The 142903-nt window shown below is 44.5% G+C and overlaps 2 protein-coding genes, 2 long non-coding RNA genes and 1 pseudogene across 5 annotated transcripts; 3 read left to right on the top strand and 2 right to left on the bottom strand.

The window, feature by feature from the left end:
- Positions 1 to 953: 953 nt before the first annotated feature.
- LOC107126486 (tubulin alpha-1C chain-like) lies at positions 954 to 18943 on the top strand (annotated as a pseudogene).
- Positions 18944 to 27825: 8882 nt separating this feature from the next.
- LOC135969595 (uncharacterized) lies at positions 27826 to 32673 on the top strand. Of its 2 annotated transcripts, none has more exons than XR_012431572.1 (2): positions 27826 to 28039; positions 31776 to 32673. It is a non-coding gene; the product is annotated as an uncharacterized lncRNA (long non-coding RNA). The 2 variants fall into 2 exon arrangements; XR_010584874.1 differs by lacking the exon at positions 27826 to 28039 and adding an exon at positions 28050 to 29121.
- A 4021-nt stretch (positions 32674 to 36694) lies between these two features.
- Positions 36695 to 41686, bottom strand: LOC102127423 (alpha-1,3-mannosyl-glycoprotein 4-beta-N-acetylglucosaminyltransferase-like protein MGAT4E). The gene is made up of 3 exons (XM_065539713.1): positions 39888 to 41686; positions 39367 to 39463; positions 36695 to 38108 (listed from the first exon to the last, which is right to left on the bottom strand). Exons 1-3 carry the CDS (start codon positions 39990 to 39992, stop codon positions 36985 to 36987), a joined length of 1326 nt encoding a protein of 441 aa, XP_065395785.1. The 5' UTR covers positions 39993 to 41686; the 3' UTR covers positions 36695 to 36984.
- A 9411-nt stretch (positions 41687 to 51097) lies between these two features.
- Positions 51098 to 52412, bottom strand: LOC135969593 (uncharacterized). The gene is made up of 2 exons (XR_010584869.1): positions 51960 to 52412; positions 51098 to 51216 (listed from the first exon to the last, which is right to left on the bottom strand). It is a non-coding gene; the product is annotated as an uncharacterized lncRNA (long non-coding RNA).
- A 2508-nt stretch (positions 52413 to 54920) lies between these two features.
- KDM5B (lysine demethylase 5B) lies at positions 54921 to 137446 on the top strand. Its single transcript, XM_005540455.4, has 27 exons — positions 54921 to 55241; positions 86407 to 86484; positions 88764 to 88886; positions 90438 to 90608; positions 95893 to 96027; positions 97730 to 97826; positions 99303 to 99412; positions 101816 to 101974; positions 103869 to 103988; positions 106180 to 106338; positions 107255 to 107436; positions 109962 to 110124; positions 112551 to 112670; positions 114512 to 114706; positions 117957 to 118138; positions 118304 to 118428; positions 121771 to 121921; positions 122076 to 122190; positions 122869 to 123224; positions 123787 to 123925; positions 126910 to 127089; positions 127718 to 127876; positions 129724 to 130209; positions 131993 to 132104; positions 133179 to 133333; positions 134830 to 135150; positions 135685 to 137446. Exons 1-27 carry the CDS (start codon positions 55038 to 55040, stop codon positions 135820 to 135822), a joined length of 4635 nt encoding a protein of 1544 aa, XP_005540512.3. The 5' UTR covers positions 54921 to 55037; the 3' UTR covers positions 135823 to 137446.
- The last annotated feature ends 5457 nt before the right edge of the window (positions 137447 to 142903 follow it).

Raw genomic sequence — 142903 nt, 5'->3', positions numbered from 1 at the left:
GGAAAGGCGCTAATTTGTTACACTAAGGTATTTGGAAGTAAAACATCTCAGCTAAGGAAAAGTTTGGAAAAAGGGAAAAGTATGTGAATGCTGTTTAGCATGGAACAATATGAAACCATCACTGGAAAAAATAATGCACAAGTAACATCTCAGTACTGCTCAGAATGCTGCAGTGATCGCATCACTCCTCTGCTCAAAACCCCTCGATGGTTTGAAATTATATGCCAGGGAAATTATATGCAAACTCTCCAGCCTAGCATTGAAGGCCCCACGCCTCCTTTTCACCTCCACCCCACAGGCCCCCCTCAGTCTGCTTTGGCCAGCCCGGACCCCTTGCTCTCGCAGGAATCTGAGTCACCTGAACCTTAGCAGTTGCTTCGGTCAAAAGGGAAGTAAACGTCAACTACTGGCGCCTGCAGTGTCCTTTCCCATGCCTGTCTGCCCATGCTATCCACCCCAGCCGCATTTTGTCCCGCTCTGGAAGCTCCCAGCCGTCGGTTCTCATCACAGCATCTTTCCCTCTCTAGTGGTTTTTGAAGTTAAGTATGCACCCTCCTCCAAGGCCGACACATTTTTCGAATCAGGTCCGCGGCGTCACTGGTGTAAAGTCCTAAAACCAAAACAGAACGAAACTGTTTCCCCAAAGATTCCACCTCTTAGAACCAGCCCTCACCCCAACAGAGCAGAGGGTTATGCTAGCCGGGAGGACGCGGACGCCCGAGACCCTGCCTCCCTTTGGCTGTACAAACTGCCCAATGACCCTCTGCGGCGGGGATGTTTCCTAAGCGGCCGGCCAATAGCGGAGAGAGGGGCGGGCCTCGGTGGGGGCCTGGCCCAGTGAGAGTCGCGTGGGGGACGACCTCTGTCTAGCTGCGACCCAATGGGAGCCCCCGCTGGGAGGCACAACCGGCGGCCCTCCGGGGATTTATAAGGCCCGCCAGCAACCGCGCGTTGGGATTCGTAGTGTTGTTGAAGACCGGAGGAGTGTCTGCAGTCAGCGACTCTCCACCAACTTCAACTACTGGATCAACCATGGTGGTGAGGGATGCTGTGCGGGGGAGGGTGCTGCACGATGGCGAGGATGCCAGGGGCGCTCGGGGGGTCGGTGGGAAGGTCCCGCAGCGCAGAAAGGAAGGGCGCCCCGGCAGTCCAGGGTGTGGGGTGGGCTGCGCGGGGATGCCAGGGGTGTTTGGACGTTCAGGGCGAAAATGGGCTCTGCAGAAAGCACTGGGACGCCCGAGGAGTCCCGGCACAACTTTTCTACCCTACTTCCCCTGCGGGAGGCGGTGCGAGCTAGAAACGTTCTGAGCGCTCCACAAGCGCTGCAGGACTAGGGAGGCTGGCGAGCAGTAAAGCGCGGGCGAGAACGTGGTGGGGTCGCCTGTGCGCTGCGCGCAAGGTCGGGCAGCAGAGTCTGCTCTGCGGCGGAGCGCGCTCAGGAGCCTGGAGGGGATCTAGGACCTGCCCCACATTTCTCCCGCTGCGGTCCTGGACAAAGAAGTGCCCGCCTGTAGCTGCGGTCCCCGCCTCCCTCTGAGATCATACTCCCGCACAGGAGGCAGGGCCCAGGATGATTGGGAAACTCTAACAGGTTTCTCCAGTTCAGAACCTGTTTCCCTGAATGTCTTTGTCCTGGACGCCCAACTCTTGCCAGAGGTAGAGGTCCTCGACCTTTGGTCCCATACTTGACTAGGGATTCCTGTAAGCTCTTGGGGCCTAGAAAACAGTGTTCTTGAGTTTTCTCCTGTTTGCTACCCAAGGACTTAAGGTCCCTCTGTTAAAACTGAGAACTTAACTGGCCGGGCGCGGTGGCTCACGCCTGTAATTCCAGCACTTTGGAAGGCCGAGGCGGGCGGATCAATCCTGACCAACATGGAGAAACCCGTCTCTACTAAAAATACAAAATTAGCCGGCCGTAGTGGCGCATGCCTGTAATCCCAGCTACTCAAGAGGCTGAGGCAGAAGAATCTCTTGAACCCAGGAGGCTGAGGTTACGGTGAGCGGAAATCGCGCCATTGCACTCTAGCCTGGGCAACAAGAGTGAAACTCCGTCTCAAAAAAATCAAAACAAAACGCCGGGCGCGGTGGCTCACGCCGATAGTCCCAGCACTTTGGGAGGCCGAGGCGGGCGGATCACAAGGTCAGGAGATCGAGACCATCCTGGCTAACACGGTGAAACCCCATCTCTACTAAAAAATACAAAAAATTAGCCGGGCGTGGTGACGGGCGCCTGTAGTCCCAGCTACTCAGGAGGCTGAGGCAGGAGAATCGCTTGAACCCGGGAGGCGGAGCTTGCAAGTGAGCTGAGATCTCGCCACTGCACTCCAGGCTGGGAGACAGCGAGAATCCGTCTCAAACAAACAAACAACAACAACAAAAAAAAACCCTAAGAACTTGAGGTGGGTACACAGAGGTCCCTGTGCACCCCAGAAACCTCTTGATCACTGCCTCTGCTCTGAGCCCCCTTAAAGGCTCTGAGGCTGTCTTGGAGGGTAGTTCCTAAGACTGTTAAACTGTTGCCTACTGTCATCCTAGAAGATCGCTTCAATATCTGGGAGGTGCGCGGCCCTTTTAAATTGATCCCCCTAGACTGTGGGTTGGGGTGAAGGACCAGAAGATGGGAGGGAGGGTTTATCCATCATAGGAGTTACCTGAGTGAAAAGAGTCGAAAGGTGGGGTGTGTCTTTTGGTCTCCGCTGTGATGCTTAATTAAGGAGTACTTGCATGAATTCGCTTGCTTGTACTGCAGTTGGCAGGGACAGGTGTCTAGGATAGGTGCCTGTCCCCCAAAAAGGGGAGTTTGTGGGTGAGCTTTCAGAAGGCTAGCTCTAACTGCAAGGCTGCTTCCTCAGTTGATCCACAGGTCTGAACTTAGTCTTCTGCCCTTTTGGGATGCTGAGGAGATAGTCACTGCCCATGGGAGACCTCCTTTTCTAGGCCCCGGTGCTTGAGTCTAGAACCTCTTGGTGGGCCTGTCTTGGAATACAGGACTCTGAGCTTTCCCAAGCCACCCCAAACAGCAAGGAGGACACTGTGCAGTGAGATTTGGCTGTTTGGTTTTGGCTTTCTCTAGTTCCTGCCCCAGAAACCTAGGCATAACCACCTCAAGCTCTGAGTGAATGAAGGAAAATGAGGGCCTGGAGGTGGTTTGGCTTAAAGTATGGGAAGGCCTGGAAAGAGAACTGGGTCTTCTGGATTTTGGTTCTTTGGTTTGATTTTTTTTTTTTTTTTTTTGAGATGGAGTCTTTCTCTGTCGCCTAGGCTGTAGTGCAGTGTTGTGATCTCAGCTCCCTGCAACCTCTGCCTCCTGGGTTCACGTGATTCTCCTGTCTCAGCCTCCCAAGTAGCTGGGACTACAGGCGCCCACCACCACGTCCGGCTAATTTTGTATTTTTAGTAGAGACGGGGTTTCACCATGTTGGGCAGGATGATCTCGAACTCCTGACCTCAGGTGATCTGCCTGCTTCGGCCTCCCAGAGTGCTGGGATTATATTATAAGTAGGTGTGAGCCACTGCACCCGGCCAGTCGTCTGAACTTTGGACTAGGTAACACTAAGTTTCAGCCTTTAGGGAGGAAAGACGAGGGATGTTCCCAGAGAAGGCTTTTCAGGTCTCCACCTTTCGCTCTGCACCACTCAGGGCTCACCCTCGCTGTGTGAGTGCATCTCCATCCATGTGGGCCAGGCCGGAGTGCAGATGGGCAATGCCTGCTGGGAGCTATACTGCCTGGAGCACGACACCCAGCGCAGTGGCACCATGCCCAGCCACAAGGCCCTGGGGAGCAGTGATGACTCCTTCAACACCTTCTTCAGGGAGACCCAGCCTGGCAAGCATGCGTCCTGGGCTGTCTGTGGACCAGGAACCTGCTGTCATAGGTGAGTGGATGGAGGAGTAGGGGCCCCTTCCCCTAGGCCATAGTTTTTGCTAGTGCCAATGTCTGTTTAAGGGGAAAACACTTGAGATGCAAGCAGTCCCCTGCCATGAACGGCACTGAAGTCTGAAGTCTATTGCTTTTGTCTAGACTGTGTCCTCAGAGGGGGTCCTGGAGGCTTCCTGTATTGAGAGGAAGATCATTAGCACAGCTCTGCCAGGAAACTGCCAGATAGGAGTCAGGGATCGGGCCTAGAATGCAGACTGCAGAAAGGAGCAGATGTAAAAGCAGAAATTTAAAACTTGCTTTTCAGTGTCCTCAGACTCTTGAGGGCAGCCTGTTACGTAAGAAGCAGGGAGCCGAGAACATTCATAATGGCCCCCTGCTCGGCCTTAACTGAAATAGGCCCCCACGTAGGATGTGGGCCTGTGTGAACTTGGCTGTTGCTGGCTTCCGGGGGCTTTCCTGCTTCCTCCCTTCTGCATCTGGATCTCCTCAGTTTCCTAATCATGACAATTCTACCCCTTCTGCGTTTTTTTAAAGCTGTTATTTTAGATGTTAAATGGTGGACTGGGTTTCTTCATTAGTCTGTATTCTTTTTTTTTTTTTTTCTCTCTTTCTGTGGTGAAAATTTACATTGGGCTGTATTCTTACCCCATTCAAAAGTGAAGTGAGATTCTCCTTAACACGACTCTGATTCCTCACCCAGCACAATGAAGTGGCTGTGATCAGAGGGAAGGGACCACTGAAGGTGCCACCTGCTCTCCCCGTCTCAGGCCCAGGCAGGACCCAGCCTTAGAAGTGGGTCTCTGGTTGGGAGGCTGAGGCAGGAGAATTGCTTGAACCCGGGAGAAGGAGGTTGTGGTGAGCCAAGATCGTGCAATTGCATCCAGCCTGGGCAACAAGAGCGAGACTCTGTCTCAAAAAAAAAAAAAAAAAAAGAAAAGAAAAGAAAAACAAGTGGGCCTCTGGGACACCGTGTATTATCACTCTGTTGGGCAGTTGTACCTGGGGAGGCTTAGCAGCAAAGGTTCTGGTGTCTGGCGTTCCCTTGGGGATGAACCAGCTTATTTTACCTTTGTTCTTTCTTCCCCTCAGGATGGGGTAAGAACTGACATTTATAGGCAGCTCTTCCACCCTGGGCAGCTGGTATCTGGCATGGAAGATGCTGCCAACAACTATGCCTGTGGCCACTACACTGCGGGGAAGGAGACCATCGATTTGGTGCTGGAGCGAATCGGAAAACTGGCGAGCAGGCCTCCGGCACCTACAGGAGGTCATTGCATCCTTAACCCTCTTCCTGGCTGGGAGGCAACCACAGCGTGGGCTGGCACCTGACATCATTCCTCTGGCCTCTCAGTCCATTCACTCTCTCCTAAGAGGATACATGTTTTCTGTCCTGGGTGCAGTTCTAGAGTTGGAAGCCTGAATAACCTACTCTGCCTTGAGTTTGTGGACTCAAGCTTCTGCCCTGGTGGTTCCTCACTTTGCCAGGTCTGTCTGATCCAAACCTTCTTTGACCTTTGATCTATCTCTACAGCAGCTCAGCTTGCCGTTCTTAGACTCCTACGCAGATCTGTCCAGGTGGGAGGGGCTCCTGTTTAGCGCTCAACCATTTCTCCAGTTCACCCTTCCCCTATCTGAGGCACTGAGAACTACGAGTGAGGCTACCTGTGAGCCAGGACTTTGGCGCTGTTGCTGTAGAGAGATTGCCTAGACTACTCTCTGCTGCTCAGTAGAGACTGAGGACTTGGAAGTGACCTGATTCTGTGCTCCCTTCCTCAAGAATGAAAATAAAATACCTCCTAGGGGCCGGGCGTGGTGGCACACGCCTGTAATCCCAGCACTTTGGGAGGCTGAGTCGGGCAGATCACGAGTTCAGGAGATCAAGACCATCCTAGCTAACACGGTGAAACCCCGTCTCTACTAAAAATACAAAAAATTAGCTGGATGCGGTGGCAGGTGCCTGTGGTCCCAGCTAGTCGGGAGGCTGAGGCAGGAGAATGGCGTGAACCCAGGAGGCGGAGCTTGCAGTGAGCCGAGATGGCGCCACTGCACTCCAGCCTGGGCGACAGAGCGAGAGTCCGTCTCAAAAACAAAAACAAAAACAAAACAAAACCTCCTAGCGTTAGACTTCTTTTATACTGTCACTACCCATGTGTCTGGTATAGACTGATGATTTTCTTACCCAAGGAACAGCTATATGAGAATCACGTGGGGTACTTGTTAAAGCTGCAGGTTCCTGGGTTCCAGTCTGAGGTGAGGCCTGGTAATCTGTATGTTCAACAGGATGCCACCACCACTCCCACTCTGCTGTAACTAGGGGGCACGGCAACAAAACAGAGAGGGCCTGGCTCTCTGACTGCAAATCCTGTGTCCTGCCTCATCCCGACCATTGTATATACACAACACTGCCTTTCCAAGTCATCTTTTCCCTAGGAACTCCAAACCTCTTGTAGTTCATCTCTTTTTTTTTTTTTTTCCTTTTTTGAGAGAGTTGCTCTGTTGCCTAGGCTGGAGTGCCACTAGTGGTGCAGTCACAACTCACTGCAACCTCCACCTTCTGGGCTCAAGTGGTCCTCCCACCTCAGCCTCCTGAGTAGCTAGGACTACAGGTGCACACCACAACACCCAGATAATTTTTGTATTTTTTTGTAGAGATGGGGTGTTGCCATCCCAGCACTTTTGTAGGCCAAAGTAGTGATGTTATCGCCTACTCCAGACAGACCAGTGCACCAGGCTTCAGGGCTTCCTGATCTTCCATAGTTCTGGGGATGGCACTGGCTCAGGCTTTACCTTCCTGGTGATGGGGCAGCTTTCTGTTGACTATGGCAAGAAGTTCAAGTTGGAATTTTCTTTTTTTTTTTTTTGAGACGGAGTTTCACTCTTGTTGCCCAGGCTGGAGTGCAATGGCGTGATCTCAGCTCACCGCAACCTCTGCCTCCCAGGTTCAAGCGATTCTCCTGCCTCACCCTCCCTAGTAGTTGGGATTACAGGCATGTGCCACCACGCCTGGCTAATTTTGTATTTTTAGTAGAGACGGGGTTTCTCCGTGTTGGTCAGGCTGGTCTTGAACTCCCGACCTCGGGTGATCCGCCCACCTCAGCCTCCCAAAGTGCTGGGATTACAGGCATGAGCCACCACGCCCAGCCTCAAGTTGGAATTTTCTATCTACCCGGTCCCCCAAGTGTCCATGACAGCTGTAGAACCCTATAACTCCATCTTGACCACCCACACCACACTGGAACACTCAGACTGCCTTCATGGTAGACCACGAGGCCATCTATGATCTCTGCTGCCACAACGTGTGCCCTACCTATGCCAACCTCAACTGGCTCATCAGCCAGATTGCGTCCTCCATCACTACTTTCTTGCGTTTTGACGGTGCCCTCAATGTGGACCTCATAGTGTTCCAGACCAATCTGATGACCTATCCTCGCATCCACTTTCCCCTGGTGACCTACTCACCCATTATCTCAGCTGAGAAGGCCTACCATGAGCAGCTCTCAGTGGCAGAGATCACCAGTGCCTACTTTGAGCCCTCCAATCAGATGGTCAAGTGTGAACCTCACCACGGCAAGTACATGGCCTGCTGCATGCTCTGCCGTGAAGAAGTGGTGCCCAGGAATGAGAATGCCACCATTAAAACCAAGCGAATATTCGTTTTGTGGACTGGTATCCCACAGGTTTCAAGGCAAGTGGGGGTAAACGGTAGTTAGCACATAGCCTGTATACCTGCTGAGAAGGGAGCTTCCTACAGAGCAGGTGTGAGGAACAAATGCACAGGATCTCACTCTGTCACCCAGGTTGGAGTACACTGGCATGATCTTGGCTCACTGCAGCCTTGACCTCAATGCTCAAGCAGTCCTCCTGCCTCAGCCTCCTCAGTAGCTGGGACCACAGGTTTGTGCCACCACACCCTGCTAACTTTGTATTTTTTTGTAGAGGTGGGGCTTCACCATATTGCCCAGGCTGGTCTCAGACTCCTGCGCATGGGTGATCCACCTACGATGGCCTCCCAAAGTGTTACGGGTATGAGCCACTGTGCCCTGCCAGAGGATGCCTTTAACTAGATAGATCTTGGCTGGTCTAGAAACCAGGCCTTGGACTGTAAGCCAGGGTGGGTTCTACTTGAAAGATTGCCTAGGCCGGGCACGGTGGCTCACACTGTAATCTCAGCACTTTAGGAGGCCGAGGTGGGCGGATCACAAGGTCAGGAGATCGAGACCACGGTGAAACCCCATCTCTACTAAAAATACAAAAAATTAGCTGGGCGCAGTGGTGGGCGCCTGTAGTCCCAGCTACTCGGGAGGCTGAGGCAGTAAAATGGCGTGAACCCAGGAGGCAGAGCTTGCAGTGAGCCGAGATCGCGCCACTGCACTCCAGCCTGGGGGACAGAGCGAGACTCCGTCTCAAAAAAAAAAGAAAAAAAAAAAGATTGCCTTGATGAAAGGAAAAGTATCCATTTCATTTTACTTAGCCTGGTAAAAAGGCGTTCCCTAGGGCTGCCAGTCACACTGGGGAGAATGGCCTCCTCGTCACTTGTGCTAGGGACATAACCACATGCTGTGGCTCCTGCTCAGAAGGGAAGGCTTTTAGAAGCCAGAGAGACCCATTATCAGATGATGGGGAAAGTGCGGATCAGGTCAGAGGCTTCTTGTGTTCTGTGTCTGTAAATGCGTTCTCTTCCTTTTGCAGTAATGAGGAAGAAGCACTCATTTATGCCCCACCCTGTTATCGGTTGACCTTCCCAGGGTGCTGGGCATATGACCTAGTTTGGTTTATGGGTTTTGTTCTGGGGTAAGGCTCCAGAAAGATTAAAGACGGTACCTGTGGCATTAGAAAACATATATAATTTTCCTGCCCCATGACACTGCTGTGGACATGACCACAACAGGAGGAGAGGCAGGGATAATAGCTGCTTGCTAGTGTGGAAGAGTTGTCCTGTAGCTCAGAAATGGAAATGCAGGGTAGGATATCTTTGGGAAGCAGACTGTTTCTGCTTCCATATTAGGAAGATCTTTAGCTGCTTACAGGAAGAACTGACTGCCGTTAGGACATGCTCAGCTTGTTGTCCCCAGAGACACTAATGGGACGTTGACTTTTTTTTTTTTTTTTTTTTTTTGAGGATGAGAAACACTAAAATGTATTATATATTCTGGGCTGGGTGCAGTGATTCAGGCCTGTAATCCCAGCATTTTGGGAGGCAGAGGTGGGAGGATGGCTTGAGCCCAGGAGTTTGAACCAGCCTGGGCAATGTGAGACTCCATCTGTACAAAATATAAAAAAAAATTAGCCAGTCGTGCTAGTGTGTGCTTATAGTTCTAGCTACTCAGAAGGCTGAGGTGGGAGGATCACCGGGGTCCAGGAGGTCGAGGCTGCAGTGAGCTATGATTGCACCCCCAACTCCAGCCTCAGCAACAGAGCGAGACCCTGTTTCTTAAAAAATAAAACAACATATTCTGGGTAGACAAATGGTTAAAGTAGGTCTAATTGGAGAGCTTCCCTAACTTTTAACACTTTTTAGGCTACCGGAAAGTAGGGATACTAGTTCATTTAACACCCATATAGCCACTACCTGGATTTAACATCTAGGTCTGTTTCTTTTATTTTTGCTTTACTGACCCATTTAAACTCACTACTTTTGCGGGGGGATGGCGGTGGGGGAAGATGGAGCCTTGCTCTGTTGCCAAGGGTGGAGTACAGTGGTGCCATCTCAGCTCACTGCAACCTCACGGAACCTCCAGGGTTCAGACGATTCTCTTGTCTCAGCCTCCCGAATCGCTGGGATTACAGGCATGCGCCACCACGCCCGGCTAATTTTTTGTATTTTCAGTAGAAACGGGGTTTCACCATGTTGGCCAGGCTGGTCTTGAACTCCTGACCTCAAAGTGATCAGCCAACCTCAGCCTCCCAAAGTGCTGGGATTGCAGGTGTGAGCCACTGTGCCCGGCCCACAAATGTTTTTTTATAGTCAATTTTTCAGTCATGATCTAATCAAGGAGCAGGCATTATGCTTATTTGTCTCCTAGCATAAGAGTCCACCCTTTTTCCTTTTTTTTTTTTTTTTTTTTGAGACAGAGTCTCGCTCTTCCGCCCAGGCTGGAGTGCAGTGGCGTGATCTTGGCTCACTGCAAGCTCCGCCTCCCGGGTTCACGCCATTCTCCTGCCTCAGCCTCCCGAGTAGCTGGGACTACAGGCGCCCGCCACCTCGCCCGGCTAGTTTTTTTGTATTTTTTAGTAGAGATGGGGTTTCACTGTGTCAGCCAAGATGGTCTCGATCTCCTGACCTCGTGATCCGCCCGTCTCGGCCTCCCAAAGTGCTGGGATTACAGGCTTGAGCCACCGCGCCCGGCCTTCCTTTTTTTTTTTTTTTTTTTGAGACAAAGTCTCACTCATCCCCCAGGCTGGAGTGCAATGGCGCGATCTTGGCTCACTGCAACCTCTGCCTCCTGGGTTCAAGCGATTCTCCTGCTTCAGCCTCCCGTGTAGCTGGGATTACAGGTGCCTGCCACGAGGCCAGCTAATTTTTTTTGTATTTTTAGTAGAGTTGGGGTTTCATCGTGTTGGCCAGGCTGGTCTCGAACTCCTGACCTCAGGTGATCCACCTGCCTTGGCCTCCCAAAGTGCTGGGATTACAGGCATGAGCCACTGCACCTGGCCCCCTTTTTCTTGACTGTGACTGTGAAGGCACTAGTCTTGTCTTGCAGAAGCTCCCTCATTCTAGACTTGTTTGTTTCCTTGTGGTGGTGATCATCTTCCTCTATCTTTATTTCTTACAAGTTGACAAACGCCCCTTCCCCAGTTATGGGGATCCCTATACTACCATTCCAGGAAACACAGAACCAGGTGCTTATACTTCTTTGTTTCTTCTTAGGTTGGCATCAACTACCAGTCCCCCACAGTGGTGCCCGGGGGTGCCGTAGCCAAGGTGCAGCGGGCAGTCTGCATGCTAAACAATACCACAGCCATCACCAAGGCCTGGACCCGCCTCAACCCAAAGTTTGACCTGATGTATGCCAAGCAGGCATTTATGCACTGGTATGTGGACGAGGGCATGGAGGAAGGGGAGCTCTCTGGGCCGGAGAGGACCTGGCTGCCCTGGAGAAGGATTATGAAGTAGGCACAGAATCTTTGGACAGCGAGGATGAGCGTGAGGAGTTCTAGGGGTCCTGGCACGTGTAATACCTGGTCTCTCGCACCACAGTTGTGCATCTCATTCCACTGTTCCCTGACCCCCTACAAATACAATGGATGTTGCAAGCAATGTGGAACTCTGTGGAATTCTGCCCAGGCAGTGGGCCATCTTTAAGCTTCTCAGCTTCCTTTGATGTCTTTCTAAGTTAAAGGGCAGGGTGGCCTCTGCCGCTAGGGCCTCCAGCCAGGGCATGTCTAGTATAGGATTGGCACTGCTTCCCTCCCGTGTGAGCGGACCACCCTGACAGCTCTTCGCCAGCTCAGCACCCAGGCTGTAGTACTTCACAGGGGTCCCTATGTGTACCCCCTTGTCTCCAGCCCACTTCGAGGAAGAGTAAGCCTTCTGGAGGTTCTGATGAAAGCTGCCAAAAGTTTCTCTGCCCCCAGCATTCTGGGACAGAAACTGCTGGACTTCAGTGCCACAAGGAGTCAAGCACTTCTAACCACTCCTCCGGTCTGATGACCAAGAGGGGGCAGTAGAGGTTGTCTCCACAGCAACCATCTTAGACTTGAGGGCTCTGTCTTGATGCCTTACAAACACAGGGTCCAAGAAATAAGATTCCAAAAAACAAAAAACAGTGATCTCCAGCCTGGGACTATGAAGATGCGAAACAACTTTTTTTTTTTTCCTTTCTTTTTTTTTTTTTTTTTTTTTGAGACAGCCTCACTCTGTGGCCCAGGTTGGAGTGCAGTGGCACCATCTTGGCTCACTGCAAGCTCCGCCTCCTGCGCTCATGCCATTCTTCTGCCTCAGCCTCTGGAGTAGCTGGGACTACAGGCGCCCGCCACCATGCCCGGAGAATTTTTTGTATTTTTAGTGGAGATGGGGTTTCACCGTGTTAGCCAAGATGGTCTCGATCTCCTGACCTCGTGATCCACCCACCTTGGCCTCCCAAAGTGCTAGGATTACAGGCGTGAGCCACCGCGCCCGGCCTCAAAACAACTTACTTTAAGGGACAGGGTGTTGCTGTGTTGCACGAGCTGGAGTGTAGTGGTTATTCTCACAGATGTGGTCACAGCATGCTACAGCCTTGGACTCCTGGGCTCAAGCCATCCTCCTGCCTCAGCCTCCCCATGTGGTAGACTACAGGCACCACCTCATGCCTGGCTATAAAGTAAATATTAAAAGTGCCTATGAGACTTTTAATCAAGAAATCCATATCTCTTATTCTCAACGGAGTTCCTAATGAGGAAATTAGGAACTATTGTTCTAGAGGCATACCATTTCTGCTCACATGTGGTTTCAGAGATCAGTGTATTAGTAAAAGGTTCTGGCAGTAGTTAATGGCTAAACAAAAGGCCCCTTCTAGAACAGTCCAGGTTCAGGGAGGCTGCTTTTATTATTTTTTTTTATTATTATTTTATTTCTTTGGAGACGGAGTCTTGCTCTGTCGCCCAGGCTGCAGTGCAGTGGTGCATGGCCTTGCTTTGGTTTCAGGAAACTGGTTACTAGCGTTAATCTAGAGACTTATTCCCAGCATCTGTGAGCCTTGCTCCTTGATCCCTGGGCGGGATTTGCCAAGAGGATGGAATCCCAGAGCCTACCGCATAGTGCCCAGGGTCACAGACTGCCCCTACCGTGGAACTGCATGCTTAGGTCCAGAGGGGCTGTGGCCCTGTGTACTGGTCAGTCCCCACGTGTTGGCCCTCTTCCTTTTTTACCATTTTCCTCTGTATTTGCATTTCTGAGCAGAGAGGTCTGACAGTCTTCTGCTTGGCTGTATTCCCCCTTTGCCTGAGTCCCCATAGTCCCCAAAAGACAAGGGCCTAAACCTACTGTGTTCATTTGTCTTAATTTGCGAATAGCATGGCTCTGACGTGGGTATGTGTCCTTACGTGTGCCCTCTTTCTTTCATGTAAGCAACACAAGTCTCCCTTGCTATAGCGGTTGATTTTTTCTATTTTACTCCAGAGTCTTTCACCAAAGCTGTTCCCAGGAGACTCCTAACCTACTGGTTCCTCTAGTACTGGGGTTAGAGGTGGAATAAGGGCACAGAAGGAAGGGAAAGAGGTGGAAGAAACTTGCTCTATTAAAGTGCCGATTGCCAGGCACGGTGGCTCATGCCTGTAATCCCAGCACTTTGGAAGGTTGAGGCGGGTGGATCACCTGAGGTCAGGAGTTCGAGACCAGCCTGGCCAACATGGTGAAACCCCGTCTCTACTAAAATTACAAAAAAGTAGCCGGGCGTGGTGGTGCATGCTTGTAATCCCAGCTACTCAGGAGGCTGAGGCAGGAGAATTGCTTGAACCCAGGAGGCGGAGGTTGCAGTAAGCTGAGATCACACCATTGCACTCCAGCCTGGGCAACAAGAGCAAAACTCCGTCTCCAGAAAATAAAGAAATAAAATAAAGTGCCTATTAACGGACCTGGATCTGTTGATGTTTGGCAGGTGCCCCTAGTCTGCTCTGCCAGTATCTTCACCCAGAAACCAGTGAGCTGATGTTTTCTTTCCTTCTCTTCCTCTCACTGGGCCCATGAATTCATACATATTAGCAGTTTAATCCATTATGTAGAGAGACCACCCCTCCCAGAGCACATGCCCCATGCCACAGGAAGGCGAACATCCGGTGAGGGTTGGACTCCTAACCCTGAGCACTCTCCTGTGATTAGATAACAGATAGAATGAGCAGTTAAAGCTGAGGGTAGCAAGCTCGACGATTTATTTGGATAACCTAGCAGCTGCCATACCTCTTCTCCTGGCCCCCAGACAGAATGGAAGGTAAGTCATGTTCTCATCTATGACCCATCCCTCTTTGTACTTTCGAAATAAACAGGAAGCGTTTTTGTTCAGTCTTTGCCCGACCTTACCTCCCACCTCCCCACCTCCAAACCCAGATAGGGCCCAGTCCCTTGGGAGCCTTGCTTGGGTTCCTTTCAAACTATGGAACCTCTGATAGGGTGAGGATGGAAAAGAGAAATTCTTTGTCTTGGGGTTGTGACCTGAAACTTAGAGACTCTTGGAGTCTTAACAAGCACAGTTGACCCTTGAACAACACGGGTTGGGGTGCTGACCCTGTGCAGTCAGAAATCCACGTATAACTTTTGTCTGCCCCAAAACTTAACTAATAACCTAGCATTCACTGGAAGCCTTACCAATAATACAACCAATTAACATATTATTAATGTATTACATATCACATTCTTTTTTTTTTTTTTTTTTTTTTTTGAGACGGAGTCTCGCTCTGTCGTCCAGGCTGGAGTGCAGTGGCCGGATCTCAGCTCACTGCAAGCTCCGCCTCCCGGGTTTACGCCATTCTGCCTCAGCCTCCCGAGTAGCTGGGACTACAGGCGCCCGCCACCTCGCCCGGCTAGTTTTTTGTGTTTTTTTAGTAGAGACGGGGTTTCACCGTGATAGCCAGGCTGGTTTCAATCTCCTGACCTTGTGATCCACCCGTCTCGGCCTCCCAAAGTGCTGGGATTACAGGCTTGAGCCACCATGCCTGGCCACATATCACATTCTTATAAGAAAGTAAGCTAGAGAAAAATCTAAGAGAAAATATATTTACTGTTCATTAAATGGAAATGGATCATTATAAAGTCTTCATCCTCATCTTTACCTTGAGTAGGAAGAGGAGGAGTTCTTGCTATCTCAGGGGTGGCAGAGGCAAAAGAGGGTTGAAGAGGTAAAAGGGAAGGCAGGCACACTCAATGCAACTTGTATTGAAAAAGCCACATCTGGCCGGGCGCGGTGGCTCAAGCCTGTAATCCCAGCACTTTGGGAGGCCGAGACGGGCGGATCACGAGGTCAGGAGATCGAGACCATCCTGGGTAACACAGTGAAACCCCGTCTCTACTAAAAATACAAAAACTTAGCCGGGCGAGGTGGCAGGCGCCTGTAGTCCCAGCTACTCGGGAGGCTGAGGCAGGAGAATGGCGTGAACCCGGGAGGCGAAGCTTGCAGTGAGCTGAGATCCGGCCACTGCACTCCAGCCTGGGTGACAGAGCGAGACTCCGTCTCAAAAAAAAAAAAAAAAGAAAAAGCCACATCTAAGTGGACCCATGCCTCTCAAACCCATATTGTGCAATGGTCAACTATTCTACTTAAAGCATGAGCATAGGTAAGCATTGCCCTTCCTGGGCTGGCTTTCTCACGGATGTTGTTACTGGAGGATGCAGCAGATGGACTCTAGTCCTAGTCCTGGCCATAACAAGATCTAAACCTAGATGACTTCCTGCAAGTCACATTGGCTTCCATTTATAACTCCCCCAAGACCCAGGTCCCCATGCTCAGCTGGCTCCATGGAGTCCTTGTAGAGGAGGGTGGTTACTCTGGTGATGCAGAACTGAAAACTAAGGGGAAGTGGCCTAAGAGAAGACAGAGCACCTCCAAAGTGCCCTGTCCCTATTAGAAATCCAACCATTTCTGACCTCCAAGAACGCATAGATGGGACAGGAGACCTTGACTGTTTCTTTTTCTCTGTAGTGCAGACTCTCAGTAAGTTCTGCCCAGCTTTCAGTCTGGTTCCTCACCTATAGCCTGAGCTGTATCTGAGGCCAGAGTTTTAGATTTAACTGCCCCAGGGTGTAAACTTGTTTTCTGTTGGATGCATTAGTTGTCTGCTTGTATAAAGTGAAAGACAGGATCTTGGGGCCTAACTTTTCCCTCATGAAGACTTGTGCTATTCTCAGCTCTACCCTGTATCCCCACCTTCAGATCTGAGATCCTGTGATGTGACTCATGTTGCTGCTTCTAGGCGTTCAGTGTCCTGCACTAGTACACCCACCTGCAGTGAGGAAGCTGCTCTTTTTCTGTCTTCCCTCTGCTTAAAGCTCAGTAGAGTGGGTGAGACATATGCTCAGTGCCTGGAGGCCACAGGAAGCCTCAGGCAAGACGAAGGGAGCTTTCCAGGAGGACTGGCACTTGCACCAGATACTGACAATGAGTTGGGGTACAGGGCAGGGTTCAAGGCAGAGACTTACAGGAAAAAATATGGAAAACACGAGCACGTTATATTTGGGTGATCTCGACTACCTTGTAGATGGAATTTGGAATGGAGGAAGGAACTAGAGAAAAAGTTACAGGACTGAATGACCTTGGTTTGGATTTCTTTTTCAAATATTTGTTGAGCACCATGGATTTGAGATGTTAGGGGGCCATTGTGGGGGGCAAAGAAATTTTAACTTTCTCCTGTATAAAATGTTTAGTGGCATTCAGGTGCCTGCATTCAGAGATAACCCATCCTTGAAGCAGTGGTTCTCAACCTGGGACACTTGCCCTCCAGCGGACATTTGGCAATGTTTAGAGATGTTTTTGACTGTTGTAACTGTGGGTAGGAATGATCTAGTGTGTTGCCTATAGAGACCAGGGATGTGGCTCAGTCCTACAAAGCACAGAACAGACATCCCACACCACAAAGAATTATCCTGCCAGAAATGTCAATACTGTTGAAATTAAGAAATCTTAGGCCAGGTGCAGTGGCTCACGCCTGTAATCCCAGCACTTTGGGAGGCTGAGGTGGGCTGATCACCTGAGGTTGGGAGTTCAAGACCAGCCTGACCAACATGGAGAAACCTCATCTCTACTACAAATATAAAAAGATTAGCTGGCCGTGGCCGGGCGTGGTGGCTCACGCTTGTAATTGCAGCACTTTGGGAGGCTGAGGTGGGTGGATCATGAGGTTGGGAAATCAAGACCATCCTGGATAACACGGTGTTACCCCGTCTCTAAAAATACAAAAAGTTAGCCAGGCGTGGTGGTAGGCGCCTATAGTCCCAGCTACTCGGAAGGCTGAGGCAGGAGAATGGCGTGAACCCAGGAGGCAGAACTTGCACTGAGCCGAGACTGAGCCACTGCACTCCAGCCTGGGTGAGAGAGCGAGATCCATCTCAAAAAAAAAAAAAAAAAATTAGCGGGCAATGTTGGGATATGCCTGTAATCCCAGCTATTCAGGAGGCTGAGGCAGGAAAATCACTTCAACCCGGGAGGCGGAGGTTGTGATGAGCTGAGATTGCGCCATTGCACTCCAGCCTGGGCAACAAGAGCGAAACTCTGTCTCAAAAAGAAAGAAGAAAAAAAAATATTGCCTTAAAGGATTGCTTGACAGTTGCAAGAAGATAGATTTCTGGGCACAGTACAGTAGAGGGATAGTGGCTGTTGTAGTAATCAAGGTGAAAAACCAATGCTTGGACCAGAGCAGTAAGATGGGGGAGGGAAGAGTAAAAGGGTTGGGTCACAGCACTTAGTGACCAGTTGACATGGCACACAGGGAGAAGGGTCGTGGGTGACTTGCTGCCTTGGACAGCATGAGATGTTCTCCCTCCCATGTTTCCCATTTGGGCTTGGAGAAGAATTCAGTTTTAGATGTAGTAGTCTGCTGGGCTTGCCATAACAAAGCACCACAGTCGAGGTGTCTTGAACAACAGAAGTGAGCCTCACATCTGGGAGGCTGGAAGTCCGAGGTCAAGGTGTGTTGGCAGGTGGGTTTCTTCTGAGGCCTGTCTCCTTGGCTTGCAGATGGCCATCTCTGGCCTGTGTCCTTATTGCCTCCTCTTATGAGGACATCAGTCCTATTGGATTAGAATCTACCCTTATGACCTCATTTTACTTTTTTTTATTTTTTGAGATTGAGGCTCGCTCTGTTGCCCAGGCTGGAGTGCAATGGTACAATCCCAGCTCACTGCTGCCTCAGCCTCGCAGATTTAAGCTATTCTCCTACCTCAGCCTCCTGAGTAGCTGGGATTTTAGGCACCCGCCATCACGCCCGGCTAATTTTTGTATTTTTAGTAGAGATAGGGTTTCGCCATGTTGGCCAGGCTGGTCTCGAACCCCTGACCTCAGGTGATCCACCTGCCTCGGCCTCCCAAAGTGCTGGGATTACAAGCATGAGCCACTGCGCCCAGCCCAAACAAGGTCTTCTAAAACAAGATCTTCCAAACACGCTGAAGGCCTTTTTATTTCCCTGAAAAGACAATGTACCAGTAAGTAGTAAGATAAAGCAGGTGAAGGCTAGCCCCCAGTTCCATCAACAGCATGCATTTTCCCACCTGCTTCTGAGCCCTGACAGGGCCGAGAGTCCCCAGCACATAGAGCATGAAACCTACTTGCCCTCTGAGTCTAAGTTTGGAAGAGGGCAAAGTTAGGAAGGGGAAGCTCTAAACAAATCACAACATAACATGACAAATATGTGTAGAAATGTGACAGAAGTCCAGAAGCAGGGCAGACCTGCAGTAAATGGCAGTGGATTTTGGAGGCTGAGTTGGCCAGACAGACCAGGAAGGAACAAGGCAGGGGGAGCAGCATACTATCTCAGAACTGTAACAAGCTTCCTAATGCTGGGGCTTAAGGAGAAAGGCAGAGTGGTGGAAAAGAGATGAAAGCTCAACACAGGTAGGCTGTGTGTCCATGGAGCAGGAATCTTCTGACCAAAGTGAAAGGTTCCTGCCAAAGAGTGACAGGAAGGGGCTCCCCCAGTGCATAAGGCTTTAAGGACAGGGTGTGAGTTAATCACATGCCGTGCAGTCCTGGTTACCCCATCCTGTGCATACTCGGGTACTGAGCTAGGTTGAACCCAGTGGGAGGCAGAAAGATAGGAGCTGGAGCCCTAACTTACGGTGGGAGAAAGATGGTGGCTACTTAAAGCCTTAGATGTCTGGGAATTAGAGTCCAAGGGATGGTAATAAATGTAGATGATTCTCATGTCCCTGATACCTTCACAGTGAAGCTGGCTCATTGGCCAGGGAGAGAGGGAACGAAGTTAGAAACCAATCCTAGTGAAAGTTCAGGGCGTCAAGCTGGGACTGTCTCTACGTACTTCCTGGGGCACTCTGGGCAGCCTGAGGAGCAGGCTAGGGGGCTGTTGATGCTGGCTTCACCGGGGACTTGAACACCTGCTCAAAAGGATGTGGCAGGACTCAGTTAAGGAGGCTGTATGGAATTCCCTTACGGACAGGAAGAATGCGGAAGCTGACAGCAAGTGCTTCCTTTCCCCACCCCTCCTCACCCCAGTCCTCAGTCTTCGGGAAGAAAGACAGTGCAGTGTATCAGCCCTGGGAAAACAGATGACCCCCTCTCTCACTTGGGGGAGGCGTAAAGACCTTGTCAAGTAATTCTTCTGGATGCTTTACTTGTCTATAAATTCAGGGACTTGGACTAAACCTCCAGCTAAGAACACCCTTGGCCAGGCATGGTGGCTCATGCCTGTAATCCCAGCACTTTGGGAGGCCGAGGTGGGCAGAATCACCTGAGGTTGGGAGTTCAAGACCAGCCTTACCAGCATGGAGGAACCCTGTCTCTACTGAAACTACAAAATTAGGCGTGGTAGTGCATGCCTGAAATCCCAGCTACTCGGGAACCTGAGGCAGGAGAATCGCTTGAACCGCATGGTGGCTCATGCCTGTAATCCCAGCACTTTGGGAGGCCAAGGTGGGCAGATCACCTGAGGTTGGGAGTTCGAGACCAGCCTGACCAACATGGATGAACCCTGTCTCTACTGAAAATACAAAATTAGGCATGGTGGCGCATGCCTGAAATGCCAATTATTCCGGAGCCTGAGGCAGGAGAATGGCTTGAACCCGGGAGACAGAGGTGGTGGGGAGCCAAGATCGCATCATTGCACTCCAGCCTGGGCAACAAGAGTGAAACTCTGTCTAAAAAAAAAAAAAAAAAAAAACACCCTGCACCACCACCGTGACCACCACATGTCTCTATGTGGAACCCAGCAACTGGGAAGAAATGGAAAAAAAGATAAGGGTGTCTTGTCTCAGGTATAGGCATCCCTCCCACACCCTATCCTGTCTTGCTGATCTGGAGTCTGATTTTTTTTGTCCCTCATCAAGTCTGGGCAGGTTCTTAAAGGGTTGTGAGTGCCTCTTCTGGGAGGAGCTGCTTCCAGGCTGTCAGAAAGGTAGTGGACAGGCCTATGGAGGATTTTCTGCGGCAGCGCCTCGCCTGTGTGGTCATCTTGTTCCGGAGCATCGCACTACAAAATAGTCCCCAACCCTGAGGGCTAGGCCCCTTGGAGTGGATTTTACTAGTCCCAGCACAAGCCATGTTTAATTGCTGCGATTAAGGCTCTGTAGAGGTGTGATGAGACAGTGCTCTGGCCTTAGAAAGGACAGAGCAGGCCAGGCATCGTGACTCACACCTGTTATCCCAGCACTTTCGGAGGCCAAGGTGGGCAGATACCTGAGGAGTTCGAGACCAGCCTGGTCCAACATGGTAAAACCTCATCTCTACTAAAAATACAAAAATTAGCTGGCATGGTGGCAGGCACCTGTAATCCCAGCTACCTGGGAGACTGAGGCGGGAGAATCGCTTGAACCCAGGAGATGGAGGTTGCAGTGAGCCGAGATCGTGCCACTGCACTCCAACCTGGGCGACAGAGCAAGACTCTGTCTCAAAAAAAAAAAAAGAAAGAAAGGAAAGGAAAGAAAGAAAGAAAAAAAAAAGGGACAGAGCAGCACAGGTGATGAAGAACACAGACTCTGAAGCCAGAATACCTGAATTTGAGTCCCAGCTTTGCCACCTCAGAACTGTGTGGCCTTGGTCATGTTACTGGCCTGTTTACTGATCTCTAAAATGAGACTAAAACAGCAGTACTTCCCTCAGGGTCATCTTGAGGATTAAATAGACAGTGCTTAGAACAGTACCTGGGACACAGTAAGTGGTCATCAGTGTTCACTATTATCAATATGATTGGGACCATAATCCACCATGGGGGAGGAAAGGGGGCTTTATGTATTTAAGCACTTTCTCTTCCCTCACTGTTCTCCATATAATAATCCTCTGTTCCTATTCTAAGTAATCACTTATTTGTGCTTCTCTGTAGCTCTTCATTTCCCCAAAATTAAGCTCTTTTGAAGACGCTTGTTCTCAATGGTTAATTATTCCAATTTTCCCCTAGCCAAGGCCTCTCGCTACTTGTATTCCTCCTCTTACCCCCTGAGGTTCCAGTGTCCTGGAGCCCACACAATTGGCTCTGTGCGCCCAAGCTCTGGCTGTAAGCCCACCCGCACAAAGCGCCCCTCAGTACCTCTCTGGCCCTCCCCTGCTCACGCCAGGGGCCCAGCTTCTCACCCGCGCTCTCAGAAGCTTTTAGGTAGGTCAGAGGGTGCCATTCATTAAATACAAGCACAACTTTGTCCTCATTCCCAGCCACTCCGCTAGCAGTGAGACCCAAATATTTTATCTGAGTGATAGGCAGGCACTGGCCTGACAGAAGGGCTTCCAACAGAAGGAATCGAGCATGAATTGCAAAGGCCCCGTGCTGTGTGAGGCATGTCTCAGTATGTCTTGCTATGTAACAGACTACCCCAAAACTGAGTGGCTTTAAACAACTGCCATTGATTCACGTTTCTGTAGTTTGTGGAAGGGCTTGGTGGCGGTGCACCCTGTCTGTGGAGTTGACTGGGGCCGCTCAAGAATTCAATATGGCCACACTCGCACGTCTTACGTCTCTGCCGGCATGGCCGGGGGCCTCCCTTGCTTTTTCCTTAGCCCTTATCCTACAGGGCTTTTTTCTCCCGCAGTGTAACTGGACTTCTTAAATGGCAGTTGGCTTCCAGAGAGAGAAAACAAACTGTGAGGCCTCCTAAGACCTCGGCCTTGGCCAGAAGCAGCGGCTCAGGCCTGTAATCTCCGCACTTTTGGAGGCTGAGGCACGCAGATTGCTTGAGCTCAGGAGTTTGAGACGAGCCTGGCCAACAAAGCAAAACATTGTCTCTACAAAAAATTAGCCAGGTGTGGTGGTGCATACCTGTAATCCCAGCTACTCAGGAGGCTGAGGCGGGAGGATTGCTTGAGCCTGGGAGGAAGAGGTTGCAGTGAGCTGAGATCATGCCACTGCAGTCCAGCCCAGGTGACAGAATGAGACCCTGTCTCAAGAAAAAGACTTAGGCCTTAAGGTCCACCTTCACTGGGAGGCACAATGTTGTGTCTTCCCAACACTGAATTTTGAACTCCTAACCCCCAGTACCTCAGCATGTGACCTTAATTGGAAATAAAGTAATTGCAGATCTTATTAATGAAGATGAGGTCCTACTGGAATAGGGTGGGCCCTTCATCCAATATGACTGGGGTCCTTTATAATGGAGAAATTACAACATACACACACAGGCAGGCAGGAGACTGTGTGAAGACTGGCATTATGCTGCCACAGCTAGCAGGTGCTAGGAAAGAAGCCCAGAACAGATCCTTCCCTAGTGCCTTTAGAGGAAATATAGCCCTGCCCATGCCTTGATCTCAGACTTCTGGCCTCCAGAACCATGAGACAGTACATTTTGGTTGTTTTAAGCTGCCCAGTCTGTGGCACTTTGCTACAGCCACCCTAGTGAACTAACGGAGAAATCAAGTCTGCCTCTTGATGGGAAAGGTGACAGGCATGTAGAGGGTAGTAGGAATAGTATCCTTTGTGGACTGACACAAGGCTGTGCAAGAGTGGACAGAACAAGGGAGGAGGGGACTGCATGTGGGGAGCAAAACCCAGCTTCTAGGTCTGACTCTGCCAAGAACATGATGGGAAGCTGTTTAACTCTCCCTCCTTTTCCCAGAGAACAAAAGGACAGACTTAGGTAAGACATCCTTTTTGATTATTTTCTGCTTTAAAATTGAGTGCCTCCATCAGAGTTCTTTAGCCTGTGCTAGAATCCCCTGCAGGAGCTGTAAATTCGGATTACCGGTCCTACCCCTTGAGTTTCTGATTCAGGAGATCTGGGGTGAGGCCTGATTATTTTCATCTCTAACAAGTTCCCAGGCAATGCTAACGCTGGCTGAGACCACACTGAGAATACCGGTTCTAGGTCAGCGCTTCTCAGTTCTGCCTGCATATTGGAATAACGTGGGAAGCTCTTAATAAATACAGCTGCTCGCCGACTTATGATGGGTTTGCGTCCTAATAAACTGATCATAAGTCAATTTAATATACCCAGTGAACACTGGAGTTTAGCCTAGCCGCCTTTTTTTTTTTTTTTTTTTTTTGAGACGGAGTCTCGCTCTGTAGCCCAGGCTGGAGTGCAGTGGCCGGATCTCAGCTCACTGCAAGCTCCGCCTCCCGGGTTCACGCCATTCTCCAGCCTCAGCCTCCCGAGTAGCTGGGACTACAGGCGCTGCCACCTCGCCCGGCTATTTTTTGTATTTCTTAGTAGAGACGGGGTTTCACCGTGTTAGCCAGGATGGTCTCGATCTCCTGACCTCGTGATCCGCCCATCTCGGCCTCCCAAAGTGCTGGGATTACAGGCTTGAGCCACCGCGCCCGGCCAAGCCTAGCCGCCTTTAAACATGCTCAGAACATTTCTATTAGCCTAGGCTGGTGCGGCTGCTCACACCTGTAATCCCAACACTGAGAGGCCAAGGCAGGAGGATCACTTGGGCCCAGGAGTTCGAGATCAGCCTGGGCAACATAGTGAGATACCATCTCTACACAAAATAGAAAAAATTAGCTGGGCATGGTGATGCTTTCCTGTAGTCCCAGGTACTCGAGAGGCTGAGGCAGGAGGATCGCTTAAGCCTGGGAAGTTAAGGCTGCAGTGATCAGTGATCAGACCATTGCCTTGCAGCCTGGGTGACAGAGTAAGACTCTGTCTCAAAAAAAAAAAAAAAAAAATTAAATAAGTAAATAAAAATCTTCCTAAGTGAGGCAAATGTGCAGCGGAGTTGAGAACCACTGCCCTAGGAGCCTCAGACATTTAAGGAAACAAGAATGCAGTAAAACTGTGTTGGTGCGTGCTTTAAAGAAGGTTCCTCAATCTGACATTCATGGCCCAAGCAAAATATAGCTTTAAAAAAAGGTTCCTCGGCCGGGCACAGTGGCTCATGCCTATAATCCCAGCACTTTGGGAAGTCTAGGCGGGTGGATTACCTGAGGTCAGGAGTTCGAGGCCAGCCTGACCAACATGGAGAAACCCCGTCTCTACTGAAAATAGCAAATTAGCTGGACGTGGTGGTGCATGCCTGTAATCCCAGCTACTCGGGAGGCTGAGGCAGGAGAATTGCTTGAACCCGGGAGGCCAAGGTTGCAGTGAGCCGAGATCGTGCCATTGAACTCCAGCCTGGGCAACAAGAGTGAAGCTCCATCTCCAAAAAAAAAAAAGGTTCCTCATTCTGACATTCATAGCCCAAACAAAATGGAGCTTTAAAAAATGAAGAAATGGCCAGGCACAGTGGCTCACGCCTGTAATCCCAGCACTCTGGGAGGCCAAGGCAGGCAGATTATCTGAGGTCAGGCGTTCGAGACCAGCCTGGCCAATATGGCAAAACCCCGTCTCTACTAAAAATACAAAATCAGCTGGGTGTGGTGGCACATGCCTGTAATTCCAGCTACTTGGGAGGCTGAGGCAGGAGAGTAGCTTAAACCCGGGAGGTAGAGATTGCAATGAGCCAAGACTGTGTCATTGCACTCCAGCCTGGGCGACAAGAGCGAAACTGTGTCTCAAAAGAAAAAAAAGAAAACCTTGTTTGCTAACTTGCCAAGGTTAAGAAATTTGAAATAGTGTTAGGGACTCAAGTTCCTTCACCTCTTTTGAACAGAGTAATTTCTTCTTGTCTCATCATTACACTGTAATTTCTTGTTCCCCCTTGCAAGAACAAGGTATGAGTTCACTTGTTTTATTTTATTTAATTAATTAATTAATTTTTTTTGAGGAGTCTCGCTCTGTCGCCTCCCGGGTTCATGTCATTCTCCTGCCTCAGCCTCCCGAGTAACTGGGACTATAGGCGCCCGCCGCCACACCCGGCTAAGTTTTTGTATCCTTAGTTGAGGTGGGGTTTCACCATGTTAGCCAGGATGGTCTCAATCTCCTGACCTTGTGATCCGCCCGCTTCAGCCTCCCAAAGTGCTGGGATTACAGGTGTGAGCCACCATGTCTGGCCAAATTTGAATCGATATAACCTGAAACTACTGAGCACTTCTTCTGCCCCTGTCTTTAAGGGAACAGAGCAAGCCTGGCAGTTAGGAAAGAGCTTGGGTCTCTTCGGGGAGCTTGCCTGAGTTCAGACTGCTTTAATGGTGGTGTGAGCAAGCTGCACAGATGAAAGCAGGTAGAGTGTAACCCCTCCATGCCTCAGTTACCCCACATGGAAAATGAAGTAGAGTCTATCACATTGAGCTGCACAGATGAAAGCAGGTAGAGTGCTTAGCACAGTGTCACACCGTAATTTGTGTACCTCCTGATTTCCGCCATTCTGTGAAGTGGTATTCTATTTTACTGATGAGGAAACTGGTGCAGTAATTGATTTGTCCAAAGCCTTAACAACTGGGATAGTGCTGGACTTGGACCTGTGCTCAAGCCTTTGGATTCGAGAGGTTCTACTCTTTGCCTAACAGGGAGGGATGGGAGCCATCCTCATGAGGTTTACTAATAGGCAAGTGATCCATCTACAGAACAGCCCCAAACTAGAAACTGAGGTGACATGGTAAACAGGCCATGTGTTCTCTGGCCTCGTGAAAGGGAGTCAAGAAGGAAGATGCAAGTGACCAGAATTTTGAGTTTTGATAGGGAGGAGCAAGGAAGAAAGTCAGAACAGTGCTCCTGATTCCTCTGCTGGACTGGGAGCAGTTGCTGAGTCGGGTGGAGTTGGGGAGGACTGCGAATGCCACAGACTTCAGGCTAAGGAGAGTGGATGAAGAGCCTGGGGGCCTGGGGGCAGAGCTGCCTCTGAGTCAGTTGCCTTTTTCTTTTTACTCTGTCCCCCAGGCTTGAGTGCAGTGGCGTGATCTCTGCTCGCTGCAACCTCCACCTTCCGGGTGCAAGCTGTTCTCCTGCCCCAGCCTCCTGAGTAGCTGGGATTACAGGTGTGCACCACCATGCCTGGCTAATTTTTGTATTTTTAGTAGAAGTGGAGTTTCACCATGTTGGTCAGGCTGGTCTTGAACTCCTGACCTCATGATCCACCTGCCTTGGCCTCCCAAAGTGCTGGGATTACAGGCGTGAGCCACCGCGCCCAGCTGCTTTTTTCTTTCAACGAATAAAATGCCTACTGTGTGCTGAATGCTCTGCAAAGCCTGGAGATACTGTCGGCATGGTGCTCAGTTCCTATCCTCAGGAAGCCCACATTCAGGGAACACAGGTGGGCGGATGCAGACCTCAGACAGTCACGCAACTCTTTATAAGTGTGCAAAGATGAAGGTCCAAAGAGGGCAAGTAAGAAGCAGCCCTGGTCAGGCTTCTCTGAGAAAGATTAAAAAGCTGATGACGAGTAGTTGGTTAGATGGAGGAAGTCCGAGCCAGGAAGTAGCGCATGCAGGAGACCCAGAGCAGGCATGAGCTCAGCTGCAAGAACCATGTGGGTCAGATGGTGGGAGATGAAGTTAGTGAGCTGGTTGGAGGCTGTGGTAAACATGTTTTTACCCCAAAAGCTATAGGGAAGGCATGGAAGGACTTTATATTGGGTAATGTCCTGTGATGGATTTCTTGCCTTACAGTTCTGAACCCTCCCACACATTAGTCTCATTTGATTGCCACAGTAACCCTATGAAGATATTACCTCCGTTTTACAGATAAAGACAATTGGAATCCTTATTCCAGCTGGAGGTCAGATGTCTGAAATTACATATCCAGACCACACCTCTGCCCCACCTCTTGCTCTTTCTTCTACCAGAGACACCACCACACCCAAGGGAGGTGATGATGCCTGCAGGGGACCCAGGGAGCCCGGATGGTCTCTCTGCCCCATCTCTTAGCCCTCATGGTAACAATATTGCTCTTTGCATGCACAGGGCTCCTAAAGTAGCCTAACCAGAAAAGGGAGAACTATGCCCTGAGGCCACTGGGTGGGAGAAATCTGCCCCTCCCCACCCACCTGGGGCAGGGCTGGCAACAGTGGAAATGTCCTGCCTGCCTGAGCCTGTCTGAAGCTTCCTAACAAAGAAGGAGCCCAGACCCGGTGAGGGGGCAGCCCAAAGACCAGGGCTGAGTGTGCAGTTGCCCTGGAGCCTCTAGGGATACGTCAGCAGGAGCAACAGAGGCCCTTGGCGTGGGCTGGAGCCTGTGGTTCCCCATGGAAGGATGTGATGGAGTGAAAGAGGGTGCCAGACTTGACAAATGCTGAAGGCTAGGCACCTCCATCTCCTGGAGAGGGAGAGTTGAGCTGATGTCCTCCGAGTGTCTCTCATTTGCATTACATGGAGAACTCCCTTTAGCGCCAGTGCCAACCCTGTGTGCTAGCTGGAATCCATGTTTCATAGGTGGGGAGACTGGCTCAGAGAGGTTAAATAACATAACATCTCTCAGCTAGGCCGGGCGGGGTGGCTCACACCTGTAATCCCAGTACTTTGGGAGGCCGAGGCAGGCAGATTACAAGGTCAGGCGATCGAGACCATCCTGGCTAACACGGTGAAACCCCGTCTCTACTAAAAATACAAAAAATTAGCTGGGTGTGGTGGCGGGCTCCTGTAGTTCCAGCTACCGGGGAGGCTGAGGCAGGAGAATGGCATGAACCCAGAAGGCGGAACTTGCAGTGAGCCGAGATCATGCTACTGCACTCCAGCCTGGGCAACAGAGCAAGACTCCATCTCAAAAAAAAAAAAAATCTCAGCTAGTAAATAGCACTGGAATTAAAACCCAGGTTTGAGTGGCACCACCGTCTGTGAACCTTCCTTTGAGCCACAGTAACCAGAGAAGAGCTTACTTATTCCCAGGGAGAGCTCCAAAGCTTCATGGAGGACTGAGACCCTCCTCTCAGGTGCTTAGCACTCACTAGGAGCTTAGTAAATGTTTGGATGAATGAGAAACCTGGAGCAAAAAGGGTTGCTGCTGGGTCCTGGAGGTGGAGAGAGGGGAAGGGAGGGGAGGGAAGGGGAGGGGATGGGGTCTCAATTGCTCCAGTGGTGTGGGCTTCTCCCCAGCTCTCCAGGAGTGAAAGATTGCCTTGGCCTCTCCAGTCTCACCTAAGAAGCCAGAGCCTGTCCCACCTTTCTCAGCAGAAACCGGCTACCAAGAGACACAAATGCCTTTCCCCTAAAAGGCAATTCAGGAGAACCTGAAGCAGCTGCTTTTGATAAAGGAAGGATGTGGCCAACACAGAGGGAGGAAAAGAGGTCAGTGGGAAAGACAGCTGCCAGACAGACCTGAGGGGGGCCCCAGAGGCTGCAGAGAGGATGGGGGTGGGCTGTGCTCCCACTTCGTTTCCTCCTCCCACACCCCCGTCAGAGCCCCCCACTCTTCACACTGGCTAAGGTCAAATTGCTGTTCACCAAGAAAGGAGGACACCCATGTCCCCCACAGCAGCCTGAGGCCACCTCAGCCTTTTCCCTGTGTAAGGGAAAGCCACATCCCTGGAAGGGCAGGTCTGATGGGGTGAGAGGGGCAGTATGTTTGGGTTTCCCAGATTCATTGCACTGAGAGAGCTGGGACAGTCAGGGAAAGGTCTGGGCCCTGCTGGCAATTTGGTGCAGACTTCAGTGAGGTTGCTCAGAAACCACCTCCCTGCGCTGGTGGGAACCTCCCCGAGACACCCACTTTTGACTACGTGAGGTGACCCAGGAGCTGCACCTCAGGCAGGGTCTAGGTTGTCGCAATCTGCATGAACTGTGCAGACTCCAGGTAACCCGTCTCTTGTATACGAGTATTTTTAATCCGTAAAACAGGATCCTCCCTGCAGTGTGCTTCTGAAGATTAAATCAGATAATGTATTCCTATGAGCTTTATGAACTGAAGTGACGTACAAAAGCAAGGGATTATTCACTAATTCAACAAACATCCACTGAGCTCAAGCAGTGGATTTGGAGGTAACACAGGAACCCAATGTCCAGACAAATCCAACTCAAGGTGCCCTGGGAGCTCAGAGGAGGGGCCGCTGAGCTGGCTCCTGCAGAGGAGGCAGGGATTACTAATACAGACAAGGAGGGAGGAGGTTCCGGGCAGTGCAGAGTATGTGGGTGTCAGGGAGCCACCAAACACCTGCCAGGAACCACATCATCTTTTCTCCTTTTTTCTTTGGTAAAACTAGTGATGGCTAACATTTTTCAGTGCTAAGTACCAAGCAATGTTCTAAGTATTCATTGTACTTCTCACCTCTTAATCCTCAGAGCCTGTATTCATAACCCTTTTTTACCAGATGAGAAAATGGGGTCCAGACGTTAAAGTAACTTCCCAGAGTCACTCAGCTGGTAAATGACAGGTAAAATTTGAACCCTTTCAGACTCCAAAAGCCATGGTTTTAACCTTCTTGTTAGAAAGCCCCTTCACTTTTATTCAACCCTCCAAAAATCCTCTTAAGCAACATTTCCTTAACTTGAGGATGTCACCCTTCCTCTTTCCCAAAAACAGAATCTTAATTCCCTGAGCTTTTTGTAAGAGGGTGTCCAGCTTGTGAGAGGCCAGAATGAGGTCGGCAGAGCATGGAAAGAAGATTTGGAGGAAAGTATTTATGAAGGGCCCAGGGCCTAGAGTGAACCAGAAATCAGACCCAAGCCCAAGGCCCCTTACCTCCACATCTCACCTATCCCAAAAAGTCCAAGCAAGGAGTTGGAGGAGGGCAAAGCAACATTTATGCTCAGAGAAGTATCTTGCTTTCTGGTAACCAAGGCTGATCTCCTTGTAGAGTTCACGTCCCCCAAGGAAAATTAAGGTACGTTGTGATTTTTTTTGTTTGTTTTTTGTCTTTGTTTTTGCTTTTTTTGAGACAGAGTTTTGCTCCTGTCACCCAGGCTGGAATGTAATGGTGTGATCTCAGCTCACTGCAACCTCTGCCTCCTGGATTCAAGTGATTCTCCTGTCTCAGCCTCCTGAGTAGCTGGGATTACAGTTGCCCACCACCATGCCCAGCTAATTTGTTTGGTATTTTTAGTAGAGACAGGGTTTCGCCATGTTGGCCAGACTGGTCTCAAACTCCTGACCTCAGGTGATCCACCCACCTCGGCCTTCCAAAGTGCTGGAATTACAGGCGTGAGCCACCGCGTCTGGCCAGCAAGTTTTACCACGCTGACTTTCTTGTCTTCCCCTGCCCTAACCCTCACTTGGAACAGAAGGCAAGGCCTCCACTTTAGGGAAAAAAGAATGTCCCAGAGAAGAAGGTTTGGGGGATGGGAGGCCAGTAAGGCTCACTCAGTCAGTAAACCCCCTCCCTTGACTGGCATTACCTTTAAGGAGAAGAGGGCCCAGGAAGGGTGGCATTCTCCGAACTCATCACCACAGCCCCTGGGACTATGCGGTGACCTACGTTCCTTTCTTTCCTAACTGCATTTCCCCTGCCAGCCCCATAATAACTTCCCTCATTGTCTATGCTCGCCATTCACCTTCTTCAAGGTGAAACCCACAACCCAGCACACGAAAAGGAGGCCTGTCTCGGAGACATGGCATGCCCACTTGGTTGTGTATGACTTGAACTCACATTGCCCGCATGTGAGGGCTTGGCCAGGACCTCACCTGAACTCCACCCTAAACTCCAGGCCCCTCCAATCTTTGATACCACACCCTAGTCTGTAGCAAATAATAGGACTTTCTTTTGAATGATAACACTCATTGTAAATCATCTGCTCGCTCCTCCTAAACAATGTTAAGCCTCAAATAGGGTGGGTGGGTCAGTAGGAGGAAAATGCCAACCTCTGAAAATGGAGTGAATAGAATCAACAACAGATCGATTTGGCCATCTGCAGAGTAATCCACGCTCAGAGGGGCTTAGTGTTACTGATAGAGATAAGGGTATGTCCCAGGAATCCGTTTAGGGGACCAGTGCTTCTGAAGTTAAAAATGATTTCCAGCAAGTTGTAACCCAATCAAGTACGTGGCAACCTGAGGCAAACTCTTAACTCGAGAAAGCCTCCCCGGAGCAGAGCAAAACAGTGGTTCATAGTGTTTTTTGTTGTTTTGTTGTTGATGCTGATTCTGTTTTGTTTTTGTTTTACTTTTGTAGAGGTAGGGGTCTCACTCTGTTGTCCAGACTAGTCTTGAACTCCTGGGTGTAAGCAATCCTCCCAACTCAGCCTCCCAAAGCACTGGGATTTAAAGATGTGAGCCACTGCACCTGGCCATTGTGTTAAAACCATCTTTTGATAACATTCCGAATTAGTTGCCAGCATTCAGAAAATTGAGAGGTCTAATATAAAAATGGAAATTTCCAGCTTCTCTTGACAAATGACCAGATCTGCAATGCTGTACCCACTTTCCCCCAGGGCACCTGTCCAGTAAAGCTGAGCTTCAGAGAGGGCATGCGGACCCGAGTTCGCCATGAGCCTACCACTCTCCACCATCCCCCAGACATGGAGGCTGAGCCTCAGTTGTCAGTTATAATGACACTTTTGCTACTGGATTCCCTTTTTTTTTTTTTTTTTGAGACGGAATTTCACTGTCGTTGCCCAGGCTGGAGTGCAATGGTGCGATCTCAGCTCACTGCAATCTCCGCCTCCCGGGTTCAAGCAATTCTCCTGTCTCAGCCTCCCAAGTAGCTGGGATTACAGGCATGCACCACCATGCCTAATTATGTATTTTTAGTGGAGAGGTGTTTTCTCCATGTTGGTCAAACTGGTCTCGAACTCCTGACCTCAGGTGATCCGCTGCCTCGGCCTCCCAAAGTGCTGGGATTAGAGGTGTGAGCCACCATGCCTGGCCGCTACTGGATTCTTACACCAGGCCTACTTTACCCAGCTATGTTGTCTTGCAGCCCCTGTAGACAGGAGAATGAGGCCTCAGTCACTGTCTAAGGCAGAGGGTGCCCTGATATGATCTCAGTCCATGAAGAAAGAAAAGGGAAGTGCCATTTATCAAATATCTATTATATGCCAGGCACTGAAATCAGCACCTTACACATATTTTCTTCTTTTTTTTTTTTTTTAGATATGGTCTGGTTCTATTGCCCAGGCTGGAGTGTAGTGGTGGGATCTCAGCTCACTGCAACCTCTGCCTCCCGGAGTCAAGTCATCCTCCCACCTCAACCTCCCAAGTAGCTGGGACTACAGGCATGCACCACCTCACCCAGCCAATTTTTGTATTTTTTTGTAGAGACAGGGTTTCACTATGTTGGTCAAGCTAGTCTCGAACTCGTGAGCTCAAGCTATCTGCCTGCCTTGGCCTCCCAAAGTGTTGGAAATACAGATGTGAGCCACCGCGCCTGGCCCATATTGTCTTCTTTAATTGTTTTGCCCACTGTGACCTCTTTCCATCTAGTCCTCACATGATGCCCATAGTGATCTTTCCAAAGCACAACTCAGATCATTTTTTTGTCCTTCTGAAAACTGTTTGATGATTCCCTATTACCATCAAGATAGCCTAAACCCTTTCATTTGCTTCTACAGCCTTTTGTTTTTGTTTTTGAGACAGTGTTTCGCTCTTGCCCAGGCTGGAGTGTAGTGGCGTGATTGTAGCTCGCTGTAGCCTTGAACTCCTGGGCTTCAGTGATCCTCCCACCTCAGCCTCCTGAGTTGCTGAGACTACAAGCGTGAGGCACTGTTCCTGGCTGGTTTGTTTTTTAAATAACTTTTTTTGAGATGTAATTCACATACCACAAAATTCATTCTTTTCAAAGTGCACAATTTAATGGTTTTTAGCATATTAACAGAGTAGTGCAACAATCACCACAGTCAATTTCAGAACATTATCATCATTCCAAAAGAAACCCCATACCTGTTAGCAGTCATTTCCCATTCCCCTTTCCCCAGCCCCTGGCCACCAATCTACTTCCTGTTTCTATGGATTTGTGTATTCTGGATACTTCCTATAAATGAATCACACAATATGTAGCCTTTTGTGACTGGTTTATTTCATGTAGCAGAGTGTTTTTAAGGTTCATACATGTATGTATCTGTACTTCATTCTTTTTTATTGCTGAATAATATTTCACTGTATGAAGGTACTACAGTTTCCTTACCCATTCATCAGTTGGTGGATATGTGGACTGTTACCATGCTTTATTTATAATAATGCTGCTATGAACATTCATGCATAAGCCTTTGTGTGAATGTATGTTTTCATTCTCTTGAGTATGTACCTGGGAGTGGAAATGCTTGATAATATGGCAACTCTAACATTTTGAAGAACTGCTAAACACTTTTCCAAAGTGGTTGCAGCATTTTACAACCCCAGCAGCATGTATGAGGGTTCTAATTTCTCCATATCCTAGACAACATTTATTTTCCTTTAAAAAAAAAATTATAGCCGCCTGGGCATGGTGGCTCATGCCTGTAATCCCAGTACTTTGGGAGGCCAAGGCGGGAGAATCACAAGGTCAGGAGTTTGAGATCAGCTTGGCCAACATAGTGAAACCCCATCTCTACTAAAAATCCAAAAAATTAGCTGGGCGTGGTGGTGGGTGCCTATAATCCCAGCTACTCAGGAGGCTGAGGCAGAAGAATTGCTTGAACCCGGGAGGCGGAGGTTGCAGTGAGTCAAGATCATGCCATTGCACTCCAGCCTGGGCGACAGAGCAAGACTCTGTCTACATTAAAAAAAAAAAAAAAAAAAAAAAGCCATCCTGGCTGGTGTGAAGTGGTATTTCATTGTGGTTTTGATTTGCATTTCCCTAATGACTGATGATGAAATCTTTTCATGTGCTTATTGGCCACTGGTATGTTGTCTTTGGAGAAATCCCTTAGCCCATTTTTAAAGTGAGTTGTCTTTTTATCATTGAGTTGTATGAATTCTTTTTGTGGCGGAGCAAGGTGGCTCATACCTGTAATCCCAGCACTTTGGGAGGCCAAGGTGGGTGGATCATGAGGTCAAGAGATCGAGACCATCCTGGCCAACATGGTGAAACCAGGTTTCTACTAAAAATACAAAAATTAGCTGAGCATATTGGCACACTCCTATAATCCCAGCTACTCGGGAGGCTGAGGCAGGAGAATCGCTTGAAACTGGGAGGCGGACGTTGCAGTGAGCAGAGATGGCACCACTGCACTCCAGCCTGGCGACAGAGCGAGACTCCATCTCAAAAAAACTAAAGAAAGAAAGAATTATTTCTGTATTCTGGATACCAGTCTTTTATCAGATATATGATTTGCAAATATTGTTTTTCTATTCTGTGGGTTGTCTTTTCACTTTAATAGTATGCTTTGAAGCACAAAAAAAATTTAATTTGTTGAAGTGTAATCTATCTATTCTTTGAGTGCTTGTGTTTTGGTGTCATATCTAAGAAACTTGCCTAATCCAAGATCACGATTGATATTTTTGTTTTCATCTAAGAATTTTATTTAACTCTTACATTTGGATCTACAATGCTTTTTTAAGTTAATTTTTTTTTTTTTTTTTTGAGATGGCGTCTCACTCTGTCACCCAGGCTGGAGTGCAATGGCGTGATCTCAGCTCACTGCAACCTCCACCTCCCAGGTTCAAGCTATCCTCCTGCCTCAGCCTCCTAAGTAGCTGGGACTACGGGTGCCCGCCAATATGCTTGGCTAATTTTTTAATATTTTTAATAGAGATGGGGCTTCACCATGTTGGCCAGGATGGTCTCAATCTCTTGACCTTGTGATCCACCCACCTCGGCCTCCCAAAGTGCTGGGATTACAGGCGTGAACCACTGCACCTGTCTATGTTAATTTTTTATATGATGTGAGGTAGGGATCCAAATTCATTCTTTTTTTTTTTTAATTTAATTTTTCTTTTTCTTGTTTTTTGAGACTAGGTCTTGTCATGTTGCCCAGGCTGCTCTCGAACTCCTGGGCTCAGGCAATCCTTCTACCTTGGCATCACAAATTACTGGGATTACAGGTGTGAGCCACCAGGCCCGGCCCAACTTCATTCTTTTGCATGTGGATATTCAGTTGTTCCAACATCATTTGTTGGAAAGACAATTCTTTCCCCCACTTGATTATCTATGGCCCTTTTATTTATTTATTTATTTATTTAGACAGGGTCTCACTCTATCACCCAGGCTAGAGTGCAGTGGCACAATCTTGGTTCACAGCAACCTCTACCTCCCACACTTAAGCGATTCTCCTGCCTCAGCCTCCTGAGTAGCTGGGATTACAGGCACGTGACATCATGCCTGGCTAATTTTTTTTTTTTTTTTTTGTGGAGATGGGTTTTCACTATGTTGTCTGGGCTGGTCTCGAACTCCTGGACTCAAGTAATCCACCTACTTCAGCCTCCCAAGTGCTGGGATTACAGGCATGAGCTACTGTGCCTGACCTCCTTTGACCTTCTTAAGCTGGCCCTTTCTTTGTCCTGTGTCTTCATCATCTGCGTTACCCTCACCCAGCCTTGTCCTCCATCTCCAGATTCACTAAATGATTTACTCTGTATCACCTCTGGCCCATTTCACCGCATGCTGTTTCTTCTACTGGAAAGTCTCCCTGCCTCTCTTCCCATATCACTTGGATATTTTCTCTAATGATCTGGCAAGTCTAGGCTTAGATGTCATATCTTCCAAAAAACCTTTCCTAAGTCCCCAAGAATGTTTTGGGAACAGCAATTCTGTCTCCCAAGGACCCTGTACTTAACCTCAATGTGATGCTTAACACACTTGTGTATATCTTACTCCCACAAAAACCCTCTTCACAGATAGGAGCATTTTTTTGTGCCTGGCATGTAGTAGGTACTCAATAAATATCTGATGAATCCCAGAAGTCAAGGAAGAGGACAATTTTGAGAAGGAAGACATAATTAGAACTGTGTATTGCTGCAGAAAGTTAGGGAGAATGAGATCTGAAAAAGTCACTGGGTTTTGACTATTCTCGTCATGACAAATAGGGAAGAGTTTCAGTAGCATTGTGGATGCAGAGGCCAGTGTGGACACAGAAACCAGAGTTAAGGAGTGAATTGCTGATGAGAGAGTGAAGCTTTCGTTACAAACTTTTTTTTTTTTTTTTTGAGACAGAGTCTTACTGTGTTGCCCAGGCTGGAGTATAATGGTATGATCATGGCTCACTGCAGCCTCAACCTCCTGGGCTCAAGTGACCCTCCTGCCTCAGCCTCCTGAGTAGCTAGGACCACAGGCACATGCCATCACAACCTGGCTAACTTTTTAATTTTTTGTAGAGACGGGGTCTTGCCGTGTTGCCTAGGTTGGTCTTTTTTTTTTTTTTTTTTTTTTTTTTTTTTTTTTTTTTTTTTTGAGACGGAGTCTCGCTCTGTCACCCAGGCTGGAGTGCAGTGGCCGGATCTCAGCTCACTGCAAGCTCCGCCTCCCGGGTTCACACCATTCTCCTGCCTCAGCCTCCCGAGTAGCTGGGACTACAGGCGCCTGCCACCTCGCCCGGCTAAGTTTTTTTTTGTATTTTTAGTAGAGACGGGGTTTCACCATGTTAGCCAGGATGGTCTCGATCTCCTGACCTCGTGATCCGCCCGTCTCGGCCTCCCAAAGTGCTGGGATTACAGGCTTGAGCCACCTCGCCCGGCCGCCTAGGTTGGTCTTGAACTGTTGGCCTCAAGAGATCCTCCCACCTCAGCCTCTAAGGGAGGCTGGAATTACTGGCATGAGCCACCATACCCAGCCTAGTTGCAACCTATTTGTGCCCAAGTTTATTGGTGAGGAAAGGAGGGAACTAGACTGGCACTGTGAAACAGCTTCAAGGATAGAGTTAAGGGATTCGTTTTATTGCTATTTGTCTATCTGCTACTTTCCTGCACTTCAGAGATTTTGACTTCTAATGAGAGTCCCTTTTATGGCTTTTTATAATGTCAATTCTAGGGATTCAGCCATGATTTTCCTGCCTGCCCTCCCATGACCATATACCTCATCCCCACCTCTGCCTGTGTTTGAACACAGAAGTGCATACACGCACACACATGTACACACAGACACCTTGATTTGGGCTGATCTCAGCATCCCAGGTATCTAAAGAATTTGGGAGTGACCAAAACTCTCCCCAAATGCAGATAAGCTATATGTGCCTCAGCAAAAGATATCCTATGAGAGTTATTTGGGTAGAAAGGAAGCAACAAGTCTCCTGACATCTTGGCAGCACCAAAAGACTGATAGTCTTCTCTGTCTGCCCTTCATTCCCTTGTGTCTCCCCTGTGTTACTCATATAGACTAGAATGAAATGGCTTTAAGATTTTAATTTTTCATCCCCCTACTGATTTATCTTCAGCATTGATCCACTTGCTGCTATTTGTGATTTTTCTCCCAGAGGTAGATATGCCTGATCATGAGCCCCCCAGCCTGACCAGCTGTCACCACCAGCCTCACACAGCTCACGTGGTACCCCATACCTTTCAGATATATCTCCTGATCCATCTGCCCCTCTAAAAGATGTCCCAGCAAGGCGAAGCTGGTGCAGTGCTGAGGCACCCCCTCAGGTTCGTAGCCCAGCTCCACCTGCCCCTTCTCCAGGGCATACCTCCCATCCACAATGGAGCCCGTTATCACTTGCACCCTGCTCAGGTTTGCTGGATGGTTCAGAATCACTGTCAGGTGGTTTCCTGTACTAACGTTGTGTGTCCAAAAGAATGACTCATCCAGAGTGTAGGCCTCCCAGGGGAAATGCACGTCGGAAACCTGCATATCAGTGAAGACAGCTCCAGGTGGGTTGTTGGGACCATCAGCATTCTTTTTCTGAAGTGCTGTGGCCTTCTGCTTGTGATCAAAGGTGGTGTAGGAGACCCTGCGGTAAAATAGGAAAGGTTTGCAGAGGATTGGGCTTTCCTGGACCAGGAGCATACGGAAATGAGAAATCAGGCTGTCAAGGGGTTTCTCCTTGTAGAAGAGGAGGAGGAAATGGGCCAGGAGCGGGAGGTCCCTGCTGTGAAAGAGTTTGCCAAGGAAGCCCATATTGGAGAACTCCAGTAGCACCCATGAGTTGGACTTCATGGTGTTCACCCTTGAATGAATGTGGGTAACAAAGTTGGGGGCAAAAAAGGCATTGTCCTCTATTAACAGGAAGTAATCAGAGAGCTTTGTGGCAAAGCTCATGAGGAAGGCGTGATCTACGTTCTGCTTGGAGTAGAATTCGCCACAAAAGGCTTCATCTCTGACGCTGTCAACAGTGGGGTAGGCATCGGATGGGGCATGGATCATTAGCAACTGCCCTTTCAAGATCTGCGGGCTGAAGAGGCTTGAAATATGGGCAACAGTTTCTCTGAGCCAGGTGAGGTCAGAATCTGCCAGGTGGACCAGCACCGTGAGGTGTTTCTGCTCAGCCTTAGAGGAAACACGGAACAGGGAGACCAATGTGTACAAGAGGCTGCTTCTGTCCCCTTGCTGCACTGACGATATCCCCACTGTCAGCCATGCTGAGGAGAGGTAAAAATAGGGATGACTGTTAGTGCACAGTAATAGTGACCATTCTCAGAAGGGTTAGGGGTTGGGGGACCTTCACTCTTCCTTCCTCCCTCTTATTTCCCACCTGTTTTTCCCTTTGGCAGAGGGGATGTTTACATCCTTGTTGCTCAAAGTGTGGTCCTTAGTCCAGCAACATCAGGCTCATCTATAAGCTCATTTCAAATACAGAATCTTGATCCCTACCTCAGATTTAATCAGAAGCGGCATTTTCACAGCATCACCAGGTAACTTGTATGCACAGTAAAGTTTGAGAAGTACTAAACTAGGTGATGCTGAGTCTCTGTGGGTTCTGCTCAGTCTTCTTTGAGCCTGGAACTTTGTGGCATATGGTTTAGGGGCTCAATAAATATTAGCTATTATTTTAGTTATCATTGTTGTCAATTATGTTATTATATTGTTGTCAATTATTGTCATCTTCCCAAAGCTGTCCTTTGAAGAAGATATATTAGGAAAAGGACTTCCCCTGGAAGTCAGGAGCCCGGAGTTTTTGTCCCAGTTCTGCTACTGATTGTGTGATCTTGAGCAAGTCCCTTCAGCCCTGAGTCTAGTTCTTGATCCATAAACTGGGGCAGTTGGACTATGCGACTCTAAGACCCCCTCTAATCCAAATGTTCTCTAATCTAGTGATTCCACCTTCTTATAGCAATTAACTTTAGTAACTGGCCAAGTAGGGCAAAAATAAAAGTAGTAGCCAACTTTATCTTTTTCCTCCTTCCTCCTCATACTGCTGATATATAAATATTTACCTTGGGGGAAGGAGGAGAGAATTAACTGCCAGATTCTTTTTTTTTTTTTTTTTTTTTTTGAGATGGAGTCTCGCTTTGTCGCCCAGAGCAATGTCCGCTCATTTTTACCACCACCTCCCAGGTTCAAGTGAGTCTCCTGCCTCAGCTTCCTGGGTAGCTGGGATTACAAGTATCCCCCACTGTGCCCAACTAATTTTTGTATTTTTAATAGAGATGGGATTTCACCATCTTGGCCAGGCTGGTCTCGAACCCCTGACTTCGTGATCCACCCACCTAGGCCTCCCAAAGTGCTGGGATTACAGGCATGAGCCACCACACCTGGTCATTGTCTGCCAAATTCTAATATTCCTGGGCACAGTCTTTCTCCTTCCCTCTTCTACTTTCCTTCCTATCTGCCTGATCTCTGGCTAGCTGTCCCTACTTCCCCTGGGATACTGAATTCCTCCCTCTTGTTGGTACTCACTCTTTCTTCTCTTCTGGATTTTTTCCATATATTTGAAGGTGAGGTTCTGCCAGTCTTCGAGTGGTCTTGGGTCCTTCCTGCTGTTATAACTGGCCTCCTGGGGCATTGACAAGGGTAAACATATATATCCTTTCATAAAAAGAACAAAGTTTACACCCCAGTGGCTCCCCATCAGCTTTTCTAGGGAAAGAGGTGGAGTGAACCATTCTCCCTAAAGTGAGCCCGGCACATTCTCAGGATACCTGTCCATTGGCTAAAATATCCAGGGCTCAAGCAGTATTTACTCTCTTCTTTACCTTAATGAATAAGGAAAATAAATACAGCTTCTTCATGGACTAATAGGCCCAGGTCCATACCCCCATTCCCTTTGGAGCTTCCTGCTCTCAGGTGAAAAGGTACAGGAAGGAAGAAAGCCCAGGGGTTTTCAAGAATCTGCCTGTCCACACCATTTCCACCCGATATTCCCAGTTCCCAAACTGATAAGGCTCAAGCCTTGCTACTTGGCCTTTGATAGTCATCACATTTTGGTCATCTTCAGTTTCCTTGGGGATTTTCAAAGTAATGAAGAGCCACAGGAATACGATGCCCACTGACTGTATGAAGCATTTCCTAATGGAACACCGCATCGCGTCTGTGTCAGGATACGGTTCCTACAGCAAGAAGTCAACGTGTACAGCTGGAGGACTCTCTCCCTCCAGTCCATGCCTAGAACTCCCCTTCTGCCCTCTTGAAGGCTTCCCCACTTGTATTAACCACCCTGTGTCTGCCCCCATATTCTACCTTTCCTCATCGTTAACTTATTTCCAAGATCTAAGCTCACTATGACCTCTGCCTCCTGGGTTGAAGCGATTCTCCTGCCTCAGCCTCCCAAGTAGTTGGGATTACAGGCACGTGCCACTGTGCCTGGCTAATTTTTGTAGTAGTAGACGGGGTTTTACCATGTTGGCCAGGCTGGTCTCGAACTCCTGACCTCAAGTGATCTGCCCGCCTCAGCCTCCCAAAGTGCTGGCATTATAGGCGTGTGCCCGCCATCCAAGCACACCCTTTTATCTGATCTAGGAACCTGATACAATAGAGCCTTATTCCCTGCCTGAAGAAGGAAGGTCACTTGTCTTGTGATAATATTTGTTGCGTTCACTTCATATGCTTGGAGATTCAACTTCCCCAAAGACTCCCCTACTCAAAATGATGAAGGTTGGCTGAGGCTTTAGTGATACAGTCAATTTATCTGATTAAACAGATGGCCATTGTACCCTCCTTACCCCTGCTTTTTTATTTTATTTTTTGAGACAAGGCCTTGCTCTGTTGCTCAGATTGGAGTGCAGTGGTGTGATCATGGCTCACTGCAGCCTTGACCTCTCAGGCTCAAACGATCTTCCCACCTCAGCCTCCCAAGTAGCAGGGATGACATGCACACCACCACACCCAGGTAATTAAAAAAAAAATTATTTTTTTTTTAGGATAGACTCTCCCTGTGTTGCCCAGGGTCATCTTGAACTCCTGGGGCCACGTGATTTTCCTGTATCAGCCTCTGAAAGTGCTGGGATTACCAGCGTGAGCCACCACACCCTGCCTCCCACACTTTTTAAAACAAAAATCGAACTATTAAAACAATTAAACCTGAAGTGTTGCCAAGTGTTATGCCAAATTGGTGTCTTTGTCAGTTTTTTTTTTTCCCTAAAGAGTATCCTTAGTTTATTCCAATCTTTAATCTTATTCACAGACCTTGATTAGAATGTGATTGTGTTAACTTAGAGTAAAAAAAAAAAAAAATCCTTTCCTGCGTGTTGGGTTATTGGAATTCAGGCTGGCTCAGCCTCAGAAGCGCTTGTATGCTGCCCTCTTCCTCTGTGAGTGTTTTTTCTCTGGCGAGATGTGTTTCTCTGATTGCTTCAAGATGATCAGAGGAAAGGCTTTAATATGCCTTCTCACCCCTTCTTGATTCTTTCCCTGTGTGATCAGTACACAAAAGAAAAGCTGTAGTCAGTGATTTCTGTGCTCCTGAGGCCATACTATTCTCTAATCTCCCCCATTCCAGGGATGCCTTCCAATTTAGTATTTTGGTAGAGGTTAACATGCTTCTCTCCCTTAGCCACTTCACTTTTTGATGAGTTATAAAAGTAGGCTGGGCACAGTGGCTCACGTCTGGAATACCAACTCTTTGGGAGGCAGAGGCAGGAGGATCGCTTGAGCCCAGGAGTTCCGAGACCAGCCTGGGCAACACAGGGAGAGCTCCACCTCTGTTTAAGGAAAAAAAAAATAATGATAACAATAATACTTATATCTCCAGGTAATCACAGGGATGAGGAAAAAAAAATCTTATAGTAGTAAGGCTTTACAGATTAAACATTTCTTACTTGACTTCCTTAAGGAAAGACTTTTAGTCATATATATATATATATATGCACATACACTGAATAAAGAGGCTCTAGGGGCTGGGCATGGTGGCTTACGCCTGTAATCCCAGCACTCTGGGAGGCCGAGGCGGGTAGATCACCTGAGGTTAGGAGTTTGAGACCAGCCTGGCCAACATGGCGAAACCCCTTCTCTACTAAAAATACAAGAATTAGCCAGGCGTGGTGGCAAGTGCCTGTAAAATCGCAGCTATTCAAGAGGCTGAGGCAGGAGAATCTCTTGAACCTGGGAGGCGGATGTTGCAGTGAGCCGAGATTATGCCACTGTACTCCGGCCTGGGCAACAGAGCAAGACTCCACCTCAGGGGAAAAAAAAGAAAGGAGGTGGGGCTTTAGGGCTAGGTGAGGTGGGATTGGGATAAAAATCACCCAGTGAAAATGTGTGGGCACTCAGGCCTATAATCCCAGCATTTCGGGAGGCCAAAGCAGGAGGATCACTTGAGGCCAGGAGTTCGAGACCAGCCTCGGCAACATAGTGAGACCCCCATCTCTACAAAAAGTTAAATTAGCCAGGTGTAGTGGTATGTGCCTAAAGTCCCAGCTACTCGGGAGGCTGAGGTGGGAGGATCGCCTTAACCCAGTATGTCGAGGCTGCAGTGAGCTGAGATCGTGCCACTGCACACTCCATCCAGCCTAGGGGACAGTGAGACCCTCTCTGTCTCTCTCTCTCTCTCTCTCAAAAAAAAAAAAAACTTTAGGCAGGGAGTAAGGCTCTAATTGCAGTTAAAGGGTTTCACCACCACAGGCATAAGCTCTGTTCCCCTTTGGTACCTCCTGTGTAGTTTCCCAGCCACAGAGGGAAGACTGCTCTCATTCAGCCCTCTGAGTTTGACAGACTTCTGGAAAAGGCAGGAGGCAGAGAGAGAGAAAAAAAAAAGGAGCTGGGGTGATAAGGACCAGTCACTCTAGGAGTAATGAACAGACGGTGAGACCAGGCACAGCAAACAAAGGTCTCCCCAGTTTTCTACCCTTGAGCTAAGCTCCCTCTGTGATGTTACTGTTGCATCCTAGCCACCTACTCCCCATTGTCAGAGGAACACGCAGGACTTACATGTGACCTGTGTGTGCTTCATCACTGGGAGCTATGACTTCGCATTCACCCTAAAGACCAGCATCAGTATCTTTTTAGATACTGAGCACTCACCTCCCCACCCCCACCGTGTACCCTATTTCCTTACATCTCTCCTACATTCTCTCCTTCCCTCTTGTTGGTTCCACTGACTCTTAGGCTCAGACTCCTACTCCCTCTCGCCTTCCCAAGTTCTCCACTCCTGCAGTTATCCTCTTCCTCTTCTGCATGATCCACTTCTCCCTTTCTACTGGACGATTCTCATCACTAGGAAAAGGAAGTTTATTATCTCCCAATGAGAAGAAGGCAAAAAGCAAAATACCTCCCTGAATTCGCGTTCTCTTCCAGTTCTGTGCCATTTCTCTACAACCGCACACAGCAAAGCCCCTTTAAAGTGTTGTCTTCGAGGGGCCGGGCGCGGTGGCTCAAGCCTGTAATCCCAGCACTTTGGGAGGCCGAGGCGGGCGGATCACAAGGTCAGGAGATCGAGACCACAGTGAAACCCCGTCTCTACTAAAAATACAAAAAAATTAGCCGGGCGCGGTGGCGGGCGCCTGTAGTCCCAGCTACTCAGGAGGCTGAGGCAGGAGAATGGCGGGAACCCGGGAGGCGGAGCTTGCAGTGAGCCGAGATCGCGCCACTGCACTCCAGCCTGGGCAACAGCGTGAGACTCCGTCTCAAAAAAAAAATAAAAATAAAAAAAAAAAATAAAGTGTTGTCTTCGTTAATTAGCCCCACTTCATTTCACATTCTCCCTCCTCATCTTACTTAACCTTTCTGCAACTTTGACTCAGTTGACCGCTACCACCTCCTTTAAAGACTTCCTGGGGGCACAGCCGGGTGTGGTGGCTCACGCCGGTAATCCCAGCACTTTGGGAGGCCGAGGCGGGCAGATCATGAGGTTAGGAGTTTGAGACGAGCCTGTCCAACATGGTGAAACCCCATCTCTAAAAAAATACAAAACTTAGCTGGGTGCAGTGGTGCACGCCTGTAGTCCCACCTACTCGGGAAGCTGAGGTAGGAGAATCGCTTAAACCTGGGAAGCGGAGGTTGCAGTGAGCCAAGATTGCACCACTTGCACTCCAGCCTGGGTGACAGAGCAAGACTCCGTCTCAAAAAAAAAAAAAAAAAGAGAGAGACTTTCTGCTCTGGCATCTCTCTTGCCATGCTGATTGCTCCCTCTCAGTTTCCTTACTTGGCTCGTTTTCTTCCCAACCTATATATGTAGGAGTGTCATAGGGCTCTCTTCTCTTCCTACATACTTTCCCTGGGTGATTTTATCCCAGTCCCATGGCTCTAAGTAATATACACACACACACGCACACACGCACATACATGAATGTGTGTATGTATGTATCAGGTAACTCCCAAATCTTATCTCTAGCCCCGATTCTTATCTTGATCCCTATCCTGAGCTCCAGATTACCTAACTATTCAATATCTCCAATTGGATGATAAGGTATCTCAACTTTAACAGAACCAAAATAAAACTACAGATTCCTCCTACCTCCCAAATAATTTCCTCCCCAAGTTTTTTCTACCCTAGTATATAGCATCACCATTCACCCAGTTAGAGAAAAAAAAAAATCAAGGAGTTATACCTGGTGCCTCTCTCCTTTTTTTTTCTTTTACTCTTGATTTTTATATAGAGACAGGGTCTCGCTGTGTTGGCCAGGCTTGTCTTGAACTCCTAGCCTCAAGTGATCCTCCTGCCTTGGCCCCCAAAGTGCTGGAATTATAGGTGTGAGCCACCACACCCAGCCTTCTTTCTCCTTAATACTCCACAGTCTATTTAATCCTGCTACCTTTTCCTCCAAAATTTACCCAGAACATGACCACTTTTCAAAATCATCTCCTGGACTACTGCAACCACCTCCTAATTGATCTCTCACCTCTACTCTGATTCTTCTGCAATCTGTTCTCCATGTGGCAGTCAGACAGACTTTTCCAATTGTAAATCAAATGATACCCACTCCCTGCCTACAATTCCCCAGTGCCTTCCCACTGCAAATAAGTTGAAACCCAAACTCCTACCCATGGTCTGCAGGCTTTCACCTGATCTAGTGTTTGCTTTTTTTGTTGTTTGTTTGTTTGTTTGTTTTTTGAGACAGAGTCTCGCTCTGTCGCCCAGGCTGGAGTTCGGTGGTGTGATCTCAGCTCACTGCAACCTCCAATCTCCCGGATTCAAGCGATTCTTCGGTCTCAGCCTCCTGAGTAGCTGGGATTACAGGTGCCTGCCACCACACCTGGCTGATTTTTGTATTTTTAGTAGAAACAGGGTTTCGCCATGTTAGCCAGTCTGGTCGTGAACTCTTGACCTCAAATGATCCACCTGTCTCAGCCTCCCAAAGTGCTGGGATTACAGGCGTGAGCCACCACACCCACCTCTGATCTAGCATTCTGCCTGCTGCTTTGACCTCATCTCCCTCCCCACTCTCTAGCCTCAGGGACTTTCTTTTTCTTTTGTTTTTCTTGGTATGTCCCTTGGACACACCAAGCTGTTTCTTGACTCAGGGTCTTTGCACATGCTGTTCCTCTTTAAAATTTGTTTCTATTTTTTTTTTTATTTTACAATGTCTTCATGACATTCAATGTTCCTCTTCTTAGAACTCTCCACTATAGATTTTCCAATAGCTGCTTTCTTCCTAACATTCGGATCTGAGTTCTGATGTTCTCTTTGCTGCCTTAGATCATTGTGGCTAACAGCCCTTGCCACTCCTCCCATTCCATCCTCCCAGTACTTTTATCATGTATTCTGTTTTTCTCATCATTTATTTCATTGTTTTGTTTTGTTTGTTTTGTTTTGTTTTTGAGACAGAACCTCACTCTGTTGCCCAGGCTGGAGTGCAATGGCACGATCTTGGCACTGCAGCCTCTGCCTCCTGGATTCAAGAGATTCTCCTGCCCCAGCCTTCTGAGTAGCTGGGATTACAGGCATGTGCCACCACACCTGGCTAATTTTTGTATTTTTAGTAGAGACAGGGTTTTGCCATGTTGGCCGGGCTGGTCTGGAACTCCTGACCTCAAGTGATCCACCCACTTTGGCCTCCCAAAGTGCTGGAATTACAGGCATGTGCCACCACACTCGGCCTCTCAGCATTTATTTCTACCAGAAGCTAACTTACTTCTTTGTGTGTGTGTTTATTGTCTGTCTCCATCCACTAGATTAGAATATAAGCCCTTAAGGGGCTTTGTTTGATTCAGTGCTGTATCCGTAGCACTTCGCATAAAACCTGATCCAGAGAACATACTAAACAAGTATTTATTAACTCGCCAATTATAGGGACTACATGATAATGATGAATGGTCACCTTTCTTCGACAAACACTACACTAGGTGCTAGAGGCACAGCGGTGTCGGGGGACTGGCCAGAACTTGAGAGAAGGGCAATATATGGGTGATGGTTAAGCGCTCCAATTCAGGACTCAGACAGGCAGAGCTGGAATCTAGTTCTGCGAGACTTGTTGTCCATGTGACCTTAGCCAAATGACTCAGCCTCTCTGAAGCCCAGTTCCTCATCTATAAAATGGAGATAAAAATGATGGCTACCTAGGACAGGGCTGGGCTAACAAAAAATAAATAAAAATAAAGTAAATGATGACTACTTTCAAGAGTTCTTTTTTTTTTTTTTTTTTTTTTGAGACGGAGTCTCGCTTTGTCACCCAGGCTGGAGTGCAGTGGCCGGATCTCAGCTCACTGCAAGCTCCGCCTCCCGGGTTTACGCCATTCTCCTGCCTCAGCCTCCCGAGTAGCTGGGACTACAGGCGCCCACCACCTCGCCCGGCTAGTTTTTTGTATTTTTAGTAGAGACGGGGTTTCACCATATTAGCCAGGATGGTCTCGATCTCCTGACCTCGTGATCCGCCCGTCTCGGCCTCCCAAAGTGCTGGGATTACAGGCTTGAGCCACCGCGCCCGGCCTCAAGAGTTCTTATGAGGATCAAAAGAGATCATTCTATATAAATAGATCTCTTTATACAGGTGGCTCAAGCCTGTAATCCCAGCACTTTGAGAGGCCGAGACGGGCAGATCATGAGGTCAGGAGATCGAGACCATCCTGGCTGACACGGTGAAACCCCGTCTCTACTAAAAAAAATACAAAAACTTAGCCGGGCGAGGTGGCGGGCGCCTGTAGTCCCAGCTACTCGGGAGGCTGAGGCAGGAGAATGGCGTGAACCCGGGAGGCGGAGCTTGCAGTGAGCTGAGATCCGGCCAGTGCACTCCAGCCTGGGCGACAGAGCGAGACTCCGTCTCAAAAAAAAAAAAAAAAAAAAAAAAGAATTGGAGGGTGGGCATGATGGCTCACGCCTGTAATCCCAGCACTTTGGGAGGCCTAGGTGGGCGGATCATGAGGTCAGAAGTTTGAGACCAGTCTGGCTAATATGGTGAAATGCTGTCTCTAATAAAAATGTAAAAAATCAGCTGGGCACGGTGGTGTGTGCCTGTAGTCCCAGTTACTTGGGAGGCTAAGGCAGGAGAATAGCTTGAACCCGGGAGGCAGAGGTTGCAGTGAGCCGAGATCATGTCACTGTACTCCAGCCAGGGGAAAAAAAAAAAAAGAATTGGGAGAGCTGAACAGGCGTGGCTCACGCCTGTAATCCCAGCACTTTGGGAGGCCGAGGTGGTCAGATCACTTGAGGCCAGGAGTTTGAGACCAGCCTGGTCAACATGGCAAAACCCTGTCTCTACTAAAAATGCAAAAATTAGCTGGGCCTGGTAGCACATATCTGTAATCCCATCTGCTTGGAAGGCCAAGGCAGGAGAATTGTTTGAGCCTGGGAGGTGGAGTTTATATAGTGAGATGAGATCATGCCACTGCACTCCAGTCTGGGCGACAGAGGGAGACCCTGTCTCAAACAACAAACAAACAAACAAACTGGGAGAGCTTACCTAAAAGCCTAAATAACTGGCTTCTCTTGAAAAATAGAAACTTGGTGCAACCCTGGTCTGAGTAGTGATGGCCCCCAGTAGCTGGACGTGCATTCTCACCTCTCCACAGACTCCACTTTGCTCACCTCCCCCATGTACCTGTCTGGCTTCTACACAGGCATTTGAGTTTTTAACTCCTGCTCTCACTCAGGTCTTGAGAGGCTCGAATACTCTATGCTAGCTCTTGGTCTTATATGTGGCACCTGTTTAGCACAGGGTGCTATAAAGATAAGGCACAAAGTGATCCCTGGGGTTGAAGGGCTGTGGGTAGAGATAGAAGGAAAAGGTGGCTGGGCAGGGTGGCAGATTACACACCTGTAATCCCAGCACTTTGGGAGGCTGAGTCAGGCAGATCACCTGAGGTCAGGAGTTCGAGACTAGACTGGCCAACATGGTGAAACCCCATCTCTACCAAAAATACAAAAATTAGCCGAGTGTGGGGGCCTGTGCCTGTAATCCCAGCTACTCGGGAGGCTGATCCAGGAGGATCTCTTGAACCCGGGAAGTAGAGGTTGCAGTGAGATCACGCCACTGCACTCCAGCCTGGGTGACAGAGGGAGACTCTGTCTCCAAAAAAAAAAAAAAAAAAAAAAAAAAAGCAGACCAGTGAAAAAATTAAATGGTGAAAAACAAATGGAAGAGAAAAGATATAATTATTGATTTTGTATATGATATCTCAGATGATATTCTGAGAGATTTCCATTGTTCATGGGGAATATAGAGGGAGTGGCTGAAATTAAGATTTAAAAAAATTTTTTTAATTAAATTAAATCTTATTTTATTTTATTTTTGAGACAGAGTCTCGCTCTGTCGCCCAGGCTAGAGTGCAGTGGCGCAATCTCGGCTCACTGCAAGCTCCGCCTCTCCGGTTCACACCATTCTCCTGCCTCAGCCTCCTGAGATAGCTGGGACTACAGGCGCCCACCACCACGCCTGGCTAGTTTTTTGTATTTTTAGTAGAGACGGGGTTTCACAGTGTGAGCCAGGATGGTCTCGCTCTCCTGACCTCGTGATCTGCCCGCCTCGGCCTCCCAAAGTGCTGGGATTACAGGTGTGAGCCACCGTGCCCGGCCGATTATTGTTATTTTTTAGAGACGGGGTCTTGCTTTGTCACCCAGGCTGGAGTGCAGTGACACAATCATAGCTCATTGCAGCCTCAAACTCCTGGGCTTAAGTGATCCTCCCACCTCAGCCTCCCAAATAGCTAGAACCACAGGGGTGTGCCACCACACCTATTTTTTTTTTTTTTTTTTTTTTTTTGGAGACAGAGTCTTGTTCTGTCGCCCAGGCTGGAGCGCAGTGGCACGATCTCTGCTCACTGCAGCTCCGCCTCTTGAGTTCAAGCAATTCTCCTGCCTCAGCCTCCTGGGTAGCTGGGACGACAGGCACGTGCCACCATGCCAGGCTAATTTTTGTATTTTTATTAGAGACGGGGTTTCACCATGTTGGTCGGGATAGTCTCCATCTCCTGACCTCATGATCTGCCCGCCTTGGTCTCCCAAAATGTTGGGATTACAGGCATGAGCTACTGCGCCCAGCCTTTTTTTTCTTTTTTATAGAAATGGGGTTGGGGATCTTCCTATGTTGCCCAGGTCCATTGTAAGTCACAAAATCAACTTAATGAGTTTCAACCAGCATATGTAAGTCCATCACTATATAAAGGTAATACTGTTTTGTGAAACTTTTGTTGCTCTTGCTATGTAAACAAAAATACTGGAGATTAGTCAAAGTTTGAAGCCACTGTAGTCTAGAGGGGAGAGTGGATCAATGTTGGCAGATTAAGGGGCAGCTGGTGGTGAGATCTGAGATGAGGCTTCTGTGTCCTTTTTCCTCAGCTTTAGAAAAGTCAGTTTGGTGTTTTGGGAAGATCAAAGGTAGGTACTAGGATAACATTCTTTTCCTAGCTCTGCTATTACTGTCTGACTTTTGGCTAATTAACCTTTCTGAGTCTCAATTTCTCCATCTGAAAAATGGTAACACTAATACCACTCATTTCACAGGGCTGATGTGCTCATTAGACTATGATTTCCACCTGGCTAATGGCCGTCTTATTCATGTTACTACAGTGTTTCTAGTGGTTCTCATGTCCCTGCTTCCTGCCAGGAAAGAGGAAAAAGGGAATTCACCTGTAGCATTTAGTGTGTCAGATGCTGTGCTGGGCACTCAGCATGATTTGGTTGAACATGGAATTCCAAATTCCCAGTTACAATTGGGAATTTACAGTGGTGGTCTGTAAAGTGCTGACACAGTGTTGCAGCAGTTTTCATTCTATTGTAAGACTTTCATCCAAGATGCAGGCAATTCCAAACATTCCAGCTATCCACGGCCATTGAGCATGCTGCCAGGGACCCCTCAGCCCAGAGACCCGAATTAGGGGTGCTGGTGGTGCCACTGAGGGATGAACAGGGAACATGAGTTTCCCTCTAATCCTTATAGCTTCTCTAAGCAGCTCACAGGATTGCTCCTTGGGAGTCCAGGGCTTCTAAAGTTGCCCAACCGGAATGGGAAGAAACAAGCCCTGAAGCCCTGGTGTGGCTAACTCTGCCCTTCCCAATCCCTGTGGGCAGGGCTGGCAGCACCGTGGGAATGTTCCACTTGTCAGCGACTGACCCCGACAAGGGTCTAGCCCTTTGAGCCCCACACCCAGGTAAACCAAAGCCCAAGACTGAGAGCGCAGTTACCCTGGAACTCAGTTGGGCTGAGTCATCAGAAAGGGATTCCAGGACAGGAGAGGAAGAGCAGATGGGAGGAGGAAGAGGCATTTATTAGTTACCAAGGTGGCTCTTAGGACCCAGACCCAGCTTCCCAAGGACAGAAACCCAGAAATGAGCGCCTGGTCAAGGTGTGAGCCATTCCCCAAGGGCAGCACCGACAGCTGGGGCTAGGGCAGAACAGGGAGCACCAAAGTCCCCCATAAGGGACCAGCTCAGCAGAAGACGATAGCATAGGAGGGGTTGCTGGTTCCTGGGAGTCAAGTAGGGCAGGGAATGGGGGAGGATGGGTTTATCTCACCCGTGGTGCCCACCCATCGTGGAGGCTCCATCAACACCGTTCTGAGCCTCCTTCCTGCTTCATGAGGTCAACCAGATTTTTCTCTTTGTCCAGCCGAAAGCTCCATCCACAGCCAATTGGAGCCACAGAAACTCAAGGCCATTTACCCTCCCTTTCAACAAATATTTGTGGAGCGTCTGCCACGTGCCTGGTGCCAAGGAGAGAGACATTACTCCTTCCCTCTAGAGGCTTACAATCTGGCAGGAGAGGAACATGTATGGGGAGAGTGCAGGGACACTGCGGAAAAAAGACAAATACTGAGTTATAAGTGTTGTAATGGGGGTAGTAATAAGACGTTGTGGGAATACACAAAATAAAACAAGAAGGCCAAATTGCAAGGGTTTGTGGGTTTCACAAGGGACATCTGACAGCAAACATTCCAGGGCACCTAGAGGTGGTGAGGAGAGAATGGCATTGGAGAAATAAGCTGAGATGGACTGCGTAGAGGACGAGGGAAAGCCGGTGCACTGGAGATTGGGGGAGACAAGAGGATCCACCAGGCTGGGAGGGGAAGGGTGGTGCTAGAAGAGTGGTGGTAGAAGCACGCGCGAGGGCCGGGCGCGGTGGCTCAAGCCTGTAATCCCAGCATTTTGGGAGGCCGAGACGGGCGGATCACGAGGTCAGGAGATCGAGACCATCCTGGCTGGCACGGTGAAACCCCGTCTCTACTAAAAAATACAAAAAACTAGCCGGGCGAGGTGGCGGGCGCCTGTAGTCCCAGCTACTCGGGAGGCTGAGGCAGGAGAATGGCGTGAACCCGGGAGGCGGAGCTTGCAGTGAGCTGAGATCCGGCCACTGCACTCCAGCCTGGGTGGCAGACCGAGACTCCGTCTCAAAAAAAAAAAAAAAAAAAAAAAAAAAAAGAAGCACGCGCGAAGCAGAGACCGGAGGCCAGGGCGGAAGGGAGGCTCACGGACGACCCCGGGAGCTCTGGAAAGTTGTCAGAGGCACCGAGGGGGTAGGGAGCGGGCCCTACACGTGCGCTACGTGCTGCGCCGGCCGCTGGGGAGCTCGGCCTGCCCCCCTCATCCCCGAACCCGGTCCCAGGGTAGTTGCACGGCGCCCAAGGCGGGGGGGTGGAAGTCCCCCCAAGTTTGCAACCCGGCAGCGTGGTCTTCACAACGCAGCTACCGGAAGGAACGCGGGGAGCGCCTCATCAGCAGGCGGGTGGATCTAGGGGTGAAGGCTGCAGATCTGGGGCGCAGGCTGGAAAGTGGGGTGCAGCCGGTTGGAGACGTGAGGTCTGGGAGCTGGATGGACCGGATGAGGATGGAGACACCTATGGATGTGTCCAAAGGATCTGGCGCTGCACAAATGAGGGCGGTTTGGGGGACGGAGGCCCGGGCGGGGGCGGAGTGTTGTCCAAGAGTAAGGAGGGGGTTCCTGGAGACGTGGCACTCGGAGCGGGGCTGGGTTCCGCTCAGGTCGCCTGGGCTGCAGCTCCGCTATGGCCTGGGAACCCGAACCTGACCCCGCCCAGACATCGCACCCAGCCCTCTGGGAGCTCCGGCCCCGGCACCTCCAGGCTGGGGTTGCCCAGGTCCGGCCTCTGGGGTGTCCAGCCGGCCCCAGACGAGACAATGCGGCCCGGGCCCCGCCCCCGGAGGCTGACGCGCCCGGCCGCCGGCCAATCAGCGCCCGTGGCTAGGCTCTTTAAAAAAAGAAGCGCCGGCGCGGTGTGGCTGTCAGCTGGGAGGGATCCCTCCGCCCATGTAAACATCATAAAGGGCAAGGGGAGCGTCTGCTGCGGGCGGGGGAGCGGCTGCCTTCCTGGAGAGTCCTCTCGGTCCCTAGGTTCCCCTCAAGACGCCGGCAACCGCCCCCTCCCTTAACGTCACACCGGGTCCGTTGGGAGCCAAACAGCTGCGGCCCGATCTGGGAGCAATAGAATTTCATCACTTAGGGTCACTACCGGAAATGGAGGAAGCGGGACTGGGAGACCTTGAGAGTTGGGAGCGAGAATAGTATAGAGAATAGTAGGACGCAGCTGAGAATTGGGAAAGATTTTCTTAGGCTTGTTCTTGCTGTCGATCTCAGTTAATAGTCATAACTCATGTAAGTCTAGAATTTGTTTCAAAGTTATGCCTACCTGGCTTGTAGGATGCAAACGTTAAGAGTGAAAATAGTCAACGCTCTCCCGAGAGGGCGCGTAACAAGACATAATCTTCATCAAGACCCACAGAGGCACAGAATGCGCACCAAAGAGCCATCGACGATAAGAATTCTTCTACCCAACTTCTTTAGTATTATCAAATATTCAGTAAAGTTAAAAGAAATTTGCATCAAATTCCTCTATACCCACTACCTAGATTCTATCATAACTTGCCACATCGCATATCTATCTTGCACTGATAATTCTTCTAATAGTGTGCTAGCTGTCCCCTGGGCTTGATTCTCCATTGCAGTAGGGAGCAGGAAGAGGCTCCAGGTCCCAAAGCCCTAGAGATCTAAGAAAAGGACTACGTTCTCCCAGGACCACTGTGAACTCTTTCCGGGGTCAGGTACCTCTGGGAATAATTTGTTGAAGGGAACGCGGTTGTCCTCTCCCCCCACGCCCATCCCCCTTTTAATTGAAGACTTCTTAAGCATAAGAGATTTCCTTCCACTAGGTGAATCTGAAAGCAGAACTAAGATCTTGACAAGCAGTCCTTGCATACGTTTGGCACCTTTTTGGATGAAAGAGGTCATTTCAATGTTGACGTTCTACTTTTTGAACTTTCTCCCTTTTTCTGAGGCTGCTGGACACCACCCACCCACCCCCGTCTCCCGTCCCCCGCCAAAAGGAAAAAAAAAAGGCGCCTCAAAAGTGTTCATATCTCTTAAAGTTCGTTAACCTCGCTTTGCCTCCGTTGCCTGCTCTGCAAAATGAAGATAATATCGTACCTACTCAATATGGTGGTTGCGAAGATTCAGTGAGCTAACACATGCAGAGCGTTTAGAACAGTGCCTTACACACAGTAGCATTAAATAGCGGCTATCACCCATATGCACATAACTCCCAGATTTATATCTCCAATTCTGATCTCGCCCCTTCTGATTTATGCCCTCCAGTCCGTTGAAGGATACCCCGTTGGGTATCTCTGCCTGTTTGTACCAGAGACACCTCAAATTCAAAATGTCCAGAAATGAGCACAGCATCTTCTTCCCTTGAATAACTCGCCTTGTGTATATAATTGGGGTGAACGTCCCACCAATGCCAACCGGCTAGCATCTACTCAGGCAGATACGCCAGACATCTGAATCTTAATACCTCATCTTCCCCCCCAATCTGTCACTGTGTCCTAATTTTATTTCCTACCTTTGCATCCCTTCCTCATAATCATCAGTACCACTGCCTTAAATTAAGCCCTATCATTTCTTGTCTGGATTATATCAAGAGCCTTTTGCCCCTCTCAAGTCTGACCTTGTCATAGATTGTTGATATTTATTTTCCCTGCAACATCTCCACCTCCCAATAATCTCCATCACTTATTAGCCATGTGAATTTTGGCAAATTGCTTAATCTACCTATGCCTCACTTTCCTTATTGTAAAGTGGAAATAAGAGTACCTATCTCATAGGGTTGTGTGATTAATCATGCAATGCAATTAGAACAGTGCCTAGGATATGAAAGTGACCAAAAGTGTTACGTTATTATTATTATTACTACTATTGCCTTCTCACGAACATGCTGTTTGTATGTTCAAGCTGTTATCTCTACTGGAAAATCCTTCTCCATTTCCAATACTCTTTCCAAAACCCCCTCCTGGGTTTTACTGCACCTACCACTGTGTACTGACATGATTGAATGATTGGCTTATGGGACTGATCCTTTCTACCAGACTTAACTTCTTCAGGGCAGGAACTCTGATGCATAGTAAATGGTCAATAAAAGTTGGCTCAACTGAAACCCTAAGGATAAACTCCATCCACAGCGGAAGGCGCGGCCCCTCCTAATTCGGGGGCGGGGCGGGGAGCCATGCGCGGAGGGTGGGTGGGTGGGGGTGGGGTGGGACTCTTTTTCCTCGCCGTGGCGGCGGAGGCGCACGGCGTGGGTTTGCGGCGAGACGTCGTCGTCGGAGGCTGAAAAAGCCCAAGGTGCTGCCGTTGCCCGTACAACTCGGACTTGCTGTCGCCAGAGCTTCGTCTGCACGGGTCTCGGACCGAGTGGAGCTCGCAGCCTCGGTCCCGGAGCCCACCCTCGCCTCGCCTATTGCCCAGCCTGCAGTGATGGAGCCGGCCACCGCGCTGCACCCGGGCCCGCGCCCGGCGCTGCCCCTTGGGGGCCCGGGCCCGCTGGGCGAGTTCCTGCCTCCCCCCGAGTGCCCAGTCTTCGAGCCCAGCTGGGAAGAGTTCGCGGACCCCTTCGCTTTCATCCACAAGATCCGGCCTATAGCCGAGCAGACTGGGATCTGTAAGGTGCGGCCGCCGCCGGTGAGTCACGCCAGCACCCCGGATCCAGCTCGTGGCTGGGGGAGGGAGCGGGGACGCGCGGGTCTGGGGAGGCCCGAGGCGCGGGGGGCGGGGAGCCGGTCGCCCCACCGGCCTCGTCAAGTTTGAGGCTGCCTAGAAGGTTGGAGTTGAGGCTGGGGGAGGAAGATGGGGGCTTCTCTAGGGTGGGAGATGAGTAGCGTGGGAGAACCGGGGACTTCGGCGGTGCCACGGGAGGGCCGGGTCGCCGCGGGGTTCGGGCGGCCGGGTCCGGAGGTTCGGGTTCGGTTCCGGATGGAGTGATGGCAGGAGCCGGGGGTGGTCGCGGGGGAGTTTCCTCACGTAGCCCGGCGGAGGCGCGGGCTGGAGGGAGGACTGTGGGCCCGGCGAGGCTCAGCAGGCTGGTCCTCGCCTCCGCTCCCGGGGTGCGGGGGTGTGTGATGGGGTGGGGTGGGGGTGGGGGACTTGCGAGTTGTCGTGCGAGGAGGAAAGTTTTCAATATGGCGGCGGGAGCCCCTGGTCCTTTGTGTGGTGGCGGCGTCGGCCCGGAGCGGCCCTCACCTGGGCGCCCCACCCTCCAGACCAGGGCACCCCTCCACCGCCTGGTCCCCGGGCCTCCAGGTGTCCCCCGGGCCGGGGTCAAGAGGGGGGCGGCCAGCGCTGGCTGGGGGCGGGGAGGAGCCGCAGGTCCGGCCCCGGAGCGGATGTGTTGTGGGGGGCGTTAGTGTCTGGGGGGACACTTTTGGGGCGGCGGGGGCAGGACAGGCGGTGGTGGGCCCCATGCCCGCCCGCGCTCCCGAAGGCTCACACACCCGGCTTCTTCTGGCTCAGCCGCTCGGCTCCCCGGGGAGGCCTGGGCTGTGCTGTTGGGGATGGGGTCGGGGCGAGGCCGTGTTTGTAGGGGAATGTCAGACGAAGAGACCTCCGAAGATTTCGTGCTCGTTTCCCCCGGCCCTCGGCCTCTGGGCGCTGAAAGGCAGTCACCCACCGCAGCCCTTGCAGCCCTGTCTACAGCGCCTCGGGCCTGGGGGCAGTGAGTGAGGGGTGGGTGTTGCTGAAACCATCCCCAACGGCTCCAACGTTCGCTGAGGAGAGCCCGGCCAACTCCTTCCCCCGTGGCCGGAACTGGGTGCGCTCCTACACCCCTGGTTTTTGCCCACCTTTCGGGAGGGTCTGAGTCCGAGTTGGCCTAAGCGGCGGTTGGACGGGCTGGGACCGTTGGGAAGGGGGTTTAACTGCCTTTCCTACTGTTTAAGAATCTTCTCCCCACTCTCTTCCCCCACCCCCACTCCTAAGTGGAGGAAGACCCCTTCCCACCCCTTTCTCCCTTAAGCTTGCTCTTTGTAATGCCATTTTGAGTTGTAGGGATTCTGTTTGTAATCATTATGTTTTGGAAAGCTGTTTTCAGGGAGATCCCTGAAAATAAGGCTTCTTATCCTAACTCTTCCCCGCCCCAAATTAAAACATGGACACCTACTTTAGTTTTTCTTAAGCAAGTTTGAAAAGGGAGATGAACTATATGCTTCACAAAATAACTAGCCAGCGAATATGAGGGAAATGTTTGAAAATAGATCCATTTCTTACAGCGAAGTGGGCAAGGTTGATTCTTGCTGCTTAAGGGAAGTACGTTTCTCTTAGTGCAAAGAGGCCTGCAGAAGTTATAACAGGGCTGGTTAGAGCCAAGGTTTTAATTCTTGAATAATAGGTCATGTTTCACACTGTAGTAATGTGGCTTTATGTCACATGCTAGAAGGGGTGAATATGAATATCGCACATTTGCATTAATGGGATTTTATTCAGAAATTGGGTAACTTGACTAAGTTGTTAGTAACCAAAATGTGGGGAGTCAGATTCCTGGGAGGTGTCCTCCATGTTGGTATTGTGGTATACCAGGGCTGGGGTAAATCCTTTATCTTGCTTTCTTGTTCTTTGCCTTTTAGAGGGCCCTTTTCCTGAAAAGAGAGTGTTGCTCTGGTTAGGCTTGGCTACCCATTTCCTCATCTTGGCTAGAATATTAATGGTAATCTTTGCAAAATGTGTGATCGAATTGCCTTTTCCCCCCTCTGAATGTCAGACAGACATGATGGCCACCATTTTGTATTGAGAGTACTACATAGTACAGCCTGAGGAAAGGGGTTAAAGAGGCACCAATAATCTACAAATACAACCAGTGCTGTTTTGGAGACCTCCTTTGTGTGGAGGGGGCTTGCTTCCTCCTTTGTTTAACAAACTCCTATGCCAAATGGAAAGAGTTTGAGAGTATTTGTTGTTGATATAACCACAAAAAGGGAAATCTTTCCAGAAGTTGTAGCTCTTGAAGAGGGGTCTTGTTGGAACAAAGGCTTCTTAAGAGATGTAAACAGTCTTTGTTTTAGAAACTGTTTTGTTTTTAGGAAAGCTAACTGTGAACAAGTGGTTTCATATAGTTGATATGTAGCAACAAAAAAACCCTTCAAGAGGTGTGAAATATTTTCCATGGTCATATATGTAATGTCTGTATTTCTGGATGATTTTTGTTCACTGAGTTTTTGGAACACAAATGGTTATATTAGAAGGGGAACTGGGACTATTGATATTTTACTTGTTAGAAGGTAAGGAGAAGTATAAAACATTTCTGTCTCCTTTTGTTCTTACCTTTGTATCTTTACCAATGGTACTTAATATAGCTTCAGTTTATAGCTGCTTTCTCAGTGAGACTCCCAAAACTGCTTGGCTTCTGAAAACCTTAGAGTGCTTATTTTGTATATGGCAGCTTAGGGGTTCTCAGAAATTTGAAAATATACTAAGATAAATGTGAGAAAACGTAATTAAGTCAAGAAGATTATACTTCAATTCTGAGTTTGAAGTTTAACAGACACCTTTGTTTCAAATTATATTAACTACGTAGGATAACCAGGTTTGTTTTCTGGGCCAAGACCTTAAATTTACAATTAATACGGTTTCTGGTTTTGTCACCTTTAAAATGCAAATTTTAATTTCCTCCTTGATACTGTACTTAGATGTCTGTTTAAGGACAAATGATATTTTTCCATATCACTTTGTGGTATTTGGAGATTAATAATTTTAAGGGTGTAACTATTAGGCAGAAAAATAGTTGGCTGTTCAGTAAATACTTTTTTGTCTCCCAAATTTTGATAGGAATATAGTTATGGCTTTAGTAACTTATTTTCTTGCTTTCAGATGTCATGTCTCACATTTGGCCATAGATAGATTCCACAAGTTTCTTTTCTTTTTCTTTTTCGTTTTTTTGAGACGGAGTTTTGCTCTTGTTGCCCAGGCCTGATGTGCAATGGTGCGATCTCGGCTCACTGTAACTTTTCCCTCCCGGGTTCAAGTGATTCTCTTGCCTCAGCCTTCGTGAGTAGCTGGGATTACAGGCATGTGCCACCACGCCCGGCTAATTTTGTATGTTTAGTAGAGACAGGGTTTCTCCATGTTAGTTAGGCTGGTCTTGAACTCCTGACCTCAGGTGATCCACCCGCCTCGGTCTCCCAAAGTGCTGGGATTACAGGTGTGAGTCACCGTGCCCGGCCTAGATTCCACAAATTTCTTCTTTGTGTCCAGAGAAGGTTTAAATCAAACCCAAGGGCACAAGAGACAGAATTTTTTTCAGCTTTAACTCCTTGTAGTTACTAGTTTGATTCCTTCATCTTTATAGCCAAGTGTAAAACTGCCCTTAAATGTTTTAATACAGTCAGCATCTTTTTTTTTTTTTTTTTTTTTTTGAGACGGAGTCTTGCTCTGTGGCGCTGGCTGGAGTGCAGTTGCGCTATCTCGTCTCACTGCAAGCTCCGCCTCCCGGGTTCACGCCATTCTCCTGCCTCAGCCTCCCGAGGAGCTGGGACTACAGGCACCCGCCACTACTCCCGGCTAATTTTTTGTATTAGTAGAGACGGGGTTTCACCGTGTTAGCCAGAATGGTCCCCATCTCCTGACCTCGTGATCCACCCGCCTTGGCCTCCCAAAGTGCTGGGATTACAGGCGTGAGCCACCGCGCCCGGCCACAGTCAGCATCTTTTATTGAGTGAGCCTATTGGTTCCACTCCTAGAGAAGAGGGAGGAACTTACACACTTTGTATGGTAGAAGTGTTAATGATATGGAGCTCATTTACTCCCTTTCCAGCGTATCATTCTCCCTAATTTGGAGTTTGATTAACTTAGACCTAACCCTCTCTGGGTTTTCCCTATTTCTTTGGTGTCACGAAATCTTTCCCTACTTGTGGTATCTTTGGCTACTTTAAGCCTTCAACGTTTGGAGAAGAGGCTTATCAGTGGAAACATCCTTGAGCAAGGGAACAACTTGTAACTACTTAAAAAATAACCCTTTTATTGAAACATACCACAGAGTTCACCCATTTATGATGTGCAATTCAGTGGTTTTTGATATTTTCACAGAGTTGTACAACCATCACCACAATCAATTGTAGAACATTTTCATCGCCCTCAAAAGAAACCCTGAACTCACTTGTAACTACTTTTAAAGACAAATTTAGGACTATAATGCCCAGGATAAAAACTTGATAGGAGGTTGGATTAAGTCTTACAGTTCCAGGCCACAAATGTCTACCTTTTTTTTTTGAGATGGAGTTTTACTCCTGTCGCCCAGGCTGGAGTGCTGTGGCGCAACATCTGCCTCCTGGGTTCAAGCGGTTCTCCTGCCTGAGCCGCCTGAGAGCTAGGGTTATAGGCGTGCGCCACCACGCCCGGCTAATTTTGTATTTTTAGTAGAGATGGGGTTTCACCGTGTTGGTCAGGCTGGTCTTGAACTCCTGACCTCAGTTGATCTACCCACCTTGGCCTCCCAAAGTGCTGGGATTACAGGAGTGAGCCACCGTACCCAGGCCACAAATGTCTACCTTAAAGCAAAAACAAACTTCATTTATTGTAGTTATTGAATGGGTGTTTAGCTAAATTTGACTTTGCCAGTGGTAAATTGGGCACATTAGTAACCACAAAACATATCTACCCAGTTGTAATTCGTAGTGAACTAATAAACAAAACTTGTAGAATTTAAGAATGTAATGTGAATGATATTGCAAATATGAGTCAGCTAAAGATTTGAGTCCCCACCCCCACTGGAAAAATTTCCTTCCCTTCCTATGATTATAGGGTATGGTTTTAAACATGCAATCTAAACTTTTAAAAGAGTGAAATGGGTAGAGAATTACCTTTGAAAAGCGTTAATATACTTCTCTCTTAAAAGCCAGGGCTTGAAATCTCCCTTTTTTTTAAAAAATCTCTGTCACCCAGGCTGGCATGCAGTGTTGCAATCAAGGCTCACTGCAGCTTCCACTTCTTGGGCTCAAGTGCTCCTCCCTCCTCAGCCTCTAATAAATTGTAGGGATGGGGTTTCTCAGTATGTTGCCCAGGCTTATCTTGAACTCCTGGCTTCAAGCAGTTCTCCCGCTTTGGTCTCCCAAAGTGCTGGGATTACAGGCCTGAGCCAGTGCACCTGGCCTGAATTATTTTGTTGAGACACTGATAAGAAAAGTTAAAAGAAAATTATTAACCCTTAATTTTATTCTTTCTCTGTTTCTAGGGTAATTTTCTTTATGACCTGTTGGCCTAGACTTAGAGTATTGGAGTATGTCAGGTTGATAGATTAGTGAAAAATGTGTTTATTGGTTTACATTTATAAGTGGGTAGAGATCAGCCAGTGGAGGAATTTTCTCTTAGGTAAAAAAATACGGGGTTGGGCGTAGTGGCTCATGTCTGTAATCCCAGCACTTTTGGGAGGCCTAGATGGGCATATTGCTTGAGGTCAGGAGTTTGAGATCAGCCTGGCCAACATAGCAAAACTCTGTCTCTACTAAAAATACAAAAATTAGCTGGGCATGGTGGTGGGGGCCTGCAATCCCAGCTACTCAGGTGGCTGAGGCAGGAGAATTGCTTGAACCTGGGAGGCAGAGGTTCCAGTGAGCTGAGATCACTCCATTGCACTCCAACCTGGGCGACAGGCTCAAAAAAGAAAACAAACAAACAAAAAACCCAAAACAACAACAAAAAAAAGGTGTAAACTATTCGATTTTAAAAAATCGAACCCTGTTTAAATACTGTAATGGGACCTTTTTGTAGACTTTTGTAACCTTTCATTGTTGCCTTAATTGAACCCCATTAAGGTTGGCTATAGAAAAGAATAAGGGAAAGCCCATGCTCCTAAAATGAATGTGCTAATTAGGTCTCTGGTGTTCAGGGTTTTTGAAGTCTTATGCATATACTTCTTTCCAAATGTCATCTATAGGTTTGAAAAACTGCTAACCTAGGAGTACCTTGCTTTCATCCTTGGACAGTCCTCTCAGCTTCATTTGTGTTGAGATTGCTGTGCAATTTTTTTTTTCCTCTAAGAGAATTAGGTGTTCTCTAATATAGCTATTATAGTACAGATTATTGCCAGCCTCAAAAAAAAAAAAAAAAGATGGAATGAAGGTTGGGAACTGGAGGGCTACACATTCTCAAATTTAAGTTTGGGTCTCTTGAAGGGGACTCAACAGAGGCATACCGACAAGTTCCTTTGGGGTGAGTGGGTGGGTGAGTTAATACCTTGGGAAAGCCATATTCTTGGGCTGCTGCCATTGACTTTTGATTATTTAAAGTTTGAGATACTAATAACTGGATTTATAAAATCCAGATTGTGAGAAACTTGTTTTAGACATAAGAATTGTATGCAGTTGAGAAGTATTTCTCAAATATTTCTACTGCTGTGTCCTTGCATGGGATTAAAGAGGGAAATTAAATGAAAACTTAATTTTAAATAAAAATTAAATGAAAAATTAAATTGTATACCTCCACAAATTCGTCCAGAAATGTTTCTTTTTCTATTATTAGATGAATTCTTTGGTGAATTTGCTTTTTACAACCAAGTTTATAAACCAGATTAATGAAGAAAAGATATCTCTGGGACAGTGAGGCATTTCGGTTCCATAATTGTAGGATGTTTGGAACAAAGATGCAGAATTTGAACGCATTCTTTTAAGTCCTCTTCCCCACACCATGGTTTAAGACACTCAAACCTTTAACTGTAGACCATCCTTCTTAAAGCACCATCAGCATATATCTTTACACATGGCCTTAGAGTCATCCCATGTGTGCTACTGCTTCTTTTTTTAAAGCATTTAAGCTTTCTTTCGGATATAAAAACTAATCATTTTGTTCTGCTAGACCCATCACTTACAGGGAGTAAATTAAAACATTTTATTATGAAAAATGTCAAGAATACACAAAAGTGTAAAGAATAGTTACTTTAGCTATTTTCCTGGATTGAAGAGCTGAAAGTGGAGTAGCAGCATTGGAGTTGAAAGAATACTCTAGGGATCTTCATTTGTAAAGAACAGCTTGGCTTAGCTTTTGTCCTATTCAGGTTATAAGTGACATTTCGGCAATTAGGAGTGAGCTTTCTAGCCTTTAGTCAGTGATGGTCATTTTGCCCAAATAGGTTGGGGATAGTGTTTCTCAGTTTTAGTCAATGGCTTTGTTACTTTGTTACACATTTGTTGGGACATGTCAAGTAACTTGACCAGCTGCAGGTCTGTTGACACATGGAGGTGTGGGAGTTGGTTGGTGGGTGGAGGTTGTCTCTGCTAACATCACTTCATTCTTTATCTGTTCATTTTCATATTGGCCAGACTTTATCTCAACTTTTCCTTTCTTGGGAAAAGGGGCCTTCTGGTCAGAGTGGGTATTTTGCCTGACAAAACAGAGTTGACATCAGTAGTAACGAAGAAATAGAATGACGTTCTAGCCAGGCATGGTGGCTTTCACTTGTAATCCCAGCACTTTGGGAGGCTCCAGGCAGGAGGATCACTTGAGATCAGGAGTTTGAGATCAGCCTGGGAAGCATGGTGAGACTCTATCTCTACAAAAGACAAAAAATTAACTGGGAATGGTGCCGTGCACCTGTAGTCCCAGCTACTCAGGAGGCTGAGGTGGGAGGATGGCTTGAACTCAGAAGTTCCGGGTTGTGGTGAGCCCTGATCATGCCGCTGCACTCCAGCCTGGGCAACGGAGCAAGACTTTGTTTCAAAAACAAACAAAACAAAATGGCTGGACGCGGTGGCTCACGCCTGTCATCTCAGCACTTTGGGAGACTGAGGTGGGCGGATCATGAGGTCAAGAGATTGAGACCATCCTGGCCAACATGGTGAAATGCTGTCTCTACTAAAAGTACAAAAATTATCTGGGCGTGGTGGTACTAAGTTACTTGGGAGGCTGAGGCAGGAGAATCACTTGAACCCAGGAGGTGGAGGATGCAGTGAGTCAGTATCGCGCCACTGCACTCCAGCTTGGTGACAGAGCGAGACTCTGTCTCAAAAAACAAAAACAAAACGAAAGTCCCTTTCTGGAAAAGACGTTTTAGGGAAATGAGAATTTGAAGAGTCTAATGAATTTCTTCTTAGATTATTAGGTTCAGCTTAAAAATTAGGTCATTGGAAAATATTTTCTATTAATATCCCTTAAAATCTAAAGACTTGTCCCTGCTTCCCTGAAATAATAATTTTATTTCTCAGATAGGAGATGCCACCAGGCAGAAGGTCACATAATGACCTTTTAGAACTTGTTGATTTCATTTCACATGGCAATCTCTTGTAACATGCTGTGAAATTTAACTATTATTTTGCAGGGATAAAAATGAGGTTTATCAAGGGGACTGTGTGTATATATATATTTGTCATAGTTTTTTCTTTTTTTTAAATTACTTTTTTTTTTTTTTTGAGACGGAGTTTCGCACTTGTCGCCCAGTGTGGAGTGCAGTGTGGAGTGTAGTGTGGCGTGATCTCGGCTCATTGCAACCTCTGCCTCCCAGGTTCAAGTAATTCTCCTGCCTCAGCCTCCCTACTGGCTGGGATTACAGGCATGTGCCACCACGCCTGGCTAATTTTGTATTTTTAGTAGAGACGAGGTTTCTCCATGTTGGTCAGGCTGGTCTCGAACTCCCGACCTCAGGTGATCCTCCCGCCTCCGCCTCCGAAAGTGCTGGGATTATAGGCATGAGCCACCATGCCCGGCTTAAAATTACTTTTCAAAAGCCAGTTCCTCTATTATGTAAAAGAGGACAGGAGGGATATTTTCTAGATTTAAAAAAATAGGTGGGTAGAGTCTTCAGTCTAGTTACATCATGACCGTGGACAAAGTCATTTTACTGCAACGTATGCTTATCATCTGCTCTAAGGGGATCTGACACTGACCTAGGGCTGCTGTCCAGACTAATTAATTGATGGATTGCAAGGAGCTTAAATCCCAAAGCTTTATTTGCTCATTGCTAAGAAGAGTCTGGGGACAGATTTAGTGAGGCAAGAGTTAGTGCCAAATACACATCCCTCATTTTCCCATATAGTGAAGGGATTTCCCCTTACCCCCCGGGGACAGAGTCTTGCTTTGTTGCCTGGGCTGGAGTGCAGTGGTGCATTCATAGCTCATTGCAGCCTTGACCTCATGGGCTCAAGCCGTCCTCTCACCGCAGCCTCCTGAATAGCTGGGACCACAGGTACATGCCACCACACCCAGAATTATTATTTTTAGGGACAGGGTCTTGCTATGTTGCCCAGGCTGGTTCGAACTCCTGGCCTTAAGCCATCCTCCCACCTCAGCTTCCCAAAGTGCTGGGACTACAGGCATGAGCCACTGCACCTGGCTGTGAAGGGACTGTTTTCTTTTTTTCTTGTTCTGTTGCCCAAACTATAATGCAGTGGCGCAATCACAGCTCCCCGCAGCCTCGAACTCCTGGGCTCAAGTGATCTCACTTCAGCCCCCCATTTAGTTGAGATTACAGGCACACACCACCGTGCCTGGCTAATTTTTCAAATTTTTTTGTAGAGATGGTGTCTCACTATGTTAGCCAGGCTGGCCATGAAGGGATGTCTTAAAAGTGATACTTGAAAAGGCACCCCCCCTGCCCCGTTGCCCCCCGCCCCCCCAAAAAAGGGCAAAAACCCATCATCAAAACGAGGGTATAGCCAGCACAGTGGCTCACACCTGTAATCCCAGCACTTGCGGAGGCACAGGTGGGAGGATTGCTTGAGCACAGGAATTTGAGACCAGCCTGGGCAACACAGCAGACCCTATCTGTACAAAAACCAATTGAACAAAAACCCTAGAATATGTAGACTATAATTCTTCTATTAGTTTAGATGAAGCTTTTCTGTCCCTGAATCTTTATTTTTTGAGACAGGGTCTCACTATGTTGCCAGGCTGGAGTGCAGCGTGATGGAATCTTGGCTCACTGCAACCTCCGCCTCCTGGGCTCAAGCCATCCTTCCACCTCAGCCTCCCGAGTAGCTGGGACTACAGGTGCATACCATCATGCCCAGCTGGTTTTTTTGTTTATTTTAATCGAAACAGGGTTCACCATGTTGCCTAGGCTGGTGAGCTTGAACTCCTGAGCTCAAGCAGTCTGCCCACCTAGGCCTTACAAAGTGCTGGGACTATAGGCACAAGCCACCACACCCGGCCTGTCCCTAAACAGATTAATGAGATTAATATATATTTTTTTTGTTTGTTTGTTTTTGTTTTTTGAGACGGAGTCTCGCTCTGTCGCCCAGGCTGGAGTGCAGTGGCGCGGCTCACTGCAAGCTCCGCCTCCTGGGTTTACACCATTCTCCTGCCTCAGCCTCCAGAGTAGCTGGGACTACAGGCGCCCGCCACTGTGCCTGGCCAATTTTTTTGTATTTTTAGTAGAGACGGGGTTTCACCGTGGTCTCGATCTCCTGACCTTGTGATCCGCCCGCCTCGGCCTCCCAAAGTGCTGGGATTACAGGCGTGAGCCACCGCGCCCGGCCTAATATTTTTTTTAAGGTAGAGCTGTTAAAAATTATTTCAGAAAATTTGCGGATGTATTCGTGTGTCTTATGTAGTGTGTGTATATAGGCAGGAGTTTAGTTTGGTGAGATTTGTGTTAAGAAGGGTTTACAGTGATTTAAATTTCCCCTAATACAGGATGACCGTGACGTTGTGGAAGCCATGCAAATAGAAGGATATTGTACTTACTAACATAATTTAAATAGTCTCAATTCGTGTCTGACAGGAGGGGTCAATAGTTGAAGTCTAGTAATTTTGCAATTATCCTACTTGTAAAGTGGGGAGAAAAGTAGGAGTGGCAGGAAAAATGTTTACCTAGATCTTTTAAGAAAATATTTTAGGATAAGAGCTACCATCATATTTTATTCTTTTATTTATTTATTTATTGAGGTTAATTGTATTTAGACTTAGGGAATTAACAAAGGAGGGATGAGACTAGACCAGGTCCCAGGATTTCTTGGCTCCTTGGGGCAGGCCCAGCTACAGCAAGCACGGAGGGAAACACAGGGGAGGGGCAGATAGCAGATTTGGTCTTGAACTTGGAGGGTGGGAAATTGATGATCCCCACGATGGAGGCAGCAGGAAGAAACTATGTCTGAGGAAGGTCTGGGCTGCCCAGAGGGGCAGCTTACCCCTGGGCCCCTGGGGCTATGGACTAGCAGGAGGGGAAACAAGGATCATCCCCTCAGGGCTGAGGAAAAGGCACTTGATTCAGTCCCTCCTCCCCTCTTTCCCCATCCATTGGAGAGATGGGAGTCCTTGCCTCCTTGCCCTTTGAATGGCCCAGATGCTGATCCTGATTGAGTCTCTTTAAGAAGCTTTTGCTGAAGTGGTGATTGTGATAGCATAGGAGGGGATAGCCTTAATGATCCAAGGGAGGAAACCTGCAGAGCCCTCTGATGCCTGACTTGGCACAGATCTACCTCTGAGCAACCAGGTAGAGTCCACATCCAGGGGTGTCACTCCCACAACTTCCATCACTCCCAGTGTGGCCCGGTGTTGAGTCTTCACCACGACAAAGGTTAGAGTCAGCACTCTAGCCACCATCCTCATGATGCTGCCAGCTGCAAAGCTGACACTCATGGTTGTCATGGGACCATGGAGGTCCTTTGGCATGAGCCCATTCAGCCAGCTCTTCACTAGCTCCTAGTTGAACCAGTACAGGGCTGAGAAGGGCACATCTCAAAGGATAGTGGGGTCCCGGCACAGCCACAGTGAGCACCAACCACTCTAAGACACTGGAGCTCAAACTACAGGTATCAGCACATAGTATAACATATGCTGAACCTGCCTTTGTCTGCATAAGCTCCAGGGCACTGATAATTGCAGTGATAGTGCCCGGGTGGGCCAGCACACCAGCTACCAGGTTATGTAGAGGTAAGGGCTCAGCCACACAGGAAGGCCTTGAGTTGGTTGTAGGCAGTGAAGTAGTTGGTGGTAGCTGGCACAGCCATCACCAGCGTGGCTGGGAGGCCACTCCACAGGTCCTAGTGCCCTTGTGCCTCAAAATCTTCACAGAGGCATCCATGGTGCCAGTGAAGCTGGTAGGGTCTTAAAACCAGGTGGCACAGCAGGGACCATTTGGTCATAGGTACAGAGGCTCCAGGATATCATTGTAGTACATGATTGGAGAGAGGAGGGCAGCTTGGCATAAGAGAGGCTCTGAAGTCTGGAGGAAGGTGTCAGCTCACTGACCACCAGCAGGCACTGAGACTGGAAATAGAACTTCCACTATGTCTAGGGGTGTCATGAGGAAGCAGGTGACCACAGCCCTTGAAACCTGAGACCACCATTTGTTGGAGGGAGCTAATGCCCCCAGAGTCCTAGTCCGTCATCATGTAGCTTCAGTCCTGGCTCTAGACTGGTGCTTGTGCAGTGTGAGGCTGGTCAGGCCCATTCCAGCTCTGGCCTCACCTTGCATCAAGACTGGCTCCCTGTATTTTACTCCCTATATTTTATTATTTACCAACAATTAGACAATCTTATTTAAAAAAAAAAGCTAATTAGGACCCCTATATAATCATATAAACTTAAATTTCCCAGTTTTTAATTCAAATATATCTTCCGTTATTGGACCTCATAACGTTGGCTCTTAGGTAGACCCAGGTAGAGAGTAGTCCCCTCTTTTTTTTTTTGAGATGGAGTCTTGCACTTTGTCGCCCAGGTTCAAGTGCAGTGGTGTGATCTCAGCTCACTGCAACCTCTGCCTCCGGGTTCAAGTGATTCTCCTGCCTCAGCCTCCTGAGTAGGTGGGATTACAGGGACGTGTCATCACGCCCAGCTAATTTTTGTATTTTTAATAGAGATGGGGTTTCACTGTGTTAGCCAGGCTGGTCTCAACTCCTGATCTCAGATGATCCATCTGCCTCAGCCTCCCAAAGTGCTGAGATTGCAGGTGTGAGCCACTCGCCCAGCCTCTAGTAGTCTCCTCTTAACTGCAGAAAGGAAAACCATGGATAGAATTTGTCAACTGCTTTTGGGCCGGGCGCGGTGGCTCAGGCCTGTAATCCCAGCACTTTGGGAGGCTGAGGCGGGCAGATCACAAGGTCAGGAGATCGAGACCATCCTGGCTAACCCCGTGAAACCCTGTCTCTACTAAAAAATACAAAAAATAAGCCGGGCGTGGTGGCAGGCGCCTGTAGTCCCAGCTCCTTGGGAGGCTGAGGCAGGAGAATGGCGTGAACCCGGGAGGCGGAGCTTGCAGTGAGCCGAGATTGCGCCACTGCACTCCAGCCTGGGCGACAGAGCGAGACCCTGTCTCAAAAAAAAAAAAAAGAATTTGTCAACTGCTGTCCAAAATAGGTGAGGACAGTATAGTAAGATATTTCGAGAGAAAGACTACATTCATGTAACTTTTATTTATTTATTTTATTATTTAGTTTTTGGAGACAGAGTCTCACTCTGTCCCCCAGGCTGCAGTGCAGTAGCGCAATCTTGGCTCACTGCAATCTCCACCTCCCGGGTTCAAGTGATTCTCATGCCTCAGCCTCTCGAGTAGCTGGGACTGCAGGCACCTGCTACCACGCCCGGCTAATTTTTGTATTTTTAGTAGAGATGGGGGTTTTACCATGTTGGCCAGGCTGGTCTCGAACTCCTGACCTCAAGTGATCTGCCCGCCTCAGCCTTCCGCATTTTTGGGATTACAGGTGTGAGTCACCACACCAGGCCCCATGTAACTTTTATTACAGTGCATTGTTTGTTACTGTTAATCTCTTACTGTGCCTAATTTATAAATTTTATAGATATGTATGTGTAGGAAAAAACATAGTATATATAGGGTTTAGTACTTCCTATCTATGGTTTCAGGCATCCACTGGGGGTCTTGGAATGTATTCTTCCAGATAAGGGTGGGGACTACCATATACTATATTGCTACTGTGACTTTAATGTGGATTTTTTGGTCTTGAATCAGTCACTTAATACTGCTTTCTAAATGTATTAAGACACTCCCCAATGGTACATGTACCATTTAAAATTGTCAAATGCTTAGGTATTTTAGTTAGGAGCAGACAGCTAGGCTAAGATTTCTTTTCCCAGCTATGTACTTTATGTGCCCTTAGGCAGAGTTTTGTGCATTCTTGAGTTGATTTTTGCCATCTCACTGGCTTGACCAAATTGTAATGTTCAGAGAACTAAAGCCTAAACTTAGTGTGTTTCAAGCACTTGATTGGAACTTTTCATTAAGTACATTTTCTTATGGGGCATACATACTACAGGCTACAGATACTGAAACATTATAATATTACTCTAATCACATAACCCCAGAAACAAAGAACAAATCCCTATCAAGCCCACATAATTACAAGGTCTTTAAGGCAGGATCCTCCCAATTTTCTGTGGCTATACCAACTCATCATTTGGTCATATTTAAACCAGATGGTAATATCTCATCCTTGCCAGGCTTTAACTTGGAAGAGATGAGAGGTAGGAGCTCTTAGGATTTGTATTCTGTTATCTTTTTATTTATGGGACAATGGGGAAAGGGGTGGATATAAGAAAAGTTTATACAGTGAAATTTGAGTATTGCTTCCACTTTGTAAAATTCCAGATCTTTAAACTTTTCCCTGTGTCAGAGAGGCTTTCATTCAATATGATGCATTTGGACAAATTGAGAACAGCCACCAAATTTTCCAGTGGGAGGCTGGCTTCAGGGATTTGTGGTAGAGTATGGGTTTGGGGTTTTTAAAAATTGTACTTGGTAGCAGCCTATTCTTCTGGGTTCCTCTATAACTACTATTTTTCTCTGGTATCTTTGTGGCTTTTCCCATCTTCCATTTCTAAAATGTATTTTTGATTTATAGAATATATAGTTGCTCATCAAGATTTTTTTGACAAGAACAAAGCTTAGAATTTGATTTAGGATTCTAAGATAATTTGGTTTTGATGGGTGACATTAGCCAGCTAGGAAATGAAATCTTCGAGATAATAGAGATTTTGTGGAAAGAATACTAGAGTAGGAGCCAAAATGTTGGGTTTCTGGCATGTGTTCCATTATTTCCATGTTATCCTTGAGCTCCTAACGTTAAGGGGGGTAATGACTATTTTCAGAGCTTTATTCTATTGATCTGCCTATAAAATGGGCAGACTAAAATATCAGCCCTTCTTTACATAGTGAGGCCTAAAGAGGTAAGGAATCTTGCCCAAATCCTGGTGGAGCCAGGATTTGAACTTTGGTGGTGCAGGTCCTCAGTTACTGCTCTTAACTACTGTATTGCCTCTAATATAACCATAGTAATGATATAATTGTGATTTCATGAGATGATTAATGGGAATGATGAATCTATTAATTTTTGTTTATATACTTTCTATCCTGGTAGGTTCAGCAAAACAAAACCAAAAACAAAATACTTGTTGGTTTTTGCTGCTAAGGCAGATCCATTTTATAGAAAAGGAAACAAACTGAGCTTGAGAGAAGTGACTTGCCTAAGGTGACACAGCCTTGAAAGCACAAATTGAATGTTGCAAACCATGACTCTTTATTCCCAAGTTCAATGTTCTTCTAATTTAATATATAATGGCTCCCTTCATAGATCGAGATATTAGCCTGCTTCTCTCTTTCATCTCCCCTTACAGTCTTTTTTTGACCGTGGTCTTCTCTCTCTTCCTTCTGGCTACCCAAACTTAAATGCATTAATAATAATAGTATGCTGCATGTATACAGTTATCAAAGTACCATTTAGATTTGTGTGTTTTATCTACTTATCAGTATTTATGAGCTTAGCCCATTCATATACTGTTAGTTTGTTGGCTCATTCATATGTAAACTCGTGGCTCATCAACTCCAGTGACCACTCAGCTTCACATAGGAAGAGTATTTAGGACTCGGGGCTCCCTATATAAATGTACTTCTGCCTCCCATCAAAGTCATTCTGGGGTTCATCCCAGAATTACTTAATTAGAATCTCATTTGGGCCTAAGTGTTTGAATTTTAAAAAGCTCCTCTGGAAGCTCTGCTAGGTTTGAGACCCACTGGTTTAGGTGATTTCATGACAGGTTTAGGCAGCTAACATAAGGAATTCTCAAAAAAAGAGAAAATCTAAAAACCAAAATCCCCCAAAACATAGAAAACAAAATAAAAATAAAAAAAGAAAAAAATAAGGAATTATCTTACCTGTTGACTTCAAATTAATCAGAAATTTCTCAGTTCTACTATGGAAAACTGGGCAATTCTTTTTATCAACTCTGTTGAATGAAGGAATGAATTGAGTCCTTGGAGTTGGTTGTGGTCTCAATTCAGTACTTATTATTGATATGTCAGTAAGTGCATTGTGTTAAAGTCCTAGGTGGCTCATGCCTGTAATCTCAGCACTTTGGGAGGCTTAGACGAAGTTAGTAGTTCGAGACTAGCCTGGCCAATATGGTGACGCTCTGTCTCTACTAAAAATATAAAAATTAGCTGGGCACGCTGGCATGCACCTGTAATCCCAGCTACTCGGGAGGCTGAGGCAGAAGAATCGCTTGAATCTGGGAGGCGGAGGTTGCAGTGAGCTGAGATCACGCCACTGCACTCCAGCCTGGGTGACAGAGTGAGACTCCATCTCAAATAAATAAATAAATTTGAAAAATAAATAAAGGAACTCATAATTGACTGGTCAGAAAGATTAGCAAGTATGATGTATGCAAGGAATAGAAGTTATATACCGAGTGGTTGAAGGTTGGGGGATATGGAGGTGGATGAGAGGGAGCTGTCTGGGAAGGCTTTGCTTCACTTGGATTAGAGTAGGGTTGCAGGAGGAAATAGGTGTGTAGAATGAGAATGAGGGTCATGACATCCCCCTACAAAACAACAATATTCAAGGAAGGAAGAGAATTTGGTTGGAGGTACCAGGAAATGTGTTGTTAGGAAGCTAAGGAGAAAATAGTAAGTTCATTGTTAGTATTTCAGACTTAGGTGGCTTAATGGTGATATTTCTGAAGTCTCAACTCTAGACACAGCTGTAAAACTCTGGAAAAGTAGATACTTACAGTTTTTATAGAGTATATCCCATTGATACCAGGCAGCCATTCAAATGAAAACCAGTTTTGTCAGGCTGCAGCTTCCTCATATTTTAGGCTAAAGTGGGTTATCTTTCAAATCAAATTTATTTTGGACCATGGCAATACATTTGAAAGAAATAAAGCATTTGATAATACCAGCACGCTACTACAGTCACACAGCATAGTCTGAAATATATCATAGGGTAAGTTTCTTTTAAGATCTTTTGACGTACTTATCTACCATCCTAAATTGAGCATGCCTATGTATTATTAGTGCATCCTTATCTCTTTAATGTGGGGGATCTAGCCTTGAAGCTTGGTCAGTATCTTAGTTCATTTGTGTTAATATAACTATATCTGAGACTGGGTAATTTATAAATAATAGAAATTTATTTCTTGCAGTACTAGAGACTGGGAACTCTAAGATCAAGGCACTGTCAGGTTTGATGTCTTGTGCTGGCCAGGTCTCCACTTTCAAGATGGTGCCTTGACTGGTATGTGGAAGGGCAAAAGGGGCCTAGGGTGTAGGTTCCTGCAACTCTTTTATTTATTTTTATTTTTATAAATTTTTTATATTATTATTTTTTCTTTGAGACAGAGTCTCACTTTGCCACCCAGGCTGGAGTTGAGTGGCTCGATCTGGGCTCACTGCAATGTCTGCCTCCCGGGTTCAAGCAGTTCTCCTGCCTCAGCCTCCTGAGTAGCTGGAATTACAGGCGTGTACCACCATGCCCAGCTAATTTTTGTATTTTTAGTAGAGACGGGGTTCTGCCATGTTGACCACTCTGGTCTCGAACTCCTGACCTCAAGTGATCTGCCCACCTCGGCCTCCCAAAGTGCTGGGATTACAGGCGTGAGCCACAGTGCCTGGCCTAATTTTTGTGTTAAATATGTTTTGTAGGGATGAGATTTTGCCACGTTGCCCAGGCTGGTCTCAAACATCCAGGCTCAAGCAATCCACTTGGTTGGCCTCCCGAAGTGCTGGGGTTACAAGCGTGAGCCACTGCACTTGGCCTACCATTCATTCATTCATTCATTCTTTTGACAGAGTTTCACTCTTGTTGCCCCGGCTGGAGTGCGATGGCGTGTGATCTTGGCTTACCGCAACCTCCGCCTCCCGGGTTCAAGAGATTCTCCTGCTTCAGCCTCCTGAGTAGCTGGGATTACAGTTGCATGCCACCATGCCCAGCTAATTTTTTGTATTTTTAGTAGAAACAGGATTTCTCCATGTTGGTCAGGCTGGTCTTGAACCCTCCACCTCAGGTGACCTGCCCGCTTCAGCCTCCCAAAGTGCTGGGATTAGAGGCATGAGCCACCGCACCCAACCTTATTATTATTTTTTAGAGATAAGGTCTTGCTGTGTTGCCCAAGCTGGAACGTAGTGGCGCTATTGTAGCTTACTGCAGTAGATGGGACTACAGGCATGTGCCAGTATGTCTGGATAATGTTTTAACATTTTGTAGAGATGGTTTCTCACTGTGTTGCTCAGGCTTGCTCCTCACTCTCTCACTCTGTCTTCAGCCTCCCAGGTAGCTGGAACTACAGGTGCATGCTGCCATGCCTCGCTAATTAAAAATAAAATTATTTTTGTAGGGTCCCGCCGTAGTGCTCAGGCTGGTCTTGAATTTGTCTTCAATTACTTTCCTTTCCCTTCCCCTTTCTCCTCCCCTCCCCTTTCTCTTCCCCTCCCTCTCACCTTCCCATCCCCTTCCCTTAACTTTCCCATTACTCTCTCCCTTGCCTTCCTTTCCTCCTCCCCTACCTTCCCCCTCCCTTCCCCCTTCCCTCTTCCCTCCTTTTCTTACCCTTCCCTTTTTTCCTTCCCCTCCCCTCCCCTTCCCCCTCACCTTTCCCATTTCCCTTCCCTTCCCTTTCTCTTTTTCTCTTTCTCTTCCCTATCCTTTCCCTTTCCCCTTTCCTTTCCTTTTCTGTTTCCTTTCCCCTTTCCTTTTCCCTTTCCTATGGAGTCTCGCTCTGTCACCCAGGCTAGAGTGCAGTGGCACCATCTCAGCTCACTTGTCTCTGCTTACTTTGCAACCTCTGCCTCCTGGACTCAAGTGATTATCATGTCTCAGCCTCCTCAGTAGCTGGGATTACAGGCGCCCACCACTGTGTCCTGCTAATTTTTGCATTTTCAGTAGAGACGGGGTTTCGCCATGTTGGTCAGGCTGGTCTTGAACTCCTGACCTCAAGTGATCCACCTGCCTTGGCCTCCCGAAGTGCTGGGCTTACAGACATGATGAGCCACTGTGCCCGGCCCTTCTTTCTTTTTTTAATACAATTGCAAATGCGTCATCTTTAGATGGGATATTGACACAACAAAGATTTTGCCGTCTTGCAGTATTTTTTGAGGCTCAGACTGATTTTTAGTCTCACTTCTGTTCGTTTCCTGACCCTGCTGTTGAATCTTCAGGAGTGACCAGTTTATAACTAAAGGACTAAAGGTGCGTCTGTTTCAGATTTAATGAGGCTTTAAAGTTAGGGTGTGGGATATTTAAGCTTCCCCTGCCCTTAGTGCCCAGGTAGGTTTGGGTGTTGCTTAGGCAAGGTTGGGGGCAGAGTCCAATCTCTTTCCTAAATCCCTTCCTCCTGACAGACAAATCATTTTTGGAATCTTTTTAAGTATATAATCTTTTCTTAACCTTGGCAGCCTCAGTTTTCTGCCAGAAATTTTTTCTTCCTTGGATTCTAGGTATGGAAAAAACACAATGAAAGCTAGTTACTAAAGAACCTCCTTGAAAAAACTGTGAAATTATGTATACTTGAGTACAGCATGGCTTGGTATAGGCATGCTGAAGTAATATGTGCACCAGTTATAATTGATGTAGGGGGAAGGATCTGAAATTTCTTCTGATCCCATTCAGTGATTGAAGTATCATAAAATGTCTGTGAATGACATGAAAGAAATAATGTTTTCCTGTTTAGAGGACTTACAAATACAGATTATTATTATTGCTAAGTTTTATTAAAAGTGGTGAAAGAGGAATTTAATGTGACTAATGCTTAAAAAGTAAATAGCACGGTATATCCCTTTATTACTACTATATTTTTATTTACTAATATTCCTTAGAAACAGTGCTTTGCATTCCCAAGTATTTAATATTCAGAAGCTAAAATAATCTTTGAAACAAGTTCTTTAAAACTGATAGCTTTCACCATGACCTATCTGTAAAAGTTATAATTTTAATATGAGTTCTCATTCCTTGGTATTTATTTTTAATAATGACTATTAAAAAAGTCCACATGATTTGCGTTGGTATTTTCAGGGTCTTTTTGGTGATAGGACTTTAGGGAAGACTGGGTTGACCCAGGTATAACTTTTCTAAAAATGTTGACATTGTAAAAATAGGTGGTCAATAAATCACTATTAGTGAATGGAGAATACACTTGAAGGGGCTGTATTTTAAATCTGGATGGAAAGAGTTCTTTGGAAGGACAGATTATATGGGGTGATCTGCAGGGCGTCCAGTAGGACAGTTATTTCCAGGGTGTGGGCCGAGAACCCTTGGAGGGTTCCCAAGACCCTTTCAGTGGATCCAAGAAAACTCCCCCCTTTGAACTAAATATCTGTGGGAGGCCAGATTTATTTCACATACTTTTTTTTTTTGAAACAGAGTCTCACACTGTTGCCCCGGCTGGAGTGCAGTGGTATGATCTTGGCTCACTGCAACCTCTGCCTCCTGGGTTCAAGTGATTCTGCCTCAGCCTCCCAAGTAGCTGGGATTACAGGCATCCGCCACCACGCCCAGCTAATTTTTGTGTGTGTGTTTTTTTTTTTTTTTTTTTTTTTTTTAAAGACAGGGTTTCACAATGTTGGCCAGGATGGTCTCGAACTGACCTTGTGATCCACCCACCTTGGCCTCCCAAAGTGCTGGGATTACAGGTGTGAGCCACCGCACCCAGCCTACTTGACATACTTTTAACCAAAACAATATACCACACCTGACTGGAGAAGAAATTGAAACCCAGTTTATTTATATCAAGCCAGACATTGAAGAGATTTGCAAAATAATACAATGCATTACAGATTAAAGAGATTAATTCATTTAAAAAATGTTTCAGTTTTAATTTTTAATGTGATAAAAATCTATAGATACAATTCGTGTAAATTAACATTCTTTGAGGCCCTCAATTTTTAAGATTTTAAAGGACTCCTAAGGCCAAAATGTTGAGTTATTGCAGATTAAAAAGGGAAACTTGGTCAGATTGGTGGCTCACACCTGTAATCTCAGCACTTTGGGAGGCCAAGGTTGGAGTATCCCTTGAGCCTAAAAGTTTGAGACCAATTTAGTCAACATAGGAAGATCCTGACTCTACAAAAAATTTCTTTAAAAAATTAGCCTGAGGTCTGGGCGCGGTGGCTCACGCCTGTAATCCCAGCACTTTGGGAGGCTGAGGCAGGTGCATCACGAGTTCAGGAGATCGAGACCATCCTGACCAACATGCTGAAACCCCATCACTACTAAAAATACAGAAATTATCCGGGTGTGGTGGTGGGCGCCTGTAATCCCAGCTACTCGGGAGGCTGAGCCAGGAGAATGGCTTGAACCCAGGAGGCGGAGGTTACAGTGTGCCAAGATTATGCCACTGCGGTCCAGCCTGGTGACAGAGGAAGACTCTGTCTCAAAAAAAAAAAAAAAAAAAAAAAAAGCCTGATGTGGTAGCATGCACGTATACTTAGGAGGCTAACGTGGGAGAATTGCATGAGCCCAGGAGTTCGAGGCTGCAGTGAGCTATGATTGTGCCACTGCATTCCAGCCTAGGGACATAGCAAAATTCTGTCTCAAAAAGAAAAAAAAGAGGGAAACTTGATTCTGCAAAGACATGACTCAGTAGGAATAAAGCTAAGATCTTAGCTTTTTGTATATTTAGTAGAGACGGGGATTCTCCATGTTGGTCAGGCTGGTCTTGAATTCCTGACCTCACGTAATCCACCTACCTCGACTTCCCAAAGTGCTGGGATTACAGGCGTGAGCCACCGCGCCTGGCCAGTATATGTACTTTCTAAAACTTCAGTAACAAGCCTTACATTTCTATTTAAATTATTTTAAATCGATTCTGTTGCTTAGCTTTTGCCCCAGTAAGAGAACATGCAGTCAAGAAGTTTTGTATAGTGGGCACACAAGAAGTGGCATGGTATTAGGTTGGTGCAAAAGTAATCGTGGTTTTTGCCATTTTTGCATTTTTGCTTTAATGGCAGAACTACGATTACTTTTGCACCAACCTTGTAAATGTGAAATACTGCTATCATGGAACCATACCTAGGTTTGCTGGCTACATTGTTAACTTTTATGGTATACAAGTTCAATTCCATTGCCATCCCAGCAACTCTACTCTCAGTGTGTTGTCTCCTTTACCCTTGAACTGTATATCTAAAAACAACTTAAAAGCTCTTCAAGCATGGAAATCTTAACAGTATACGCTCTTATTTTAAAAAGCAAGGTTGGATCAGGTGTGGTGGCTCACACCTGTAATCCAGGATCGCTTGAGCCCAGGAGTTTGAGACCAACCTGTGCAACATAGTGAGACCCTCCAACCCCCTATCTCTTAAAAAAAAAAAAAAAAAAAAAAAAAAAAAGCTGGCCATGGTGGTATGCACCTATAGTCCCAGGTACTCTGGAGGTTGAGGTGGGAGGATCACTTGAGCCCAGGAGATCGAGACTGCAATGAGCCAAGTTTATGCCATTGCACTCCAGCCTGGATGACCTTGTCTCTTAAAAAACAGAAATAAAAACAAACAAAAAACAAGCCTGCATTAGGCCTCTTGGAAACGAAAGCTTTGCAACATGAATATTTTCCTAAGAAAAACCAGCCCTATTTTTTTTTTTTTTTTGGATTAGGAGTCTGCCTCTGTTGCCCAGGCTGGAATAGTGGTGCAATCTCGGCTCACCGCAACACCCGCCTCCTGGGTTCAAACAATTCTTGTACTCTGCCTCCTGAGTAGCTGAGACTACAGGTGTGCACCACCATACCCAGATAATTTTTGTATTTTTAATAGAGAGTGGGTTTTGCCATGTTGGCCAGGCTGGTTGCGAACTCCTGACCCCGTGATCCGCCTGCCTTGGCTTCCCAAAATGCTGAGATTACAGACGTGAGCCACCACACACCTTCCCAAAACAAGTATTTTTTTGACCATTTACTTAAAGTTAAGTAAATGTTGTCTAAGGGTTCTACCTGTATTATTTTACTTAACCCTAACAATTATCCCTTTATTCACATATGTAAGGTACAAGGAACTTAACTTAGTACAAAGCCACACAGTGGTACCAGGATTTGAACCCAGGCAGTGTGTGTGACTTGAAAATCTATCCTCTTTGACATCTATTCTGATGTACAAGGTAAAGGCAAATGGCATCACTATGTTCTATAAAAATTACCATTGGGCCGGGCGTGGTGGCTCAAGCCTGTAATCCCAGCACTTTGGGAGTCCGAGATAGGCGGATCACGAGGTCAGGAGATCGAGACCATCCTGGCTAACACGGTGAAACCCCGTCTCTACTAAGAAATACAAAAAAACTAGCCGGGCGGGCGAGGTGGCAGGCACCTGTAGTCCCAGCTACTCGGGAGGCTGAGGCAGGAGAATGGCGTAAACCCGGGAGGCGGAGCTTGCAGTGAGCTGAGATCCGGCCACTGCACTCCAGCCTGGGCGACAGAGCGAGACTCCGTCTCAAAAAAAAAAAAAAAAAAAATGACCACTGGAGAAATAACAATGGAGAAAACAGAGGAGGCCTTTAACCTGTGTTAAAGTGGCTATGATAAAATATGCTAGTTGACAATTACATGCCAACTAGGGTTAGGCTGGAAGGATAGGGTCCTTAAAGGTAAGGTTTAGAGGTCAGATGCTCCTTGAAAGTTGAGGTTGCAGCACTTTTTGTAGAGGAAAATTAATATTTCAGTGGTCAGAACTTAACATAATTATAATTGTTACTTTTACTTTACAATTTGATGAAAAAACTTTTATATTTGTAAAATCAGTTCTCACCATAGTCCTAAAAGGTAGGCTGTACTTTTTTTTTTTTTTTTTTTTTTTTTGAGACAGGCTCTCACTTTGTCATCTAGGCTGGAGGGCAGTCTCTGCCTCTCAGGTTCAAGCAATTATCGTGCCTCAGCCTCCTGAGTAGCTAGGATCCCAGGTGTGTGCCACAATGCCTGGCCAATTTTTGTATTTTTTGTAGAGACTTGGTTTTGCCATGTTGGCCTGGCTGGTCTCAAACTCCTGGCCTCAAGGTCTGTCTGGGCCTCCCAAAGTGCTGAGATTACAGGCGTGAGCCACTGCTCCTGGCCCTGTTTGGAAGATCTTGAATGCAATTCTTTGTATTACAAAGCTTTTCTGATAGATACCTATCAGTGAGTGGCAATTAGACTCCATCGGGGGCTCGTAAATAGTTAACTCTGCTTGTCTTTTATAGGAGGAGTTTATAATAGTTGTGATATACTTGGTTCTACCTTTTGCATCTGTGCAGGTGTTTTAAGGGCATATTACTGACCTAAAACCATTCACTTGATGAGAAAGTGGTCTTTTAAATTATGTTTCATATATCGGTTATTCTGATCTTTATATTAAAGTTAAATTTTGTCATCCTCACCTGAAAGGTTTGCTAACTTGCAAGTGCATTTATTCTATGATGACTGGGTTTCATAGAACATATACAATTAAAACAATGCTTTGGTCCTTAGTTGATGTTATTCTTTGTAAACTAACAAGAATGTGCTTTTGTGACACTGATTTCTAATTGGTTTTGTCTGCAGGGAGTTAGAGCCAACTTTCGTAGCCTCTGTAGAGCATATACTTTTTGATTTTGCTAATTATCAGATCTCAAAATGACAGCCTTTCTATACTTAGAAAGATAAAAACAGTATTCTAATATATTAAATATGTGGGTGTTAATAGCAGATCCTCTACAGAGTGAATTTTCCTGGCATTTTTTGGAAAAATCTTCAGCATCTTTTGAAAGTTGTTTTCACAGTGGTTGACTTTATTTTTTAAACATTTCTCTCAGTTAAATCTGCTTTTAGGCCGGGCGCGGTGGCTCAAGCCTGTAATCCCAGCACTTTGGGAGGCCGAGACGGGCGGATCACGAGGTCAGGAGATCGAGACCATCCTGGCTAACCCCGTGAAACCCCGTTTCTACTAAAAAATACAAAAAACTAGCCGGGCGAGGTGGCGGGCACCTGCAGTCCCAGCTACTCGGGAGGCTGAGGCAGGAGAATGGCGTAAACCCGGGAGGCGGAGCTTGCAGTGAGCTGAGATCCGGCCACTGCACTCCAGCCTGGGTGACAGAGCGAGACTCTGTCTCAAAAAAAAAAAAAAAAAATCTGCTTTTAGTTGTTAAGTTAGTGCTGGCACTGAGGAAAATGTTTACCTGATGTTTCTCAGGCCTCTGAGGATTTTGAAGCTTCAACTTTCTACTTAATTGCCTTCCTAAGGAAATACATTTTTGAGTCTTAAGGAAACTAATCGAACTTTTTTTTTTTTGAGACAGAGTCTCGCTCTGTCGCCCAGGCTGGAGTATAGTGGTGCGATCTTGGCTCACTGCAATTCTCCTACCTCAGTCTCCCGAGTAGCTGGGACTACAGGCGCCTGCCACCACGCCCAGCTAATTTTTTGTATTTTTTTGGTAGAGACGGGGTTTCACTGTGTTAGCCAGGATGGTCCCCATCTCCTGACCTCGTGACCCACCCGCCTCAGCCTCCCGAAGTGCCGGAATTACAGGCGTGAGCCACTGCACCCAGCCTGAACTTTTAAATAGTAAGGTTCTTGTACTTTATCTTGTAAGGGTTAAAATAAAACCATTTTCAAGTTATTTTTATTTGTTTTTTTGAGACAATCTTGCTCTGTCGCCCAGGCTGGAGTGCAGTAGCATGATCATGGCTCACTACAGGATTGACCTCCTCGGTTCAAGTAGTCCTCCCACCTCAGCCTCCTGATTAGCTTGGGACTACAGCTGCATGCCACCATGCCTGGCTAACTTAATTTGTTTTTGTAGAGACAGAGCCTCACTATGTTTCCGAGGCTGGTCTTTCTTTCAGAGTCTTGCTTTGTCACCCAGGCTGGAGTGCAATGGCATAATCTCTGCTCACTGCCACCTCCACCTCCTGGGTTCAAGTGATTCTCCTGTCTTAGCCTCCTGAGTAGCTGGTTATAAAGAATGAGAGTTATTTTATTTTATCAGGTACGTGCCACCATGTCCGGCTAATTTTTGTATTTTTATTAGAGATGGGGTTTTGCCATGTTGGCCAGGTTGGATTCGAACTCCTGACCTCAGGCGATCCGCCCGCCTTGGCCTCCAAAAGTGCTGCGATTACAGGCGTGAGCCATTGTGCCCAGCCCCCAGGCTGGTCTTGAGCTCCCAGGTTCAAGCAGTCCTCCCCTTTTTGGCCTCCCAAAGGGTGAACCCCACCACACCTGGCTTACTTTCAAGTTTTGAAAGTAAAGGAAATTAAAATAATCTCAGCAAGGAATTTATATGGAACTGCATGTAATCTACAAATTCTTATTACATCTAGTTAGTATGTAAAGGCTGTTTTATGTTAGAAAAAGTGATTTATGATCCATTTTATTGGTAGGGAGTATAAGTTTTACTTTTTGGCCAGCTTACATTATATTCCTTTTAGACACTTAAGCATCAAGTTAAACATTATCACAATGTCTCTAAGTGGGGATTTGGATTGTTTATTTGGCTACGTAATTTGAGGATTCTTTTTCTTTTTTCTTTTTTTGAGACGGAGTCTCACTCTGTTGCCCAGGCTGGAGTGCAGTGGCGCGGCGCGATCTCGGCTCACTGCAATCTCCGCCTTCCGGGTTCACACCATTCTCCTGCCTCAGCCTCGTGTAGCTGGGACTACAGGCACCCGCCACCATGCCTGGCTAATTTTTTGTATTTTTAGTGGAGATGGGGTCTCACCATGTTAGCCAGGATGGTCTCGATCTGCTGACTTCGTGATCCCCCGACCTCAGCCTCCCAAAGTGCTGAGATTACAGGCGTGAGCCACCACGCCCGGCCCCGAGGATTATTTTTCAAAATTTTCACCTTAGAAGCTTTATTATGATCTCTTGTATTTACCTTTCATAGTGACTTCACCTACCCCCCATTTAAAAGTTATGATTGGCTTCTGCCATGCCTCACACCTGTAATCCTGGCACTTTGGGAGGCCTAGATGCGAGGATTGTTGAGCCCAGGAGTTCCAGACCAGCCTGGGCAACATAGTGAGACCTCATCTCTACTTGAAAAGAAAAAAAGATTCATGTCCCAAAGAGACCAGACTTTGCCAAAGGTATCTTAGTTCCATATGATAGTGAACATTACAAATAAATTTGATTTTTTTATTGGAGTCTAGTTTTGCAGCTGACAGTGAATGTCCCAAAACTGAATGACATTTATATCTTCTCTCATTCTTTATAACCAGAAGAGATGACAGAGTTTGTAGTGATCTATTTTTAATGCAAAAATGATCTTCTCAAACTATTTCTTTAAACATACCCACTGTATGAGCATTCTTATTGACAGATATGTACTAGTTTCCATTTGATGAATCATTTTCAGGATTCATTTTAGCTTTAGGCTAAAATAAGCATACTGTGTATATATTCATACATAGAAAGAAGCTCATTTTAATTTGTAAAACTTTAATATATAGGCTTTTGAGAACATCAGATTAATATCTTTATCATTGTGTTTTGGGATTAGAAGGTAAATTATCTGATCAATCAGCGAATAACATATATCACCTGTAAGTCTTAGTTAAAATTTTCAGGCCATTTTGAAACTGTTTAGACTAAATATTTGAACATTTACTTCTATATTCTGACACATTATTTTTGATATGCTTTTGATCTCACCTTAACCCAGATCAATTCATTTCTGAAAACCAACAGCTTTTATAACACACTAGAAGCAAAGCTCTGAGCAATATAAAGACTTCCTGTTAGCCTACCATAGAATATGAAGAAGCAGTGTCATTTCCTTTTGCTAGGATGTGTTCTGTACAAATTAAACACATTACTTTAGCTTTTAGTTATTGAGTTGAACAAAAACAAATCAGACTTTAATCTTTTTCACTTGGGATGGAGGTATTTTTTAACTTTAACAAAGTATAGTATGTTTTTAACTGACATTTTAAACATTAACCATAAAAAGACAGTACAACCATGTTAAACACTTGAAGACCTTACCCATCGCTTTTTAGCTTAACATTTTATCATGCATCGCTGGTGGGCATTTTTACTGAAGTCTTTGCTATCACTAAAACAAAACAGTTTCATTTATGTGTTTATTTTAGAGCTAGGGTCGTGCTCTGTTGCCCAAGCAGGAGTGCAGTGGCACAATCATAGCTCACTGTAAACTTGAACACTGGGCTTAAGTCATCCTCCTGCCTTAGCCTCCTGAGTAGGTAGGACTACAGATTTGCACCACTATGCCTAATTTTTACATTTTTTGGTAGAGATGGGTAGAGACTGGTCTCAAACTGTTAGATTCAAGTGATCCTCCTGCTGCTGCCGCCCTAAGTGCTGAGATTACAGGCATGAGCCACTGTGCCTGGCCGTTATTTTTATTCTAAACTAAAAGCAATCTATAATGATAAGTTCCAACAGTACAGATTTGAAATGTTAAAAAGCCTCTTTTCTCCTTATTATTGTGATACTGTTTAAAATCTGCATATGTAAAGTTCAACACAATGTTATTAGCTTGGTGCAAACGTAATTGTGGTTTTTGCCATATGTGTATGTAGGTAATGGCAAAATTACAGCTTTTGCCACATACGTGTATGTATTTTTTTTTTTTTTAGTAGTGGCAAAATCTGCAATTACATTAGCACCAACCTAATACATGTTTTTGTTCTAGTTTTTTGCTCATTGAAGCTTGGGTATCTTTCCATATTTAGAACATCTAGATTTTTTTTTTTACTATAGCTGAGTGGTATTTTATTGTTGGTTATAGATATACCAACATTTATTTAGGTTATTCTCTTACTGATAGGTGCTTAAATTTTAACTTGAAGGAATTTTGCAGTGAATTTTCTTTTGCCTATATCCAGGTGTTGTGAGTGGTAATAGATATTTATAAATTCCTATCAGAAAATTACTAGGTCACGGCCAGGCGCGGTGGCTCATGCCTGTAATCCCAGCACTTTGGGAGGCTTAGGCAGGTGGATCATTTGAGGTCAGGAGTTTGAGACCAGCCTGGCCAACATAGTGAAACCCCGTCTCTACTAAAAATACAAAATTAGCTGGGCGTAGTAGTGGCACATGTCTGTAATGCCAGCTAGTCGGGAGGCTGAGGCAGGAGAATTGCTTGAACCCGGGAGGCGGAGGCTGCAGTGAGCCGAGATCGCGTCATTGTACTCCAACCTGGGCGACAGAGTGAAACTCTATCTCCAAAATACATACATACATACATACAAAATCTATACTACAGGGTACATTTTTCCTTTTTTTCTTTTTTCATTGTATTAAAATATTAAAATGTATATAACATTAAATTTTTGCCTTTGTAACCATTTTTAAGGATACAGTTCACTGGCATTGGGTACATTTACATTGCTGTACAACTGTCACCATTGTCTGCCTCCAGACCCTTTCATTATCCCAGACTGAAACCTATTAACACATTTTTATACCTTTAGCTCTTCTCTTGTTGTGGACATTCATTTTCAGTTTTCTCCCTTTGTAGGTAACAATTGACATATATATGTGTGTATATAAAAATATGTATGTATATATTTTTTTACTTGTCTGATTACTTTCTCATGATGGCAGTTCTTCCATGATAGGACAATTCTCTAGAGAACAGTTTATATGAGTATACATATTAAGGACAATTTTTTTTTTTTTTGAGACGAAGTCTTGCTCTCTTGCCCAGGTTGGAGTGCAGTGGCGTGATCTCGGCTCACTGCAACCTCTGCCTCTCGTGTTCATGCGATTCTCCTGTCTCAGCCTCCTGAGTAGCTGGGACTACAGGTGCCTGCCACCCCACCTGGCTAATTTTTGTATTTTTAGTAGAGACAGGGTTTCACCATGTTGGTCAGGCTGGTCTTGAACTCCTGATCTCAGGAGATCCACCCGCCTCAGCCTCCCAAAGTGCTAGGATTACAGGTTGAGCCACTGTGCCCGGCCAAGGATGACTTTTAAAATTGGATTTGGATGTCAGTTTTTCTCCCCCTGACACCACTGTAGAATTTACCCCCAGTTTGATAAGAAAAGTTAATGTAGGCCAGGCTCCAGTGGCTCACACCTGTAATCTCAGCACTTTGGGAGGCCAAGGTGGGAGGATCATTGGAGCCATAGAGTTCGAGACTGATATGGGCAATACATGTACCTAGACCTCGTCTCTAACAGAAACCTTAAAAAACTAGCTGAGTGTGGTGGTGTTTACCTGTGGTCCCAGATACTTGAGAGGCTGAGGTGGAAGATCGCTTGAGCTCAGGAGGCAGAGGTTTCCATGAGCTGTGATCATGCCACTGCACTTAAGCCTGGGCAACACAGTGAGACCCTATCTCAAAAAAAAAAAAATTAAAAAAGTTAATGTGACTGGAAGGTTAAATGTGTTTTTTAAAGTTATAGATATATAGCTGTTATATAAAAAATGAGATACTTCTATGGTAATACAGAAGTCAAAGTGTCTTTTGCCTAAATGAGTGTTTTTTTTTAACAGGCTCAGTGACATTGCTCAGTGGGAAGATTTGTGGGGAGAGGTATATATGTGATATTTATTTGGGAAAGGGTGTTCATACATATTTTGCTGTTCTCCTGGACAAAAGGTTGAGAAACCACTACTTTGTGTTCTATTTTGTTTGACTGGTTAGAATCAGATTTACCTAACCTGGGTTTTAATTGTAAAACAAAATTTTAAATCTCAAATACTTACAAGTTACTCTAATAAGAGCCTTTGCTTTCTCCTAGGATTGGCAGCCACCATTTGCATGTGATGTTGATAAACTTCATTTTACGCCACGTATCCAGAGACTGAATGAATTGGAGGTAATGTCTTCACTAGTGTTCTGTTTGCCTGTATTCCAGGGGGACCCTCCTTGAAATTATTAGGACATATTAAAATTGTTATAGAATCACCATTGTAAATCTGTTTTTAGATTTGTATTTGAGCAAATAAGAATATTTCTGTAGAGAACAGGTCTTTAAAGTATCGAATTGGCTAGGCATGGTGACTCACACTTGTAATCTCAGCACTTAGGGAGGCTGGGGCAGGAGGGTTGGCCTGGGCAACATACTGAGACCCTGTCTCTAGTAAAACATAATTTTAAAAATTAGCCAGGTGTGATGATGATGGTGTGTGCCTATAGTTCCAGCTACTCAGGAGGCTGAGGTGGGTGGATTGCTTCAGCCTGGGAGGTCAAGACTATAGTGAGCCATGGTTGTGCCACTGCACTCTGCACTCCAGCCTGGGCAACAGAGCAAGACCCTGTATCATACATATTTACATATGTGAAGATACACACACACAAAATTGTATTTTTTTTGTAGGGATGGAGTCTCCCTATGTTGCCCAGGCTGGTCTCAAACTCCTGGGCTCAAGTGATCCTCCTGCCTCTGCCTCCCAAAGCTGGGCATATAAAAGCTTCTTTACTTGTCATATAATTTTAAACAATAATATGGAATTGTGCTTACAGTACTACTTAAGTTCCTTTCAGAGTGCCTACTTACATCACAGGAAGGTTTACTGAGTGTTTAATTCCTTGTCTGTCACGTGGTAGGGGCTGAATTAAATTTTTTTTAAAGTCACTTAAGATTTTTACTTTTTTTATTATGGAGTCCCGCTCTGTCACCCAGGCTGGAGTGCAACAGCATGATCCTGGTTCACTGCAACCTCTGCCTCCTGGGTTCAAGTGATTCACCTGCCTCAGCCTCCCAAGTAGCTGGAATTACAAGTGTGTGCCACCAAGCCCGGCTAATTTTGGTATTTTTAGTAGAGATGGGGTTTCACCTTTTTGGCCAGGCTGGTCTTGAAATCCTGACCTCAGGTGATCCACCTGCCTTGGCCTCCCAAAGTGTTGGGATTACAGGCGTGAGCCACCATGCCTGGCCTGAATTAAATTTTTGTTGAGTTAATGTGTGTGTGGGAGGGGGGTGGGGGGAGATATATATATATATATATTTTTTTTTTGGGGGGGGGGACAGAGTCTCGCTGTGTCACCAAGGCTGGAGTGCTGTGGCACAATCTCAGTTCACTGCAACCTTTGCCTCTTAGGTTCAAGTGATTCACCTGCTGTGGCCTCCTGAGCAGTTGGGATTACAGACGTGTACCACCATGTTCAGCTAATTTTTGTGTTTTTAGTAGAGATGGGGTTTCACCATGTTGGCCAGGCTGGTCTCAAACTGTTGGCCTCAAGTGATCTGCCCATTTTGGCCTCCCAAAGTGCTGGGATTACAGGTGTGAGCCACCACACCCGACCATGTATAATTATTATTTTTTTGTTTTTCATTTTTATTGAGACGGAGTTTCGCACTGTCATCTGGGCTGGAGTGCAGTGGCATGATCTTGGCTCATGAACCTCTGCCTCCCAGGTTCAAGCAATTCTCCTGCCTCAGCCTCCCGAGTAGCTGGGATTACAGGCGCCTGCCACTACGCCCAGCTAATTTTTTGTATTTTTAGTAGAGACGGGATTTCACCATGTCAGCCAGGCTGGTCTTGAACTCCTGACCTCATGATTCACCCATCTCGGCCTCCCAAAGTATTGGGATTACAGGCATGAGCCACCGCACCCAGCCGTATAATTATTATTATTTTGAGATGGAGTATTACTGTCTCGTCCAGGCTGGAGTACTGTGGTGTGATCTCAGCTCACTGCAACCTCTGCCTCCCGAGTTCAAGCTGTTCTTCTGCCTCAGCCTCCTGAGTAGCTGGGATTACAGGCAAGCGCCACCACACTTGGCTGATTTTTGTATTTTTAATAGAGATGGGTGTTTCACCATGTTGGCCAGGTTGGTCTTGAACTCCTGACTTTGTGATTCATTTGCCTCGGCCTCCCAAAGTGTTGGGATTACAGGTGTGAGCCACCGTGCCCAGCTGGCCATGTATAATTATTTAACCAGCTATATTCTCTGTATTTTTGGCTGTTTCTCATTGAATTTAGAAAGTGGTATTATATGGTTCTGCTGAAAGAGCATTAAATTAAAAAAATTTTTTTTAAGACGGTATTGTACTTAAATATTCTGTGAAAGAAAATATCACATGGGCAGGTAATAGGAGCTTTAAAATAAGCTAAATGAGATGAAAACTCAATCAATTCTTTGTCTTTTAGGCTCAAACTCGAGTAAAATTGAATTTCTTGGACCAGATCGCGAAGTACTGGGAGTTACAGGGAAGTACTCTGAAAATTCCACATGTGGAGAGGAAGATCTTGGACTTATTTCAGCTTAATAAGGTAATGGGCTAATGACCATCTTACCATCTTACTCATTTAATAATCTTACTGACAGAATGAATTTGATCTTCTTTGCCTTAAAAAGGAACTTACTGCTCAGTCAGATGGCTCGCGCCTGTAATCTTAGCACTTTGGGAGGTTAAGGGAGGAAGATTGCTTGAGACCAGCCTGGGTAACATAGGGAAACCCTGTCTTTACAAAAAATTAAAAAATTAGACAGGCATGGTGGCATGTGCCAGCTATTTGGGCGGCTAAGGAGGGAGGATCCCTTGAGCCCAGGAGGTGGAGGCTGTGGTGAGCTGTGATTGCACCACTGCACTCCAGCCTGGGTAACTGAGCAAGATGCTGTCCCAAAAAAGAAAGAAAGAACAAAGAAACTTATTTTTTGAGATGTGCAAAATGAGGTTCTCAAGTCAGTTGAGTGATGAGGATCATCAGGCTCTGCTTCCCAGGTCTTGAAGCCTTGTGGAATATTTTGCTGCCACCTGTTTTTCTCATTTTCACACTTTACAAAAATTCTGCAAAAAATTAGCCGGGCGCGGTTGTGGGCGCCTGTAGTCCCAGCTACTCAGGAGGCTGAGGCAGGAGAATGGCGTGAACCCGGGAGGCGGAGCTTGCAGTGAGCCGAGATCGCGCCACTGCACTCCAGCCTGGGCGACAGAGCGAGACTCCGTCTCAAAAAAAAAAAAAAAAAAAAAAAAATTCTGCAAACTATTTCTTTTTATTACAGATAAGGAAACTGAGGCTCAGGGTGATAAAAAGCTAAAAAGCGCTGAGCTATGGCCGGGCATGGTGGTTCAGGCCTGTTATCCCAGCACTTTGGGAGGTCGAGGCGGGTGGATCAACTGAGGTCAGGAGTTCCATACCAGCCTGACCAACATGTCGAAACCCCGTCTCTACTAAAAATACAAGATTAGCTGGGTATGGTGGCACATGCCTGTAATCCCAGCTACTTGGGAGGCTGAGGCAGGAGAATTGCCTGAATCCAGGAGGCGGATGTTGCAGTGAACCGAGATTGTGCCATTGCACTGCAGCCCGGGCAACAAGCGAGAAACTCCGTCTCAGGGAAAAAAAAAAGAAAAAAAAGCTGAGCCATAATTCAATACCAGGCCCAATTGATTCTGAACTTTACGTTCTTTCCATCAAACATGCTGGCATGCATCCTAGTCTTTAGTTTTTGGAGATTTATTTAAGAGTCCAGAGTAAGACCAAGTATTATAGTCCCTTCTTTGGTAGAGATTTAGTTTTAGGTAAACTGATTCTTTCCACATGATTGCTTTGGGGATGTGAAAAGTAGCTTAGAGGGGACAAAATGTTTATGGACCATGTTGTCAAGACAGATGTTTAAAATTTCTAACTTAAAATTAGTAGTGTGTATATATGTGTGTGTGAGTATATATGTGTGTGTGTGTGTATGTATATATATATTTGATTGGCAAAACATGTTTTTAAAAGATAACCATAGCCAAGAACATTTTCCCCTTGGAGTCATACTTAGGTGCGATTAGAAGTGACTCCATATAGTTGTTTCTAATTTTGCTATTTTAACAGTTAGTTGCAGAAGAAGGTGGATTTGCAGTTGTTTGCAAGGATAGAAAATGGACCAAAATTGCCACCAAGATGGGGTTTGCTCCTGGCAAAGCAGTGGGCTCACATATCAGAGGGCATTATGAACGAATCCTTAACCCCTACAACTTATTCCTGTCCGGAGACAGCTTAAGGGTAAGTTTGGGGGCTAGCCTTAACCTGTTTTATCTTACTACTTATCAGTACATTGTCTTTTCAGGAAAATGAAAAGGCCTTGATTGTGTTTGGAAGACCTGGTTTTAGAAGACCTTGTTTTGTCGGGGTGCGGTGGCTCACTCCTGTAATCCCAACACTTTGGGAGGCCAAGGCAGGTGAATCACCTGAGGACAGGAGTTTGAGACCAGCCTGGCCAACATGGCGAAACCTCGTCTACTAAAAATACAAAAATCAGCTGGGCATGGTGGTGGGTGCCTGTAATCCCAGCTACTCGGGAGGCTGAGGCAGGAGAATTGCTTGAACCCAGAAGGTGGAGGTTGCAGTGAACCGAGATCGTGCCACTTCACTCAAGCCTGGGCAAAGAGCGAGACTCCGAGACTCCGTCTGAAACAAAAAAATACCTTGTTTTGTGTTTTTTCCTCTAGTGTTTTTGTTCTGCTTTGAGAGCAACTATACTTAGAAGTTTGTTTCTGGAATGAATAAGATTGTGGAGGAAATTTTTTTACTGTCAAAAGCTGAGGAGTTGATTATTATCTACTTGTTACAACTTTGCCTTCTCTTTAAATTTAAAGTAGCTAAAGTATTCCTGGCTGTCATATGAAGGTATAAGCTGTGAAATAACTTACCTACCTATTCTCTTTTGCCAGCTGAGATTTTTTAGGAGATTGTCAGAATGTTGATATGGTAAAGATAGGGGATTTTATAATGCTGCATAGCTAATGGGTTCCTCTTCTAGCAGTTCCTATGTAGCCATGTTCATTTCTGACAAAATGGTATTTGTGAAATTATTCACTTAAAAACTTGTAAGTAAAACAATACTATAAAAGCTTCCCATTTATTTCCATGCCTTGGTAGAAAGAAGAGGGGTGTCATTATCCATTCACACCCTTTGAGTTATTTTAGGACTACAGCAGTGAGCCCTATAATTTTAAGAATTGTTTTCTGTGCTGTAGAGAGGTAGGAAGAGAATAACATAGTTTTTGAGGGGTAAGTCACTAACCAAAGTCCCGTCCTAATACTATACACACACAAACACACCATCTGTAATGCTTAAATCCAGTAGATTTGTTTTTCTTCCCTCTTTCCCTTATTGATTCCAGGTGAACACTTTTTTTTTTTTTTTTTTGAGATGGAGTCTCGCTCTGTCCCCCAGGCTGGAGTGCAGTGGGGCGATCTCCCGGTCACTGCAAGCTCTGCCTCCCGGATTCATGCCATTCTCCTGCCTCAGCCTCCCGAGTAGCTGGGACTACAGGCGCCTGCCACCGCACCCGGCTAATTTTTTGTATTTTTAGTAGAGAGGGGATTTCACCGTGGTCTGGATCTCCTGACTTCGTGATCCGCCCGCCTCAGCCTCCCAAAGTGCTGGGATTACAGGCGTGAGCCACCAGGCCTGCCTAACACTTTTTAGCATAGAAGAAAGTGGCCAATCTGACATTCAAAACTTTTTTTTTGTTTGTTTAGTACATTATGTGAATGTTTAGTGAGCCCATGGATGAAATTGTTTAGAATGTTGAGTGTGAGCCGGGAGCGATGGCTCAGGCCTGTAATCCCAGCACTTTGGGAGGCCAGGGTGGGCGGATCACTAGATGGAGAGATGGAGACCATCCTGGCCAACATGGTGAAACCCTGTCTCTACTAAAAATACAAAAATTAGCTGGGCATGGTGGCGCGCGCCCGTAGTCCCAGCTACGTGGGAGGCTGGAGCAGGAGAATTGCTTGAACCCAGGAGTTGGAGGTTGCAGTGAGCTGGGATTGTGCCACTGCACTCCAGCCTGGGTGACAGAGCAAGACTCTGTCTCAAAAAAATAAAAAAAATTAAAAAAATAAAAAATAGGCTGGGTGCGGTGGCTCACACCTGTAATCCCAACACTTTGGGAGGCCTCAAGTGGATCCCCTGAGGTCAGGAGTTTGAGGTCAGGCTGGCCAACATGGCAAAACCCCGTCTCTACTAAAAATACAAAAAAAAAAAAAAAAAAAAAAAAAAGCTGGATGTGGTGGCAGGCGCTTGTAATCTGAGCTACTTGGGAGGCTAAGGCAGGAGAATTGCTTGAACCCGGGAGGCAGAGGTTGCAGTGAGCCAAGATTGCGCCATTGCACTCCAGCCTGGGTGATAGAACAAGACTTAGAACGAGATTGTCTCAAAAAATAAAGAAACAAAAATAAAAAATAGAATGTTGAATGTGGAACGTTTTTGCCTCATAGTCACATCTAGATACAGTTACCCGTAATAGGTTAATTTTCTCTTCTTGAACTCTTCCTAAGTATGGAAGTTATAGTGAATAAAGGAAGAGAGAGTCCTTTTAATGATGCTTTGTGGATTGTAACATTTTAGAAACATGTCACTTATATACTTAAAAAGGCAATGTAGTTTTATGGTTAAAAGTCACTTAAATATTTATACAATCAATGAGTTGAAAGGAGTAAGTATTTAAAAGGTACCCTTTTGTAAACATTGCATCTACAGTAAAGGTAGATATTTGTGAGTGACTTACTGTGTGCCAAGTATGTTTTAGGAAGTGATACACATTCATTGTAGAAAGTTTAAAAACACAGGAGGAGAGTATGGCAAAATAAAATCACTCCTGATCCTTCCACCTGTTATTTCTCTCAGGGCTATTTTTATGCATACATTCACAAATTGAAAGTGTACTCTTCTTCAATGATGTATACATCATTGCATCTTGGGTTTTTTTACTAATCATATGAGCATTTGCCATATCATTGAATAGTTTTGAAAATGCGATTTCTAATGACTGTGGCAATCCATTTTTTATAGCCAGACCTTATTTTTATTTCTTCTATTGTAGAATGTTTAGGTCGATTCTAGTTTTTTATTATAATGCTATGATGAACATTCCTTGTATGTAAATTTTCACATCTATTTCTGATTTTTGAAATAGTTATTAGGGAGAGAAGAATTGAAGAACATATACTTAGGAAAAACAGAGGTGTACAGTGAAGGAATTATTGCAAAAGGGTGAAGGGAGAGTATAAGTTAAATTTTAGGAAGCTTGAGAAAAGTTGATACACTGTTCCAGTGGAACAGAGGCCTCAATCTTGCATCATCATGTTTTTTAAATGTCTTAAGGGATTGCTCTGCCTTTGTGGGATGATGTGGTTATGGCATGATGATGATATTAAATCACCTGTAAGTCCTAGTTTCTCAAGTAAAGGTTAAAATTAGCATCTGTATGTTAATAACACTAGATATAAAACCATATCATGTGTATTTTTAATTGTGGTTTGGAGCAAAATAATAAAGCTCTTCTTATTTATTCTAAAAAACTACAGGGCATGATTGTCTTAGATCTGCAAAGTCCTTACAGAACCAAGCTGACCATAGATGATGGAACCATTGAGACTAACTAGTAGGAGAGAGGAACCACATATGTAGTATCCGAATTTGAGATCATCCACTTAGTACAATTTATGTAATTCAGCTCAATTTGTATTTTCCTAATCACTCATACTTTTGTGTCTCCAATAGAAAGTATGTTGGATACATAAAGGGGATTAATTTACATGATGAACAGGTTTTATTCCCCTCTGCATGCTTTCATTAAACATACTCTAAATGCTCAACTGAGGACTTGTTACAAAACAGAAGGCAATGTTCTATATACTACTTTTTGTAAAAAACAAAATATTTTTTTCTCTCAATTGTCATTGGTGTTTAGTTTGTCTCATAATTTTTTCTTTTTTCTTTTTTTTTTTTGAGACGGAATCTTGTTCTGTCACCCAGGCTGGAGTGCAGTGGCACGATCTTGGCTCACTGCAATGTCTGCCTCCCAGGTCCAAGCGATTCTCCTGCCTCAGCCTCCTGAGTAGCTGGGATTACAGGCATGTGTCACCACATCGGCTAATTTTTGTATTTTTAGTAAGGACGGGGTTTCACTATGTTGGCCAAGCTGGTCTTGAACTCCTGACCTCAAGTGATCTACCTGCCTCGGCCTCCCAAAGTGCTGGGATTACAGGCGTGAGCCACTATACCTAGCCGTAAGTCTTAAATAAGGTACTTTATTTAAGGCACCACCGCACCTGACCAACTTTTTTCAGAATGTAAATGCTTAACTATTAGGAATATAATAGTTAACTTTTCTGGATCAAATCAATGTGTAGTTTTAAGTAGAATGAGTAGAATATTTAATATTTATAGGGTGCTATTACCAGTGGTAGATTTACTACTTGTTAACAAGTAATGAGTCAGTATTTTTAAATAGTATATCATATTTCTTAACTATCAGAAATAAATTTTATCATTTTGTCGCTTTGTACTTTCTTTTGTTCTTTTGCCCGTCTCTGTATTTCTGCAAATGTGAGGAGGAAAGGGGCCAATCTCGTTAGTGAGATTCTATGGTAGTAACTGCCCGTAGTGTCAGTGCTTCAGGAAGGTTGTTATTTCCATGTATCTCATTCCAAATATAGCTGCTATAACACACCCCAGAGGGTTACTTTTGAAACTTTTACAAAGGTTTTTCGTGAGGTTTGTGGGTCCTCTTATGAAAGAGTAGTACTTACCTGAAATTCATATTAGCTTCAGTGGCAACATTTTGTTGTGTTAATAGCTTAGAATAAAACTAAAAAGAAAAACCAAAGCAAGAAGAGAGGTGCATTTTTGATCAGAACCAAAGTTATTGCTGTGGGCTACCAGTTGATCTTTGCCTTGCGAGTTAGACTTTGTAGGGATATACTGTGGTAAATAGAAACCCTAGTGAGGAAGACTGCTTTAGTTAAATGACCTGTTTTCTCAATTCAGGTGATATCTTTGAATGATAACTTTGCTGGTTATATCTGAAACTATACAGTTGTAAAATCTAGAAAACATATTGGATTCCCTATTTTTTTAATTCCAAATACTTTTAAAAAATGAGATATTTTTAATATGGAAAATTGTTTTGGGAGCTTATAAGGGGCCTTTCTAACAATATGGACCTTCCATTAACTGACAGTTGCAAGCACAAATAATTCCAAGTGGTTTATTGGGAATGCCTTGAGACAGCTATGGTCTGTTATAACCTGATGATGTCAGCAATGAAAAATCAAAGCAAAACCCCCTGTTAAAAATTTTTAAAATGTTTTAAACCTTTATAGATGTATGTATGTGGTTGGTAACTGCAGACTTATCTTTATTTTTATTTAGATTTTTAAAAATTATAGGCCTGTTGTCTAGATAAATAGTTGTAAAATGTACCTTACAAAAATCCACTGAAACTCTGTAAGATTAAAAAGGGAAGGAATTTATCAGTATAGTTGTTATTTCTAGTGTTTGCAGAAGCCAAACCTGACCACAGACACTAAGGACAAGGAGTACAAACCCCATGATATTCCCCAGAGGCAGTCTGTGCAGCCTTCGGAAACGTGCCCCCCAGCCCGACGAGCAAAACGCATGAGAGCAGAGGTAAGAGCCTCATGAGGTTAATTTAGAAGGAATTCTCAAGCCCTATTACCAATGGCTGTCTGACACTGGATTTCTCTCATGTGTATGCTCTTTGTAGTTTTGAACCTTGTTAATCTCGCAAAGGGATGCTGTTTGTATTCCAACTTTTACACTTGGGTGAATTGTACCATCAAAGGGATAAGGAATCGAAGAAGTCTTTCTAAGTTTATGCTGCCTGTACAGACTGCTGCTTGTTACCAGTCAAGGCCTTAGGAAGAATTGGTGTTCTGTGTTCCTACTTGGATTGCCCATTACCCTCACAAAGTTGGGCAATGTTTAATGGGGATTAAGGCTAGAAAACATGTAGATTAGGAGGTTTTTTAAACAGAGTGGTTAGAAGACAGTTAAAGCCATTTTTCTCAGACTTCTTTTTTTTTTAGAGACAGAATCTCACTCTGTTGCCCAGGCTGGAGTGCAGTGGCGCGATCTTGGCTCACTGCGACCTCAGCCTCCCAGATTCCAGCAATTCTCCTGCCTCAGCCTCCCCAGTAGCTGGGACTACAGGCGTGTGCCACCACGCCCAGTTAATTTGTTTTGTATTTTTAGTAGAGACGGGTTTCACTGTGTTAGCCAGGATGGTCTCAATCTCCTGATCTCATGATCCACCCATTGTGGCCTCCCAAAGTGCTGGGATTACAGGCGTGAGCCACCGCGCCCGGCCTCTTCTTTTTAGGGATGGTCTCGCTCTGTCACCTAGACTGGAGTACAGTGGCATGATCATAGCTTACTGCAACTTTCAACTCCCAGGCTCAGGTGATAACTGCCACCTCAGCCTCCCGAGTAGCTGGAACTACAGATGCATGCCATGCAGAACTACAGATGCATGCCATGCATGCCTAACTAATTAAAATTTCTTTTGTGTGAGATGGAGTCTCGCTCTGTCGCCCAGGCTGGAGTGCAGTGGCGCGATCTCGGCTCACTGCAAGCTCCACCTCCCGGGTTTACGCCATTCTCCTGCCTCAGCCTCCCGAGTATGCAACACCTGGCTAATTTTTGTATTTCTAGTTAGAGATGGGGTTTTGCCATGATGGCCAGATTGATCTCAAACTCCTGGCCTCAAGTGATCCACTCACCTCGGCCTCCCCAAATGCTGGGATTACAGGTGTGAGCCACCTCACCCAGCCACAATTTGTTCTTGATCCTTTGACTTTCCCTATTTTTTTTTTTTTTTTTTGAGATGGAGTCTTGCTCTGTCACCCAGGCTGGAGTGCAATGGCATGATCTCAGCTCACTGCAGCCTCTTGTCTCTTGGGTTCAAGCAATTCTCCTACCTTAGCCTCCCAAGTAGCTGGGACTACAGGTGCATGCCACCATGCCCGGCCAATTTTTGTAATTTTAGTAGAGACAGGGTTTCACTGTTAGCCAGGCTGGTCTTGAATTCCTAACCTCAAGTGATCTGCCTGCCTTGGCCTCCCAAAGTGCTGCGATTACAGGTGTGAGCCACTGTGCCTGGCCAACTTTTCCCTATTTTAAAATTTCTCATCCATGCTTTAATAGTAGTTTCAAAGGTGAGCTTTCTTCCTTAGGAAGAGAGAGAAGTATGTTTTGAATGCTCTGTTAATAGAGGCAATTGGTAGGATATAGTCATCTTGAGATTCCAGTTGGATTTTTAAAGATTATATCTTCTTAAAGGAAATATTCATATATGTGACAATTTTTTTAGGCCATGAATATTAAAATAGAACCTGAGGAGACAACAGAAGCCAGAACTCATAATCTGAGACGTCGAATGGGTTGTCCAACTCCAAAATGTGAAAATGGTAAGAAAATTTATCAGTGAATAGGAAAGAAAAAGTAAATAAAGTAAAAATAACTATTCATAAGTAAACATTATAAGCTGAAAAAGTCAATGGAAAAAATTAAAAAGTAAACATTAGAGCAGCTATTACACTGGGTTGAGCTTTGAGAAATAAAATCTTAATATATCAACAATGTCCTTGTTCTCATAATTAACTGACTAGTGGCAGAGAGAAACAGAAACTATATGTATGCATATTAGGAGTGTGGATGAGTTTCTCAGCTCTAGTGAGTTGCTACTTTGAAATTTGATTTAACGCAGTTACTTGAAGTAATTTGTGAAAAACATAGGTGCCTTTGACCGAGTGTCTAATAGATTTATTTCAGGCAAGGCAAACAGACATGTTCCTAAATCTGAATTGTAGTTAATTGCTTGCCTGGCTATCACTTGATGTAAGTCACTGAGAGGTGGATTTGAGATTCTCTTTTTTTTTTTTTTTTTTTTTAAAGTTATTCTGAAATTTATTTGCATCTTTAAAGAGTACTAAAAGAGATCAAATTTATAATTCACAGCACTTTTTTTTCTTTTTTTCTTTCTTTTTTTTTTATTATTATTATACTTTAAGTTCTAGGGTACATGTGTATTACGTGCAGGTTTGTTACATATGTATGCTTGTGCCATGTTGCTGTGCTGCACCCATCAACTCGTCAGCACCCGAGATTCTCTTAAGAGAAATCTTATATATGAGGCACATACAAATTAAGAAGTTAATAAAATGTGTTCCACCTAGGGATTAGTGAGGTAGTGGAAAGGCAGCACAATGCAGTGGAAAGTACAATATAAAGTAATACAGTAATCTTGGCACAACCGCTAACTAGTTATGTAACCTTAGAGATGTTTCTTGACTTACTTTAACATCAGTTTTCTTACCTTTGAAATGGGTTTGTTGTGAAGGATTAAATACTTTATGGGAAGCATTGAGCACACTGCCTACCACATGATAGTTCAGTAATTGATAGCCAGTGTTTTTGCCAAACTTCTTAGTCTTCAGAACCAGGAATTTGGAGACCAGGAGGATGACCAGGAAAGTCATCTTAGATCATGGAGAGATAATGTGTTATATGGAGGAGGTATAGTTGGGGAACTGTTGGTCTCTTACAGTCATGGCCAAGAGGAATTTGATTTCATCAGTATATGTTATGTGTTGGTCTTAAGAAAACTTAGTTCCTATTTTGAAAGCATACAAACCTGAGAGACATCTTCAGAAGTAACCTACATCCTGAAATTTAAATGGCACAAGAGTTTGCAATTTATCATAAAGTAATCAGCATTTGAGCCCTTGAATAAAGTATACTGGGTGCTATTGCTACTAAAATGAAAACACACATGAAATTGTGTTTGTGTACGGTATGTGCTTTGGGAGGGAGATGATCAGTTGAGGGAGGAAGTGGAAAAAAGCATTGTACAGAAAGAGCTAATTTTGGATTGCCTCCTACAGAGAAAGAAATGAAGAGTAGCATCAAGCAAGAACCTATTGAGAGGAAAGATTATATTGTAGAAAATGAGAAGGAAAAGCCCAAGAGTCGATCTAAAAAGGCCACCAATGCTGTGAGTGACATCTCCCTTTCTCCTTTTTCTTTCCTATTTTCCTTCTTCCCTTCCTTTCTTTAATCCCCTTTACCCCCAAGTTTAAACTTAAATTTGTGCTTTAAATAAGATTGTTTAACTTAGTGTCTGACAATAAAAATATCTTTTGAAGTCAGTTTGTAGTATTAGTTAATAAATGAGGAATGAGGAAATACATGATCGTACTATAAAGATGGTAGTAACATCTGGAGGGGGCATTGACTGCCATTTTCTGGAATACATTCAGTTTTAGCACTGAATAATAATGAACTGTAATCTAGCTCATTATACGTAGAATTGCTCATAATTCACTAGCTCCCTTCTACATGAGCTGAAGGCTAGCTCAAAAATCCAAGTTAGTGTTTTCCAACTTTCCAGCTAGCAAAGGGAAGGAAGGAAATGGAAAGAAGGAACAAAAAAGAGAAAGGAAGGAGGAAGAGGAAGGAAGGAATGAAAAGGAAGTAGAGAAGGAAGGAAGAGAAAGAAAAGGAACAAAGGAAAGCAGTGGGGAGTAGGGAGGAGGGCATGGCAGAGTTAGAGGGCTGGGAGCTGTTTATTCTGTGGAAAACTTTTATTAAAAGTAAAGCCTGATGGCATTAGAAAGGATCTGGTTCTTCTCTACCCCCTTCTGAGAGCCTGAAACAGTGCTTTTTTTCATGGAACTAGAAATTATTCTAATTGAGTGTTCTCTCCATAAATGTCACCTTCTGCCCCACCCCCTCTCCCCAATACAATCAGAAAACTGACAGAGCTAGATTCTTATTCGCTACAGTAAATATACTGAAACAGTTAGACTCCCCGTTTAGTTGAATTCTCAGCTTTCTAGTATTGAGTAATAGTTTGCTATGGCTGCCATAAGGATGTGCCACAGACTGAGTTGCTTAAACAACAGAAATTTATTTTTTCACAGTTGTATAGGCTGGGAAATTTGAGATCAAGGTGTTGGCGGAGTTGATTTCTTCTGAGCCCTCTTTCCTTGGCTGTAGATGGCTGTCTTTCACATGGTCTTTCCTCTGTACATATCTTTGTCCTTATAAGGACACCAGTCATATTGGATGATTACCTCTGTAAGGACTCATTTCCAAATATAGTCACATTCTGAGGTACCGAGGGTTAGGACTTCAACATACGAGTTTTTGGGGGAATACAGTGTACCTGATAAAAAGTAATACCTGGCCGGGCGCGGTGGCTCAAGCCTGTTATCCCAGCACTTTGGGAGGCCGAGATGGGCGGATCACGAATTCAGGAGATCGAGACCATCCTGGCTAACACGGTGAAACCCCGTCTCTACTAAAAAATACAAAAAACTAGCGGGGCGAGGTGGTGGGCGCCTGTAGTCCCAGCTACTCCGGAGGCTGAGGCAGGAGAATGGCGTAAACCCGGGAGGCGGAGCTTGCAGTGAGCTGAGATCCGGCCACTGCACTCCAGCCTGGGCGACAGAGCTAGACTCCGTCTCAAAAAAAAAAAAGTAACAACTATGCCTTATCACTGGGCATTAGGGGAACTTCTTAACCATGACCCCTTAATTAGAATTAAAAGTGGTAGTTTATTTTTATTTTTTTAGAGACGACTGGAGTACAGTGACACAATCATAGCTACTGCTGCCTTGAACTCCTGGGCTCAAGGGATCCTCTTGTCCCAGCCTCTTAAGTAGCTGGGACCATAGGTGTGCACCACCATGCCCAGCTAATTTTTCTTTTTTAAATTTCTTGTAGAGACAGTGTCTTGCCATATTGCCTAGGCTGGTCTCAAACTCCTGGCTTCAAGCAGTCCCACCAGGCCCCCAGAAAGTGTTGGGATTACAGGCTTAAGCCACTGTGCCAGGAACTTTAAAACAGTTTTGTTTTAAATATGGAAAAATTATATTTTCCTTCACAAATTATACTTTTGGTTAGGTTGGTAATTTATTACCTGGTGTCTTTTTTTTCTCTTTTTTTTCTGAGACAGGATCTCTGTCACCCAGGCTAGAGTGCAACAGTGCAATAAGGGCTCACTCCAACCTTGACCTACGAGGCTCAAGCAGTCCTCCTGCCTCAACTCCCCAAATAGTTGGGACTACAGGCATGTGCCACCACACTTGGCCTGTAACCTTAGCATCTTGTTGTTTTGGAACCTACTAAAAACTTTAAATAACAAACTTTAAACATATGACAATTGAGAAAGCTAGGAGATTCCACCTTATATTTGGGTATGCATGAGGTATTGTGAAATATCCTTCATAGAAAGTGAAGCATTTTTATTTAAAGTATCCTTTATAGAGGTTGAAGCATTTGTAGCAGGATGTAGAGACTAGATTATGCCTCAGATCCATTTCATTTCTAGAATTTTAGAAAATCAAATAATAGATCATGTTCCTTTGTTCTGTACCCATTTTTATTGCTACAGGTGGATCTGTATGTCTGTCTCTTATGTGGCAGTGGCAATGATGAAGACCGGCTACTGTTGTGTGATGGCTGTGATGACAGTTACCATACCTTTTGCTTGATCCCACCTCTCCATGATGTTCCCAAGGGAGACTGGAGGTGTCCTAAGTGTTTGGCTCAGGTAATAATTAATGGTAGAGGTAACACTAGAAGATTTTTTTAGGGCATTTTTCTTTGCCTTTGAGTTTTTTTTATTTTTTATTTTATTTTTAGACAAGGACTAACTTTGTTGCCCAGGTTGGAGTGCAGTGGCACAAACATGGCTCACTGCAGTCTCAACCTCCCTGGCTCAAGCAGTTCTCCCACCTCAGCCCCCCAGGTAGCTGGAACTACAGGCCCATGCCATGATGCCTGGCTGATTTTTGTATTTTTTGTACAGAGGGGTTTCACCATGTTGCCCAGGGTTGATCTTGAACTCCTGAGCTCAAATAATCCTCCTACCTTGGCCTTCCAAATTGCTGGGATTACAGGTCTGAGCCACCTCATTTGGCCTGCCTTTGAGTTTTAGATTTGGCAGTCGACAGTAATGAGGTCCATGAAGAAAACTGGGATGGACCTGAATAGGAAAGAGGTCTTAGAAGTGAGTTCCACAAGGTATGTGGGTAGTTAAGAGGCAGAAAATAATTTGTAATAACTATCTTTTTTTAAAAAAATTCTTATAAAAAGCATTACATGCTCTTTGCAATAATTATTAAAACACTGAACAACTTAAAAAGTAGAGCTGTGCTTTCACAGTGCATACATAACCACTGTTAATGTCTTGGTGTATATTCATCCTGCCTTTTTTCTATTTTAAACAAATGGAGCTACATTATATAAGTAATTTTAGTAATCTGCTTTTTTCATTTATAGAGACATTTTCATGTAGCACTTTGATTACTGATGTTTTTAATAGTGCATGCTGTCATTGGTAAAATCTGAAAAGGATCTATGATTATCTTTTTTTTTTTTTTTTTTTGAGACAGGATCTCACTCTGTCACCCAGGTTGGAGTACAGTGGAGTGCAGTGGTGTGATCTCAGCTCACTGCAACCTCCGCCTCCCCAGCTCAAGTGATCCTCCCATCTCACCCTCCCAAGTAGCTGGGACTATAGGCTTGCACCACCATGCCCAGCTAATTTTTGTATTTTTTAGTAGAGACAGGGTTTTGCCATGTTGTCCATGCTGTTATCAAACTCCTGAGCTCAGGTGATCCGCCTGCCTCGGCCTCCCAAAGGACTGGATTACAGGTGTGAGCCATTGCGTCCAGCCATTAGGATTATTTTGTATTAATATTATGTAGCAGTCAGTCTATTACCCTTGTTAGGGTTAAATTGTAATATAATAGTAAGGAGGTTTAAGTATAGCATGGATATAAAGGTTTGAGTGCTTTTCTGTGTAGCTATGTTACAACATAAGGATGTCTCTATCAATGGGAGGTCATTAAGCATGGGACAGGGCAGGGGGTCATGGATGTTAGATAAATTATTTAATAACTTATAATAGGGATGACCTTATCAATGGATCTGGAATATTTAAGTCTGTTGGCTCACGAAGATCTAAGGCAGCTTATACTGCCCCTGTTAACTCCCAGTATTAGATTATAATCAAATATTGCTGGCCTGAGAGCCATTCTGTTTCCATCAAGTGGTTTATCTCTATTTTGATCTATTGTATGTTGATTTTATAATTTTAACTCCCAGGAGAACATTATTACTCTCATTTTCAGTATTGAAAACATTATTTGATTTTGAAGGAAGTCGAATCTTTAGCCTGCCTCTTATAAGTATGTAAATTTATCCAAGTTGTGGTTGTTAAAACTGACATTTTATTTGCTCATTAGCAAATAAATAAAATGTATTTCATTTGCTTATTAAAATAACCACATTTTTCAGGCAGGTTTATTTTTATAATATAGACCTAGCATAGCAGTAGAATACACAAAGCCTTGTTTTGTATCTGCCAGCTTGATGATTGACCAAGTATACTTGGTGTTTTCAGTGTCACCTAGAACATAATTTTCTTTTTTATTTTCAGGAATGTAGTAAGCCACAAGAAGCATTTGGCTTTGAACAAGCAGCCAGGGACTATACCCTCCGTACTTTTGGGGAAATGGCAGATGCGTTCAAATCTGATTACTTCAACATGCCAGTCCATGTATGTACATATATACTGCTTCGATTTAGGATTTTAATAGCTTTTGGAGAAAAGTGTACCTGAAGACGGATTTTTAGTTGAGGCCTCACTCTATTAGGCATTATCACACAGAAAGCAGAATGAAACCTTTAATTTGTTTTGTGGTATTTAAAATTTCACAATACTTTAAAAAGCATTCTAATTTTTTATTTTAGGATTTCTCTAAAGATACCTCTTCCACACTGATCATACAGCACCAGTAATAGAATACTAATAAAGAAAATCATCAGCAATCGTTTTGGTCCAACAAATATAAAGAATACTTAACAAAATGTATTAAATGACTGCTATGTGCCAAGGAGTGTACTATGCATTGGGAACACATTTGTTGTATATTGTTATGTAATCATAAGTTAGTATTATAAATTTCAGGATGAGTCCATTTTTAATTCCCCTTTATGTACTTTGAAGCATAAGCATTTTCCATTCAGCATTTAATATTCCATCAAATGAGTACACCAAAATGTAATGCTTTAATTCTGGATATTTAAACTATGGTTTTTGTCACTACTAATAAAGCACTGCAGCAAACCCTTAATGCATGTAGTACTCTTTAATTGGATGATTTTCTTGGGATGATTATTGAAGTCAGATGAGAGTCATTCTCCCTCATTCCATCCCAGTGGCTGTAGCAATTTATGGATCCCAGCAATGTATGAGTGAACTTGTTTTTCCCCAACACCTCTAACATCAGCTATTAGTTACTTAAAATGTTTGCTTATTTAATGGACTTAAATTTATACTCCATTTGAATTTTCAGTTCTCTTGACTTCCATATGTGTTATATTTGCCAATATTTTTTGCTTAACCAATCCTGATGACTTGCATGTAACCTCTTCTATTTGTGGTTAACTGTATATTTTGATGAAATATTAGATGAGGACATTGAGGGATAGACGTTTAAATGTTACCTGCCTCTAGATTTACACCAGATTAACAACAGATTGACATTTAATCTGGTGACTCTTTATTCTAAGGGTGTGCTGCTACAAATTGCTCCTTTTGTCATATCCTATATACTGGCAGTCTCCAACCACCCCTTCCCCACCTGGCCATGAACCAGTACCAGTCAGTGTCCTGTTAGGAACAGGGCCACACAGCAGGAGGTGATTGGTGGGCAGACGTTACCACCCGAGCTCTGGCTCCTGTCAGATCAGCAGCTGCGTTAGATTCTCATAGGGCAAACCCTATTGTGAACTGCCCATGCAAAGTATCTAGGTTGCATATTCCTAATGAGAATCTAATCCCCCCACCTCCCAGCCCTTGCGCCCTGCCCTTCCCTAGGGGTCCATGGAAAAATTGCCTTCCATGAAACCCATCCCTGGTGCCAAAAACACAGGGACATTGGGGATCACTGCTATAGACTTGTCTTTTTTTTTTTTTTTTTTTTTTTTGAGATGGAGTCTCGCTCTGTCGCCCAGGCTGGAGTGCAGTGGTGCAGTCTCGGCTCACTGCAAGCTCCGCCTCCTGGGTTCACGCCATTCTCCTGCCTCAGCCTCCTGAGTAGCTGGGACTACAGGTGCCTGCCACCATGCCCGGCTAATTTTTTGAATTTTTAGTAGAGATGGGGTTTCACCATATTAGCCAGGATGGTCTCAATCTTCTGACCTCGTGATCCATCTGCCTTGGCCTCCTAAAGTGCTGGGATTATAGGCGTGAGTTACCGCGCCTGGCCTATACTGTCTTTTTTGTGTTGGTTGCCTACATTGCTCTCAGACAGGTCCAGTGAAAAGAATGAAAGGATGGACTCAGGTTATGTATTTGAAAGCATCTCAAAGTATAAAAGCATCATTGAAACAACAAACCATTATTACTGTGCTATTATCAACTGTACAGTACTATACGTTATTCAAACACAACTAACCATTATTACTATACAGTTTATGTTACATTTTTTGAAACACAGAAATATCTCCAAGTCATAAATAATTGCTTTCCTTGGCTCCCTTTTACAGTTGTGGCATGGCTGGTGATAGAGGAACATGAATTCCTTTTAGACAGTAGAGGTTTTCTGAATTGCCTAAGATCAATTATAGAACATTCTAGACACAATTTTTCCGTAGAGTGCTGTTCTTTGATTCCCATCACTAAGCTTAATTGGTCACAGACAGTTTGTGAGGGAACTCATTTTTTCTATTCCTTGTATTTCCAGATGGTCCCCACAGAGCTTGTTGAGAAAGAATTTTGGAGACTGGTAAGCACTATTGAGGAGGATGTCACAGTGGAATATGGAGCTGACATTGCCTCAAAGGAATTTGGCAGTGGCTTTCCTGTCCGAGATGGGAAAATCAAACTTTCACCCGAGGAAGAGGTAGGCATATAAGTGGCTTGGAAATTGAGGTATTGAAAGTCTGTTTGATTGGCTTGAAGTAACTTATGATTACTTTGAGCAAATCCTTAATTACCAGATTTTTAATGATTTCAAGAAAAGTAGAAAGAGCCTACAGAAGAATTCTAGTCCTAACTATGTCCTGTATTGTGATCATAGGGGAAAATTACTTACCACCCTTTGCCTTCAGATTTTATAACCTTGGTTTCTCTTTCTGAAGAAAACCTGAAGGACTGAGACCAGGTCTATTTATTTTTGAACTTTAATATTTTTGAGTATTTTTTTCCATACTAGCAAACTATTCTTAGGAAGAGTTCTATTTCTATCTTGGTAGGAAAGTGTGATTTTTTTTTTTTTTTTGGTAGTTTTCTTTGAGAATATTACATATGATCAGAAAAGTACATAGTTATTATGTATACAGCCTGATGAATTTCCACAAACTGAACACACCCATGTAACCAGCACTAACTAAAACAAGAAATAGGATATTCCTAGTACCCCAGAAGTTATCTTTTTGCCTGCTCTCCTTCACTACTTTTCCTCTTTCAGGACAAGCACTATGCCCTCAGGATAATCACTATCCTGACTTCTAACACTATCGATTAGTTTGCCTGATTTTGAACTTTGTTAAAGTGGACTCATGGCTTATGTTCCTCTATATATATTTAAAAAGAGATAGATACAAAAGTATATGCTGTATAAATCCCTTTACACAAAGCTCAAAACTGGGCAAAACAAATCTCTGAGCATCCTAGAAGGTCAGCATGGTGGCCCCTCTTCTTCCACATTTCTTTTTTTATTTTGGAGGAGAATATTTTTAGCTGGCCTTTTGAAACAGTTCTAAAATGTTAGCATTGTATAGCTAAACCTTTATCCTCTTTTGTCTTCTTATTTTTAGGAGTATCTTGATAGTGGCTGGAATTTGAACAACATGCCAGTGATGGAGCAGTCTGTCCTTGCACATATTACTGCTGATATATGTGGCATGAAACTTCCTTGGTTGTATGTGGGAATGTGCTTTTCTTCATTCTGCTGGCATATTGAAGACCACTGGAGCTATTCAATTAACTACTTGCACTGGTGAGAAGTTCCAAAAAGAACCCATGAATAGTATGCAAGCTGGATAGGAAAACTTTCCTTTTCAGTGCAGATGTATGTGTCTTAACTGTGTCTAAAGAGTAATGAACTACTTTTTTTTCCCTAAGGTTTTTCACTTCTATTAGAACAGGTGTCCTGACAAGTTAAGACAGTGGTTCTCTAGACTTTTTTTTTTTTTTTTTTTTTTTTTTAGATGGAGTTTTGCTCGTTGCCCAGGCTGGAGTGCAATGGCGCGATCTCGGCTCTCTGCAACCTCCACCTCCCAGGTTCAAGCAATTCTCCTGCCTCAGCCTCCCAAGTTGCTGGGATTACAGGCATGTGCAACCACGCCCAGCTAATTTTTTCTATTTTTAGTAGAGACAGGGTTTCTCCATGTTGGTCAGGCTGGTCTCGGACTCCCGACCTCAGGTGATCCGCCCACCTCAGCCTCCCAAAGTGCCGGGATTATAGGCGTGAGCCACTGTGCCCGGGTAAGACAGTGGTTCTTAAGATTCCTAGAGCATCCATGAATTCCCTGAAATTGCACACACACTACTTTGCAAGAACAACATATTTCTGGGGGAAAAGGTAGTTTTTATCTGAAGTAAAAAAGTCTTTACCTAGGCCGGACACAGTGGCTCACACCTTTTATCCCAGCACTTTGGGAGGCCGAGGTGGGCAGATCACCTGAGGTCGGGAGTTCGAGACCAGCCTGGCCAATATGGTGAAACCCTGTCTCTACTAAAAATACAAAAATCAGCTGGGTGTGGTGGTGCGCACCTGTAATCTCAGCTGCTTGGGAGGCTGAGGGAGGAGGATCACTTGAACCCGGGAGGCAGAGGTTGCAGTGAACCAAGAGACCCCGCCATTGCACTCCAGCCTGGGCAACAGAGTGAAACTCCGCCTCAAAACAAAAAGAAGTCTTTACCTATAGAAAAAGCATATTCTAAGTAAAAGTTACTTTTACTTAGAATTTGATGGCCAGTGGTAGCCTGGATACCCTTTTGGGAGAAGTGTGAATTTTAGTAGTACCACAGTGTCCTCTAGGTCTGTGTGATGACCAGCCTCTCTTTTGTTGTGCTGAATTCAGGTATCACTACGCACAGTAGAGTGAGCCTTATCTTTGTGTGTGCATTGAGGGGGCAAGGTGGGAGGGATGTGCAGATATTTGGGCTTCTTTACTTTTTAAACTCTTCAAGCCATTTCTTCACATCTGTTTTCTTCTCTATTTTTCTTCTAAATATAAAAATATTTGAAAATCTATAACTCACTCAAATCCTCACACAAGGAATTTGAGGATGTACCACAAGAAAGAGAATTGGCATATATATGTATAGAATTAATTCTACTTCCCTAGGCAGTTGCTCCCAGCTGTAAAATGAAGATTATATTTACCATATCTCACAGGGATGATACAGATAAATTGTTTGATAATTTAAAGTCCTTTGAAGAATAAGAATTCCTTAGAAATGCTAATTGCCTTATTAGTGTTTGATTTAACCTAGTCTGCCAGAATGGGCAAGGGAAAAGAAAAATGGCGAGTTGCCTTCCCTTGTCAGTTGCTTTAGGAAACTGTGGTAACAACATATCCTGAAGTGAATACGATACCTTATATTCTTAGAAATTCTAGATACCGGCTGGGCACGGTGGCTCACACCTGTAATCTCAGCACTTTAGGAAGCTGAGGTGGGTGGATCGCCTGAGGTCAGGAGTTCGAGACCAGCCCGGCCAACATGGTGAAACCCCGTCTCCACTAAAAATACAAAAATTAGCTGGCCATGGTGGTACACACCTGTAATACTAGCCACTCAGGAGGCTGAGGCAGGAGAATTGCTTGAACCTGGGAGGCGGAGGTTGCAGTGAGCCGAGACTGCGCCATTGCACTTCAGCCTGGACAACAGAGCAAGACTCAGTCTCAAAAAGAAAAAAAAGAAATTCTAGGTGTCTGCATTTTCTAAAGAATCAGATAAAAATGGGAGGGGGGGAGAGGAACCTTAAATGGAAAGTCTTCTGTTCATTCATACTTGAAGGGGGAAAATGTATTACATATGTTCACATCACATTCCTTTTTCTTTTTCTTTTTCTTTTTTTTTTTTTTTGAGGTGGAGTCTTGCTCTTGTCATCCAGGCTGGAATGCAATGGTGCAGTCTTGGCTCACTGAATCCTCCACCTCCCAGGGTCAACTGAATCTTCTGCCTCAGCCTCCCAAGTAGCTGGGATTACAGGTGCCTGCCACCATGCCTGGCTAATTTTTGTATTTTTGTTAGAGATGGGGTTTCACCATGTTGGCCAGGCTGGTGTTGAACTCCTGACCTTGTGATCCACCCGCCTCGGTCTCCCAAAGTGCTGGGATTACAGGTGTGAGCCACCGTGCCCGGCCCACATTCACATTTCTAATGATACTTTGTCAGTTTGCGGTTTCCTTTGTAGCGTAGTCTTACAAAGCCAAGTTTGAAAAATATGAACTGGTAACCCATTTTGTTTGTGTTGGTGTTGCAGATTGATTTATTTTTATAATCTATTTCCAGGGGTGAGCCAAAAACCTGGTATGGAGTCCCAGGGTATGCTGCTGAGCAGCTAGAAAATGTAATGAAGAAACTAGCTCCAGAACTCTTTGTGTCCCAGCCAGATCTCCTCCATCAGCTTGTGACCATCATGAACCCCAATACCCTGATGACTCATGAAGTGCCTGTATGTTCTGGGTTAATCTTTCTGCCACTCAAGCTTAATTTACCACTTCTTTTTCCTTTTTATTCACTTTTTTATGATGTTGATTTGATTCTGTGTTTTCCATAGCATAACTTGATAGCAGAAACAGCTGTTTTGCTGCGGTACTGTACATTTACTCAGTGGGACTGGATCCTTAGATACCATAAAAATTAATTTGTTGCAGCTAGTAACTAGATTGCTAAACAGCCTTCCTTTGCAAGTAATAATTGCAATTCATTGGTTTTAGTATATTTGTATGTGAAAATTTATTTCAAGGTCTTGGGCTTGTATTTTAGGGTTCACAGTCTAGACCAAAAAGTCTAGAGGTTGCTAAATGAAGTGACACCTAACAACAGGGATATGTTCTGAGAAATGCATTGCTAGGTGATTTCATTGTCATGTGAACTTCATAGAGTGTACTTACATAAACCTAGATGGTGTAGCCAACTATACATCTAGGCTATATGGTATAGGGTATAGATGCTGAGCTACAAATCTGTACAGCATGTTACTGTACTGAATACCTTAGATAGCTGTAACACAATAGTAAGGATTTGTGTATTTAATTGTATCTAAACAGAAAAGGTACAGTGAAAATACGGTATTATAATCTTACAGACCACCATTGATATGTGGTCTGTCTGTGACCAAAATGTTGTTATGTGGTGCACAACTATACTGGCTTCCTTTTGGAGAATACTCTGAAGATATTTGGGAGGCCATATTGAAATGTATGAAGAGTCCATCTTAGCTAAATCAAATGTCAGTGATACATTTACAATGTTTTTTTGTTGTTGTTGTTGTTGTTTTTTTTTTGAGACGGAGTCTCACGCTGTTGCCCAGGCTGGAGTGCAGTGGCGCGATCTCGGCTCACTGCAAGCTCCGCCTCCCGGGTTCCCGCCATTCTCCTGCCTCAGCCTCCTGAGTAGCTGGGACTACAGGCGCCCGCCACCGCGCCCGGCTAATTTTTTGTATTTTTAGTAGAGATGGGGTTTCACTGTGGTCTCGATCTCCTGACCTTGTGATCCGCCCGCCTCGGCCTCCCAAAGTGCTGGGATTACAGGCTTGAGCCACCGCGCCCGGCACATTTACAATGTTAAAGTGAATTCTTGAACTTGTTGTGACCTAAATTTTATGCTTTTGGGTTCATAGGCTAGTCAGTGGAGACAACAGAAAGGATTTTTATTTGAGGCATTATAAATTATGCATAGACCATAGCTTAGAAAATAATCACCAGTAAGCACCACAATCTCACCATCTTCTCGTAGTTATTTTTCTCATTGATATTTTTCTTTCCTTATGTTGACTGTTTTTTCCAATTTGTTAAGAGTAGATTGCTTTAATTGAGACCTGACCCTGGTTCTTTAATAATTGAGCAAACCTCCTGGGGTTAGATTCTGGACCTACAGAGATAGATGAATGAACTCCTTGTGCATTTAGGGATTCACAATATGAGGTGAATAATATGAGGTGTATAATGCTTATACAGATAATCAAAGGGTGGTTTCATTTGACAGTGGTGCCAACTATGAGACTGATCTAATAACTCTATTGGGAATCAGAAAGGGCTCATAAATGAGATGACATCTGTAGTAGGAGCTGGAACTCTGATAAATTATCACATGTTTGTCAGAGTTAGGGAAGGAGGAGAAGTATTCCAGGTAGAAGATATGGTGTTCCTGTGATGGGTCTTTTAACAGAACCCTGAAGGCCGTATTACTACACAGATGGCTGGTCTCCACCCCTAGAATTTCTGATCCTGCTATTTTGTTAGTCTGAGTGGGGCTTGATGATTTGCATTTCCATCCTAGTGAATGTTGATGCTTTTGTTCTGGGGGACCATACACTAGGTAAGCATTGGTGTAGAAATATAGAGGCTTGAAAAGGAAATCTAATATTATTATATAATAATAAGCCCAGTGTAAGGATTTGTGTGCCTAGAGCATTATAGGTACTTTTGGGGTGAGGGTAGTGGTAGGAAGAAGGGAATGATGGGAGATAAGTTTGAGTTCCAAATGAGGAGGAGCTCTGTATGTTATGAGATTCTTGAAATAGAGTGGGATTTCTTTAATTGGTGGTAGAAGATACTTATTTGGGGGTAATAATAATATATTAGGATATTCTTAATTGTAGCTGTTTTTACAAGTTATACTTTGAATCTTAATATGGCCACATTTTTGTTTTGTGTTCGGATACTAATCAACTTTGGTAGTCTGGGATACTGCTCCATCTTGTGACATAAATTAGTATCGCTAGGTGATATTCTACTATAGTAATTTGTTTCTTCTGGCTCAATTTCAGAAAGCTGCCTTTTTTTGGAAATTATCTAATAGTCTGTGTCCAGATTGGTTTTAGTAACAATGTCACTCTTTAAGAAACTCAAAAATCTTCAATTTCTGTCTCTTTAGGTTTACCGAACTAATCAGTGTGCTGGGGAGTTTGTGATTACATTTCCAAGAGCCTACCACAGTGGTTTTAACCAGGGTTTTAATTTTGCTGAGGCTGTTAATTTCTGCACTGTTGATTGGGTATGTAATTGCAATTTAGTGAACCTTTTCAAATTTATTATTTTTCTTGAGGAAATTGAATATAATGTTTTAAAGTGTCATGTGGGCTAGGTGCGGTGGCTCATGCCTGTAATCCCAGCACTTTTGGATGCCAGGGCGGGCAAATCACCTGAGGTCAGGAGTTTGAGACCAGCCTGGCCAATGTGGTGAAACCCCATCTCTACTAAAAATACAAAAATTAGTCAGGCGTGGCGGTGGGCGCCTATAATCCCAACTACTTGGGAGGCTGAGGCAGGAGAATCACTTGAACCCAGAAGTTGGAGGTCACATTGAGTCAAGATCATGCCATTGCACTCCAGCTTGGGCAAGAGACTGAAACTCTGCCTCAAAAAAATAAATAAATGTCACACGGGTAGTTGCCTTGACCCATTACTGCTCAAATAGTCAGTCTGCAAATTATTTACCAGTCCACAATGAGATAAAGCACTTGTACCACAGTGTAAATCAAGCATGAATTACCTAAGCATACTGCTTAGTTCAGCTGATGTGTTTTCTTTTGTAGCAAGATTTTCTTGATACAGAAAGGAGTCTGGGCCGGGCGCGGTGGCTCAAGCCTGTAATCCCAGCACTTTGGGAGGCCGAGACGGGCGGATCACGAGGTCAGGAGATCGAGACCATCCTGGCTAACACAATGAAACCCCGTCTCCACTAAAAATACAAAAAAATTAGCCGGGCGTGGTGGCGGCGCCCCCAGCTACTCGGGGAGGCTGAGGCAGGAGAATGGCGGGAACCCGGGAGGCGGAGCTTGCAGTGAGCCGAGATCGTGCCACTGCACTCCAGCCTGGGCGACAGAGCGAGACTCCGCCTGAAAAAAAAAAAAAAAAAAAAAAAAAAAAAAAGAAAGGAGTCTGTTGATTTACATTCTGGCTGAAGCTCTGCATCTGATTGCAAACTGATAAATAATTCCAGTCTAAAGGCTATACTTTGTATAGTACTGGCTTAAATTATTTACAGTACAGCAATTTAAGGACACATTTGGTTTCAGTTAGTTGTAAAGTTTAATTTTTATATTTGTATTAATACTTTTACCTAAAAAGATCTAGATTAAGTGTTGTTAAAGCTAATGAATTATTATTTTGTCATAATGGTACTTGCTATATCTATACTTATTTTCCATTATATAGTTTTTTGGAGTATTATTCCCTGAAGTAGGTTGATCTTACCAGTTCAGCACAACTATTTCAGGAAATATATAAGGTCATACTTCTAATTAGATTCTACATTGTTGTAGATACTAACACATTGTTAATACATTGGGTCTTTTTTATTAAAAAAACACTTTTTAATTAAGATATGTAACATTATAGATCTTTGGTATGCAAAGATAAATAAGGCCTAGGGCCTAGGCTAGGAATCTTATGAGTCTGATGTGTTGTTTTTTTAAATTTTTTGAGACAGAGTCTCGCTCTGTCACCCAGCCTGGAGTGCAGTGGTGTAATCATGGCTCATTGCAATCTTGACCTCCCAGGCTCAAGCAATCCTTCCACATCAGCCTCCTGAGTAGCTGGAACTACAGGCGTGCACCACCACACCCGACTAATATTTGTTTGTAGAGATGGGATTTCACCACACTGCGCAGGCTGGTCTCCAATTCCTAGACTCATGCAAGGCTTGGCCTCCCAAAGTGTTGGAATTACAGGTGTGAGCCATCCACCTGGCCCAGAGTCTGGTTTTAGGGTTGGTAAATGATACGTGTTAAGACCCATAGTGTGATGTTTGGTAATTTGATGATAATGGGTCAGAGGTGTTTGCAGATAGAAGAAAGATGAATGTTATTTTTTTCTTTCCATCTTTTGATACAGCTGCCATTAGGCCGACAGTGTGTGGAGCATTATCGCTCGCTTCATCGATATTGTGTGTTTTCCCACGATGAGATGATCTGCAAGATGGCTTCCAAGGCTGATGTACTAGATGTTGTAGTGGCTTCAACTGTTCAGAAAGACATGGCCATTATGATTGAGGATGAGAAAGCTTTAAGGGAAACTGTCCGTAAATTGGTAAGGCTTATGGAAATCCAACTGCATGTTGTCATTGGGTATTATTTAGTAAAATTCTTACGCACTTTAATATCATTTAAAGCAGTCTTTTTAAAGCGTATTTTCTTTGAGGCCATTGTAATAGATGTAGTATCTCGTGGTTTTAATTTTTATTCACTATCTTATTTGCCACATGTACATATGTCTCTTTGAAGTAGCTGTTCAAATGTTTTGCCCCTTAAAAAAAAATATTTTGTAGAAACAGGGTCTCACTATGTTGCCCAGGCTGGTCTCAAACTCCTGGGTTCAAGCTATCCACCTGACTCAGCCTCCCAATGTGCTGGGTTTACAGGTGTGAGCCACCACACTCGGCTTGCCCTTTATTTTTTAAAAAATTTGATTGTTGTAATAATTCTTTATGTGTTCTGTGTACCAGTTTTTTTTTTTTTTTTTTTTAAATCAGATAGGCGTTTTGCTAATATTTTCTCCCAATCTGTGGCTTGTCTTTGATTTTCCTACCAGTGTCTTTCAGCAAGCAGGAGTTTTTCATTTTGATGAAGTCCAGTTTGTTAATTATTTTCTTGTGTGAATCATGGTTTTTTGGTTTCCTATTTAACAAATCTTGCCTAATCCAAAGTTACAAAGATTTTTCTCCTACAAAGTCAAAGTCATCAAGTTTTACATTTAGGTCTTTCATCTATTTCAAGTAATTTTTGTTTTTCAAAAATATGAGTCAAGGTTCATTTTTTAACATGTGGATATCTAGTTCTTCCAGCAGCATTTCTTGAAAAGACTGTCTTTTCTTCATTAAATTGCTTTGGCACCTTTGTTGAAAATCAATTCACCACATAAGTATGGGTCTATTTCTGGACTCTGTTGTGTTCTGGTGATCTGTGCATCTATTCTATTGCTAATACCAAATGGTCTTGATTATTGTAGCTTTCTAAGAAGTCTTGAAATCAGGTAGTATGAGTCTTCCAACTTTTTTTTTTTTTTTTTTGAGACAGAGTCTCGCTTAGTCGCCCAGGCTGGAGTGCAATGGCGCGATCTCGGCTCACTGCAAGCTCCACCTCCCGGGTTCACGCCATTCTCCTGCCTCAGCCTCCCGAGTAGCTGGGACTACAGGCGCCCGCCACCTCGCCCGGCTAATTTTTTGCATTTTTAGTAGAGACGGGGTTTCACCATGTTAGCCAGGATGGTCTCGATCTCCTGACCTCGTGATCCGCCCGCCTCGGCCTCCCAAAGTGCTGGGATTACAGGCGTGAGCCAGCGCGCCCGGCCAACTTTTTTTTTTTAAATTCGTTTTATCTCTTTTACTTTTTTTAAATGTAAATTTTAGCATCAACTTACCGATTCCTGCCAAATCAATTCCTGTTGGAATTTTGATTGACGTTGCATGAAACTATGAATAGTTTGGGGGAGAATTGATATCTTAATAATATTGAGTCTTCCAATTCATGAACATAGTATGATTTTATATTGCATGTTTTTTGGCACTGTTATAAATTGTACTTTTAAAAGCTTTGAATTTCTAATGATTTATTGCTAGTATTTAGAGAGACAATTGACTTGTATATTGACCTTGTCTCCTGAGACCTTGCTAAAGTCACTTAATTTCCAGTAGCTTTTTCATGGATTCTTTTGTAATAATAATATCTGCAAATAGTAATACTGTTTTGTTGTTGTTGTTGTTGTTGTTGTTGTTTGTTCGTTTGTTTTTTAAATGTGCCTCTTTGGGTAGAATCCCAGAATACTGGCTCTCTGCAGCCCATTATAGTTTAACAGCAGGTCACCTACCTTCCCTCCTTATGTTTTACAGTTGGGGAAAATAGTGTCCACAGGGTTTAAGTGACTTATATCAAAGTCTTACATCAAAAATGGTAGCTCATTTTTTAGAACTCTGAGAATTTTTCCAGGTATGGAATTTACACATTAAAATTGGGTATAAACTACATGATTCATTCTCAACTAAAATCCATAGAATTGGTCCTTAATCTTATTTTAAACAAAAATTTTAACTCTCTCCATCCCATGAAGTCCTTTTTAATGACCAATTCAAAAATAAAACCAAAATCTAATTAGCATTTTCCTTACCTTCCTCATCTTTGTTGGCCCATATACTTGGCAGATATGAAATAGTTAAAAGGTTAAAATACAGTATAAGAGAATAAACGAAAGAAGCCCAGTGGTTCATAAACTGACTGGCATTCTCAAGACTGGATTAGGATCCAGTTTTAGATAGGGAAAAAATGGTGATAGAAGTTTGGTCATTGAATGACAAAAGGTATATCCAAGAAGGGTTCTCTAGATGTTCGGTGGTACAGATTATGTTGAAATTTACTGGTTCAAGACCTTATCGTTCCTGGCAGTCTTTTTGGATGAAATGTTTTATTATGGCTTTAGTCTTTCCTATTGCACAAATTTTCTAACTATTCATTCAGGTAATGATATCCTTTCAGATAACTTCCTGTAAAAGGCTAAGAGACCACTCAGCATCTTCCCAAACTTAACAATTTCTGCATAATAGTCTTTTCCACTTGTCCCATGTTCTTTCCTTTTATTTTTGTCCTTTTAATAGATTCTCCAGGCCGGGCGCGGTGGCTCAAGCCTGTAATCCCAGCACTTTGGGAGGCCGAGACGGGCGGATCACGAGGTCAGGAGATCGAGACCATCCTGGCTAACACAATGAAATCCCGTCTCTACTAAAAAATACAAAAAAACTAGCCGGGCGAGGTGGCGGGCGCCTGTAGTCCCAGCTACTCGGGAGGCTGAGGCAGGAGAATGGCGTGAACCCGGGAGGCGGAGCTTGCAGTGAGCCAAGATCACGCCACTGCACTCCAGCCTGGGCGGCAGAGCGAGACTCTGTCTCAAAAAAAAAAAAAATAGATTCTCCATATTTCCTCAGAAGTAGGAAGCATATTCCTTTCTTTTGCTCTTATCTATACCCAAAATGTGGACAAGGCTAATTTGGAGTAGAACAGACAACTAACCTCAGTAGTTTTACAGTCCTATTGTGTTCATACTCAGATCAAAATGACCAAACATAAGGACCTGCCTTGTCTGAAAAAGGAGATCTCCCTAGACAAATGAACTTGCCTATATTTGCTAGGTCATTTGTTTCTTGTATGCCACATGTTTTAAAATCATGCATCCCTATTTTGGTAAGGCTTTTTTTTTTTTTTTTTTAAACTCAAGTACTACTGCATGCTTGTCTTGGGCTGGTGGATTATATTATCCTTTGGAGGTTTCTCTAAAGTATACTTTATTCTAGGGAGTGATTGATTCGGAAAGAATGGATTTTGAGCTATTGCCAGATGATGAACGTCAGTGTGTAAAATGCAAAACTACATGCTTCATGTCTGCCATCTCCTGTTCTTGTAAACCTGGCCTGCTTGTTTGCCTGCATCATGTGAAAGAATTGTGTCCCTGTCCGCCTTATAAATATAAATTGCGGTAAGTAGGAAGAATGATTTTTTTTTTTTTTCCTATGGAAAACAGTTGATCCTTACTAAAAGCTCAATGACCTCGCAGTTCTGGGGCTGAAATGTTAAATATAAAACATCTAGTTTTCTCCAAAGCTACACGTCTCAAAGCTAAGTGTGGTGGTATTATTTCCAGGTATAGATACACGCTGGATGATCTCTACCCTATGATGAATGCATTGAAGCTTCGAGCAGAATCTTACAACGAATGGGCCCTGAATGTGAATGAAGCTTTGGAGGCAAAGATCAACAAGAAGAAAAGTATGTGGTACATAAAGTGACTTGGTGATTGGCAAATTGAGGCTCATTGTGATGTAACCAAATTAAGGTCAACAAAACATTTCTTGAAACAGCCTGACCTCATCCTTGGTTATCCCCTCTATGTAGCCAGGTTTACAGAGCACCAGCAGAGAAGGTTTTAAAACCGAGAGTAGATAATGCAGATGCCCTTACATCATAGTGAAATTTCGGTATATGAGTTGTGCAACATCACTTAACAAAAACGATATTGTTAGGAAACCTTTATTTTTGTCTCAGAAATAAAAATTTCACATTTCTTACAAAGACATTGAAATCTTCTTTTTAAAAAAAAAAAAACCAAAACATCTTGTGACAAAGGCAGCATGACACTAAATCAGGAGTCTCTGAAATGGTAGTTTATCACTTCTTAGTTCTAATTAAGGTTAAGGTCCCTGGCACTTGTCATTACCTTTGAAAGTCACTACTACCCTTTTTATCTCTCTCTCTCTTTTCTTATGAAAATATAGTTTGTTTTTTGTTTTTTACTTTTCAGCTTAGGGGTACATGTGCAAGTTTGTTACATAGATAAACTTGTGTTATGGGCGTTTGTTGTACAGATTATTTCATCACCCAGGTTATTATTAATAACCCATTAGTTATTTTTCTGGACTCTCTCCCTCCTCCTGCCCTCTACCCTCCCAATAAGCTCCACTGTGTGTTGTTCCCCTGTATGTGTTCATGTGTTATTCCCCTCTACTCATCCATGTGTTTTCATCATTTACCTCCCACTTATAAGTGAGAACATGCAGTATTTGCTTTCCTATTCCTAGTGTTAGTTTGCTAATTGCCTCCACCTCTATCCATGTTCCTGCAAAGGACATGAGCTCTTTCTTTTTTATGGCTGCATAGTATTCCGTGGTGTATATGTACCACATTTTTCTTTATCCAGTCTTATCATCGATGGGTATTTAGGTTGATTCTGTGTCTTTGCTATTGTGAGTAGTGTTGCAGTGAACATGCACATGCACGTGTCTTTATAATGGAGTCATTTATATTCCTTTGGGTATATGCCAGTAATAGCATTGTTCAAATGGTATTTCAGTCTTTAGATCTTTGAAGAATCGCCACACTGTTTTCCACAATAGTTGAACGAATTTACACTTCTACCAACAGTGTATGAGTTCCTTTTTCTCCACAACCTTGTCAGCATCTGTTACGTTTTGACTTTTTAATAATAGCCATTCTGATTGGTGTGAGATGATATCTCATTGTGTTTATTTATTTATTAAATTTTTTTTATTTTTTGAGACCAAGTCTCGCTCTGTCGCCCAGACTGGAGTGCAGTGGTATGATCTCGTCTCACTGCAACCTCCATCTCCCAGGTTCAAGCAATTATCCTGCCTCAGTCTCCTGAGTAGCTGGGACTACAGACACACGCCAACATGCCCAACTAATTTTTGTATTTTTAGTAGAGACAGGGTTTCACCACGTTGGTCAGGCTGGCCTTGAACTCCTGACTTCGTGATCTGCCCGCCTTGGCCTTCCAAAGTACTGGGATTACAGGCGTGAGCCACTGCACCCAGCCTTTCATTGTGGTTTTGATTTGTATTTCTCTAATGATCAGTGATTTTGAGCTTTTTTTTCATACGATTGTTGGCCATATGTATATCTTCTTTTGAAAAGTATCTTTTCATATCCTTTGCCTACTTTTTAATATTTTTTTTCTTGTAAATTTGTTTAAGTTCCTTATAGATGCTGGATATTAGATCTTTGTCAGATGCACAGTTTGCAAATATTTTCTTCCATTCTCTAGGTTGTGTATTCACTCTGATGATAGTTTCTTTTGCTGTGCAGAAGCTCTTTAATTAGATCCCATTTGTCAGTTTTTGCTTTTGTTGCAGTTGCTTTTGGCATCTTCATGAAATCTTTGCCTGTGCCTATGTCCTGACTGATATTGCTAGGTTGTCACCCAGGGTTTTTATAGTTTTGGGTTTTACATTTAAGTCTTTCATTCCTCATGAGTTAATTTTTGTATATGGTATAAGGAAGGGGTCCAGTTTTAATCTTCTGCATATGGCTAGCTGTTATTCCAGCACCATTTATTGAATAGGGAATCCTTTCTCCATTGCTTGTTTTTGTTAGATTAGTTGAAGATCAGATAGTTGTAGGTGTGCATTTTTATTTCTGGGTTCTCTATTCTGTTCTATTGGCCTGTGTGTCTGTTTTTGTACCAGTTCATTTCTCTTTCAGAGTGTTTTCACTTGCTTTCATTTCTGTAGCCCAACACATAACTCCACCCCCTTTTATTTAGGGGAAAGGAGCAATATCATTGTCTCTGAGTCTACTGTGCTTTAGTAACTGAGCACACTAGTTACTCACTAACTGTAGAATAAAATGCAGGAGGAAGAAGTGGTTCAAGCCACACAGTAAGAGTTATATTTACTTTGCTTTCATAAGTCAGTTGTTTTCTTCTTTTTGTCTATTGTAAACATGCCAGGTTTTTTTTTTTTTTTTTTTTTTTTGAGACAGGGTCTTGCTCTGTCATCTCAACTGGAGTACAGTGACATGGTCATGGCTCACTGCAGCCTTGAAATCCTGAGTTTAAGTAATCCTCCTGCTTTAGGTTGTCAAATAGTTGACTACAGTTGTGTGCCACCATGCCTGGCTAAGTTCTTTAATTTTGTAGAGATGAGATCTTGCTGTGTTGACCAGGCTGGTCTTGAACTCCTGGCCTCAACTGATCTTTCTGCCTTGGCCTCGCAAATTGCTGGGATTTACAGGCGTCAGCCACTGTACCCGCCCTAAAACATGTCAGGTCTTAGCATTTTTATATTTAAGTTCAACTCTAGACACTTGTTTAAAAAACTCCATGTTCGGCTGGGCGCGGTGGCTCAAGCCTGTAATCCCAGCACTTTGGGAGGCCGAGACGGGTGGATTACGAGGTTAGGAGATCCGAGACCATCCTGGCTAACACGGTAAAACCCCGTCTTTACTAAAAAATACAAAAAAACTAGCCGGGCGAGGTGGCGGGCGCCTGTAGTCCCAGCTACTCGGGAGGCTGAGGCAGGAGAATGGCGTGAACCCGCGAGGCGGAGCTTGCAGTGAGCTGAGATCTGGCCACTGCACTGCAGCCTGGGTGACAGAGCGAGACTCTGTCTCAAAAAAAAAAAAACAAAAAAACTCCGTGTTCAGCCACCACCCTGGAAAAATCAAATCAACAAATTTATTAATAATTTAAAGCATTGCAAGAATTTGAAGTTACATTTCTAGACAAGAACTGACAAAACCAATCTCCTCTGAATTTCATACCAGTAGTAATAAACATAATGATTACAGAAAATATGACTTTTTCTTCATTCCTAGGCCTTGTCAGCTTCAAGGCTTTAATTGAAGAATCTGAAATGAAGAAATTCCCAGACAATGATCTTTTGCGACACCTTCGCCTAGTCACACAGGATGCAGAGAAGTGTGCCTCTGTTGCGCAGCAATTGCTTAATGGCAAAAGGCAAACTAGGTATGTGCTTCTGACTGCGTGAGTTTGGATTCTTTGGCACCTATGTTTGGAAACCTGTTGTGACTCCTTCTGTCTTGAATTTCTGTGACCACCTGGGTGTGGTGGACATATATATATATTCTTATATGGCTTCCTTGGGCCTTTGTCTTTATAGATACCGATCTGGTGGAGGGAAATCCCAAAATCAGTTGACAGTGAATGAGCTCCGGCAGTTTGTAACACAGCTGTATGCTCTTCCATGTGTCCTCAGTCAGACACCATTGCTAAAGGTAACCATAGAGGGATGTGTGGGAGAATACTTTGGTAATGCTGTATTTTGTATATAAACTTGATTGACATTACTAAGTAATCTTTGATGATTAGTATGTACATTTTTTTGCAGATGCTTTTAATAATACATTGAGTGGTATGTGTATATAAATGGATTATAATAGTAGGCCCACAGAGGGGAAATAAAGTTGGAAATTTTTCCTTTGAAAGTGACCTTGGCTGGGCATGGTGGCTCACACCTGTAACCCCAGCTCTTTGGGAGGCTGAGGCAGGCGGATCACCAGGTCAGGAGTTCAAGACCAGCCTGTCCAATCTGGTGAAACCCCATCTCTACTAAAAATACAAAAATTAGCCAGGCATGGTGGCACATGCCTGTAGTCCCAGCTACTCCAGGAGGCTGAAAGCAGGAGAATCGATTGAACCTGGGAGACAGAGGTTGCAGGAAAAAAAGAAAGAAAGTGACCTCAGCTAGTTCGAGTTGGGATAAGGTCTCCGTTATAGTTGCTCAGTGTTTGCTGTCAGTTGGCTTATGTATTATCTTATTTACCTATATTATTACTAAAATTAAATGAGATGTTAGAGTATCTCAGTGAATATGAATTTAAGATTCTAAGTTTGAAAGAAGCCAATTACTGAAAATTACTGTTTTAATGCAATAACCTGTGTATTTTTTTTAGGATCTCTTGAATCGTGTAGAAGATTTTCAACAGCATAGTCAGAAACTACTGTCTGAGGAAATGCCTAGTGCTGCGGAGCTGCAGGACTTGCTAGATGTCAGCTTTGAATTTGATGTTGAACTTCCACAGCTTGCTGAGATGCGTATCCGTTTGGAACAGGCCCGTTGGCTGGAAGAGGTGCAGCAAGCTTGCCTAGACCCCAGCTCCCTTACTTTAGATGATATGAGACGTCTCATAGACCTAGGGGTAGGGCTGGCCCCGTATTCAGCAGTGGAGAAGGCTATGGCCCGGCTGCAGGAACTGCTCACAGTGTCAGAGCACTGGGACGACAAAGCCAAGAGTCTCCTCAAGGCCAGGTGAAAAAGCAGACTTCTCTTTCTTTGGGAAGGTTGGACAGTTTTCTCCATCTTAAACATAGAGCACAACAATTGGTGTATGGCACGTGCTCAGTAGCTGCGGTTATTATGCATGTGGAAGACATGTAGAAATAGCTGAGATATTTGGAGCTGCTTTGGGACCTGAATAAAAGAATGTTAATTTTTTCTTATTTTACTGATTATAAAATGAATAATTCAATTGGATACAGCTTTTCTAGAGTTGGTTTAATAAAATTTCCCTGGATCCTGTTAATATCCTATCTTTGAGAGAGGAAAATACTTACAAATAGGTGAAGCTGTTTAAATTCACAGTTAATAAATACGGTTCCAAGGAGTCTTAAAGAGAAATGTGTGAGAGTCAGTAGGCACTGTTCTGCAAGAAAACAGTGCAGATAATTTTCAACATGAACAGACAATGCCATTTGAAAAAATTTCTTTGCCATACTGAATTTCCTTTGAAACGCTAGTCTTTTTGGTAACCATTTAAAGAAAAATGAACCATCATATAAAATACTAAGAAGTCTTTGTTTGCATTTTGTAGGCCACGGCATTCATTGAATAGCCTTGCTACGGCAGTAAGGGAAATCGAAGAGATCCCCGCATATCTGCCCAATGGTGCAGCTCTGAAAGACTCAGTGCAGAGAGCCAGAGACTGGCTTCAGGATGTAGAGGCCCTGCAGGTTGGTTTTAAAAAGTATATACGGAATGTATAAGTGCATCCAGAAAGAGCAATATTGGAAAGTTGTGAAGAATAATATGTTGGATCTCGCTGAACAGTTTCAGTATTTTAGGGGTTGACCAGAAGACTAATTCTATTCAGATTTATTTGGATGTACTTACCAGCTATTATCCTGACCAGTTGTCTCAAATATTTAAAGCTTAGACAGTGTCACCAACTTTTTCTGGGAGCTGGGGAGTCTTTCATAACAAACTTGAGTACTTGACTGCAGATTGAAGCAAAAGAACTAACAATGAAGTAGTGAGAGGAAGTAGTTTTCTACTCTTTGATAAGTATGATTACCTCTTGTTGGCTTGTCCACAACTTTGAAGTTCTGACAATCAGTAATAGCAGATTCAACAAATCTAGTTATATGACTAAATGCCCAAACTAAGCCCCAAGGCCCAGAATTTTCATGAAGTAGTGACTTCAAAGTACCCTCCCAACCCTAAAAAGAAATAAAAACCTACCCAGTTCCAAAGTAATTATCCAAAGTATCCAAAGTCATTTCCACCAAGTATTTGTGGTTTTATGCTAGATGTCATACTTTTTGACCTGTATATAAGTTTAAAAAAATAATTAAGTTCACTTGTAGCATTGTTAAGGTACAAAAAGAATGCATTATTTAATATGATTTTCCCAGTTTTCAGACGACTGACTGAATGACTTAATTTGAAAAGTGTTTGATGGGGGATGTCTTCCCTTATCTCTTATCATCATAAACTAATAGGTGTTACTGACCTATTGAGAAAAAAAAGTCTCAGGTTCTGTTTTGTTGAAGTCCTCAAATTCTAGAAATAAAAATACTATCTGGCTTTCTGAATATTTGTGTAATTTTAAGTGGTGCTAATTGGCTAGTTGCTAACAAGAAGTACCAAACAGGACAATTCTAGACAAATGTTTGCATCTGGGCATCTGTTCTTGTTAATAGGGAAAAGAAGATATATTGTTTGAGGAGATTACATAATTAAGGACTGACTCCAGCAAGCCAAAACAAAAACAAAAAAAAACAAAGTATTTACTATGGATGTAAACTTCGTTAATGAGAGTTTTAGATGTAGGCACTTGTCAATGATAGTTGGTACTGTAGTAATTAGTTTTAGTCATGGTCCTCCTTTTTACTCCATGATTGCTAGCAGCCAGAAGGTGAGCTCATGGCAATAAGGAGAGGCTGGCATATAAAATCAGAAAGCAAGGGCATGCTTCTGGATGAGTTTATTTCCTTCATATTTTATATGTATATGCTACTTTTACTATGTTTGTAACAGTGCCATTAAGGGCAAAAGGCAAGTTTTGCTTCATTCCTGAAAAAGTAGCCTACCTTTTTTTTGAATCATATATTTAAGGACTAATAGACATGACTAACAACAAGGAACTATTTTCTATTTAGTGGATTATTTATTTTAAAATGTTAGGCAGTATTCTGCTTTACACATAGGAAGCACTCGGATTTCTAAATTAAATACCATAGGAATAGCATTAATTTATGAGTCACGTTCTTAAGTGTCCATCAGAACATTTATGCCCTAACAGTTTTAATCCTCTAAGAATAAATATCAAAGGCAGCAAAATAACCTACCCAGTCTTCCCTAGTTGTCCCAAAAATGTCCCTTATGGCTGTTTGTCTAACCCAGGAACACACATTGCACCTAATTGGCATCTCTTTAAGTTTCTTTTGATCTTGTAGCGTTTTCCTCCCTACCCCAGTTTTTCTCATGTCACTGACTAGACAGTTATCCTGTGGTATACTCCACCTTCTGGATTTGTTTGGTTGTTTCTTTGTGGAGTGTTCTATTCTCTGTATTTTCTATAAATTGGAAGTTAGTTTTAAAACCCTGGTGCATCCAAGTTAAACATTTTTTAATATAATGCATTAAAATGTCAGGTAATACTGTATATTCTGTATTGCATCACAACAGGAGACATATCTGGATGACCTGACATCAGTGATGCTAAGTTTTACATTGTATTAGAGCAACACCAATGCATTTCATCCTCCATAACCTAATGCTTTTACTCTCCTTCTAGTTTGGCTATCTTTTTCTAAAAATACAGTTCCCAGACCAGCAGTAGTAGCATTGGCAACAGTAGCTTCACCTGGGAACTTGTTAGAAGTGCAAATTTATGGACCTTTCTCTGACCCACTGAATTAGAATATTTGGGGATAGGACTAAGGAAACTGTTTAAACAAGCCTTCCAGATGATTCTTATGTATGCTAAAGTTTGAGAACCACTGGGCTGTCTCAACTTTTATTTTAGTTTCCTGAATAATTTATATTGAGTCGCTTTAATTAATCATTGGTGAGTGGATTGGGGTAAAATATTGTTTTGTTACTTTTTATTTGTATAATTCTGTATGAAAGTCTTGAGTTTCTACAAACCTTCATTTCTGCTGAAATTTTTTTCAAACTATCAGTAGGGATCAATGTGATGAGTGAATTTAGAAGGGTATAAATAGAACAAAGGGACCACAGTATATGCCATGTTCACATTTGTATCCTTAGAGTCTAGCATATACTAGGTTCTCTAGGCCCGGCACAGTGGCTCACTATAATCCCAGCAGTTTGGGAGGCCGAGGTGGGAGAATTGCTTGAACCCAGGAGGTAGAGGTTGCAGTGAGCTGAGATTGCACCACTGCATTCCAGCCTGGGCAAGAGTGATACTCTGTCTTAAAAAAGAAGAAAAAAGAAAAAAAAAAGAAAATAAAAAAACACCACCAACAACAAAAGACCAAACTAGGTTCTCTAAGTGTCACTTCTACCCCCAACATTATTGGTCAGCTGGCAGGTTGACATTTGTGAATTTAGCATGTTGTTTGTGAATTTAGCATGTTGAGATCTTGGAGTAATCTGAAGTACTCAGTGAACCAATCTGATTTATGCTTTTCCTGTTTTTCATAGAAGTGTTCTTTTTTCTAAACTGCTGTAATTTTCCTTGATTTATTAGGCTGGAGGACGTGTGCCAGTGTTAGACACACTCATAGAACTTGTTACACGAGGCCGATCTATCCCGGTACATCTGAATTCTTTGCCAAGACTGGAATCCCTAGTAGCTGAGGTTCAGGCTTGGAAAGAATGTGCTGTTAATACATTCTTGACTGAGAATTCTCCATATTCTCTCTTAGAGGTAAGTTTACAACCAGCTCATCTGCAAGACCTTAGATCTCCTAGTTTGGTAAAACATGCAGTTCATCACATGCAAAGATGACATCACAGATTAATCTATATTCTGTGAGTTGTTCTTCCAGAAAAGCCAGGGAGATTCTTCTAATCTTCTGGTGAAGCAACCTTTAAATGTTTTCTTGGTTCATTTAGGATAACAGTATCTTAAAGAAGAAAATTTTTTCCTACTGGGTGAAATTCCTCTGTGTTGAAATTGGACTCTTAAACTTGGCCATGTTTTACCCACCTGAATTTCGTAAGCCTGATAAATGATCTCCCCCATCTTTTAAAAGTGCTTTAACTGCACTTTTTGTATTTTCTGTAAACTGTTGCTTGTGCATCATGACTGGGATCAGTTGGTATATATCACATTTTTTACTTGTTAGTTAATTGAATCAGGAATCAGTCAATCTCATAAGAGTCTTCCTCCTCCTTTTGTAAAGGAGAGTCTGAGGGTTGCACGTTCCAAAGAAAATCTTCAATACTAAGAAATGCACATCCTTTTTACTGCTTAGGCTTTTATTTTGGGACTTCCTACTTAATGCTTTATCTGAAATTTATTTTACCGTTCCTTGTGCTTTGTCCCACATTAGGTGCTGTGTCCTCGATGTGATATTGGCCTTTTGGGATTGAAAAGGAAACAGAGAAAGTTAAAGGAGCCCTTGCCAAATGGAAAGAAAAAAAGCACCAAATTAGAGAGTCTGAGTGACCTGGAGAGAGCTTTAACTGAAAGCAAAGAGACTGCTTCAGCTGTATGTAGGGGTTTTTTTCTTCTCCTTTCTGTGTTATTGGGAAGAATAATTTCTGACCCTCTCTGGTTTATAGGAATTTGGAGAAGGCAAGTAGAGTAAATTGAAAGTGTTCAGTTTTACTAAAAAGACTTTTTGAAAATTGTCAAGTGTTACGAGTTTTGAATGGTAAGATGCATAGAAGTGCGAAAGATTCAGGGTAGGCTTCCCAGTCAGGGACTGGCAGACACAGAAACAGTCTTGTTAGTGCCTGTGGGTTGATCCAGGAATGCTAACTAAATATATTGAAACTAATATGAATAGATACATGAAACTGCAGTGCCAATTTATTAGTTTACAGTTAAGAAGTACATTTAAAAGTTTACTGGATACTTTGATACTCATCTAGAAGACCTTAAATCTCTGATTCAACATACTGTTGATTCAAAGATGATAGTTTCAAGGAGACGAAGCAATATGTAACTAATGTTACACATTAAGCACCTTCTCAGGATTAAAAAGGGATAGTTTTGTGATGCTTTTAATGGCACGAAGCATTGCCCGTTCTAGAGTGGGACTGTATACCTGCTACTGGGACTAGATTGAATGGGTTCATCTGTGGATCCGGGCACCTTCTCCCATTGATTTCTTTGTAACTGCCGGACCTCTTGCGATAGACATGGGTTGCTTTGATTTATTTAGGTATTTTGACACAGATAAAGTCTTTAGTGTATGTTTGTATATTCAGTCAGGTTCTAGACAGATTTCTGCCATCAGAGGTCCTCCATTCCATCTGTGGTTTGTTTTTATAAAGACTAACTGAAAGTTACAGTCACCCTCCTGAGATGTTTATATGTTGGTTTGAAACTTTACATGCAGTATCTTTCATAGATTTTAGTCTGTGCCCATCTGTCTGTAGACCCCTGGTTGAAGAATTCTCCCTACATATTATCTGTTAATTTATGGTAGACCTCAAAGGTTAGTCATTTGCTTTCCATCTCTAAGCTTTGAGAAGTTACCTTGTTATCATAAAACCCACACATATTACCTGTATATTATATTTACAAAAGAAGTGGATTTTTTTTTAAATATGCCAAAGGTCTTTACCTGATTTGCTTTTAGATTTTTTTTTTTTTTTTTTAAATAATAGAGATAATGGAGAGTTTATTCTGCCCTTGTAAGGGTGCTTCATCTGGTGAATCGTGATGGATCTGAAAGGGGATAGATGTGATGATTGGAAATGGTTTTTTAACTGTGACAGATTTTTTGAGAACTTGTTTACTATATGCCAGGCAAAGAGTGTCCTATCCCACATCTGTCACTTAACTGTCATCTCAGCCTTGTGAGGTGGGCATTATTATCACCTCCATTTTACACAGGCAGAAATTTAGCCATAATGGAATACGTGGCACCAGGTCACTCACACAGCTTAGTCTGAGGCAGAGTCAGGATTTGAATACAGATAATCTACTCAAGATCCCATGCTCTTTTTTTTTTTTTTTGAGACAGAGTCTCGCTCTGTCACCCAGGCTGGGGTGCAGTGGCCGGATCTCAGCTCACTGCAAGCTCCGCCTCCCGGGTTTACGCCATTCTCCTGCCTCAGCCTCCTGAGTAGCTGGGACTACAGGTGCCCGCCACCTCGCCTGGCTAGTTTTTTGTATTTTTTAGTAGAAATGGGGTTTCACTGTGTTAGCCAGGATGGTCTCGATCTCCTGACCTCGTGATCCGCCCGTCTCGGCCTCCCAAAGTGCTGGGATTACAAGCTTGAGCCACCGCACCCGGCCCCATGCTCTTAACCACCAGGACTTTGAGTTTTAGGGGAAGGCCAAGTTATCTAGGACATCATCCTTGATTGTTAACTCTTTTTTCAGATGGCAACTCTCGGGGAAGCTCGCCTAAGGGAAATGGAAGCCTTGCAGTCTCTCAGACTTGCCAACGAAGGGAAATTGCTGTCACCTGTCCAAGACGTGGATATAAAAATCTGCCTATGTCAGAAGGCCCCAGCTGCCCCTATGATTCAGTGTGAACTGTGCAGGGATGCTTTCCACACCAGTTGTGTGGCGGTACCCAGTATTTCACAGGGCCCCCGAATCTGGCTTTGTCCCCATTGTCGGAGGTCAGAGAAACCTCCATTAGAGAAAATTCTGCCCCTGCTCGCCTCCCTTCAGCGTATCCGAGTTCGCCTTCCTGAGGGAGATGCACTTCGATATATGATTGAAAGAACCGTGAACTGGCAGCACAGAGCCCAGCAACTGCTTTCATCAGGGAATCTTAAATTTGTGCAAGATCGAGTGGGCTCAGGACTGTTATATAGCAGATGGCAGGCCTCAGCAGGACAGATGTCAGACACAAACAAGGTGAATTTGGACTTTCCTTATTGGGTTGTTGGAATTTGCAAAGTTCTGTATCTTTCTCTCGAACCTGTAGCTTTGGTGTTGCTATTCCCTTGGTGATCACTTTACTGTTAATAGCACCCACTTTACCTGTAGCTTCCCACTTCAAGACCATGCAGCAGGTACAACATATTCTTTTAGTTTCCTCTGCTCTTAATAGAAGTTGTTTCTTAGGCACTCTTTCTTTCTTTTTTTTTTTTTTTTTTTTTTTTTTTTTGAGACGGAGTCTCGCTCTGTCGCCCAGGCTGGAGTGCAGTGGCGCGATCTCGGCTCACTGCAAGCTCCGCCTCCCGGGTTCATGCCATTCTCCTGCCTCAGCCTCCTGAGTAGCTGGGACTACAGGCGCCCACAACCGCGCCCGGCTAATTTTTTGTATTTTTAGTAGAGATGGGGTTTCACCGTGGTCTCGATCTCCTGACCTTGTGATCCGCCCGCCTCGGCCTCCCAAAGTGCTGGGATTACAGGCGTGAGCCACCGCGCCCGGCCTCTTAGGCACTCTTTCTATAGAGCACATATTTAGCTTTTCACAGATACCAATGATCTTTTCATTTATATGTGTGCTGACCCATATATATCTTATATATATGTCTATGATGTTCCTTTAAGTCTTTGCTTGACTAAAAAGTTTTTTACCCTGCTTCTTCTCATGTAAGTCAATTAGTAGAAAGGGAAAGCACTTCCTGCCTTTCATCTGTTTTTGCCCTTTAAGGGAACATATTTTTTGGAAGAAGTGTTTGAGCACTGTGTTATTTCAGAGGAAAGCTGGGTTACACACCATGTGTGATCTTTCTGCCAAAAGCCAGATTCTTTTGACCATCACTGGATGGGCAGAGTTTTCTGTCATCTTCCATAGGTGGCTGCAGTAAAAGAATGTGAAGACAATAGAAAAGTACAATCAGGAAGGCAGTATTCAATCTTTATGAGGTTAATCTGATGGTTTTTAAATTTGCTGAACATCTCCGTACCAGAGATACCACAACTCTCTTGTGCCATATGAGCACAGACACATGGATTATATGAATTACATTGTTGATAAGATGAAGACCAAAAAAAAAAAAAAACCAAAACAGTCTGTCATATTTATTTCCTTGGTTTTTTATTTCTTTGCAGGTATCTGAAATGTAGTGCCTGACACATAGATGATAAATTAAATATTTGTTGCATAGATGAGTTGTGGCATTGTGCACACTCCCAAAGTGGAGTCATTGGTGTTCTTTACCCAGGATGTGCTAGGAGTTTACCCTTCTTAGTAAAGGGAAAGGACACAACTATTATATTAATCCATGGTCAAAGGAGTGTTTCCCCTAGCTCTTTTAATATAAAACACTAAGGAAGATAGGAAAGTGGTTATGGATGATTTCTGACATTTGATTTACTCGAAGGGGTACATACGTGTTTATTGTATTTTAACCCTCAATAAGGAGCATTAGAAAAGGATTAAAAGGCTGTATGATCTGTTCTCACACTGAGAAAGTGGCTTACTTCCCAATGGTCTTCTTTACATCTCTGAAATCAGTCCAAGTAAAACTGGAAAGAGTAAAGGCTTGGTATTTGGGAAGATATAAGTTGATTTGGCCAGTTCTGAAACGCCAGAAGACTCTTCAGCAGGGGAAAATCAAGTTTTTTGTTTTTTGTTTTTTGTTTTCCCTGGTTGCCTGCCTGGGTAATGCAAGCTACTGTCATTGGACTAATGGGAGTATTTTTAATCCTGAGGAGATTTTATTACAAAACGTTTTCCCTCCATTAGGTATCTCAACCTCCTGGCACAACATCATTTTCCTTGCCTGATGACTGGGACAACAGAACCTCATATTTGCACTCTCCCTTCTCTACTGGACGAAGTTGTATCCCCCTCCATGGTTTGTATTTTGTTGTTATGTTGAAGGCTGGATACTAATGAGTGATCTTGTATTACTAGGTTTTTGTTATAGATGATCAAGTACCATAAAAAAGGACTTTATGCTGTAATGTAGGATATAAGCTATTACATATTTGCAAAATAGGGAAGGGATCCTATTTGAAGGCTTATAAATGCAAAGGAACAGAGAGGAAGACTTTATATCCATTGTCCTCAGGGATGAAAGGGTTCATGCCACACCAACTGATAAACATCAAGCTGTTAAGTCAGATGCTAGTCATGGGCTCCCTTGTTGCTTCGTTACTTAGGAGACTTGAGAATCTTAAGGATAATCCACATTTACTAGAATCCTGATCCTTAGTCATAGCATCTCAGTGTGTGTCTAGTAATGTGGTTAGACCTCCTTGATCTACTCAGATTGTTCATGCTGTGGCCATCAGTTTGTTTCTGTGCTTTCTGTTAGAAGCCATTAAGGCAGAAGTACAGTTTTTCTGCGTTAGCAATAAGTTAAATGAGAAGGGGAATCAGTGTATAATTTTTTTTTTTTTTTTTTTGAGACGGAGTCTCGCTCTGTCACCCAGGCTGGAGTGCAGTGGCCGGATCTCAGCTCACTGCAAGCTCTGCCTCCCGGGTTCATGCCATTCTCCTGCCTCAGCCTCCCGAGTAGCTGGGACTACAGGCGCCTGCCACCTCGCCCGGCTAAGTTTTTTTTTGTATTTTTAGTAGAGACAGGGTTTCACTGTGTTAGCCAGGATGGTCTCGATCTCCTGACCTTGTGATCCGCCCGTCTCGGCCTCCCAAAGTGCTGGGATTACAGGCTTGAGCCACCGCGCCCGGCCCCAGTGTATAATTAATACTAGTAATCAAAGACTTAGGAAATCTAGTTTTGGCTCTGTTTATTATATTGTGGCTTTAGGCACATTAAGTAAACCTCACTTCAACTGAAGATAATTTGTAATATAAGAAGGAGAGGGTAGTATGGTATTAGGGATAGTCCTTCTATTTGTCTCATAAACCCAAATGTGAATGTGAAACACCCTTTGTTATCATTTTGATTTGGTCTGGTCTTTTACAGGCGTTAGTCCAGAAGTGAATGAACTGTTGATGGAAGCCCAGCTGCTCCAGGTATCCCTTCCTGAAATTCAGGAACTTTACCAGACTTTACTTGCAAAGCCAAGCCCTGCTCAGCAGACTGACCGAAGCTCACCAGTGAGACCCAGCAGTGAGAAGGTGAGTGTCTGAGAGGCTTCTGTGGCAAGACACAGTCTGGGGTGGGGGTCTGCTTTCTTTTACTCCTCCAAACATAACCAGGCAGCTGGTGTGAGCACTGGGTGATTAGACTGAGGATGACCCATTTTGAATGCTGACTTACTTGAAGGATACTCCTTAATGTCCAGTTTCTTTTTTTTTTTTTTTTTTTTTTTTTTTTTTTGAGACGGAGTCTCGCTCTGTGGCCCAGGCTGGAGTGCAGTGGCGCGATCTCGGCTCACTGCAAGCTCCGCCTCCCGGGTTCACGCCATTCTCCTGCCTCAGCCTCCCGAGTAGCTGGGACTACAGGCGCCCACAACCGCGCCCGGCTAATTTTTTGTATTTTTAGTAGAGACGGGGTTTCACCGTGGTCTCGATCTCCTGACCTTGTGATCCGCCCGCCTCGGCCTCCCAAAGTGCTGGGATTACAGGCGTGAGCCACCGCGCCCGGCCATTAATGTCCAGTTTCTTAACATAGTTAAGGATACTGCGGCTGCTGCCACTTCCTTCTAGTGAACTAACTGACCCATCACATTTAACACCCCTGAGAATATAGTTAGGATAGAAATCTGCTAGGAAGCCTGAAGCCAAATTAGGGAAGAACTTCACTAAAGATAGCATGAGGGCTAATGTTGACATTTAGAATTTCATTTTTCATTGTGATACCAAGTAGTATGGCACGATCATTGAATGTGTTCAGTTAATGCACCTTACTCCTATATGGTGTCGGGGGTGTACATCCTTCAAGAAGGAAGATTATTAGTGTGATTCCTCAGGAGCCTATCAGTCAAAGGATAGACATAAACACCTAGACAGAAACTATACAGTAGTCAGTCATTCAGGGATTTGGTGAAAGGAAGACTCTTAGTGGGCACTTCTCCATCTTCTGGTATTGGTTGGCTAATTTGAAGGCTAATCACATCTTTAACATTCCTTTTTTTTTTTTTTTTTTTTTTGAGACGGAGTCTCGCTCTGTCGCCCAGGCTGGAGTGCAGTGGCCGGATCTCAGCTCACTGCAAGCTCCGCTTCCCAGGTTCACGCCATTCTCCTGCCTCAGCCTCCAGAGTAGCTGGGACTACAGGCGCCCGCCACCTCGCCCGGCTAGTTTTTTTGTATTTTTTAGTAGAGACGGCGTTTCACCATGTTAGCCAGGATGGTCTCGATCTCCTGACCTTGTGATCCTCCCGTCTTGGCCTCCCAAAGTGCTGGGATTACAGGCTTGAGCCACCGCGCCTGGCCAACATTCCTTTTTCCAGTGATCCTTTGGTAGCACTAACAGTGACAGGGAAAGGAAGTATGTTAAACCCAAACTGGTTGTCTTCTATAAGACTGGGAAGGGAGTGGTTAAGATGCAGTATTTTTTTGTGTGTAGACTGGGGGATCATCTGATTTCTAATTTACGTGCTCTCTTTAGCTTCTTTAGTTTTAGTAATAGGTGAACCATAGGCTAAAATTGAACTTTCCTGTCTTCTACCCAGAATGACTGTTGCCGAGGGAAGCGAGATGGAATTAACAGTCTTGAGAGAAAACTGAAGAGACGCCTGGAAAGAGAGGGCCTCTCCAGTGAGCGGTGGGAACGAGTTAAGAAAATGCGGACCCCCAAAAAGAAGAAAATCAAACTGAGCCTCCCCAAGGACATGAACAATTTCAAGTTAGAGAGAGAGCGTAGCTATGAATTAGTTCGTTCTGCTGAAACTCATTCCCTGCCCTCAGACACATCCTATTCTGAACAGGAAGACTCTGAGGATGAAGATGCCATCTGCCCAGCTGTGAGCTGCCTGCAGCCAGAAGGAGATGAGGTCAGTGAGGTTTGGGCCATAGAGGACATGCTTTCCCTTAACTCAGAAACCCTGTAAGCTAGACCTCATCTCGCTGGGTCTTTCTCCTCTGCTTATCTGCTTTGAGCTGATCTGAATGGATTGCTCAGCCCTTCCCCCACTGATATCTCTGCTCTTACCATCGTTCCTGGGTCTCCTCCCTTTTCTTGAAGAAACTCTTGTTCTTCCCTTTTTCCTTTTCTTGCTCTTCCAGCTTTCACCTTCCCGGCGCTAAGAAGGTGGGAGGGATGCTGATGTGATGCCCTGTGGCTTACTTATCACAGGGCAGCGCTGTCTTAACCCCAAAGCAGACACGACTTGAAGAATGACTTTGATTCGGTTGCTTTGGATAGGGGGCCAGCTACACTCATTTGGCTTAGCTGTTGTGCCAGAGGTCCTGGTGGTGAGACAGTGGCCGTTATTGGCAAACGGCCTGAATTTCTTGAGGCTGGCCTGCCCAATTTTGAATCCATTTTTTTCCTCTGAAAATCCCATCTTCCTGCTCTTTGTAACCAGGTGGACTGGGTCCAGTGTGATGGCAGCTGCAATCAGTGGTTTCATCAGGTCTGTGTTGGTGTCTCCCCAGAGATGGCAGAGAAAGAAGACTACATCTGTGTGCGCTGTACTGTGAAGGACGCACCAAGCCGAAAGTAAAAACACAAAAACAGATACCCCCCTACTTAATGTAATTCAGGACTCCAACCAAGAGGATTTCTTCAAATCTCAGCAAAGCTACAGGACTGGTACTCAAGCCAGCCTGTAAACGGTGCTATTTCTATTCATTATGGGATCATTTTTCCAGGACTCTTTGAAGAAAAGAAAAAACAACTAAAAAAATTTTTGACACTTTTTGTATTTTTTCCTTAAGAGCTATTTGTGGTTGTTGAGGTTTGAAAAGCTGACTGTTTTTTGCAGGGGTTCCCACCAATTTGGAAGGCATTGAAGCTTGCACCTTTTCATGTACAGCATTAAAATTTTACCTCTCTCTGGGATTTACCAGCTTAAGAGTCCAACTCACTTCCAGTGCCCAAAAGGGCACCCACCAGAAATTCCAGTAAATCCTCATTTGAGGAAACTCTCCCTTGTTTACTCTGTTACCACATTGGGGAAATTTTTAAGTTTTTCACTTTGGGGGTTTTTGTTTGTTTCTTCTTTTCCTTTATCCACTTTTCTTTTTCCTGGTAGACTAGGTTTATTTATCTGAGCAATAACTTCTGTGTTGGTTTCAGTGGCTGGAATTAAAACAAAACAAAACAAACTTCCAAACAGTGTGTTGGTGCTTTAGCGATTGATTGATGTACAGAACACAAATGTCTAGTTTCTAGTGTCACTGATGAACTAGTGATGTAGAAAAGAGACCTCTCTGTAAGTAATTGCCACAGCTGTATTTTGGCTTTCTCCCTGTCCCTTCCTTTCTCCCCTATTTTTTGGTAGCTTGTATCAAATGTTACAGTTTATATTGTGGAATAAATCCTTCGTCCTAACAGAACACTAAATGCTGATTATTTAGAGCCATTAGAGCACAGCTTCTTCTGCCCCTCTACTGTTGCACAGCCAGAAGGGGCTGCTTGCTTTTGCCTCTGCCCAACCAGGTTGCAGTAGCAGTGGATGTTAGCCTGCAAACAACATTAGGGGATTCTTCTTTTGTGTCCTGCTCTGTTTGGTGGGCCATATGCCTACAGCCCTCACTAACAAAGAACCCCTCTGTCTTAAAGGACTAGAACCTATCTTTAAAGCCGTGCTCTTTTAAAATACGCTTTCTCAGAATGTTGGCAAATCACTTCAATCCTCAAATCAGTCCTCCTTGTGAAATGATGCCTTTATTATATTTGAATTGATAGGGGAACTTGGTTTAGGGTTAAGACATTGAAGGAAATCTAAGGAAAATTAATCCTCATAGAGGTCCGGGTTTAGTGTATGTCTTGAGAAGAGACTTGTGAATTGCCAGACTCTGCCTCCTGGTTTCCTTTCTCATTTCTTTCTAACTGTAGCTATCGTTACGGCTGTGGATAGCCCATAGCTATTTTCCTTGCTTTTCTTTTTTAAAGGGCTCTGTTCTGCACTGGAGAAGATATTCTGATGAATGGACTTTTGCTTTTTCCTATTCTGTTGCCAATTTTTGTTTTCCCCACATTCTATAGCCATAAACCTGAAGATGAGTAAAACTGGTGGGTCTTTAATAAAACAACAACAAAAACAGCAGTTTGTGATATAGCAGAGATTTAAATGTACTCTCCCCTTTTATGCACTTCAAATAATTAAATCTCTTTAAGAATGACTTCTAGTTGTCTGCAGTTTTCTGCAGTTGTTGTGATGTTTCTCCTCATCTGATGGTGGTTCTGGGGCAAATAGAGAAGAATAGTCTCCAGAGTACAATCTGGAATCGTCATGGTTTGGCCTTGTCAGTGTTCAAATTCTTAGAACCCCCTCCATCACCCCCGACATTGAGATAGGATGCCAGCTGTCCCAGTCCTCACCTTCCATTGAGAAAGTAAGCTTAAAAGGAGACCCTGCTGCTAATATAAAGCCACTGCCTTTAGAGAGCTTTTGCCATCTAGTAAGCACAACCCCTGCCCCAATCCCTACTAGTTTTTCTTCTTCACCTGTGGGTGGTACATAGTCATTGACAATAGCATCTTTGAGGAGGTCAGATCTTTGTATCTGTGAGTGAGGCAGAAAAGGTAGGCATGTATGTATTTGAACCACTCCCTTCCTGGATGAGAACCACTCATCATTTTACATGTGATGATGCTGAAGTTAAAGAGAATGTCAGTTGCCCAAAGCTATACTGTACTACTAGTAAATAACAAAGCCTGGGTTTTGTCTTCCAGTTTTCCTACAGTATTCCTCCTACCTTGTACACCATCACACTAATGAACACAGAGATACATTTACTTTCCAATTTATGCCTTCTGTTGTATCCCTAAAATGACTACAGACTGATGGGATCTAAAAACCATGTTTCATTGTGTGTTAGCAATGAAGCTGGCCTGTGTCAGAGAAACCTCTGAACTTGTAGGGAAAAATGATGAAATGCACACGGAAACTGACACTTCGGTTTCTGTCTCAGTAGTCCTGCAGTTTTGTGAGGTGGGAGATGGGAAGGACTGTGTTAAGTTAGAGCCTGAGCCAGAAGGAGGGTCAGTGGGTACAGAAAGAAAGGGTAGATGAGGTGTGCCTCCCACCTCACCTAAGTGAATACTGTTTGTTTTTTGTTTTTCCTTCCAGATCAGACTTTGGGGGATTTCTTTCTTTTTTTTTTTTTTTTTTTTTTTTTGAGACCGAGTTTCGCCCTTGTTGCCCAGGCTGGAGTGCAATGGTGCGATCTTGGCTCACCGCAGCCTCCACCTCCCAGGTTCAAGCAATTCTGCTGCCTCAGACTCCTGAGTAGCTGAGATTACAGGCATGTGCCACCATGCCCGGCTAATTTTTTTGTATTTTTAGTAGAGACAGGGTTTCTCCATGTTGGTCAGGCTGGCCTCGAACTCCCCACCTCAGGTAATCCGCCCGTCTCGGCCTCCCAAAGTGCTGGTATTATAGGCGTGAGCCACTGCGCCTGGCCCAGGGATTTCTTATATAGAATAAAGGGCTTGATTATATGGAGCCTCTATCCTGGAGAAAGGTTATGTAATTTGGACTAGCTGTAAAGGAAGTTGACTTCTTTACAGCTTCATATCAGTATCCTAGGAGGTCGGGATTCATTTTTCTATCTCGAGTTAACCTAAGGGAGAGATGGCACTTGTGGTGATGGAGGTTGGTAAAAACCGGAATTTCCCTGCTTCATTCTCCAGTGAAGAGCTTAAGAAAATGAGGCTTTGGATATTTTGGCAGAAGTGTCTGAAATGCACCTAATTTGCCATTATACTCACCATCCAAAGCAACACAGTCCTTTGGGTGTTAGTGCAAGATTAGCCTAAGAATAGAGCAGATCTCTACCTGGAAGAGGGTGAAACATGGCTCTCTACTGATTCGGGTTGTACTCTGAAGCTCCTTTGTAATGGCTTTCTGCCTCTTTTTATTCCACTTAAAAATCTTGATGGATATTTGGCAGTCTGTTAAGACCTGCTTCTGGCTTGGAGCAGGCATTGATTGGTATTTAGTACCCACAGGTGTTTTTCTGGGCTCAGTCTTGCCTATGTTTGTTGCCATGTAGCATAGACCGGAATGGATTCCAAATGCTATATACCTGTAACAGGAGACAGAATTGGACAACAAAGATTTTAAAAGTCATTGCCCATTGTCAAGCATTAAGCCAGAGCTGGTTATTCATTATCAGACTGACTACATGCTAGTCCATGCTAGTGTCAGCCTATATTAAAATAGTCTTTCCTTGCCATAGTGCTGCAGAAAACACAATCCCTTCTGATGAAACATTGCTTCTCGGGAAGAAGAGCTGAGGAAAGCAATGAAGATCCCAGTGTCGGCCTTTATTGAGCTACGTATGAGGGTCAGGGTCCCTCGACTCCTAGTGACTATGAAGCAGCAGAGTGATGGCTTCGCCCTCTTTGCCCCTCTGTCACCAGTGCTTTGCATGTGGTTCTTTTAAGCCTCTCAGCTTTCTTTTCAGAGGTTTCATATGTAACTTACAGAAATGTTACTGAAAAGCTGCCTAAACAAAAAATTGTATAAAGTAGGAATTTGTGTAAAGTAATACTGTTGTAAATCCATCTTCAAGGTGTAAAGAATCAATTTGTAAAGTTATATTTTCACTTCTTCCTTCAAATTTATGTGAACAAGTTTTTATGTGAACAAGTTTTTCATGTTTCAATATTGCTTACATAGGAATGCACGTTACGTTTTTATCAGTATAAATGGAACATTTAAAGCCAGTCAACAACAGAACAGATAATCCAGCTCCCTGTTTGTGTTCTGGGTTAATTGTGCAAGGATGAAGGGCTGGAAAGTGGTGAGTTTGGGTGTGTTTCTTATTTTCAGGATAACCAGCTGCATTGCAATAGAGGAATGGAATGGTGAGGTCATTTGACCTGTTCCAGGTGAGTGGAGGCCAAAGAACATTCTTTCTGCCTCCCCTTGGATGGGAAAATTGAGAAATTAAAAAGTTGCCTTTCCGAGGAAACAAAAGTTATTTTTTCTATTTAAAATAAATGTCCAAAGGCACCCCACTAAACACCAAAACTTTTAGCTCCTGGCAAACTTACCTAGCTAGAAGTTGGAGAAGAGTGGAATTTCAAACCCTGCTTTCTTTCTGCCTTTGCCAATACGTTTTCACTGACTATGATTCTGCTGCGAACACACACATACACACACACACACACACACACACACTCATAAAAGCCCCTTTTATATATGATCAGGACAAGTAGTTCAACAGTTAATAAAAAAGTTAAATTATTGGATGAGAAAGATACATTTAACCTAAATCATAAATATGTATATCCATTTATTAAAAACTAAAATTGAGAAAAATTACAGTTTGGGGATGAGGGCCTTCATTCATAATAGCCATAATGCGTTATCTATGATGTCAGCTTGATTGAACTTCTTTAAAATGCATAAAGAATTTGAATAACAAATTTGACTTTTTTTTTTTTTTTTTTTTAAAGACAGTGTTTCACTCTTGTTGCCCAGGCTGGGGTGCAATGGCACGATCTCGACTCACTGCAACCTCCACCTCCCAGGTTCAAGGGATTCTCCTGCCTCAGCCTGCCAAGTAGCTGGGATTATAGGCATATGCCACCACGCCCGGCTAATATTGTATTTTTAGTACAGATAGGGTTTCACCATGTTGGCCAGGCTGATTTCGAACTCCTGACCTCAAGCGATCCACCCGCCTCAGCCTCCCAACATGAGCCACCATGCCTGGCCTAGGAATTTGATTTTAGAATTCTAAATATTTACTCATTTTTCTCAATCTTTTGTAAGAATTTCACCCACCTAAATTGACAGTTTTACAAGTTTTTTATTAAAAAAACTATTTTCACACTCATTTCATTGGTTTATGTAATAGTCAATTAAAACATAGTTACTATAACAAGTTGACTAGTATATGATTAGGAACAAATACTACTCGGTGAGAATAAAAGAGAGCAGGCCACAGGTGCTCAGCAGGCCAAGACCTTGAGTACATTTTACAGAAGGAATGTAGAGGGAGAGTGTAGGTTAATCGAAGTTGCTTAAGAGAGTGTCAGTATCTGGTTGTGTGTGTGTGGTTTTTGGTTTTGGTTTTGTTTTTTTGAGACAAGGCCTTGCTCTTTCCGTAGTTTGGAGTGCAGTGGCGTGATCACAGCTCAATGCAGTTTCCGCCTCCCATGCTTCAAGCGGTCCTCCCACCTCAGCCTTCCAGGTAGCTGGGACTATAGGTGTGGGCCACCAAGCCTGGCTAATTTAAAAAAATATATTTTTTGTAGAGACGGGGTTTGACCATGTTGTCCAGGCTGGTCTCAAACTCCTGTGCTCAGCAGGGGGATCATCCTGCCTTGGCCTCCCAAAGTGCTGGCATTACAGGCAAGAGAGTATGTGTTTTTAAATCATTTGGTCTGCCTCTTGCAAGACTTTCTTCTTCTTCTTTTTTTTTTCTTTGAGATGTCTCACTCTGTCACAGAGGCTGGAGTGCAGTGGCGCAATCTTGGCTTACTGCAACTTCCGCCTCCCGGTTCAAGTGATTCTCCTGCCTCAGCCTCCCAAGTAGTTGGGATTACAGGCACCCACCACCACGCCCAGCTAATTTTTGTACTTTTAGTAGAAACAGGGTTTCACTATGTTGGCCAGGCTGGTTTCCAACTCCTGACCACAAGTGATCCGCTTGGCTGGGCCTCGCAATGTGCTGAGATTACAGGAGTGAGCGCCTAGGAGATGCCTGGTATTTAAGATGCTTCATAGATTCTGAAGCCATCCTAATCCACTGGCCAGTTATAGCACACTTGGAATTTTGTTCTTTTAATGATTTTAACCCATCATAGTCACTGTCCTATGTCACAGGCATGAAAACTTAAGCCACCTTAAGAGAGGTGGGCTTTGGAATAATATGAGGGCCTTATCCCTAATCTGGGCCTTAGCCTTATTGTAAGGAAGAGCTCTTGGTGTAGTTGCTTTCTAGTTCCTTGTCCAGGACATTCTACATGTCTCAAAGAACTAAGAGTATTGGTCTTGGAATTGGTGAACCGGCTTCATCTCTGTCGTTGTCTCCACATTTCCTCTTGCTCCCAGCCAGCAGGGAATAGAGTGGGCAAATGTGACCTAGGGTTTGACCTCCAGTCACTGATAGATCATTTTTTTTTTAATAGCCCTGTTTGTGGAGTACTTTTATTTTTTAGAGATGTCTTGAAATCTAGCAGCCATGTTTAGCCTTGAAGTGGCCACCCTCAAATGGCCAAAATGCCTCAATGATTAGTTTCCTTTTCCCTCTTGAGACTGGGAACCCGTGGTCCTTAACATGTTGTGTTCCACAGACAACTCCGTATATTCTCAGGCAATTTCACAAGAGGAGGCAGATCCTGGGCACAGGTTTCTGGACTTTGGCATGCCTTGGGAGATTAGCAGAGGACCTGGTGGACATGAGTGCCCACAGCCTGTTTCTGTGCCCTCTTCATTTCCATACCACCTCACACTCCACTCAAACCCTTCAAGGAGCAAGAGTGAACAACTAAAGTAGGTCTTATTGGATCAAGGAAAAGAATGTCCAGAGAGCTAAGCAAAGGGGAGTTTGAAGAGAGAATAAGGCGGTGTGACTGAATATGCAAGCACTTCTCAACATCTTTCCTATTGATATCATTCA

Source organism: Macaca fascicularis, chromosome 1, assembly GCF_037993035.2.
Source record: "Macaca fascicularis isolate 582-1 chromosome 1, T2T-MFA8v1.1".
Taxonomy (NCBI): domain Eukaryota; kingdom Metazoa; phylum Chordata; class Mammalia; order Primates; family Cercopithecidae; genus Macaca; species Macaca fascicularis.
Note: the sequence above shows the minus strand (reverse complement) of the source record. Positions and strands in the feature narration are given on the sequence as shown.

What these genes read in the sequence shown, in the direction of transcription:
- LOC102127423 (XM_065539713.1), bottom strand. Translation starts at nt 39,992, where the DNA reads ATGCGGTGTTCCATTAGGAAATGCTTCATACAGTCAGTGGGCATCGTA. An exon ending in AAACTGAAGATGACCAAAAT is followed by an intron (nt 39,464 to 39,887) that starts GTGATGACTATC and finishes TCAATGCCCCAG; the next exon opens with GAGGCCAGTTATAACAGCAG. An exon ending in AATCCAGAAGAGAAGAAAGA is followed by an intron (nt 38,109 to 39,366) that starts GTGAGTACCAAC and finishes ACCTCTCCTCAG; the next exon opens with CATGGCTGACAGTGGGGATA.
- KDM5B (XM_005540455.4), top strand. Translation starts at nt 55,038, where the DNA reads ATGGAGCCGGCCACCGCGCTGCACCCGGGCCCGCGCCCGGCGCTGCCC. An exon ending in GTAAGGTGCGGCCGCCGCCG is followed by an intron (nt 55,242 to 86,406) that starts GTGAGTCACGCC and finishes GCTTTCTCCTAG; the next exon opens with GATTGGCAGCCACCATTTGC. An exon ending in AGAGACTGAATGAATTGGAG is followed by an intron (nt 86,485 to 88,763) that starts GTAATGTCTTCA and finishes TTTGTCTTTTAG; the next exon opens with GCTCAAACTCGAGTAAAATT.